General features: G+C 39.0%; 3 protein-coding genes across 5 annotated transcripts; all 3 read right to left on the reverse strand.

Moving 5' to 3' along the window:
* Positions 1 to 13,204: 13,204 nt before the first annotated feature.
* cenpf (centromere protein F) lies at positions 13,205 to 31,307 on the reverse strand. Of its 3 annotated transcripts, none has more exons than XM_028441928.1 (38): positions 31,242 to 31,307; positions 28,279 to 28,454; positions 27,600 to 27,725; positions 27,254 to 27,324; positions 26,960 to 27,087; positions 26,637 to 26,728; positions 26,281 to 26,554; positions 25,585 to 25,787; positions 25,352 to 25,477; positions 25,141 to 25,269; positions 24,865 to 24,987; positions 24,577 to 24,712; positions 24,358 to 24,487; positions 23,966 to 24,245; positions 23,602 to 23,808; positions 23,091 to 23,299; positions 22,845 to 22,884; positions 22,370 to 22,606; positions 21,411 to 21,998; positions 21,137 to 21,310; positions 20,178 to 21,028; positions 19,910 to 20,091; positions 19,715 to 19,814; positions 19,531 to 19,639; positions 19,119 to 19,200; positions 18,463 to 18,704; positions 18,261 to 18,369; positions 17,988 to 18,193; positions 17,639 to 17,857; positions 17,322 to 17,465; positions 16,974 to 17,163; positions 16,785 to 16,882; positions 16,671 to 16,712; positions 15,422 to 16,546; positions 15,144 to 15,273; positions 14,324 to 15,001; positions 14,070 to 14,176; positions 13,205 to 13,829 (listed from the first exon to the last, which is right to left on the reverse strand). In XM_028441928.1, the coding sequence occupies exons 2-38, from the start codon at positions 28,438 to 28,440 to the stop codon at positions 13,638 to 13,640; spliced, it is 8,241 nt and encodes a 2,746-aa protein (XP_028297729.1). In that variant the 5' UTR covers positions 28,441 to 28,454; positions 31,242 to 31,307; the 3' UTR covers positions 13,205 to 13,637. The 3 variants fall into 3 exon arrangements, with proteins under 3 accessions (XP_028297729.1, XP_028297720.1, XP_028297716.1); XM_028441919.1 differs by having other exon boundaries at positions 15,144 to 15,234; positions 22,755 to 22,884; XM_028441915.1 differs by having other exon boundaries at positions 22,755 to 22,884.
* Positions 31,308 to 32,359: 1,052 nt separating this feature from the next.
* On the reverse strand, positions 32,360 to 47,929 carry smyd2a (SET and MYND domain containing 2a). The gene is made up of 12 exons (XM_028475437.1): positions 47,639 to 47,929; positions 44,359 to 44,422; positions 42,969 to 43,079; positions 42,796 to 42,856; positions 40,189 to 40,316; positions 39,246 to 39,313; positions 38,032 to 38,134; positions 37,840 to 37,950; positions 36,943 to 37,063; positions 36,657 to 36,831; positions 34,839 to 34,947; positions 32,360 to 34,468 (listed from the first exon to the last, which is right to left on the reverse strand). The coding sequence occupies exons 1-12, from the start codon at positions 47,809 to 47,811 to the stop codon at positions 34,385 to 34,387; spliced, it is 1,308 nt and encodes a 435-aa protein (XP_028331238.1). The 5' UTR covers positions 47,812 to 47,929; the 3' UTR covers positions 32,360 to 34,384.
* Positions 47,930 to 52,657: 4,728 nt separating this feature from the next.
* galnt2 (UDP-N-acetyl-alpha-D-galactosamine:polypeptide N-acetylgalactosaminyltransferase 2) lies at positions 52,658 to 117,253 on the reverse strand. The gene is made up of 16 exons (XM_028475451.1): positions 116,861 to 117,253; positions 79,646 to 79,733; positions 74,462 to 74,615; positions 69,688 to 69,786; positions 69,548 to 69,615; positions 69,410 to 69,475; positions 68,156 to 68,277; positions 66,509 to 66,596; positions 65,656 to 65,743; positions 65,467 to 65,570; positions 64,458 to 64,584; positions 61,452 to 61,544; positions 59,473 to 59,556; positions 56,631 to 56,757; positions 55,762 to 55,881; positions 52,658 to 55,675 (listed from the first exon to the last, which is right to left on the reverse strand). The coding sequence occupies exons 1-16, from the start codon at positions 116,954 to 116,956 to the stop codon at positions 55,520 to 55,522; spliced, it is 1,680 nt and encodes a 559-aa protein (XP_028331252.1). The 5' UTR covers positions 116,957 to 117,253; the 3' UTR covers positions 52,658 to 55,519.
* Positions 117,254 to 119,825: the final 2,572 nt, after the last annotated feature.

Raw genomic sequence — 119,825 nt, forward strand, 5'->3', positions numbered from 1 at the left:
TTTTAGTGTTTTGATAAAAACATTTGATTTTTCATTTTAATGTATTTTTTAGGTCATCCCTTTCATTATTAGCCAAATCTGACAAGAACATATGGAAGCCCGTTTCTGCCACTCAAAAAAAAATAAATAAATAAATAAAATCACCACAGCAAGTCATAATTATGAGTTAGTAAATTGCTGCAATTTACTAACACTGACTGCTACCATTCTTAATGACATTTTGAATAATGGTTCATTCAAAACACATATTTTGGTTGTTTATTCAGTTCTTAGAATTCAACACATGGTACATATAGTGTAGAAAACAGTGGAAGTACATAAATACGTCTATTGCATTTTTGTATGAATTTTTGCAACTTTACATTAAAAAGTAATTTTCTGATAATTATGACTTTCCATAGTGATTTAAAAAAAAAATGTAGTGGCGGAAACAGGCTTCTATAATGACACACACATTAAGAAAACAAAGAAAAAAAATTTATACATGTAAGTGTGAAAAAACAGCTTAAAGACAAACAGAGACAGCTGTTTTCATTGTTCTTTTTTAACCATTCACAACACGTTGTGAAGATTTAATTCAACGGAAACTTTGCATTTTTCTATCTGGACTCTATTTCACCTGACACCACAGATTGCTGTAAATTAGAATCTTCTCTGAAATCCCACAAATTCAAAAAGATTTTGGATTTCAAAGATGTTATAGATAGGGGAATTAGCAAAAAAAAAAAAAAAAAAAAGAGTGATATAACTTGGTTCATCTTATTGTCTACCATGCTGCTGTTGTTTACCTACAGCACATTTAAACAGCAGACAAAGGTGACGGGCGAGGACCAGCTCGCCACTGCACAGATGTCCTGGGGGTTGGCCCAGGAGACGAAGAGCTGATCAGTCCTCCTGAGGGCAGATCGCTGTGAGGCAGAAAAGGCCTGCAGGTCAGTCAATGAGAGAACATGAGCCCATCCCCTTCAGCACAAAGGCAGGGTTGGGTCTCAGAATAATCCTAGCATCACCTGGGGAAAGCTGAGCGCACAACGGGTGAACCGAGAGTGCATCGATGTCACTGACCCTCTTGGCCGAAGCCAGTGCCAGTAATAAGACAGCTTTAAGGGAAGTGGACTTCAGGTCCGTTTCACCCATCGGTTCGAACGGGGGTCCCTTTAGACCATCCAGAACCACAGCCAGATCCCATGGCGGAACGGACAAACTGCTAAGCCCACGTGACAGGCGGCAATAGCCTCCAAATGCACCTTCACCGTGGAAAATGCTTTGTGCTTGTCAATCAGGCCCTGCAGGAATGACAGAATCACACCCACCAGGCATTGAAAAGGAACGTGGCCTCCCTGGAGACACCAGTTCTCAAACACCCTCCAGTTAGAGTCATAAAGACACCTAGTGGAAGAGGCCCGAGTGCTCTGTATGGTAGAGATCACGTCCTGTGGTAACCCTACAGCCGATAGATTGCACCACTCAGGGGTCAGGCCCACAGCACCAGACTCTCTAGGCGTGGATGGAAAACCGTGCCTCCAGGCTGCGACAGCAGATCCCTGCGCAGCTGCCAGGGGTGAGCACAGAACAGCTGGTAAATCTCTGCCAACCAGTGCATAGCCGGCCAGTGGGGAGATATCAGGATCAGAGAATGGCCATATTCCCTCACCCTGTGAAGGGTGGGCGGAATCAGAGCCAGCAGGGGGGATGCGTAGCAAAGCACGTGCGGCCAAGCATGCCCTAGTGCGTCTACACCAAGGGGAGCACCCGTGCTGCGCAGGGAGAAAAACATCGCATTTTCCTCTCTTGCATACAGGTCCACCTCTGCCCGTCCGTAACGGGCTCATAACTGTCGCAATACGTCGGGGTGCAACATCCATTCCTTCTAAATTGGCGTGCCCCTGGAAATTAGGTCCGTGCCCACGTTCATGATCCTTGGGATGTGCATCGCCCTTAGCGAGAGCAGACGCCCCACTGACAGTTCCAAGTAATTTATGTGAGAGCGCTGGAGGGCCGCATTCCAGTGGCCCCTCACAGATCTGGCCTTGTGAACTCCACCCCAGCCTGGCAGGCTGGCGTCGGTGGAGATCACCTTCCTGTCTGTGACAGCGCCCAAGGGCACTCCATCCGTCAGGAAGTCGGGCACCCGCCAGTGAAGAAGAGCTGCGCTGCATCCTGGTGTAACCAAAACCCTTTGTGCGCCATGACGCACGAGGTTCAGCCCAAGTGAGGCCACCCACAGCTGGAATTCCCTCATGCGCAGACATTCCAGATGGATTACGAGAATGGCCGAAGCCATCAACTCAAGTAACCAAAGACATAACCTGAACTGAACAGAGCACCTCTGTCAGAACCGAGCAAGACATGCTCTGAATGACCTCACTCGCTCCGCTGACTGGTGCGTGGTGATAGGCACTGAGCGCAGGGACAGTCCCAGGAAGACTATCTTCTGGGAAGGGGACAACACGCTTTTTTGACGTACCAGACGTAGGAGGGAGGAATGCGTGAGCATCCTGAAAGCGTATATCCTGAGACCCCTGTTCAGGGCTTGTAAATCCAGAATAGGACAGATCCCGGTCCCCATTTCCTCATATAACACACGGGCTGAATCTCCCCGGGCCCGGGAGTGTGTCAGTAACACCCAGGGCGGGGCTGCGAGCACCTTCAATCTGTCTATTCTCAGGGAAAGAGAGGACAGGCGCTCTGGTGCCATCACTGAGAGAGGTGCCGTCAGCAAAGAGGTGGTGCTCTCTCCCGGGGGCAGGCTGCATGCAGCCAGAGAACCCGAGTGCAGCGAGATGGCACCCTCTGCCAGAGGGTTACCCATGCAGTGGCAGAGCCCCTTGGCAGCAGCGGGCCACACCCGACGGGGAAACCCAGAAGTAGCGCGGTGGAGCCCCCTGTCAGCGGCCGGCCGTCCAACCCCGGAGGAACTGCTCCCACAGTGGAGGAGCCCCCTGCCGGCATGACAGCACCATACCCCCCAGAGCAAGCATGCACTGCTTGTTCTGGGGGACAAAGTGACTATGGGAGGAGCGCCGTCTCCGACCGGAAGGGGGCCGAAGCCTGACTTTGAGTAGAGATAATGGGTCCCGCTATCACCCTGTTTATTGTGGCAGACAATGCTTTCACATTGGTTCAGATAAATGAGCGATGAACACATGCTTGTGGACATGCAGGAGGGGGCCACAGCCACCCGTCCTGTGGAGCCTGTCTGTCTCTCCCAATCATCAGACGGCCAAGCCTTGACAGAGGGGAAAGCGGGTATTGAGATGCCCATGGAACCAGTGCAGCAGCAGCTGTGGCCGACGATTTCCCGGGCCAGGTAGGCGGGCCCCACTGAGGTTGCGGAGGCGGGGCGAAGGGTCTCGGTGTCATGACCAGCGGACCCTGGGGAGGACGCTGTGGGGCCGTTCTCGGACGTACAGGTGGAGACGTGAGTGGAGGCTTCCTAAGGATGCACAGAGCCTCATCCTCCCTCTTCTTTGCTTTGCAGTGCCACTGCATGAAAAATAGGGCTGAGCCGAAAATGCCCTCAGGAATGATGAGAGCATCCAGGATGTCGCATCTTTTGGCGTCTGTCAGCTTAGCAAGGCCAAGCCAACGAGCAAGCTCCTGAATCACCATATTGCCCATGACTTTCCCCATACTTTGTAGTGAGCAGGCTTGGGTGTGGAGGCACACATCCGTCACTGTGGACATCTCCTCTATTATCGCAGGGGCATGGGACGCCACAAAATCCTCACAGAGTTCAGCCTGGTAGGTGGTGAGGAGGGAGAGGACATTCATGGCTCTGACCGAGAAGGCCATGAATGTTGGACCAGTTCGATGGGACAGGGCCGACTGGAGACGGTCCGATCTCAACGGCAGCAAGGGTCTTCGTGGATACACAGCAGGCTGGCGTGGGAGCAGGTGCGCTGCGACGAGCGGTTCCACCTGCAGCATCCTGAACAGTCCGCGGGCCTCCATGGCCTTGCAGTTAAGGATAAAGGAGCCTGCAACCGGGGCCCTCCTGGTGAATGGGCAGGTCTGCCAGGGGCGAGCCACTTCCTCGAAAAGTTTGGGGAAGAAAGGGAAAGTCTGTCTTGGAGTGTCTCTGGAGCGAGGGAGCTTCTTCCCCTAGTGCAGGAGCGCGTTTGCACATGTCCATGGTCTCCAGGCTCGGAGGATGAGAGATAGGTGTGGAGTCCTCCATGTCCTCCAGAGAGGCAGCGAAGGAAGCAGGCAGTACACCGCGGGCCGGAGTGACTAATACTTCGTCCCGGATAGGGGTGGGTCAGAGGAGTCCCCATTAAATTCTCCACAGTCAATAATGAGGACATCCTTGTCAGGGGGGGAGATATCTGCCAGGTTCAGCTGAGAGCCCCAGCTGGAGCCATGAACAGCAGCAGTTTCCATGGGGACCGTCTTCATTGAGTCCACCGTGACCATGTTGTGTGTGGAGGAAGAAGGGCCTTGCTCAGGTCTCAGAAGCCGCGCCAGTCTCCTGTGGAGGCACCAGGCGCTGAATGCAGCACAGCGCTTGCAGGAGGCCAGGGATTCAATGGCCATCCAGGCGTGCTCGACGCCCAGGCACCCGGAGCAGGTCTTGTGTCCATCCTTGCTGGATATTTTTCTACCGCATGGACAAAAACGAGCCACGACGCATCCCGTTCACTCAGTCTGGTGGTTTAGCAAGCGCTGCAATGTGGCGACTAGCACAGGTGCTAGCAGGGATGCAGGACAGCGTGTCCGGAGCGTTCAAGACGTCGGGGACAGCGTCGCCTCTGAACAGCAGCTGGGTCGCTGGAGTTCCTGAGCTCGTACACAGTGGTATAGGAGCTGGGTCTGGGCCAGACACTGTGGTGTGGGCCCAGGAGGGAGACCAATGTGCGCTGGAGCCCGGGGGGCATCAAGGGCCGTGGTCTGGGACAGCAGCTATGGTAAGCTGGGGTTCGTGAGCTCTGGTTTTACGGCACAAAGCTAGCAGCGGAGCTGTCACCGTCGTGAGAGGCCGCTGAGGTCAACGTGCACGCCGGAGCGGCAGCCGGAGCTGGAGCTCAGAGCTTCACGCCTTGCGGCAGTGAAGGACAGTACTTAACCACGCGGAGTGAGGTAAGAGCAGTCAAAAGTTACCTTAAGACATGGTGTGGTCTAAAGCTATGCATTAGCCCTGCCAGTGTTCGTCGGCAGGAAAAGAAGAAAATCCCAACTGCGAACAGTTAAACTGGTCAGAGCCAAAAATATGCGAGGTAGCTGAGATGAGAAGAGGTTTAAGAATGACGCTCACCTGTTCGTCCCCTCCTTTTATGGAGATGGAAGGTTCTCCCATCGGACTGATGCACTTCACCGGCCAATCAGGATTGGCAAAGTGAAATAGGTATTCTGAGGAACGTAGCAGAGGCGACATCCCATAGTGAGACATCTCACAAAATATTATGAAATAGAACCCCCTCCTCAAGGATGGTTCATGTTTCAAACATTGTAACACAAGTCAGATTAACTGTATAGCTTGCAGCTTCTTTTAAGACCATTCTATTCACAAGGTTTATTTTTTTAGTTGTGTACATGCGGAGTTGAAGTTCTCATTGAGGAAGGTGCAGTGAAAAAGCCCATGGACACTGGTGGCAAAAATAGACCCTCCTCTTTGTGTCTCAGTGAATGAACTTCAGTGTCAACATAAGCAACATGATCATAAATAAAAAATGGCAAAAAAAAAAAAAAAAAAAAAAAAAAAATCATCATCATCTCATCATTATTCGTTCTTCCATTCAAAGCTATTACTAGTGTAGTGTCCCTCGGTATACTATATGAATCATTTAGTAGGGTGGACAGTCCCATGTCCTTTAGTTTCTCCCAATGTTTCAGTGATTCAACTCCACATTGACCCTCAGTCTAACACAGAACAGCCCAAAGGATCAAGTTATCCAGCAATAGCATCTCATTGCTACAGGGGTCTTACACCTAAACCTGCTTAGTGGCACCCAAAAAGACAGAGCAAGTGGATTTTTTTTCTTCAAAAGTCAAAAAGAAAGAAGGAAAGAAAGGTGCTGCTATTCCACGTTTAAACAAACAAAAAAAACAACTGACATTACATCATAAGTAATAGTGAGTTCATTTAAAGGCCATGTGGCCTCTTTCTCCTGACACTGCCACATGTGCCCATTGACATTACATTAAAAATCTTCTTCAAAATGCTTTATCATTTTGTTATTGTTAGAATATGTACTTAGGTTACCCATTTGCTTTGGTTTCTGAATAAAAATCTAATGAAATATTTTGTAAAAGAAAATTCAAGGCAAAGTTTAAATCTGGGGTCAGTAGAGAAAGCTACAGCTATGAATCAAAACATGGGTTTACTGACAATCTTTGCTATTTGATGCTTCAGTTTATAACAATATTGATGTATAGAAAGAAAAAAAACTCATTTTTATAACACCTGGTAGAAACATCAGTATCTTCTCTGAGATCACGTAAACTTGGTGGTTTCAGAGTTTCTCTTACAGTCAATGACTGTGTTCCAACCAGTCATTATGATACATGAGAAACTGATGCTCATTAGCAGCTGATTATTAAGCATTTGATGCAACACCTGAAAACTATCTTGTCGGACAACACAACATATAATTTATAACTAGTATCTATCTTTAATAGGTAGATTGATGAGGTGTTAGTCTGCATGTGCATCCCTCTGTTAATCTTCCAGCCGTCTTGTTACTCCTTACACATTATGTTTTTTTCTAATTTCCACATCTTTGTCATTGTTGTCTCCACTTGCACGGACATGTTTTCAAGGTCTACAGTTGCATTACATTATAAAGACCAACGATGTGGAGATAGATTTCAAACTGTGACGGCTTTGTCAGTTTTGCATGTACGCTATGAGTGCTTTATGCAGCTAGAGCAGGGCAATGGTTATCCTCTCACACTCAGTGTGGGCTTTTAAAGTACATTAGTGGTTCCCTTATGAGTTCCACTCATCTGTCATTGCTGTTCACACACAGCGTTCTGTACTTGGTGCTGATGACTTCCCTCAGAGCTGATGCTTACACAGATTTAATGGGAAGAATGGGACAAATCATGCATATAGTGGGAGGGTCGACAGTCGGTCAGTCCGTCGGTCGTACAGACAGACACTCACGCACGAACAAACACACACTCCTCAGTCTGAAAGCCAGTGATAACACAGCTCTGCAGACCCATCTCCTCATTTCCCGTGTCCTCAGCCAGAGTTGGTTCTGGCACACCAGCTTCCGCCAACAACTCCCGGCAGAGACACCAGAGCAGCACTGCATCCGCTCAGGGGAGTGTGTGTGACTGTGTGATCTCCACTATGTTCCCATAAGCCGGAGTGTCCTACTGTACCCCCGTCTGTGGCTGCACACAAGGTCAGCAGGTCAGGTGAAGGAAAGGATGGAAGAGTCCAGGTCAGCCATGACAGACCTGAGTCATTCATTCATTTTTATTCTACACCTGTTTAACCCACACATGGTGTGTTAGTGTACTGTATATCAGCTCACACTCTGCATGAGGCATGTACACTGTACAGCAGGGCTTTCAAACTCCTAGTCCAAGGGCCACATACCACCCGGTTTATCTCAGGTGGGCCAAACCAAAAAAAAACAGTTTGCACTTTCACTTTTAGGAAATTCAAGTCACTTACAATATCCTGAATGTTAAGCACTGGGTCAAAATTCCTTAAATTATCAAAAATATTTCCTAAAATTGTAAAGTAATTTGCTAGAATTCTGTGTGATAATTTAAAAGAAATTTCCAGGTTTTGGAAGAAAATTGTGATTTAAAATTATATTACTATAAACAATGCGGTACTACAAGCCCTATAATTTTTGGTGGAGTTATGATGAATTTAGAAGGAGTGAGATATCTAAAACTTAATGTGGGGATTAACAAAGAGTTAGGTTTTTGCTTTAGTTTTCACTTTTGGACAATAACGAACTGCGGCCCAGACTAAACCTTCAGGTGGGCCAAATTTCAGTTTGGAACATGTGCTCCACAGCAGTGGTGACCCAGCAACCGGGGACCCCTACTGTACCTGAAGAGTGGCCAAAAACAGACAGAAAAAGTGGTAAAAAGGGTTCAAAGTGTCAATATTGGAAGAATTAGTAGGAATAATTAGTATAAACTGGCAAATAATGGGCTGGACAAAATGTGAATGTGGTTAAATTGGCTAAAATAAGCATGAAATATGGTGAAAAGAGGTTAAAAGTAACAATAATGGGTCAATATATCCAACATTAGGTGGGAAAAGTGGGTTTAAAAGTGCTTAAAATGTCTTCAAAGTGGAAAAAATGTGCAGAAAATGCAATGAAATTTGATAAGGAAGTAGCAGAAATGGGAGAAATGTAGCAAAAATGAATTAACAGGAGCAAAAAAATGGCAAGAAAAATTATGAAAAAACAGTAGGATAAAATATGGAACGTTTGGTGTCGTTGCAGAAAAAGGGTAAAAGCAAAAAATGGGCTCAAATTGTAACAAAAATATGCTTGTTTCTTGAAGGCATCTGGCGACCCCCTCCCAGTGTCTCGCGACCCAAAGATTGAGAACTCCTGGTCTACAGGATACCACCAACACATATGGACAGACAACCAATCATTAATTAATTTTCCTTGCAGCAATGGGGAGAACATGCAAACTACAGACATATGTCCCCAGGGGCCACGCCCAGAAAAGCATGAGGCAATGCAAAGCTGCACCCCATAATGTCCTGGTCCTGTGTTAAAACAATAGGAGGTTTGGATTTTAACGCAACTGTAGAGCCCATGAATGTAATGTTTTAGTAATGGATTCACACATTAGGACAGTAATGGGTGGTCAGACCCCATTAGGAGCATGTGAATCCCTATCTGCCTTTATGCAGACCACACATCAGGTGGTTAACGTGTTGTAACAGCTGATCAAATTGAAGTCATCTGTGTAATGAAGTTTGGTGTTTTCCAAGAAATAAGTAAAAGTGAGATTACAAAGAGTGTTGAATACAGATCATGTCAGCATTTACTTCAGTTCAGACAACAACCGTGACCATTGGAGCCGTTTAATTTAATGGTCTCTTTGTGTGGCTCGAGGAGCACGAAGACTGAGCCAGGAGCAAAAAATCAGGACCACTCTCCTGGAGATTGGTCTTGTTCTGTTCCTGTGTCTGTTCATCACAAGCATGGATCACCATGAGAGGTGAAAAGGTCAGCCCCTGTCAATGCCTTCAATGCTCACGTTTACAGAAAGGATCATTGTAATTGATTGGCTATGCAGGTTAATCAAGAACAAAACTAATAACTTTTGACAGACACATCAGCCTGTGAAACAAGGTTAAATAATCAGGATGTGTGAGAAGCATTTGTTTTTATAAGTAATCATATCAACGTGTAACCTGGTGAGGCTTGGAGTTGGAATAAAAAATGTGAAAAACCAAATTGAACGGGCAGGAGGTAGTTATTACTGAGAGTGGGCTATGCAGTGATTAGTCAGTGTGAAATGATTAGTGATTACTATAGTTGTAAAGATAGATGGAGAAACCATTTCTCAACTGTCGACTTAAGAGATTCTCACTGAGGTTAGTGAAGAATGTTGCTCCCTCAGAGCATTGATAAAAAGTTGACGCTCACTGTGCACCAGATACACCAAAACATGGATGAAGAATCATCTCTGTCCTGTCCTTGACTGCTCAGCTCTGTCAGCCAGTTCAATAAGCAGTAAATCCTTCAAACAACCACTACTTAGAACAATGAACTAGGAAATCATTGTTGACACCAAAAAACAACTTGTAAAAAAGTGTTATTCTGTGACATTTTGTAATAGAAAACGGTATCTGTGATCCAAGAGAGGATTAAAGTTTTCCTAAAGTTCTCTAGCACTGGACAAGTTCTTGCCACCAAAAAAATTGTCAAATACTTATATATGCACAAATCTTAAGTGTGTGTTGAATTGAAGTATATGAAGTCACAAAACCCAAATGAAAGATAACTAGTCTCGTCACAAGATATATCACAGATGGTACAAGAGGTATCGCAATATTATGAAGGGGGGAGAAGTTTGTCATTTGTCTCAGGAAATGTAGACATGCTAATATTGTTGAAAAAGAACATCCATCCATATTCTGACACGCTTGCTCCTTTTTTCAGGTTTGCGGGGGTCTGCTGGTGACTTTTGTTAAGTTTTGAAAGCTTTAATAAATTATGTTTCCTTTAACTAATATTCAAATGCATCGATGACCTCGCACCAGAGCCACTAAGTTCATTTATACAGAGACAAAGTAGCAACAGAGTCACCAGAAGCACCTCCAGCAATAACTGCACAATCCCCAGCTGTAGGACTACGTTTGGTCAGTCTGCTTTTTCCATCAAACAGGCCAAACTGTGGAACTCTCCCGAGGAAGGTGGAATAGTCTGGATAAAACACATCTCACTGGTGATATCAAATATTAAGTTATCATCAGACATGATGGACCACAAGCTGTAGCCGAATGTTTGACTGAGTGGATACTGGACAGATTATTTTCATTACAGCTACAGCTGAACAGACTTTCTTTAATACACTGATATGAGTAGTTGAGGTGGCTCCGCTGGATAAGCTTGAGGACATAAATGTCTGGGAATGAATAAATCAGGTAAAAATACATGCTTTATTCAGTCTGTGGAATATTATGTTCAAATGTAGATGTTTAATTCAACACCAAATGGCAAAATAAGTTTGTCTCACCTCAACTTATTTTATATAAAGCAGAATGTCACTCTGCTTTATGTGACGTGCATTTGTTTTCATCCATTGTAAATAGGTGTGCTAAAAGATGTTGGTTACAGGGATAATGAAAATGCAAACAAAGATGGGTCCCAGCTAGGTTGAAGGACTACAGGACAGTAATGTCACAGACATGCTGTGAGTGAAGAACGAGAGGTTTTCACTGGGAGAGAGCAGATTGGACTGGATCAGGAAAGAGAACACCAGAGGGAAAGCTCATGTTGGACAGTTTGGTGTTAGTGAGAGAGATGAGGATGAAATGGTTAGATTATATATGTAGGTGAGATAATGGTATTTATGATAAAAGTGAAACAGCCAGTTAAGAGGAGAATAGAAAAGCCAGTGAGGAGGTAAATGGATGTAGTGAGGGTAGGCTATTGGTGTGAGGAAGGAGATTGGAGGAGGATGAACAATTGTGGAAAACCCGAAACGCAATGCATTCGCTAAAAAAAGAATTTATTCCCTATGAAAGTACTGACTCTGACATATTAATACTACAGCTCACTCTACACAAACACTTCTCATCTTCAGGGCAGAATCCTCGCTGATGATTTTGGGTTCCAGTAAACTTCATGCTAGGCTGTCCTGAGCAAAGCTCTAACAGTATATGAACATGACCCAGGATCTGTACTTTGTGGCCACAGCCTGTTACAGTACGTGTCCTCATCAAGCAGAGAATAGAGCTACCATCTTCCTCTTGACATTAATACACCATACGTGCTCTATGTAGCCAGGGTTCAGGTGAGTTTGCTGGCCAATCAAGCACAGAGATACTGTAGTCATTAAAGCAGGTAGTGAAGCAATAACAGACTTTCAGGGTATTGGTTACAGCTTGCAAGTCCTATGGTGTTAAACCAACCCTGAACCACAGAGTGAAAGCGTCACCTGGACTGTAGAGAAAAGGGACTAGACTGTTGCTCAGTGGTCCAATGTCCTACATTTGGGAAAACAAGGTTCCAGAGGAAGCACAGAGAGGAACAGAAACAAGATGATTGAGGTTCAGCGTAAAGTTTCCACATTCAGTGATGTTTGGGGAGCACAAATCCAAAGTGAATGCTACATCTACTAAAACATTTCAGAGCACATCATGCCTCCTTCTGGTCATAAGCCTTGCAGCAGGACTCAACATCAACTCACAATGCTAAGAGCCCCTGTATGTGCTTCAACGACCACGCTATCAGCATGCTTAACTCATTCAGTGACAGCCATTTTCAGAATTTCTACCCCCCTCAGTGCTAACCGTTTTTAAGCATTTTGACAGATTTTTTAAAAACCCACAGACTATTTTGTACTATGACAATCTGAATTCTGAAAGATTAAAGTCTCTACTTTCATCAGAAAAAAAAAATTTCTAGCTTGTTTCATTCCTCTGTAATCCGCAGTTAAATAGAGGAAAGTTTCACACAAATCACCAGTTCGTGACAAAAAGCTGAGAAAAACGGCTTTTTCTGAAAAAATCTAGTAGTGAAGCATTTTTTATTTTTCACCTCAACATTGGGTTCCTTCTATAAAACTACAAAAACAACACCGAGACATGGCTTTTGATGGCAACATTATTATTATTTTGCTATCTATGTCAGAGTTGAATGGATTTCTTACTGTATTTTGGCATCCCTTCAAGTCTCTCCCCCGTCAATCACACAGACGTAACTTCCTCCCGACACACAGAGCTGACCATTTTACCCGGTTAATTGAAGGTTTTATTTCACGATCACAGCATAATCAATAATCCACTCAGGTCCACACGTTCTGTATTAGTATGTGGTGCTGTGAGCTGCTGGATACTTCACAATATCACTCCGTAGCGCCATAATCTCCCGTCGTCCCTGCTTCTTCCTCCTTAGCTAATGGTAGCATCAGTGGCTAATCTCTGATCCAAATGTGTGCTGCTGCCACCTTCAGGGCACAGTTGGTCACTAAATCACATTACAGTTTAGATATGAATGAGGGACCTCCGCCAGGGTATATTCTAGTAATCTCATTAAACGATGTAAATGATGTAATATTACGTCAATGGCACTGAGCCTATGGATTTGAAATGGCGTAATATTACGTCAATGGCACTGAATGAGGGAATTAGCAGAAAACCTATGGGCGAGTGTGAGGATAAAGATGAGAGCAGAGCCAATAATATAGAGCTGAAGGTTGCTATCAAAACAACCTGGGCTTCAATTACACCTCAGAAGGTCCACAGATGGATTGCTGTGCATACTGTGTACTCTGTTCAGGGTAAAAATCTATCCCCGGCCCTCAACCTGGTACACCCGGGACAGGTCACCAGTCCATCGCAAGGCAAACAGTTTTTGAATTAATTCACTGAAATAACTTTTTAGTAATGTTCTAATTTCTCATTTATTGACACATTTATGTCTAAAACACATCCTGTAGCAGGAAAAAACATTTTCCCCAATATTCCTTTTGAATTCATAACAAACAAATAAATAAAATACTAAAAAAAAAAAACAAAAAAAAAAAAAAAAACCAAAAGGCCGTAGAAAAAAAAAACTTTATTTAAAAAAAAATTTAAAAAAAAGCTGCCAGATTATTTGTGGAAATGTATGAACATTAGAAGCAGACACTATAATGTGTGCAGCTACCAACATAGCACACAGGCATGTTAAACATTTACATCCACATAAAGACGAGGTGAGTAAGAATAATGTCCAGTAACTCAGTGGAATGATGAACTCTCACATTAAAACTGTTACAAAGAGTAAACTAATGCACCCGCCTACCTACAAAACACGAGCATATAAACGATTCATCTATTAAAACACATTACGTTTATAAAGCAGAAAAGCTAAAGGTAGTGCTGTGAGGAACACGTTAGTGCACAATTTATAAATGTCACGTGACTAAAGGAAATGAAAGAAATTAGGTGAACTACTGTACAGTGTGTGTGTGTGTGTGTGTGTTCAGCCCTACTGCACGTGACAGTTATCTCCTTGCTGTGTTTGTTCTTTTATGAGCTGTGTGTCTTTCTGTTCTGGAGTCTTCTGTAACCTTAAAGACCGTCGCATCGCTTTGTCCTCTTTTTGGGGAGAAAGACGCGTCTTGTTTGAGCTCTCAGATGTACCAGTAGAGGGACTGTGGAGTGGAATGGGACCCAAAACCTGCAGTGACAGAAGGGGAACAGATACAGTATGAAGCATTTACTTGGTAAGCACAATATGTTTTGTTCAATTAAGTGATATTTTTTGGGGGGAAAAGGCTTCAACTCTACCACTGACATATTACCTTGATTCCGAACATTATTAAATAAAAGTTTATGTCTTGGCTAAATTCCTACACAAACCTAAACTGTATTATTAAATTTCTGGGGATAAATAGCATGGCAGTGTGTGTGCGCTCACTTTTCCATCAGACGCTGATGGAGCAGTCAGCCGAGGGCTGCAGCGCCTGCCGGTAGTTCTCCTGATAATGAAAGGACTGGCCTCTCCCAGAGGAATATCAGCAAACCCTGAGCAGACAAAGGTAAAATAAAAAAAGTGAACCCAACCTGTGGATTATTCATCCATTATTTTAATTTTTGTACAACGTTTTAGCTGCAGATGTTGGCCTCTTTAGGTGGAGTCCAGATGTAGCCACAAGAATGTCACAAACGCACCTTTCCGCACCAGCTCAGGAAGTCCTTCAGGTCTGAACTCGTCCTCTTCCTGTGGAGTTCTGGGTTTGGGCGTGGTGGTGGCTTTGATCTTCTTGGTCAGGTTGTGAAGGGCTTCCTGTGCGTTGTCTTTGTCACTAATGTCAACATGACCTCGTTTTCCCTGAGGAGACCTCTGAGGTGCTGAAGGAACAACATTCTCCGTGTCGTCTTTCTCCTCCTGGAGTTTAGGGGTAGACCTGCTCTTGGACTGCCGGCGTGTCTCTGTGCTGGTTACACTGTGAGTGTTTTGGCTCTGGGAAATCTGCTCCAGTCGTGTTTTGAGGGCTTCATTAGTCTCTTCCAGTTTGTGGACTTTTACCATTAGGCTGCAGTATTTTTCCATGCACTCATCCGCTTCCCTGCTCTTCTCCTCCAGGACCTTATTTAGTTCCTCAAGCTCACTTCTTGCTTCTTCCAGCTCCTGATCCTTCACCTTCATCTGTCCGCTCTGTTCATGGAGGGCAGCCGTCAGTTCCGTCAGCTCTCGGTTTGTTTCATGAGTCTGCATCGGTCTTTCAGCCTCAACGCGCTTCTTTTCCAGATCTGCCTTCAGATGTTTCAGTTCTTTCTCTCTCTGCTCTGCCTCTGCTCTGAGCTGGGTCACCTCAGTCTGCACCTCCTCTTTGCTCCTCCCACCTCCTGCAATAGACACATCAGTGGGTGAAACCTGAACACTACATTCTCCAAAGACAGGCTTACAGTATTTGAATTTAGAAATTCACTGGTTTCATGTTGAAAAAGCTCTTTCAACATAAAATCAGTCACATGTGTAGGTGCTCACCTGGGCTGTTCAGGATGATCTGCTTCTCCTGCTCCAGCTGTTTGCAGGTCTTCATCCACAGACTCATCTTGCTCAAAGCTGAGTCTCGTTCCTTGGAGAGCCGCGTAGCACGAGATGTTAAATCAGACACCTAGATATATTTATAAATACCATGTCTTTAGTGTTTGTTATATACAGTATATTATATTTGAATGTCCACACCAGTTCTAATAGTAATTGGTGCAGACTCTAAAGTCAACATTTTCCATTTGGTAAAATTGCTCAGTTTGTGCGCGTACCTGTAGATGAAGTTGAGTGACGGATGATTTTTGCATCTCCAGTTCTTTCTCCATGGTGGAAACAGCCGACTGTAGATTGTCCCGTTCTGCTTCAACCTTCTCTCTTTGCTCGTCCGCTGCTCGTCTCTCCTTCTCAGCAGCAGAAAGAGCCGAGGCCAGATTGATTTTTGCTTCTTCAACCGAACTAAGGATCAAACGCAACTCTTGTTTCTCAGCCACTAACTTCTGTTTTTCCTCTTCTTGTTGTTGGACTAAAAAAAGATATTGTTCCTGGTCATGTTTCTCCTTCTCTATCAAATCAAGCTCTGACTGAAGCTTATCCTTCTCCTCAGCCAACTCTCTTTTCTGTTGTTCAAGTGTCTCTTTATCCTTTTCTGCAGAAGCCAGACTGCAGCACAGATCATCTCTCTCTTTTTGCAAAGACGTAAAGCTCAAATGCAGTTTTTCCTTTTCCTCGACAAGTTGGATGTTTTCTATCTCTACCTGTTCTTTCTCTGCACTTAGAGAAAAGATTGATTCGCTACAGGTAATTTCCTTTTCCTGCTGTTGTTTCAAAACTTCATTTTCTTCCTCTTTAGCTTTGATGAGCATTTTAAGCTCCTTTATTTCTTCTTTCAATGCCTCAATATGAATCCTGAAGTTGTTTACTTCGGCTTCACACTGCTCTTTCTCAGAATGAAGCTTCTCCACTTTTGATTGCCACGCCTGCAGAGAACCTAGAAGATGTTCTTTCTCCTCCTCCATCTCTAACAACAAAGACTCCAGTTTCTCTTTCTCCTCGCCTTGTTCTTTAATCTTCTGCTCTAGCAAGTCCTCCCTGTGTTCAGAGGCTGCCAGTTGTGCTTGAAGATCCTCCATGTGCTTCATTTGTCGCTCAGTTGTCTCTCTAACTCCTCTCTGCAGTTCTTCTACCCTGGACTTCTGTCTGTCCTCTTCCTCTCTTCTCTCCACCTCTGCCTTCTCCAGTCCCCTTTCCAATTGCTCTTTGTCAGCCTTTATTTCTTCGATTTCTCTGTTTTTGGCTTCCAGCTCCCTCTCCATGAGCTCTTTCTCAGATCTCAGATGTTCCAGTGTGGCAGAGAGGTCTGATATTTTCTCACTGAGCTCTTTCCTCTCCTCCTCCACCTGAATACACAAATCAGCAATGTTTAGAGAAAGATCATCAAAGGGACAGCAAGAGGAGAAAAAAAAGAGGTTTAAACTGATTATTTATTTGTTGACAGTAACATTCAGATGTATATGTTGTTACCTTATTTCTTTCTTCCACAAGCTCAGCTTGGGCTGTCTCAGTCTGTGGAAAAGTAAATATTAAAATTCACGTCATCATTATATGGCTGTTTTCCTTTATTTCCTTTCAGCCAACCTGCATCACAGCTTCCTCCAGACTTTGCTCAACATCTTCTTTCTCCCGTTCCAGCACCTCAATGCGATCCTGCAGTGAGTCGAACTTCCTCTGAGCAGCTACGAGGACACACACAAATGCACACACCTTCAGACCAAATATACTGAACAATGACCAGGATATAGCATAGTACACTGTCCTAGTAATCACCTTTGAGCTGCTCGCCCATTTTCTTTTTCTTCCTTTCGTCGGACTCGATGCGAACCTGAAGCTTCTCAATTCCAGTTCTCATCTGCTGCACCTCATCCTGTGTAGAGTTCAGACGTGAGGCAATCTCTCCTTTCTCAAGCAAAGACGATTCGAGAGACTGAGAGAGTCGACACACCTCTCCCTCCAAACACTTTAGGAGATGAGCAGGAGAGAAAGGTTAGAATAAATGGCAGATTTAATAATTTGTTGGGCAAACAAATTAAAAATAAATAATGAACAAAAAAATAAAAATTATGTTCCACACCATTTAGGACACATTCTGAAAATACACATGCAACAATTGCTCACCTGTATTTTGCCAACAACGGACTCTGTGCTTTGACTGGCACAGGTGTGATCTTCTTTTATCTGTTGAAGGCAACCAACAAGCCCCTCCCTTTCACTACGCTCTTGTGAGAGAGTCTGATCGAGCAGCTTGACTTCTTCCAACAGCTGCAGGCAGGAGAACAAACATAAATAACAACACTGTTATAGTAATAACATATTGTTGTGCCCACAGTTGTAAAAATAATAGAATTGAAAATTATGCCTGTACAGTTTAAAAGTGTTTGATCAGCAGTTTGAAAAGCCATGCAGGTCGCCTTGTCACTGGTCTCTTTGTGTACCTGTTGTTTTTCCATCTGAAGCTTCTCTGTGCTGCTTTGCAGAGCTTCATATTCCTTCCTTCCTGTTTTGATGTCATCCTCCAGGATGGAAATCAGGTTTCTGGTGTCACAGTTGCTTTTCTCTAGACCGTGAACCTTTTCTCTCCACTGAGCCACAGATAGACTTAACTCATCTCGGTCTTCACAGCAAGAAACCAACTCAGATCTCAGCTGTGTCGTCTAGAGGCAAAAGATCCACTCAGGTTACTCTATAATTACATATCATGTTAACTACAATAGCTTGTGTTTTTCACAAGGCTCTTCTGGCTAATTTTTATGACATTTAGTCATCTTAAACTCTAGATCTTACCTCTGATACAAGCATTTCAATCTGTTGCTCCATTCCAGATGAAGTCTTCCTCTGGGCTTCGATCTCATCCTTCAGAGTGGACCTCTCCACCTGCATGGTCTCCAGCTCATACTCCATTCCCAGAATGTGCTTCTCCAGGTTAGCTTTCTCTGAGCGAGTCCTCTTTAACTCACTCTCCTGCTGAAAGAACTTTTCATCCCACCCACCTGCAGAACAAAATAGTGCAATAAATAAACATTTAAATAATGCAAAACTTTCAGAGTGTGAGCATACCTTTAGCCATCTCCAGTCCCTCCAGCATTTCCATTACATCTGTGAGCTGACATTTAGCAGTTTGCAGCTGCAGAGTTAATGTCTCCTTATCCTCCAACAGTGTGCTTACCTAAATATCAGACACAACAACACAAAAATAAAAACATGATTCTCAGAGTAAAGTTGGGAATGCATCTCTTCTTCAGACTATTATCCTCTATACCTGATGAGAAAGAGCTTTTTCTGTCTCCAAAAAAACACTCAGCTGATTCACAGCACTTTGTGCCTTCTCCTGTGCAGCACAAACTTGTCCCTCCAAATCTTGAATTTGAACTCTCAGCTCAGCTGTCAGCTCCTTTCTGAGCTCAATGTCAGAGGACAGAGCATCAACCTCTGAGTGCAAGGCCTCCACCTCATTTTTGTGGGCTGTGAACGTCTCCTGATGCTGAATAATCTGGGGTGGCCCTGAAAATACAAGCTAAACATCAATCTGTAGAAGAATTTAAATGAAAACCAGCAGCATGTTTTTTTTTTTTTTTAAATTAGGCAACAAAATCATGTGAACCTTTACCATACAATTTTAAAATAATATACATTTATAATCCCACCTTCAAACATCTAAAAAATAGAAACATTGTTCTTTAACAGAAGTCATCAAGGTTTTGCAGCAAACCTTAATATTTAAATTGGCACACTTGACTGTCATCTATCAGTCAAATGTGATGAACATTTGAAATGCATTTAACGCTATGCTTACTGATGTAGGCAGAAAAGAGGCAGAGCACAAGTTGCCTGTATAAACAGTGTTGGTGAGCCCTGCTCTAAAGTATGAGCTTAGTGTGAAACTTAGTTATAAAAAGGCAGGGAAGGAACATTTACCATCATTGATGGAGGATTGTAGAACCAGGCCCAAGGAAGCAGGCTTCAAATCATCATCGGGAGTACAGTTCTCTTCAGGAACCTGCAGTAAAAGCAAGAAAGTATGAACAAATTGGGATTCAAAACTAAATAAAAATATTCACAATTGTAACATCCCCAAAAGCAAGTATTTGAGTATTCCAAGTCTCAGCAAAACAACAACCACAAAAACCCTTGATCACAATCATAGGCACAAAAGCCAGCATCATCTGTGAAGAAGAGAAACAGCCACTCCGTTTACCTGCACACCTCAATCCAATTACTATTTGATTGATGTTGTCAGCAGATCATTCATGTGACCATGTAATGTTAGTATTTCAGCTTATTCATATCATCTGAACATGTATTTTGACCCATTCTTGAGTGATTTTACCTGTTTGTGCAGCTCCTCCTCCTCCTTAGTGCTCATATCCTCAACACTAGTAGTGTGCGTCTCCAATGTCTTGCTCGTCTGTTCTTCTTCTTCACAGAGTTCCACCTCCCTACTCCAACACAGGAAGACTGGATTTAGTCTTTAACTTCTACAACACACCTTCCTGTGAAGTTTGAAACTGTACCCGAGGGCCTCCTCAGTCTGCTGCTCATTCAGAGGAGATTTGTTGCTGGTACTGACGCTCACACTAAGTGCTGGTTCCTCATCATTTTGCCCCGCTGCAGCTTCAGTAAAAAGAATATAAAAGAGCATGTGTTATTTCTAACAAAAGTCATACATTTTACAGAAATAAATGACTATGGATTTGCTTGTCACTAACCAGCAGCCTCCACGTCAGTGATTGTATCTGCTGTGGATTCAGAGAGCTGCTGGATGAGGCCTTGCTGTTGGCCCACCTGCTCCAGCAGTGAATCGTAACGCTGCTTAAACATAGTCAGCTCTTCCTGTAAATCTGACAACTTCTGGTGGAGTTTGGCCTGTTCGGCCTCAAACTGCTCACAGCTGTGGGATAGGAAACAATGCAGAGATGATGATTTCAGTGACTCAATGGGGCGTTACGTTCAGTAGAAGTCTGAATGCAGACATACCGATCTGTGTTGTCTTGCTCCATCTTCTTGTCCCTCATCTGGATCTCTTCCTTCAGACTTTCCTGCTTTTGCTCTGATGACACAAGCGAGTGCTGAAGACAATCATTCTCCTCTTTAAGTAAAGCCACCTCATCTTCTTGTCTCCTTATGGTTTCATACATCTGCAACTGTTTCTCCTCAGCTTGACTCACACTGGACTGTAGTTTGTGGGTTTCTTCAGAGAGCTGATCATAATTAGATTTTAGCTGAAGCTTTTCTCGCTCTAGACGATCAAAGTTCAAAATAAACTCTTTTTTCTCAGCATTTAATGTTGACAATTTCTCTTTAAGTTGAACTATTTCCTCGTTTATCAGCTTTAGAGTGAACTCGAGTTCAGTTTTCTCTTCAGTGAGCTGAACAGATACTGACTGAGCTTGGTGTTTCTCAGCTGTTAATGCATCGATTTTAATTTCTGCCTCCTGTTTGTCTTCAGTTAACTGCTTAGTGAGGGTCTGCAGCTGCCTGTTCTCCTCTGATAACATCTCCACACTGCCTTCCAACTGTGTTTGCTGTGCTTTCATTTTAAATACTTCACTTTCAACTTGATCTTTTTCATCAGTTAGCTGTTTCAAAGCTGTCCGAAGGTTGCATTTGTCCTGGTGGAGTGCTGCCTTCTCCTCTGTGAGCTCACTGATCTTAGACTCTAAAATGGAAACGCTCTCTTCCAGCTGATTTCGTCTTACTTCTCCCTCCTCCAGACGACTTATTTCACAGCTTCTCTCAAACAGCTCCTCCTGTGCAGTGACATATTTGGACTCCAGTTCAGAGTTCTGGGACTGCACTTCATTCAAGCGATTTTCCAGGACAGAAACCTAAAAACAAAAGCAGAGGATAAAACAATGAACCCAAATAAATCTGTATGAATGTTTGTAACAATAGGTTCAAACTCAGAACAAGTGAGTTTGTGTATAAAGCCAAACCTGAGCTTTGCTATCTTCAAGTTCGACCTCCATGTGAGACTTTTCAGTATTATTCTGTACCAGCTGAGCCTCCAAAAACTTTACAGTTGATTTTAGCTCCTCGACCTGACTATCAAAGGTGTTCATGAGGGTCTCGTTGTCCTCCAGGTCCATCTGCAGCATTTCCAGCTGCACCTTGAATAGTGGTGTAAACAAAAAAAAACTGATTTAAAATCACCTTTCTTTAACTACACCCGTAGAAGCAGTAGTTAGTAAAACACGAGTAAATACAAACCTTGATTTTGTTCAGGGCATCCATCTTTTCTTTCAGGAGCTCTGCAGTTTTGCCTTGGTCAGCCACAGCCTTATTCAGCTTCTCCTTCAGGCTCTTTATGGTGAGGTCTCTCTCTTCCAAGCCTCGTGAAGCAGCAGACAGAGTCGTCTTCATGGTTTTGATCTCTTCACGACGTGAACTCAGCTCCCCTTTGGCAGCACTTACAGATTTCTTTGTGGTTTCAAGCTGTTCCTTAAGGCTCTTCTCTTTACTGAGGAATAATTCAGTCTGCAGAGCATGACTTTGAGATTCCTTACTCATCTTCTCTGAGAGATCGTTCACCTCTTTTTCCAAACTAGAGATCACACTGAGTTTCTCAGCAAGGGTTTTCTCCAGATTGGACTTGTCTTCAATTGTGGACAACTGACTTTTCTCAAGTGCTTCAAAAGACTTTTTCAGGTCAGTGTGAGACTGAATGACAACATCTAGTTCATTCTTTAAGACTGGAAGCTTCTCTGCTGCCTCTTTGTTTACACCCACGCATTCCTCTAAAGAAGAAATCTGCTGCAGGAGGGTGTTGATCTTCTGGATGTGGTCACTCTGGACCGCCTTGGAAAAATAGATTTAGATTGTTACACCAAAATCACAAAGAGAATAAAAAATAGAACTACATCAGCAGCATGAAGGTAACATGAGACAGGTCTGTCCAGATTCTTATTTTCCCAGATCCTGTCTAACTTTACTGTTGCAACAATGAGCTACCTGATGCAACAAATGACTCTTCACATCTGAAAACATGTAGAACAGATGTGAGGCATTAAGAGCTCATTACAACTACAAGTGAGCTAGCTTGCTGCCTTGTGGAAGGCGCTATTACTGTTCTATTACTATTTTCTTCAAACAAAAAATGCATTTGAGGCCTTTGCATTTAAAAATTAAGATTTAATGTGAGGATGTGTGGAATGACCAGGGTACTTTACCTCCGACTCTGATTCCATCTTCTGAACTCTATTTTCCAGCTCCCTTGTTTGTTTTTCCCTCTCTTGTGTCTGGCTCTGCTGGTCCTTTAGCTCCATATCCAGTTGTGTGAGCTCCTCTGATTTTTTCTTGTACATTGTTCTGAGCCCTTCCTCTTCATCCGACAACTTCTTAACTTGTTTCTGCAGCTCACTTCCCAGTTGCTCCTTGACCTTCAACAACTGCTCCATGGAGCTGATCTGAAAAACAAAAAACAAAAAACAAAACACAAAACTTCAGGACAGCAGTACCAAGCATATGTAATCACAGGTGGAGGTTAACAGGTTTGCTTCAGATCTTACAAAGCCATATTGTGTTATGAAAAGTTTTAAACCAATCAAATCAGACCTTGTTTTTGTTGAGCAGCAGCTCTTGTTGTGCTTCCTCTAGCTCCAGCTTTATATGCTCCATCTCTTCAGCCTTTGCTGAAACACTCACCTCACACTGCTTTAGTACAGCTGCCTTCTCCTCAGTCAGCCTAACAATGATCAAACATACAAAGATGATAAAAACACTCCATATGTGGCATTTTAAAACATTTCAGATGGCATTTCTTTATGAAATATTTACACTGCTGAACAGTTGCTGCCATCTCATACACATACACAACAGCGTTATCAATTTGAGCCACTAAAAAAAAAATAAAGATTAAAAAAAGACCAACGCTGAATCAGGACGTCTTACCTGAGGTTCTGCGCCTCATGTTGAGCTGTGATTTGTGAGAGGTTTTCCTTCAGCTGTCTGATTTCAGCCTGAGCCAGATCCACCAACTGGTCTTTGGATTGCACAAGTTCACAGGCTGCCTGGTGCTCATCCTGTAGCGCTTTGTTAGTCTTCTCTGCATCCTCTGCCCGATGTACTTCCTTTTGTAAAAGGAGCTTCAAGTCCTTGACCTGCTCGGATAATTATTTTTTATTTTTTTAAAAAGGTAGAATAATTAAAAAAAGTAATTTTGGAATCAATAAAAACTGGGTTAAGCATTTATTCAAAGGATTTCCATCTTGCATTACAAACATTTTGAGGGAGAAAATGTTTGTGGTAGAATGATTTCTCAAAAAACTTGCATTACAAATAATCCATTAAGAGCTTGTTGAAGGTTCTACAGTATAACATTGTTTTTAGAGAGCAATGTTTCTCTATGCAGATTAGGATGATGTTGACATCAAATCTGAGTATTTTAAAAAGGTTAACTCACCTGAGCTTCCAGGCGATCCATTTGAATGCTGTAATTCTCCAGATCTTTGTTGTTTTTCTGCTCTGACTCAGTGAACTGACACTGAAGCTGATTGTATTGATGTTCTTTCTCCTCCAGCTCTGTACTTTTTAAAAGGAGTTCTCCCTTCAAGGAGTCGGTGTGAGCAGACAGACGGGCCTTATCCTCCTCTGCACTCGCAAGTTTCTTCTGCACGAGACAAGAAAAAATATTAAGTGAGGTTTAATCTGCTTTGTGTTTACCATGTTCTAGATTAAGTGTCTAAGGGTTTTAGCAATCAAATGTTTTGTCTACCTCTATTTAAATAGACAATGAATAATGTCCACCTATCCATTTAAACTGTTACCTTAAGCTCATCATTAGCTTCATTTATTGAGCCAAGACGGCTCTCCAGGTTGGTAATTTGGTCATTGAGCTTCTTTTGCACCGCCTCAGTTTCATTAATGAGGGTCTCTTTCTTAGTCTTCCACTCCAACAAACTTAGATGCTCCTTCTTCAGGTCAGCACACTCTGCCTGGCTCACAGCTATACTGGATTTTAACTCTTGACCCTCTTTCTCCAACACAAGCAGCCTGTTGCTCAGCCTCTCTGCTTCTTGTTTTTCTTTCTGGAGTTCACTCTGAGACCTACAAGGTGATGAAACATAAATACTGTGTGAAAAGCCAACTAACTAAACATTCAAATGTTTTACCACAGAGTTGTGGTTACCTTCTATATCTGTGCATTGCAATAGTTTACCTGTCGCTTTTGTTTTCTGCATCCGAGAGTGATTTCTTCAAGTTGTCCAACTCTGTTGCTGATGTCTTAGTCTGGTGCTCCAGTTTTGTCTGAAGTCTCTTCAGTTCCTCAGCCTGTACCTCTGATTTAGCTAAACAATCAGAAGATATCAGTTATACAACTTAAAATATATATATAAAAAAACATAAAAATGAATGAAGCTGCCAACAGAACATCTACCTTTGAGATCATCGAGTAAACCCTGATGCCGCTTTAGACTCTGCTCTGAAGTTTTCTTTTCTTCCTCAAATTGAGTCAGGCGTCTGCTGCTCTGGTCCAACTGCACAGTAACACAGTTTTTGTCTTTCTGTAGGTCCTGGAACAACAAATAATTATCTGAGTAAGTGTTTTTCACATTTGGGTTTCAAATTCTTAATTATATTTTCATATAATAATGCTCTGGAAGATAAAGATGCAAGTGAAACATCTACAGTTACTGAAAGGATTTTCCAAAATAAAGCTACCAACCTCCATTTTCTTACGCAGCTCTTGCTCTTTGGACTGGCTGGCCTGGAGGCTTTGCTCGGACCTCAGAAGTTTCTGTTTCTGCTCCTCTATGTCTCTTTCTAATTTATTTTTTTGGTGGGACACCTGGGAAGTAATTTGTGTGACTATTAACGTTCAAAGTCTATGTACAAATTAAGCACTTTCCCTTACAAACAAAGTTTGTTGGTGTATGCTTGACATAAGCAAAAAAAAAAACTGAAAAATTTAAATCAGAGCACAATACTGAAACATACTGACCTTCTCCATATCGGCCTGCAGCACATTGTGCTCCTTTTTCAGCTGTTGAACTTCCTGTGTCAGCTTGGTCCTGGTCTGGTTCAGCTGCTGATCCAAAGCCTGGTGAGAGCTTTGCAATTGGGCAAGCTCCTACACAAAATAAATAACGTTGAAAAGTGTTGAACTGAATACTATTAAGTCTACAAATGCTGTTAGTAAACATCTATAGCACCTTCTGTGAGTCTCTCTCTTGGTCCTTGAGTTTTTGCTCCAGGGCTCGTCGGCAGCTCTCAGCATTGTGCCTCTGACAGCTCATCTCCTCTGTGACCTGTTTCAGCTTCTGCTCAACTGACGAATACTGAGAAGAAGACAGCACAGCTTTATACTCTGCTGTTTCTTCAACAAAACTTCCACAAGGAACTGAAAAACTACTTCTATAGATTTTAAGATGTCAACGAAGCCCACCTTAGTCAAGAGCTGCTGGTGTTTGTCTGTGGTCTGGGTCAGCTCTTGACTGGTCTTGGTCACGTCTCGTTCTCGCTCACTCAGATCTTTGCGAGCCTGGTTCAGTTGAGTCTGTAGCTCTTGCAGTTTGGAAGCTTGGTTATGGATTTCTTTCTCCTGATTGAACAAATTCCTCTCCAGCTCTGACACGCGGCCACGCAGCTCTAATAAAATGAAGACAATGACTTTGAAATGTGCACACTGAAAACTTTTTTTAGAGCAACAAAAAGCAGCACAAGTTTACATTTTGACTGAAAAAGCTGCTAAATGATCCTACAAGCAAGCTGAATGCATCACTCTAATAGAAAACAATGGGATGCTTACAGGCAGTGGGGCCATGTGACATCATCAATCACATAATTTCAAGATGGCGGAAACTTAAACCGTAAAGTCGTCCCATTTTTAAAAGACAACAAAATGAATAAGGTGCATACTAATTAATTTTGTTAGGCATAGATCTTCTGTCTTCTAATAAATATATTTCAAAGATTTTAGGCCAAGCTTGTAAAAACAGTGGAGGATCCCTTTACGGTGAAGGGGAGACACAAACACCTGTGGAGCATTTTAAGCATCAACATTTGCAAACATGGTTGTGTATTCTTGAAATAAAATGCTGAGAATTAGGTAGAAAAAATATAACTAATTACAATAACTGACCTTGGTTCAGTGTCTTTAGCTGCTCCGTCTGCTGGGAGGATGCATTAGGACTCGGCATGACCCTAGTGGAGCTCATCCTCTGACAGGCTTTGATTGGCGTCTCCTCATGAGCATCCCAAAGGGAAGTGCTTCGTTTTTTCAGAGGTGTTTCCAATGTGTCCACAGACTGGCGGTGGAGAGACTGATCCTGCTGTTGCCATGGGAATATAGATGATCCAGCTTGGCGAGCAGCGATGTCCTTGTGGCTTACACTGACTGATGTCTGGCTCAAGAGCTGGGAAAACAGTTTATGGTTTAAAAACAACACAGAGAAGATTTGTGTGGCTTAAAAATGAATGTTTTTAAAAGTAACTCACTTTGACCTGCAGTACTTTGAGCTCTGTCTCCAGTCTTTTTCTTTCTTCTATCTCTTGGTTGTATTTTTCCTGAAGCTCCTCTAGTTTGTTATCTGTTAAACACATGCAATGCACACGTTGGAGTAATCAGTAGTGCTTGTATAAAGTAACTATAATTATTCTAATAAAGCTATCTTTATTAACTATTCTTAACTTTATAATTACTGTAGAGTTAGAAAAATGTCATGTTGATTGAGTGAACGGACTCCCAAAACCAGTACTATCACCAACTATGACAAAAGAGATTAACGTCATTTAGGGAAAAAAAACATTAACTGCGCTACCTTGGTGTTTGTTGGCAGCCGGTAGCGGAGTAGGAAAACTCTTCTGTGGAGTAGAGTAAGGCTGCAGCTCGGAGGAGGACATGGAGGACGAGCCAGCAGGCTGAGAACGCTCAAGTTCATTCTTATACCTGTAAGTATAGATCAAGTACATGTTACATGACATGTTTTCAATCTTTCATAAAAACAAGTGCCTCTTGAGTCACAGTAGATCTTTTCGTCCAACTTTCATTCCAACTATTTAACCACAACACAACTAGCCAGTATGTTACTAACACAGAAGCTTTCTGCACTCACTTCTTGAGCTCCTGCTCCAGACGCTCTATGGTCTTCCTGCAGGAGTTCAGCTGACTCTCCAGGTAGCTCACCTAAGCCCAAGAAAAAAGAGGTGAAACTCAGATGTCAGACTTTTGTGCCATCTCGAGTATTGTATAGAGTCGCCCCTGGTATTTTGTACCACACAACTAGTATTGATATTTCATGGGTAATAAAGTATTTAACGAACAAGACATCAGTGTTAATGAGCGTGTGTTTGATTAGAATGTAGAAATTGTTGTAGAAAAAAACTGAAAAAAACAGTGTAATAAAGCCTTTAACCATGAGTGCTCGACAGCTAAATGTTAACTTGTTTTTAGAAACTGACCTGCTGCTCCTTAACACCGAGCTCATGGACGGCTTTTTGACGAGTTTTATCCAGAGAATCACAGGACTCCACCAAAGTCTGCTTTTCTCTCTTCAGAGCTGAGATCTCTGTTCGTTCATTATCCACCTGAGGAGAAACAGACACCAATGGTTATCATATGTACTAATACAGTTCAACCAAGACATTTCTTTCTTCTGTACCCACATTGTGCTGTAGACAGCCAGCAGTCTGTCGGTGCCTATTGCAGCTTACAGTACATGTATATCTTGAAGTAAAGCACATTGTGAGAGTTTAATCTGTTAAAGTGCTCTATAAAGAATATTTGTTTATATCAGACATGAAGTGGGGTACACTAGTCTGTTTCAGGCTCAACGTGTACAAACAGGTAACACATTTCACTGCTGTGGGGAATTCAGAGACTACAATTAACCTTAAATACATGTTTGGTTGTTTTACTATGGTAGAAACAGTTGAAACTAATGGGAGAGCATTGATACTTTAAATAGAAGTCCCAAGTGTGTTGAGAGTGTAACCCAGTTGCTTTTTGCTTTGAGGCAGCAGCACAAACCATTGCATCAACATCATGCTACACCCCTTTAAACCTTTTTTTTTTTCAGGCTATTCAATGTTTCTGTGAGCTTATTTATTCTCTGTTATTGCACACTTTATAAATGCTCACCTTCTGTTTCTGCTTCTGCAAAACGGCCTCTAAGGAGTCCAACTGAAACTGCTTCTGTGAACGTTCCTTCTTCAGCTTGTCCAGCTGGACCTCCATCTCCTGGATCTTCTGCAGGGCTTTCCCAGGAAGTCCATCCTTCCACTCCTCTACTGCCCAACTCATGGTTTTTATCCTGACTGCACAAACACACAAACAAGCAACATCAAAGTGAAACTGAAGTTGGACTTTATTTACCTATTCATTGAATGTGGCAGATGGTGAATAATAAACTAATGCCAAGTTTGCTGGACATACAGTATGTAAGCTTTATATGATGTTTTAACAGACTTCTAATAATAGAAACAATCAAAACAGGATTTAGTTTCAGGCAGATCACAAAGGAGTAAAGTTAGTTCAAATTAGGGCTGGGCGATTTGGCCTAAAATAAAAAAAAATCTCTGATTTTTTAAAGAAATAGAGTTTCGATTTATTTTTATTTTTTTTCAATGCACTTAAAATGACTGCAGACATCAGATACAGTATATTGTCAAAGTGCAACTTTATTGCTGTGATTGTCCCCATGAGTTAAAATGCATAGAACAATCCCAAAATAAAAAGTAAATGAGACCCTGTCATTCAACAATTTCAAGCTTTAACCCAGGTTTAAGCAAAAAAAAAAAAAAACTTGAATTTTCAAAATAAAAATCGTTTTTAGCTACAAATTCGATAAATCGTTGTTTTTTTTTTTTTTTTGCCTAGCCCTAGTTCAAATGTTTGGTTTTCAATGGCTATGTGACAGTGATAAATAATAATGTTCTCATTATCTTAAGCCATAATGATTCAGCTGTTCATCAGTATTTTATCTTTAATAACCTAACCTTTGTGAGTAAGAATTCATCTAAACAAAGTTTTAACAAAATTACAATAATGACGTATGGTTCTTTCTTGACTGCTTTAATAACAAAATTAGACTTTTATATAGGGGTGTCCTGATTAAAACGTTTTCCCCTCCAATACGATACCGATCCAATAGCAGCACTAATCATACCTACTTTTTTTTTTTAACTTATTTTGTAGGAAGGGTATATGATATTAGATCGTTAAGGATTACAAAATGACGATGATCTCCTAAATCACGGAGATCGTAGAACCGTCTGTAGTTCACATTTTGTCTGCGTCATATGTCTGTCGTCCATACAAACAGAACTTTACTTCAAAAACTTTTTTCAGCAACTCAGAGCTGCCCTGAAAAAAGCAACACTACATAATTTAATCAAATTTCAGCCTTAATGAAGGAAAAAGTCAAAAGTGAAACAAAATGTTGTTATTGTGCTGCTAGTGATTAATAAAAGGGTCTTTGTGGCATTTTTCTCCACTGATTTTGACCCATTATTGTTTTTCTTGTAAAACTATTGAAAAAAATAAAATAAAATAATAATAATAAATGGAGTTTATATCACCTATTGCCATTTTGAGGAAAAATATAGAGATATGAATATTGGTCCATATCACCCAGGCCTAATGTAACCAAAGCAGTAACGTTTTATTTTGTAAAGGATATGATTGTCTAAACTGTGTGAAATGAGGTGTTCAAACACTGCTTAAAATAGGATTTTATTAATATGAGTGTGTTACTCAATAACAAATATAAATCACTTGACTGATATGCTGCCTTGGAATGGAGCAAGTGTTGCTAATGCTACACCACTTTAGTTGAACAAAGTAAAAAGACTGTGTGACTAAAATAACTTGTCAGCCTTTTTGTTTGATGTTAATTGCACTATGAACCAGTTTGATGAATTGCTTACATACAAGTAAAAAAAAAAAGATTAAAAAAAAAAAAAAGGTGATGATTTTAAGTAAGTGATTTGGTTTGTTTTATTGGTAAATAACTTTAAAACAGTCTAAATTATTTGAATGAAAAAAAAATCGTGATTGTGATATGACGTTTTTCCCATATCGCCCACCCCTAGTGTGGAATGTTAGAAAATCCCTAATAAAGTAATATCACCTCATATATATCAGAACAATAGTCAGCAACATTAGGAATGATAAAAAGTGATCTATTTATCTTTAATCAATGGGTTACATACATTCCAACCTTAAACATAAGAATACAATTGAACAGAATTAATAAAAAAAAATTATTAGAAGACGACCCTGAAAAATAATGCTAAACAAAAAAACTATTTATGTATTTGGAGTGCTTATATTAAAGATTGTAGATGTAGGCCGATATAATCTAATACTAATTTTTTTTTATTGCTGATAAGGGACACCCTTACTTTTATAATATTAATATCGATAAATATCGTTGAGTTTGATTAATTGGTTTTAAATATGCAACAACAACAACAACAACTTGTGATGTTCCCTCGTCGTGTATAATACATTAAGCCTCTGTGAATCAACAACTAAAACACATTCAAAAAGGAGTAGGAAGTGGTTCAGACTTCAATGAACCTACACCCAAATCCCTTCAAAATAAAAGTGCAGTATTACTCATCAAAATGTATTCAGATCAAGTGAATAATAATAATAGTTATAGTAATAACATAATGAAGCCATGACGACTACAAACTAAGCATTGTTTTATAATAATGGAGGGATAATTTATTCAAAAAACATAAATATTACAAATTATCGTAACATAACAAACTTACGTCTAAATACAAAACACTGGTCACTAAAAGTATTTGTAACCCAAAAGCTCTCTTCTTCTGTTAGTTGTATAAATAGACAAATGTTGCATTGTCAAAAATACACAAACATTACCAGGCGATGCTGATTTTATCTCAATTAACATTTATTAGCACAATGCAATGTAGCTACATGTGCTAAGCTCCGTAAAGCTTGGTTTTAGCGTTCATTTTTAAATATTTCGTGGTTAAAATTATGCTAAATGCGTGTTATAAGTTTACATATGGGGAATAACGTAGTAGACATAAGAGGAGTGAGATAAATATGAAGATAAATGGACTTACTTTGGGCGCCTCTTTACTCCTTCATTGACTGTTGGTCTAAAAAATTCAAACTCCAGCGGAGGAAACTGATCCGCCCATGCTCCACGCTCATTGGATAACTGATATGACGTCAAGCCGTACATAGTTAATCAGATCACGTCCCAATTGCACAGTGCCACCTTGTGGTTGAAAAGCAGAATGTAGCACTTGTAGTTTTTCAACAAGTAATAGGATGACCACTTCTTTATCTTTACTCCCCATTAGTTTGATTCATGTTAATATTGATTTATGTAGTTTCAACCATGCCCTGCTCTCTATTTTAGCCTGAACTAGTGTGTGCTTTCTGCCATTTTAACTCATTCTCTTGATCTGGGGTTGCTGGTTTTGTTCCTGTCTAGTAACCTCTATGGTCAACATAGATGGGCTTAAGTTTTTTTCTTACATTTTGAATGGATTTTTCTCCTCTCCGTTATTTATTCTTATATTGGGTATTTGATTGTGTCATATACTTCAAAATGAGCTGTGGTTACCATTGGCATTAATAAAATATTTAAAAATGTTTCCTACAAATCAGTAACAACTACATTGCAACTTCTGGTACAGCCCACTTTAAGATAAATAAAAGGGATTGGGAATAGTCTCATTTTAACCTTCCTGCCCACTGACAGCTACTCTACTCAAGCCTAACAAATACAAACCAGTGGACAGGGATAAATCTTTAAATCTGGACTACAGACCTTAAAAGATAAAAAGGAAAGCAGGAGAGACCCTGGAAAATTCTTACTTGGGTGGAATATGACCCCGATTTTAAACCAGGAACAATAAATGGAATATATTTGTACCATAATGCACTTGTATTAGTGCAGCCCCGGAAATGGCTGCAAGATTCTCCACCATCAGGGAAAACTGGACTACCATAGTTTTCATGGAAAACGTTTCTTTGTATTGTCATCTAATATGTTTTCAAAGCTAGATTTTGAAGTTTGAGTTCCTATTGTATATTTCTTTGAAAAATTGCAAAAATGCCATCAAGTCATCAAACAGCCATCAAGTGTTTACTAAAAACTCCCCTTTAGTAGTCTGGCCCAAGCATCAAAGAGTAGAAATGGTTGCAAATGATTTGCACATAATATCGTAAAGAGGGTCATACTGTTTTTTATTTTTATTGAGTTCAACAGACATACATAATAAACACAACCGAGGTTCAAAAATAAATACTGCATTCGACAAAATAAAGTTCATGCCTGACATTAGATGAACAAAAGCAGGTGATATGATTTTTTTTTAATTGTCCCCAGTGTGTCACTGAATGCAAAATAAAACTCCCCCCCAAAACAAGATATTCGTCAAATCATGACATTAAGATGGTTTCTGACTTGTGCACACCTGCCTATACAACATTGTTGTAATTTGTCCTTTTCTTTTGCTGAATGACAAACTGAAGGAAAAGCTTTATAGCAAGGATTCATTTTCACAGACATTCACTAACAAGAGCTGCTACAAAAAGGATGACAGGCAACTCAACACAATGGGTCACTAGGAATATTCAACAAGTCTCATTTGTGTGGTAAACTTGTGGGAGGAGTTACACATTTAAGTCAAGAATGCTAAATAATTGATATATTTTTGAAAGGCCCATGCAACTGTTGGACTGACATTAGCGCTCCAACACACGTGTGCAGAATGAGGTCTGCTGCATAAAGTGGTGGGAAAAGAGACAAACACGCCCTACCTTTAAGATGAAACAAATGATGCATATAATCTGTAACTCCACCTCTTCTAGTAGTGCAAATGTGAAGACATTAGATAAACCGTTAAAACAACACCAAGTGTGCTTAGACGTTTGCCATTTGAAATGTTTTTCTTACTAGAACTATAGAAAATTTAAGTGGCACTGAACCCCTAAACAGGGCTTAGGTGACGACTTTGGCGTCGTCTTTTCAGACGGTGTGCAGCTTTAGTTTTTTCTTCTAAAGGCCAGCAGGCAACATGAAGCAGTGCATCATGTTTCCCGCCTGTAACTGATCCTATTTAGGATTTAAGGGTAAATAAATATGTTGGTCATTGTGTTTTTGTATCAACCGCTACCAAAGGTTATACATTATCGTGCACATCTGTAAGTTGTGCTTTAGAAGCTTAGAAGTCACTTAAAAGGGTGTGTTTGTGCATGTTGCACTGCCAATAAGATGTGAATTAGGCAAATATCAGTCACATGCATATAAAGTCATTATGCACAAAAACTGAGAATAAAAGGGAAAAATCATCCCCATCAGAAAAAATAAAACTGTTCTGTTAAAATAGACATGTTTTATCAAACCAGCATTATTTTTTATTAATTTCTCATGATTTTCAGCTACAGTGTTGCCCTGCTGTACTCCTGAGCACAAAGTGGCTCTGATCGTTGGTCGAGATGTGCTGAGGTTTTCACCGTCAAACGAGAGACAAACTGATCTCACACACATTCAGGAAACCCTGTACAGATGGAAAAAGCTGATTCCTTGTCAGTGAAAATTGTGGACCCATGCAGTCAAAACAGGAAACGCAGACACATGAAATAAGTAAAAACATGCAACATTTTCTGGTTCCTTTAAGCAAGAGAAACAAATTGTAAGACAAAATCATGGAGCTACCGTTTGGTTTTTCAGGAGTGCTTCTTTGCAGCTACAGAGTACCCGATGCATGGTCAGCTACTTATTCACAGTTTGAAAAAGAAACTCTGCTGCTGAGTTAAAAGACATCGACTGAGTGAGTGGTAATGCCCACAGTAACAATTACTAATTTAGCACACTGGGTTTTAAACTATCGTTTTATGCAATGGAGAAATACTTTGTAACAACATTTTATAATGTGTATTTTTCTTCCTCAGCTACATCACAAGTTAACTGAGGCTCAGCATTAAAAGAAACAACAATTTCAAAACATTTAAGGTTGGAGTAGAAGAATCCAGGTGTGAAATGTATCCAGAGCCTGTTGACATGTAAGGTGGCTCTGCACAAATAGAGGCAAACAGAAGCAAAACAACAGGAACCAATAGGTAGAAAATGAACAGAGGTGTAAGACGCATGCCATGCATTTGGGATGTGTTCATTTTGTTGTTGTTTGTAGAGTATCTCACTCTAAAGCTTCTCCCATAAAACCCTTCATTTTCTTCAGCTCTATTTGGTTTACTTCTGCTCCTCGATTTCTCGTTTGACTTCGGCTACATAATGATGCTCTTTTCCGTGAGCCACCTCCATGATGGCCAGGGCCTGAAGACAAAAAGGACAAGTGATGAACATTAACATGGAACCAGTTTAGTGATGTTACCATGCAACTTATTTCACATATAACCACTGACAGAAACACACTTTTAAGACAAAGACTCAAGTCCAAGTCAATTAGTCGACTGGCTTTTTATGACCTAATTTAGATTACTTCCCTTCATCATCCCAGTCTACAAAGCTCGGCATTATTGATCCCATTTTTTTTTCAGTATCTTTTGATCAAAGGCTCTTGGTTATTGATGAACTGTTCTAACTTTTCTACTAAACTGTTCTATGCTGGAATGTTTGGTGCCCTCTACATCTCAGTGCTTATAATCAACACAAACAAAGGTCCATGTACGTAATCTGAACGTACCTTCTTCAGAGCTTTGACTCCTTGTGTCTTCCTCTCAAGTCCTAAATAGAGGCGTCCCAACTTCAGATACATGGACGCCACGTTCAGAGAGTAGGCTGGATAGTGAACACTGCACACAGAGTAATGTTTCTGGAATTAGTAATAGTAGTATTTACATTTACTGTATCAGCTTAACACCTTGAAGTGCATTTTGATTATGATGTATTATTTAACTTTGTATTTAATAGTATTTATTATTGGTGCCATATTTCAAGAACCAGGACAATCAGGATTGTAATCTTCAAAAACAAATTCAATACAATATTTTCATTACCTTGGTTGTTATTGCAACTATTCATGATTTAGTTGTAACCTATTTTAAAAGTCTCCAGTCTTTAAAAGCAGAAACACACTGGACACAGTATATTTTCTTAATGTTAGCTTCCTTTTAAATGCAGAAGGTGTTTTTTTGTTGTTTTTTTAAATTTGTTTACTAATAATAATATTAATAATGCATTGGATTTTATATAGCGCTTTACCATAGACAGTCAAAGTGCTTTACAGAATTAAAGGTGCAGTCCGTGACTTTCAGATCCCTCTCTCCCCGCTGCTCTCTTGTCCTGCCTCCAAACTTTCCAAAGTCCCTCCCTCAGAGGAGCTAACAAGCTAACGACAGCCCAACAGGAACATCACAGAAATATAACATGCACTGTTAAAAGCATATTACTGCTGCGCTTCTCTCTCTCTCTATGTGCACACAGTACACCAACCTAGCAACAACACAGTGTCACTTACAGCAGCTTAAACGGAGGCTGCTGCGCGCACATGAACAACACATGCACCACTGAGTTCTAGTGTAACAATTACAAATCAAACATAATGTAAATCAAGCAGCAGTAATTACCTTTCAAGCAGAAAAGTAACTAATTCCATCTTCTACTCCTCCAAACCATACACTGTAAAAAAAAAAAAAACGGCGCTACAGCCTCGAGAACGGGGCGGGGCCTGTGAGCAAGAGCTGTCAGCCCATCAAACACAATCCTGGCTTTGATTGGTTCTTTTTGCTCGGTTACGGTGCATTCTCGCAATCTGCCAAAGGCAGCAGGAGCAGCAGGGAGGACTCAATGAGCCTGTTTTTTTCACACAAACTACTAGTTTCATGTAAAGCTGTCCTTACATAGTGACAGCTTTAGCAAATGTGACAAAGTCATTTTTATAAGAGTTGCAGACTGCACCTTTAAGGCATTATTCTTTCACTCCACAGTTAATGGTGTTAAGCTACTATTGTAGCCACAGCTGCCATCAGCCCCATAGTGCGCCATCGGCCCCTCCGACTACCACCAACAATCACTCATACACTACATTCATACTAGGCAAAGTGGGTGAAGTGTCTTGCCCAAGGACACAATGACAGACACGACTGTCCCCCACTGTGACACCTGGAATTCTCAGTGGTCGAACATCCAACTACTAACCAGACCCAAACATGCTTAGCTTCTGAGATCTAACAAGATCTGGCAATGACAGGCTGGTATGAACACCTATGGCTACTTGTGTTTTTAAGTCAAGCAGCACGCTTGATTCGCATTTTGACCAAGAATTGAGCATTGAGTGCTAGGATTACACTCATACTGCACCATCTATGAAAAAGCTTTTAAACATGTTGGGAGATGTGTGCATCCACCAGACCTTCTTTACTTTGTCAAGTACTCCAAAATAAATTGAGCTTTTCATTAAAATGTAACAATTTTTTAGCTCATCTCACGTGTTTGAAGCCAATAAGGCTGGTGATCAGACAGCAATGGTACACGTTTAATTTACACAACTTGATCAGGTTACCTGTAAGGCTGAACGATCTTCTCCCCATAGCTCATAGCACCGTCCCAGTCCTGCATGTAGAGACAGACGCCCATGGCCTGATACATCATATGCAGCATGTAGACATTTGTATCGCCAAATATAGCACCCATCTTCTCCTGACTCAGCTCGCACATCTCCAACAGCTCACTGGGACTTACAAAAGCAAGTCAAGGATTGCCAAAGCAGACCAACTAAATACTAACCAGGAAGAAGCAGCCATGCCAAAGACTGTCAAAGAGGTGAGAATACAAAATGTGTAGGATATTTTTGTAGTGTTTGGCTCTCCTGAACTCTTCGATGATGTTCTTGGCGTAGCGGACCATTGATTGGATTTCCTCTGGTTCAGGTGGCAAGCTCAGCTTCCTGATCTCCATTTTGGCTTTGTCCTGTAGAGACACGAACAAAAGACAGCAACATTAGCACTGTAGCTCAGAGACACAGGCCCCTATTTCTATGACATTCCAGGCTAGAGTAAATGACACGTTCTTGAGGAACACCGCTGGATGCTGTTTTAACTCTCCTCTCACTAAGGCTTGTTTATCTTAACTACTGAACCAGATGAATAAGGTGAGCACAAAGGTATTCCACCTCTCCTTTAAGGAGAACACACCCTCTGTCCACAACTTGAATAATTACACAACTCAGCCTCTAGCTGCACCGTGCCGGCTGTGCTGCTCAAAATAGAGGCCACAGTGTTCTCTAAACAGAGAACAGACTTGGAGGAAATAAGATATCTACAATGTATAAATCACTGTAGTGGAAAATTATTTTGATTGTATACAGCTACTAATTTTGTTTTGGTTTATTTTAGAAACATTGAACACTTAGTGAACAATGTAAGCAAAGCAAACTTTGTCCGTTTATGCGTGATGTTTATTTAACAATAATGAAGTGGAACATCTAGTTTTCTCGTGGCAAGGAATTATCAACAAACAACATGATGAGGAAGTTTCAGATCAACCATTGAAACATTTTATTTTTTCAAAAACTTAACTACTGAACTCAAAATGTTTGGATGAGTAAAAGTAGAGACGCAAACATTTGTTTGGCCACAAGTTCTCTTTCTTGAAAAAAAAGCGTAAATGTCAACAATTTAAAACACAAATTAGTCTTTACTTAGTATCAGAGACTAAAATCCAAACGTCAATGAATTTAACAGTACCTTAGACTTGGTGGTGCACTCGGTACACTGGCATGTGAAGAAATAGGATTCCAGCAGCCTTTCTTTCCTGTCCTCTGTGGGGTAGAGCAGGTCTATGTAACTATTGAAGATCTGCAGAGAAAGATGGAGCACAATTTTTAAACAACGCTCCATGTTCTTATTTTGTTGACAGTATAAGTCTCGTTAACCCACCTCCTCTCCAGGGTTTATCTCCTGCACAGCTCTGACTTCGGCGGCTGTGCCCTTGTAAGTCACAATGACATTAGGACTGCAGCTATGATTCATCAGTGCTACACTGAGAAAGAAAAAGACCACACGGGACAATACATCATTAAAAATGCTGACTGCCCAAAAAAAAAAAAAAAGGAAGCGATGACCTATTGTCCGTACTACACTAAGGTAAGCTATCACTTGTTTAGGGTATAACCATCTATTAGTGAAGGACATGTGACCTAAAACTAAAAGCAAAACTGAATTACAAGCAAATTGCGCTTCCAAAAATAAAGAAAAAGAAGGAAAAAACTATGTCTTATGCAATGTTTCACACATCATTTTACTGAGTTTCTGTCAACACATTATCATTCATGCATTTTCCTTCATGGAATAGCTACATATTTAAAAATATTTTAGCAATATAGTGCAGTGTAGAGTATGTAACAGTGTTTTAAAAATAGATGCATTTTTAAACCCTCAAAAAAAATTTTAAGCAAAACTTCTCAATTTTTTTTACACTGGTGATAGTTTAAAGCAGTGATTCTCAACTAGTGGGTCGGGACCCAAAAGTGGGTCGCGGAACTGTACTGGGTGGGTCACAGAAAGCTGGCCAAAAAAATAAAAAAATACTTAGTCTGTCATGTTGGACCTATCTTTTATTTTGAAAGAAACTTTTCTTTTGACAGGCATGCTGTGAAAAGCATGTTGCATAGCAAAATATATAGATTTATGTTTGAATAAAGATTATATATGCGTGTTTTCAACAGCTATTCTTGAAAAAAATAACTAAATATGGTTGGTTGAATTTTAAAAAATTTTTTAAAAGTGGGTCGAGATTTGATGACCGAGGCAAAATGTGGGTACCAGGGTGAGACAAGTTGAGAACCCCTGGTTTAAAGGGTTTTCTCCAAGTACTTAGAGTTTTATTTCTAATTAAAAACACTAAATATTAAACTAAGTTCTTAAACTAACAGTGAGCCATTGTTCTTGTATGTTAGGTCTATGATCGACAGCCAACTTAAACAAGAACCCATAGAGCACAAAAGATAGACGGAGTGTTGGAAATAATGAGTCGGTGAAATCAACAAACGCTGAGAGGACCTGGATGTAAAAGACATCTCGCTTGTTTTTTTAATAGTTAGAAATACTGCACTTTCCCCGTCATTTCATTCTGTTAAATAGTAAACTCTTACTCTGGAAAAACAGCAGATCCTAGATGGGAGAGCTCCTCATCCTCAATTGTAAAACCATTACAGTTAACCTGAAGACACAAACAATAGGAGAGGAATGGGCAGGAAAACATGGTTGGAAAGACATAAACAGGGGGAGAAAAAAGAAAGAATGTGTAAACAGCAGGGTGTTTCATCTTCTGCTGCACACTGATTCCTCCACAAAGGAGAAAAACATCAAATGCTGAAAATTAAATGTTTGGGTGAAAAAAGCCAAGAGGTGCACAGAGCAGGGAAAGCAGACAGCAGCGCTGTTTAAAGAGCTGAAAACTGCTGAGGTAAGCCGACGGCACTCAGTGGGCGTAGTACAATATGGAGTTGGGCTGTAACGTGCGCCTACATGCTTTCTTCTGCCAACAAGTGAGGGATGGCTAAAAATGGAGAGCTATTTTCTAAGTATTTATTGCCATCCAATACTTAAACTCCTGTCAGCCATCACAGAAGAACTGCTAACACATGCCAACGAAAGCAAAACATTTAATAACACAAGCCTTTTCACGGGTTAATAATCTCATTTATGCCTGATGTTCACAAACCATAAGCATTGAATTAGGTGTTGGGGTATAAAGCACTAGCATAAATATTAACAATATGCATTTTTAAGCCATTAAAATCTAAATCTCACAATACAATTTAAGACAGAAAGGACACCAACAGCTGACTGAGAACTTGTCTTGAATGAACCAGCAGGTTTTTAAACAATTAAAACAAATATCCCAGTGATGGACTATAAAACCTGGAATGCCCACACCTTAACAACTGCCAATTTAGTTTGTATAGAGACTAATTATGTTAAATTGTGACAAATAACATCAGAGTAAAGGGTATTAAAAAAATGTCCACATGAAGTGTTTTTTGCCTCATTAGACAAAAAATCATGGAAGAATCATTTCTCACTCAGTCTTACCTGTGCAAAGAGCTCAATAAGTGTCTGTTCATCAGGAAGGTCACTGATGTGTTTGGAATAGAAGTGATGAAGAGCTGCAATGTCTGCCTGAACTATTTCATCCTTTTCACTGTCCATCTTATCCAAATCTGGAAAAGGCAGCAGACAAGTGGAGACATGATGAAAAAAGTGTAGCTAAGCTATAGAAGCTGTACATTTCCAGCACCTGGACCTAATAGTTTAGGGCAGAGTTGTTAAACCACTGCCAACTTTTATTGTCAGAAGGTAAAACAATAAGGCAGCAATTAAGGAATGTATTTCTGGTTTGGTTTGCTGTAGAACACTTTAGGCTTATTTTGCTATCGAACAATCTGGGCCAAGCATGAATTACCACTGCTAACCATGTTTTAATAGTCATTCAGTTCACTGGTGCCAAAGTACTTTTAATTCTAACCTTATTTTTAGAGATGTGATTGTAAAATGGGAACAAACTAATGTGTGATAAAATAAGTAACAGTTAACAGGAGGCAATAAGAGTGTTGGTGTTCTGCATTTGCATGATTTCACTGTATTTATAGTGTTTATGAGAGCGTAATAATACTTATTCTTCCTTTGTCATTTATCACACTGGAAGGTGCTGCCATAGCAAGGAAGTAGTGACCCGCTCTGCAAAGACACTATCATGTGATCAAACTGGTTTAAGCAGGGAACCAGTTTAAACATTCAGGATACTGGTCTCCAGGGGCGACATGCACCAACAACAAAATAGAGTCAAAGCAACTTAGAGGAAATCTAATTAGTTACGCATCCATAATATTATCAACCTGATTTGTTTGTAAATGTTTGGTTTTTTTAGGTTTTGAATTTACATACACAATCAACTCCAAAAAGACAACACAAACAAAACAAAAACTACACCCCCACCCCCCCCTCCCTTGCTCACTCAAAAATAAATAATAAAAACTAAATAAATTTAAAAAAAAGTTAAAAATAAATCAAAAACAGACAAATGCTCCAATTTTGACCCAATAAGGCTAGTTAGTTTACAAATGTATACCTGCATGGTCCAAATAAGATTGCCAATTTTTTGGAAAACTTTTGTATGACTTGTTTGTAAATGTTAAAGCTATTTGCCACATAGAAGAAGTGTGTGTGTGTGTTTACACTGCTGTATACCATGTGTCTTTACCAATCATACTGACTCACAGTGACGGTGTGCAGGCGGCAGCTGGCCACACATTTGCTATGTGTGCATGAAGGAGAATTCAGTGGCAATACTGTGGTGACACGTGAGAGCTGACAACAACCACTTGGACAAAAACAGATTTCCAAATGGATGCTTGAGACTCAACATATGTTCTCTTCTCTGCAGCAAATTGTCGGGACAGTGGGGAGCAGGGCCACTCCATTTAAAAGACTCCAACTATTAGAAAACCTAAAGCTTTAGATATTCTCAAACTGTCTCAGGGGAAGAAAATCAAATGTAGACTTTACGCAGGTCAAGAATATGTTATTAAGAGCCGAAGCCTGCCTATGTGTCTGTGAAATGAAGCAGGATATTCGCTGGGCACAGAGGCAATGGTTGTTTAGGATCATGAATAATACAGCATCCAGTTTCCTGGGATTTTTGGAGCAGAGCAAACAGAATGAATAAAAGAGACAGAACCAGGACTGTGGGCTACAGTTGCAGATATTAATAGACACAGCTACACATGCAGAAAAAGCAGGAGGACCTTCCTCTTAAACACTGCACAAAGCAATAGAACAAATTAATCTGATTAATGAATAATTCCACTAAACTAATCCAAGCAATCATCTAAGATCACAGTTTGTTTCCTGCTGTCAACCTCCAAAATGAAAATGTTTTGGTGTGATAAGTAATAATGAAGTAAAAAAATTCATGCTTCTGGCTGAGGACATGACAGCAGGTTGAATAGAAGGAAATAAACTCTACCATGAAGCCATACTTTGCCACAGACACAAATCAAAAAGTTACTTAAAGAATTAAAATAAAGGTTTCTCCATGATTTACTGTGATTGAATCTAAGTTAAACAAGGTAAAAACCAGTGCTGTTGCTGGTCACAGACTAGAAAACACACCATATGACTGTGAGTGACAAGTGACCCATCATTAGGGTTGCATTTTATGAGAGATGGAAGGGTAAGAAAAGTAGAGCGCTTCAACTGAGCCAATGTACATACCGTAAAAAACTTCCCTTTTTTCAGCCTTTAAACATTTCCTTCATCAAGCCACACCTGACAGCTGCTCCCACCCTCAGGCAGAGGCAGGATAGCAAGCAGAGAGACCTGTGGCTGCTCCTCAGGAATGGGTTAAACGCGTAGAACAAAATTTGTGGATGTATGTGAAAACAAAGTTTCTTCTTCAGCTAATCTCACTCTAAACCCTCCTTTCTCCCTGCTCCCTTCCCCACTGGACTCATTTATTTTACTTATTTCTACAGATATAATTAATTGCTAAAACACTGACAGAATAATGTTTATTCTTATTTTCTAAATATATTTTGTGTGTCCTTTTCTGGACTTGCTGTGTTCAGTGATTTATTTTGTTTTTACATGCATCCCTGTTAAAATAAAGGTTGCAATCAATCTATGAACTTGTCTACTCACGTGATTCAAACTCTTTGAGCAGCAGCACCTTCTCCGACAGCGTTCGCTCTGTAGTAACTCTCTAAACAGACACAAGAATACATAAATAAAAAGTAAATAACAGTATAAACAGCATTAATCACATGACAGTGAAAATGGCTTCTTTATGTTTACTCCCATCTTTAATACACTACCTGTTTCATGATTATTCTGGCCACCAGTCGGACTGTCTCCGATGGACACCAGTTCTCCCCGTATGCACACATAGCCATGCACTCCAGCTTATGCATGGGCCAGTCGCCTCTCTACGCAACACACGACAGGGCAGAAATAGAAGGTGAGGAAACATTCACAAGAGCCAGAAACAAATAAATTGCAAAGAGGAAACAGTAAAACACAATCCCCTAAACAGATGATCCTTTTATAAAACTTAAAAAGTGGGAAACTATCAAAAAGAAGAAATCTTTGCTAATGCTTACTATCACAAAACTTGAACCTGGCAGATTCTGAGAGAGAGCGCCACAAAACTGTCACAGAAACAGAACTAAAGTCTGTGTAGCCTCTGATTTCAAAGATCTTATTGTGCAGAAGTGGCCTTCATGTGCCGGTAGCAATGAGATAATATTACATCAAACACAACTTTTAAACTAAATCCCAAGTGGTAACATGAGAAAAGAGTGTCAGACAAGAACAGGGTTGGAATCAATTACATTTTTCAGTTACAATTACGTTTTTAATTACAATTCGATTATGAGTAGTGATCAGTATTTTTTCCCCATTACAATTAAATGACAATAATTTTTTATCTTCAGAAATTCAATTACAAATAATCACAATTAATGAGCCTTAAATAAATAACCTAATAAAAGTTCACCCTCCTCTTGTGTTAGCATCTCTAATGATAACGGGTCCTAAATGAGCTGTAAAATACACTAAAAACAAATATTTATCTATCTATTAGTGACCTTATAGGCTTGCTAATCAATGAAAATATGGGTTTTAATATTTTTGACATGGACATTAAGCCTTTTTTTTGTCAGAAAACCCCTCAATTGATTTAGATTTTTTAAATGGTAGAATGTGGGAAAGCTTAATATGAAACATATTTTAACTACATATGTGTAGAACTGTACATAGAACTGTAACATTGTTGCCCAGTTTAGCGTTAAATTATAATAGACAATTTTTATAGAATTTTCATGGCAATTACAATTACAAAGTCAAGGCTCTGAACTCAATTACAATTAAATTACGATTACAACAGCGACAGATGTTTTTTAAAATTACAATTACGCCATCATTGAAATTTATTATCAACTACAATTATAATTGACCCCAACCCTGGACAATAACAAGGAAGGACACTAAACAAAGAGGGTTTTTATAAAATCATAGAGCCTGATTCCTGAAAACAAGACAAAAATAAACTGTGATGCTACTCGTTGAAGGTATGACATGTTGGGGTGCGAAGGATTCATCAAACCCTTTCTATGAGTGTGGTTAGCTAAATGTTGGCATGTACTTAACATTAATTTACAGATACTCTAATGTAATCATGGGAAGAAGAAAAAACCATCTCCTTACCTGACACTCAACATTGCAGTAGTAGGCCTGCTTACATTTACCACACTTAAAGAGGTCTTCTCTCCTGTAAAGACATGACACACACACGCACACGCGCGCACGCGCGCACGCACACGATTCAATGCTGGGTGAGAAGATCCTTCACTAATTTATGTTGGTTTAAAACAGTGTTCCTCAAATGGAAAAAAAAAAAAAAAAAAAAAATGGGGGTATGTGCGATGGCACTACAGTGGGTACTTGAGAGAAAGAGGGAAAATTAACAAATGAAAGCATTAAAAATATGGAGTTTAATAGTCTTTATTTTTAGTTAAAAACTATAATCATACTAAATATCACCAACAACTCACAAAATGACTAAAAAAAACAAAATAAGTAAAAAATATACTGAATAATAAAAAGAACAGACAACAGCAAAATTAGAGGTCGACCAGCAAGATGGGCCATCGGCCAATTTTTAAAATATTTTATTTAGCACTTTAGAGTAGCCATTAAAGGAAAAAAGAACATAAAAAACATCCATTCGGATCTATGAATATATATAAAAAAAAAAGTAATAATAATAATAGAATGTGCATGGGAGAGGTAGAAGCCAATAGGCTTACAAATAAAAAGCCGATATAATAGGATAAGGATATTTGATCAGGCACCTGTGTTAGCAGCTGCAGCCACCACTTGACTGACGGAAGGACCCCGCATTTATATAATATGTGTTTCAATTGTCTTTCATAATCAATGTGCTTTAAAAAAAAAAAAAAGTTTATCGGCTTCCAAAATCGGCTCTATACATCGGCCGAATTTTTTATTATATCGGTATCTGTATCGGCCTTTGAAAATCCCATATTAATCGACCTCTAAACAAAATTAAACCAAAACCACTACTACGAAATACACAAAAATAACAGAGAAATGTACAAAATGACTTAAACAACCAAACGACACCAAAAACACATACTGCGAGAGAATAGTATAAATAAAACTATACCAACAACACACAAAAACAACAACAAAAACACACAAAATAAGAGAAAAATATACTGAATAATAAAAAGAACAGACAAACAAAAAAATACACAAAATGATGATAGAAATGATCTTGATTAGAACATGAACTGAAAATACAAAGGTCAGTCTTGGTCCCACATCAGGAGGGGTGACAAGAAATGATAAAAACTATAGAAATAAATCTACTCAGGAGGCACTAAATACTGTTTTATGCCACTTATTTACTTTACATTATTCATTACTGTGTGTTATCACTCATTCATTATGCTCTATGGTTGTTTTTTCACAGATTTCTGAGTAAAATGTTGTTGTCGGACCAAGGGGGTACTTGCATTCAGAAATAAGAGAAAGGGGGTACTTAAGCCAAAAAAATTTGACAACCACTGGTTTAAAACATGTGAATCTCAGATTTCTGATTTTCAGACATTTCTGTCAAACATTATGGTTTGAATGTAACAATCATAGGAGAGTTACACACTGCTGATGACAGGCCACTCTGTTACATTAAATATTTATGACCTAGTTGGATTAAACGTAGACCATTAGATTAAATCCCTGTTCGAAACACAAGCACTCTTGGCCTTCTCCTATCTTGGTGCTTCCTCCTCTCCTGTGACACATGTCTCCCTAAATTTAGAACCCTAACCTTTGGGTGCTCTACAAACCTTTTAATGGCCGCCTGTTGAAGACGCATGCGTAGGTTTGGGCGACAGTGACCAGGAGGGGAAAAAAAAGGTCTATTTCACGCTGAACAATCTCCCAGCACTCAAGGTTTGAAAGAAAGAAACACAACTAGCTTGTGTTTCTTTCTTTCAAGATAAAATTTATAGAGGTCGACCAATATCGGATTTTCAAAGGCCGATGCAGACACCATTTTTTTTATTTGTTATTTCAGCCGATGGCCGATATCTAAAGCTGATTTTGGAAGCCAATATGCTATTTGCTATGAAAGACAATGGAAACACTCATACATATGTATATATTAGAAATTAAATCAAATACACCACTAGAACTCTTAATATCTATTGAACTTTAAATACACCCGTACGCAACCAAGTGAAACAAAAATCCTTATCCTATTAAAGATATAACAGGATAAGGATATTTGATCAGGCACTATTATATTCTTATCCTATTATATCGGCTTTTTATTTGTAAGCTTATTGGCTTCTACCTCTCCCGTGCACATGCTATTATTACTTTATTTGTTGTTGTTGTTGTATATATAAATCCAAATAGATGTTTTTAATGTTCTTTCTTTTTTCCTTTAACTCTAAAGTGCTATATATTGAAAAAATATATATAAATAAATAAAATTTCAAATAAAATCTAAAAAAAAAAAATCAGCCAATATGAAAAAAGTCCATACATCGCTTTATCACTTTCAATCCACACACAGTGGTGGTAAGCTACTATTGTAGCCACAGCTAACCGAGACTGACAGAGGCGAAGCTGCCAGAGTGCACCAAAGGTCCCTCCAACCACCACCAACACACTCACACACTATTCATACGAGGCAATGTGGGTGAAGTGCCATTCAATGACAATGACTTGACTAGAGCGGGATTTGAACCCAATAACCCTTCAGTTATTGGACGAACCACTCCACCAATGAGCCCCGGTCGCTCCAACTCTATATCATTGATTGAGCATAGATTAAAACAACTAATAACCTCTTAATATGACTATAGTGAAGTGTCTTAAAATGATTTAAAAAAAATAAAACTGACAAAAACACAACAGTGTCTGGCATCTTCATCCATATCCCGGCTCAAATATCACAAAAAAAAAAACTACAATATATATTTAAAAAAAATAGTTGTTATATTGTGTTGGTGTTAGATCATGAATTTGCTGACTATTACATACATATAATAATGTAGCAGAATAAATGTGTTACTGCGGGAGGCCAGTTAAAAGCAGGTTTATCTTTTCTCCTGGAGGTACACACTTGGTTTCTTTACATTTGAGTTCATTTATTTTTTTCAGTATTTTCATTTGTTGTGTGTTCATGTCTACATAATGTTAGAATGACAAATGCACAACCTTAATCCTTAAAAAACGTCCAACAGACCTGTAACAACACAGTATTATCTGATGATTTCATTCGATAACAGATCAGTAAATCATCTGTCAGTGAGTACCGTAAAGGGGGCGTGGTTTGGGAGGAAGGTAGCAGGATGTGAGTTAGTACAAACTCAGCTGTGTACGTTCAAATCTGATCCATAACAGTCTGATTCAGTCCATGCTGACAGCTGGGTGGGTGGGTGAGCTTTACCTGGTGAAGCAGTGTTCGCAGTGAGCTCCTCGTTCGTTCACCGTCAGCACGTATGAATAAGCGGGGCACGAGAAGAGCAGCTCTCCCACGGAGAAGTGCCGCAGCGCCCGCAGCCCGCGGCCTCGCTCCGGGCTAACGAACCGCTCCGTGCCTTCAATGCCTTCGTTCTTCATGTCGACGTCTGTCCAGTGTCCACGCTGCTGCTGCTGCTCCAAGCCGTCAGTCCACAGACACGCTGCTCGTCAGCACCACCACTACTACTGACATACACGGTCAGACAGCTGCTCTTCTTCTACTCACCACCGCGTGGATACAGCACGAGGCTTCGCCCCCTGCTGGATGGGCGGTGACAAGAGTTTGACCTTTTACTTTATTTATTCTAAATACTTAGACATAACTCCCCTTTTTTTTTTTTCTTTTTTCTTTTTTTTTAATTTTGGCTATTTATTTGCCCTCTTTTGTTGTTTTTAAAAACTTGAACTTTACCCTCCTATTGTTTTTTTTTTTGTTTGTTTTTTTGTTTTTTCATTTTCGCTTTTCAAAATTAAAACCAACAAACAATAACAATTACAAGTATGGAAAAAAAAAAAAAAATAAATGAAAAAAATAAAATAAAACAAACCAAATCAGTCCAGGGCTACAGTTCACAATTTGTCAATTGTGTAGTTTTTATGCATATAAGTCTAGGCAAAAGTGATGTCAGAGGTCCATGAATGGTTCCCATATCTTCTAGATCTAGAACAGTGGTTCCCAAACGGTGTGCTGCGGCACACTGGTGCGTCGTGAGGCTAGTCCGGGTGTGCCGTGGGATTTTGTGACAACCATACATTATTGCAATATACAGCTACACAAAAATATTCATTTTAACTTACTACTTTGTATGCACTCATTTCATAATACAGGGGCAAACTTTATACCTAAATATTTTTGAAATATTTCGTTCATAAATATTTCATGAGAAATATAGTTGTCTTTGTCACGTTTTATTTGGCATTAGTAAATAATTATGCACATTTACAGATATTGTACATGATATGAGTGATAACACGTGTTATAAAGGCTGTTTTGCACATTAGGTGTGCCTTCAGATTTTTACATGTCCTTTCGTGTACCTTGGGCACAAAAAGTTTGGGAACCACTGCTCTAGAAAGCGACCCTCTTATTTTTGAAGTTGTATGTGCGCCTTGGGGTCATTGTGACCCCATTCAATGTTTATCATTCAAAAAACAATAATCGACTTTATTTATTTTTTGCTTCATATTTCTTTATTTTCCCTAATTGGATGGGTACAATTGATTAAGCACAAAATTATCATGATGATAATTTTTAATGTGCTGCTGAACTTTTATTGCGCACATTGGCGTTAATCCTCTGGGGTCAATTTGACCCCAAGCTGTTTTAGCTGTGTAAAACTTATCCCTCTGTGTGACCCATGGGTGACCTTACATCCCCAGTGTCTGTGTGTGTGTGTGTGTGTAGGCAAATATCCATGGGGTCAGATTGACCCTGGGTTAAAATGTGTTAGTAATACTCGAGGATAATAGGTGGGTTACATGTGTAAATTCTGCATATCTTACTGTATAATGATATTTATTATTTGCTTCAGTTCTGACTGATTTGTAAAAGGGTTATCCTTTGGTAGAACTTGAAAATTTGTAAAAACACGTGAAAAAGTCATTGTCAATACAAATTAAAAGAATTATACTTTATTTTTGAGAGAGGTGCAGTCTTGCATTGCATCACCATGCAGCTCTCCATAGGGTCTGATTATCTACTCCAATCAGGTGTGTCTCTATTAGACACTACATTGTAGTCGTAAATATATTTCACTGAGAGCTAAACATTGGTGGACAGCAATTAAGTACATTTACACACCCAAGTACATTACTTAAGTGGTATTTTCAAGTATCTGTACTTTACTTGATTATTATTTTTAGGCGACACTTACTTTCACTCCATTATATTTGAAAGACAAATAATCTACTTTTTACTCCACTATATTTATGGTCCTCATAAAAGTTGTTTAAATATATTGATAATAAAAAGGTGTTGGTTTGATTTTCTATTTATTTTTGGCAAATAAAACTGTTGCATCAACGAATGCAGCTGAGTTAGTTAACAATAGACTTACCTTTATTTTTGTAACGTTAATGCTAATATTTGAATGATGGGGATCTTGTTTGGTTTGATGTGGTTTTTTTTTTTAAACATAAACCAAATGTTATGGTATTTAATGCGATACTAGTGTTATTCAGTTGTACTGCAGATCGTGCACCAGTGTTTTCCTATTTTTAGCTATGATGAGCAAAACTTTTCATTAGTTTCAATACGTACTGCATATTTAATAAGTACTTATTATTGCATATACTTCAGTAGTTTCACTTAAGTACTACTTTGACTGGGCTACTTTAACTTGCATTGGAGTAGTTTTTGACAATGAGTATCTGCAAATTTAATCACGTAATTAAAGGTGAATATTTTGTCCACCTCTCGAAAATAAGCAATACGTTATTTTACATTTTGTCCAGAGATATTTGGATTGTGCTTTTTTAAATAAGATATGTGAAAATGTAACTCTGGAAAAAACAGTCCAATATTTTTATTATTGCACTTCAAAAATGATCCAGATCATTCCTAATTTATTCTAACTTGAATGTGTTGAATAAAGTGACCCTGAGGACGATCGTATTTATTTTCTTGAACAAAAAACTCTCAAGTTAAAATAAATAAAAACAATAATATTCCAGGTTCCCAGTTACCTCGATAGCACCAGTTAGCCTGGATTGTGGGAATGAAGGGTTCGTTTTACTTTTCGGCGACTGTGGTTCAGGAGGTAGGAGTTGTCTTCTTCTGTCGAAGTGTCTTTGGGCAAGACACTAAACCTGAAGAATCTCCCAGTAGTACATTAGCACATTGCATGGCAGCAGTTTTCCATGTGTGTGAATGTGGTGATATTTTAAAGCCTTTTTTGGTAATTAAAGTGCTATATGAATCAAGTCCATTCACCCCTTAATTTGTATTTTGTATTATTTGCTAATATTTAGTCATTTACAACAGACTGTAACATATTGTGTGAAATAACCGTCCACTCTGATGCTTTTACATCAAATAAATTCAGTTTACATCAGGAACCAATAACCTGTTTGACACTGATTCAGATTTTCTTTTTTTCTCAAAGCAGGAAAATAAAGTTTTGGACTTCATTTAGTTTATTTTCAGAAGTTAAGAATGCCGAACTTTAGCAACACACATTTTGGAAAGTTTAGTTAGACTTAAAAAAAAAAAGGAAAAAAAAGAGAAGTTTCCTGTGCTTTTGGCCAAGCACAGGATGTTTGTTTATTGCAGTATGGAAGGCAGGCTGCCAGCCTCTGTTTGAGACTTAGACAAGAGCAAGACCTGAGTGATGGGTAAAAAACGCTCCCTCTTTAAATATTTAGGCCTTCCAGTAAATATGACTCATGCCCAGCGGCCAAACTCAGCATGCTTAGAACAGAAAACCCAAAACTTTATCTACTTAAGGAATTTATCATGGTGTTAAAAGGCTACACATACTACATAGTATGAATGTAGTGTGTGAGTGAGTGTTGGTGGTGGTCGGAGGGGCCGATGGCGCAGTATGGCAGCCTCGCTTCAGTCAGTCTGCCCCAGGGCAGCTGTGGCTACAATAGTAGCTTACCACCACTAACTGTGGAGTGAACAAATAATGCCTTGATTCTGTATAGTGCTTGGAGTGTCGATTATAAAGCGCTATATAAAATCCAATGCATTATTATTATAATTTTTTTTTTAAAAATTACATTTAGATGTACTGCATTAATAAAACTGTAACTGATTAAACAGGCAATGAAACTGCAATTGTCAGTTCATCTGTGTGCTTGTGAGGGAGGTTAAAACACAGACTATTTAGTATATTATAAATGCATTTATTTAGGTTAATCAATTCTCATCATTCAAATTTAATTTCTGCACTCTATAAAACTGGAAGAGTTAGAAGCGCTATACAGTCCGACAACAAATCCAGGAACTGCGGCCGAATACACTATTTATGTACATACTGTACACACGCACACACACTGATCTTGGTATATACAACAATATACACTTTTACATGTGACTCCTCACGTTGCATCGCGCACCAGGCAATATCACCAGCTATCAGTGCTCCTGTCATACAACAGCGTTATGTTGAATGCTCACTGTCTTCTATTATCCATCACCAACAGGTGATGAGACTTTTTCAGCTTCAAGTGTTGCGTACTTGTTAAACTCTTATGCTCTACTACAACCGGTCACAGAAAAGGCTGTAGAGACTTAAGCAGACCTGAGCCTGATGTCTCAGAGCTTTTCACATATTACACTCGGCTCTTCTTCACTTAATCCTATGATGGAGTTGGAGGTGGCCTGAGAGGAAGAAGACTTCCAGTTTTAAGACCTAAACCTTCCCCCGCTTCCAAGGAAAGCTGAGGAAAACACAAAGCATGACCTTTAAAATTCTCGTTACAGAACAACTCTCAATATAGAAATTGGTCTTCTCAAAAACAGAGCATAAGTAAAGTCAAGGTGGATGTTTTTAGAGGATGCTCTTGAAATACAAATTCACCTTAGACATCATTCTGCAATTGTTGTTATTCTGCCATCAGCTCTTTAACGTGCACCTCATGTAGGCCAGGGTTAAACGTGTTGGCTGATCAACCTCTTAGGAGTTCATGTCATTAACTTGAAAACTGTTTGTTGACCCTTTTTTATTCCAATACTCAGTCATTGAAGTGATACAAATTGTGCTGAGTGCAGCCCACCAAAATGTAGAACTGAGGTGCAGCGACAGTAAAATAGACAACATGCTACAAGCATCTAAACTCCACCAGTTTCCAGAGTCTACAAACTCATTCTTTTCTTGTTTATCTTCCTCATACAGAAAAAAACAAAAACAAAACATGAAGGAACTTTGGCACATTGTGCTAAAGATGTAAACATTTAATTATCCAATTTAAAAAAAAAAAAAAAAAAAAAAAAACCGAGGTGCTGAACTTCTTATTCATTACAGTGATTTTTCTTTAAAAGAACACAAATAAAATAGCAACCTTTTTACCAGTACAAGAATGAGACATGATTAAAAAGAAAAAGGCTTCCAACATGTCACTGTTTGCAGAAGAAGATTAAGTATTTGCACTATAGTCACTCAGTTTGGCTCCTGTTCCTGGTAGGCCTGGGTCACCTTCTGATGGTTAAATCACAGCGTTAGAAAATGAGCAGATGAACATGGTAAGAGGAACAAATGTTTTTTTTTTTATCCTGTGAGTGTAAATGGGCTTCAGTGGAACAACCTCATGGCCCCTTTTTCTTGTTGACTTGCACTAAATAAGTGTGACCACAGGAGGCGCTGAAATCATGAGAAACCATCAGTGTGTTTGAATCTCATGAAGCTGAACTCACTGAACTGAGGAGTACGTACAAAAAGACATGGATAACTAACACTTTCTAACCAAATCTGACCATTATTGTGTTTATTCTTACCCAAGAAAACACATAATCTGAGAACTGTACCAACTCTGCTGCAGATGTGACCGATATGTTTCAACTCTAACACCTCCTGTTACCTGCATTTACTATCAAAGTGTTTCTCTGACACCTCAGATTAGTATGTACAGGTCAGAGAAAAATAAACTCTGAATTCGAATATTACTTTTGACTGCAACCCCCCCACCCCCACATATACAATCTATTTTGTAGATTTCTATCTGAATGTCTGTTGAGCATAAGATCCAAAGAAAGCTAAAAGTGTGGGCTTGTGGATGCACTTGGTCAAAGGCTGTACCCTATTGGGACTGTTCTCACAAAGCAGAACCCCATCAAGTCACAGGATAGGCTTTTCTAAACCTGCTGCAGTTACAGATGACCTTCTCAAGTCTACTTCTTTTATGTGTTAGACCAGGTAAAAAAAAAAAAAAACCTAAACATATCAGGTAGAAAAAGACTAAATAATAAAAATAAAGAAGCAACAAAACCCGTGAACAAGATGAAAAACAAGACAGCTGTGTTTGAAACTCTGAATAAAACTACATACACTAATGTGATAAGGTAGATCCACGTGCAAAAATACGATTTTATGCTACAACTCATCTCTGGTCCCAACAGGAAAAAGGAGGGTGTGATCTTAAAAGCTGCATCTCTTTAGAGATCTCTTAATCTAAAGCTGCTTCGAGTGATGAGACGTAGCACATTTATTGTCGAACAATTCCATCAAACTGCAGCTCGTCAGTGACTAAAGGCGCAGAGGATCACAGCAGTGAGGATGAAGAGAAACTAGTGCTGTGCCACTGACACACAGAAGGCATCGAATAACAGACACACGTACACTACAAGGCTGCACTGTGTCACATTTAGTCTGAATAAACAAGTCCTCATGTTTCTGGTTTGTATCAGTAGAAACTGCAGCAGTGGTTGTGCAACCACAAATATCTGCTCAGGTCCAACAGGAACACATGGCTGATCAGAAAAAAATACTAGACTTAAACGAAACCATGAGTGTCACTGTGGGAATGTGGTTTGGAAGCATGTAGTGAAGAGGATCAGTTTGATCTTAATAAAGCTTGGGTTACAGTTTTCAGTTTTTTCACCATCTGTTCACAGACTGGACTCAGAAAGGTTGGACTTTGTCACTAAAGAAGGGACCGGGGTCATTTAAAAAAAGACTGTTTTAAAATAAGGCTGCATTACTCATTCTAAGGAGTTCATAATCCTTTTTTTTAATCTATGACAGTTTGAATCTTCTGAGGAAAAAACAAATCACCTTTGAACTGATGAGACTGTATAATCACTGTAGATGGAATTGTAACATAAGCCTGGTTTGAAAAAATATATATAGAAATGGCAACAAAGACACAGGCAAAGGAAAGCAACATAGATTAAACATTTAAAAACAAGCAATAGTTTTCTTTCTCCCATAACCTCCCTTCAAATTATTCAGAAAAACTGGTTTTAATATTTTTAAAGAAATTTAAACAAAATCATGGAGGTCAAATATTGGTTTTCTTTGATACGTTTTTGTCCATCTGTGTGTAAATGTGAGCAGCCAGTGCTCTAGCCTGCAGACAACCAGTAAAACCTTCAGGGTAGACCTCAGGACACTTCCTGATCTCAGAAGCAAAAACCCAACACAAACTGAAAACTAAATTCCCTGTGAGATGCATCCCATTCATCTTCTTAAGACAAAATCTATTGAAAAGAAACCGTATGAAAAGGAGACACACATCATCCTTTTCTCCAAATCCCCAATGATTCTGTAAACGAATGAGTTAACAAAAGGAAAACCTCAAGGAATCGAGTTTGTTTCATAAATTCACCCAAAGCCCCTCCTCCAAAACCCCGACCAGCAGCCTCTGTTAACGTTTAGGGTTTCAGGACAAAACAAATAAATCCCCCTTCTTGACTCCAAGGATACGCAAAAGCCAGAGATGTAAAAATATGAATAGTGAACTAAAATAATTATGTCGTAGTTCTGCTTCACCAGCATAAAGAAAGCAAAGGAACGTCCATTTTCACTGGTCATTCATCTCTGGAGCCATCAATGAACAAAACACTGAGGTATGTAGTTTAAAAAGTGTTTTCAGCACTTTAATCCTCATCGAGGTCAATCTTGGTCCCCTTCAGCCTCCAGTTTACTCCATCACTGTCTATAAGCCCATCCCCCTGTGGGCTGAGCTCATTGCTTCCCTCAGGGGGGAGGAGCTTAGCGGGGAGTAGACATGAGCAGCTGAACTTAGGAGTCGAAAGGAGAAACCATTTATCCAAAGAGTTGATTGGTCTCCTTGAGTCGTCTTCCTACCAATGTCCTGGATTCTTCAGATGTTTTTATCCAATGTCCAGATACTCCTGCACCCCCTATGATTGTAAATTGAGGGTGAACTTCCACTGCTGGTTAAGGTTGGGGCTGCACACCTCCACAGTGAGTCCCCCCATCCTCGCACTGCGGCTGTCCAGGCAGAGGTTACTGCCCACGTGACGGAGCTTCGAGTTCGACTCTATCTGCTCCCATTTCTGGACGAGAGGAAAGAAGACGCATTCAGAAGAGACTCGTGAACCAAAAACCTACACAATGTGTCAAACTACAAACACAACAGTACCTGTCTACTGTCGTTCTCTCGACAGCCTTGTAATTTGATGAGAGACCCGGCTGTCCGGTCCACCACAGTCAGACACAGGTCCATGTGTTTCACTGATTTGTCCTTCGTCAGGGCCCATTCCTCCACAAAACACAAACAAGCACAAATGTCAGCAGAGTCACAGAGGAAGATGGCTATCGTTAGGTTTTATCAACATCGTCTGCTAATAGTTCAGGCCTGACAATTCAAAGGTTAGTTTTTTTCTTTCACAAAAACAGCAAAACATTTAACATTTATATCTTGGACAGGTTTCAGAGGCAGATCACAATATACACAATATATCTGTGTTACAACACTAATCAAATACGGTAATTCACTATTTAGACAACATGGTGTCTGGTTTAAACCTTATAAATATAATAATATATTATATAATAAAATATAAAAAACACATTAATTTTAGTTTCATGTCTATTTGCATCTTTTGCTTGATTTTTTTTTTTTTTTTTAATTTTTCAACATATCTGGTAATACATTTTAAAAATAATACAGCAATAACAGTATGGGTGGGGCAGAAAGCCTGTTGTCTCTCAGCTCCAAAAGTGGCCCCATGTCCACAAACCCAATAATAAAAATATTAGCACCCTGCTGACACTGACACCACATGTATTCCATTACCTGGAACACAGTTGAAGCTTTGAGAATCTACTGCTACATTGTCTCAACATATCATTTCCTTTTGTTATGACAGTACCTCTACGACGAGGAACATGTGACCTTTAATTACAAACCCCCATGTGCTCTCACCACAGATACCATCAACTGTCCCAGGTGTGTCTACTGCAAGGATTTCATAAGCTGACCTGTGTGTGTCGTCGTGGTATTGCTACCTGGTTACCCCCAGCGTTGTGACATTCATATACGCCCACCACCCCGTCTGCGAAGTGACCCAGGGTGTCGAGACAGTTTCCTCCCTGCTGCAGAGCTCCAAAGGCAATGTCCTGGTGGTCTGGGACCCTGTGGTGGAAACAGAGAGTGAACAGCTGCTTCATTAATTTCATAACAACTAAGTTTTTATAAGTGTTTAGTGTGATGGTGGTTAGCAGTGTTATCTGTAAGTCTATAGCAGTGGTTCCCAAATAGGGGTACTCAGAAAGATTTAAAAATTAATTTAAAAATAATCGAGACATTTTCCTAGTTCTTTCTTAGGCTATTTTATTAAATTAATTAATGAAAATTAAATTAAACTGGGCTTTAAGCTTTTATTCGTCATGTATGTATATGTTGTTACACATATATATTGAAATTAGTCCTCTGCAATTTAACTCATCCCCTGGGGGGCAGTTGGCAGCCATTTTTGCAGTGCCTGGGGAGCTGTTTGGGGTTAAGGGACTTGCTCAACATCCCACAGTGATGGCCCAGGTGAGGCTTGAACCGGGAACCCTCTGATTACAGGAACCCTCTGATTTTTTGGACAAATTCACCACAAACTAACAGTACTATTGCTCAATAAATTACTATATATTCTTGTAGGATTATTTTATCCAGTAAAGGCCATTTGATCACACTTTTGACAATAGATGAAAATAATTACCTACATTTTACATCGGAGGCCGCATTCACTTACTATTGAAGTAATTACATAAAAGTTGTATGGGCAATTTTTAAATAAAAAATGGGGGGTGCTTGAGAGGGTGGTCAGTCTTGGTCCCACACCAGGTGTGAGGTGGCCGGAAATGATAAAAACTATACAAATCAATCTATTCACAAGCCACTAAACCACCGTTTTTCAACCTTGGAGTCGGGACCCCATATGGGGTCACCTGGAGTTTAAACAGGGTCGCCTGAAATTTAAAAAAAAATTCAAATAGATTTTTCAATTTTTTAAATTAAAACAACAATCTTAAACAACTGTATGTCTAAACTTTTAATTTGTGAAATATAAATCTAGTAAGGATGCACCAAAGTGAAAATTTGTGGCCGAAGCCAAATAAAATATAAACGCTTGGCCGAATACCAAATATCGAATGTTACGTTTTTCACAATTTTTTTTAATAGTGCATAAATATCGTGGAATACATTTTAGATATGTTTTTTTTAAAGAAAGTAAATGTTTATTGAATATTCTGAGATTTTTTTTAAATATTCCAGTAGCCTTTGCTTTTCAAAGTTTACAAAGTTTTTCATTTATATTAGGCCTTCAAATAAAACAAAACATGCATTCCAAAAAAAAAACTAAAGCGCATTAAAGGGGAGGTATGATGAAAAAAAATCACTTTATAATGGTTTTGCTACAGTGATATAAATCCCTTTAGCCTCATTCAGAGACCAAAGTTGAAAAAGTTGTTTCCTCCCTCCCTTGTTATTCTACATTTTGTAAAAAGTCAGCTTTAAACAGGACAGATGGATTTTGCTCACATTGGCAGGTGACGTCACCTAACACGCGTCCTAGAATGTGAGCTCCTCCCTCTCCAACTATCTAACAGCTAAAACAAACACTGCTGTTTAATACAGAATATATATCATACTTTATTGCCATATATGTAAATACAAACTATACTACTGTAAGCACAAACTCCACTACTTTTTCTGCTGCTGATTGTGTTGGGAGTCACTGCTTGGAGCCACGGACCAATTGTTCACATCAGCTGTTAGCACTCCGTGCTAATGCTACACCAGCCTGTGCAGCAAGACCCGACATCGCTTGTAAACTGAGGAGGAAACGATGAGGATATTTACGGATTTGTGGCTCACAGAGCTAACAACGGACTCGGTTGTGGAATTGGACGGTTTCTAACTTTTACGCGGTAAGGAGAGAGTGTTTGTGTGTGGAAAGGAGGAGCTGCTGTTGCTGCTCCTGCAGCAACGTGCACACACTTTTCGGACTGAAAATCACTATACGTTGTTTGATTGCTTTATTGTGTCACGCGCTACTATGCGGCCTTGCTTTTAACTCACTAAACCCAAATGCCGAATGTGGCTATTTATGCAATATTCGGCCGAATATATTTGACCACCGAATAAATTCGACCACCGAATATTTGGTGCATCCCTGAAATCTAGTTTAACTAAAATGCTTTATATATAAGAGCTCAAACAAGATTAAAACCTAATTATAGAAAAAAATTATTGATATCAAAATGAGATCAGGTTGGGAACCACTGCATTAGTGTTTCTTTCCACTTACTTACAAAATGGGATTCTTTAAAATGGGATTCTTTAGAATGTGTGTTATCACTCGTTAATTCCATCATTTTACTCTATAGTTGTTTTTAATTTCTAAGTAAAATGTTGCAGTCGAACAAAGGGTGTGTGTGTGTGTGTACACACCAACCCTGCCCTACGCACTGAATCCACTGAACCTGGTCATGGCATGATAAAGTGACAAAGCAGATTGTAACTAAATAAAAACTACATCAGAAAGCAAAGTAGCATAACAGAAGAACATCTTTATAACATTCAAAACTCAAGATCATGCTAACTATAACCACAAATATTCATACATACAAGTGTGGTATGACCTTCTTAAGGTAGTAATGGATTTAAATACCTGCTGCTAATGAGCAGGTATGAAAGTCATTATCATCCAATAGAACACACATCAGAGGCTGTAATGCTGCTGCAGCGTCTGACACACCAAGCTGTGGTTTTGTCACTGAAGCATATCTTTCATTAGGCAGCATTACACACCCCACCACGCCCCTCATCATCCACACACCCTCATTTTCTTACCTTAGCTCGGGGTAAACATTCTCCAGGTACCATTTGAAGGGTTTACAGGCTAATCTCTTCTTCATCTCCAGGCGACTCTGAATACTGAGGGAGACAAACCACAAGTGAATTACAGGCTGCAGTACATGCATTCTCTTGATCATCAAACTTCAGTCAAGTTAAAACAAAAAAAAAAAAAACAAGACAGATATCAAATTTGTGAGGAAGTGTCACTTGTAGTGAGGAAATGCTTGGCATACATTTTGGAGGTTGAGTGACAAGCTTTGTGATTGCAATCATGACATCAACTGCTGCTTGCTGCTAATGTTTACCGTAACGACTTCACAGGAGGAGCAGAATAGAGGGATGCATGGATAACGTGACATTTTACTTCAAAACAAAATGATGTAAAATGTCACGTTGTCCATGCATCCCTCTATTCTGCTCCTCCTGTAGCCCCGCCCCTTTCCACTCGACAGAGCCAAACACGTGTGGCTGAAAAAATAAAACAAATCAGGAGAAGACGCCCATCGTTCACTTTTATCTCCCTAAACCTTTGGTACACAGAGTGTTTGAACATTTGAGCTGGTGTGCATTGGTTAATTTTTTTGAGCACCACTCATGGGCACCCCTGAATATAACATTTCTAATAATATTATCTAAACCAGTGGTTCTCAAACTTTTTATTCCTGAATCAAGTACCCCCTTTGTACAATTACAACATTTTGCTCAGAATACTACAAAAAAAAACATTTATAAAGCATAATAATGGAATAACACACGTTATAAATAATCTAATTTTGTAAATAAGTGGAATGAAACACTATTTAGTGCCTTTTGAATAGATTTATTTCTATAGTTTTTATCATTTCTGGTCATCTCTCGCCTGGTGTGGAACTAAGACTGACCCTTGTATTTTCAGTTCATGTTCTAATCAAGATCATTTCCATCATCATTATTTGGATGATATTTTCTATAGAAAATATAAAACTCCATATATTTATTGCTTTCATTTGTTCATTTTCCACTCTTATGAATTTTAAGATGCAAGATACTGTTTTGTTGTGATTTCTTGATGTTAATTTAGTTTTTAATTTTACCTGTTTCTAAGTCATTCACATGATCAAAATAAATTTAAAAATAAAATAAAATCTTTCTCATACCCCTATTTGAGAAACGCTGATCTAAACAGATCTGACAACAGGAATTTGGTGCTATATAAATAAAATGTAATTTAATTTAGATTTAGATTGACTGATGGGTAAAATAACAACAGCGCTATCATTGAGCTCAGCTGCCTGAAAGCCTGCAGGCCAAGTATTAGTGCGGAGGGTTGTGGTTTTAAGAGAAGAATTGGTGAAAGAGGGAAGATCAAACTTTATGATGCATTTCAAACCCGTGAATGTCTCTACAGTTCACACCAAATCCGCTGCTTACAGCTTCAGATTCTAAAATCTACCAGTGGAATCAAATGAGATGCAGAATCTGAAAAACACCTTTCTAGGAAATCTTCAAGGAGCTCTTGTTGAACATCTTGTTCCTGATTCATTGTTCAAATGTCACAAAAGAATCAAACTAAAAACGAGATCAATGTGCCTCAGAAGAATTGGGAGATTTTGTGGCATTTAGACAGATAAACAACAATATGAATATCTGACTGTCTAATCCTCACTCATCTGTAGCGCTTTATAATTTAAGCTCATCCATGAAGGGCGTCCACACTTCTTTGTGTTTGTGTTTGTACGGTGAACTGTCACTTCTGTAATAGTTTATTAGAAAAGATGACATAACCTATGATGCAGGAGTACATGGAGGTGAAATGAGAGATTATTGGGTTTGATCATTACAACTGTCAGACTGTCAGATGATTTGTTTGAATGTGTTATTTCAAATAAAGCACATTTTGCTAGTGGCAGCAAAATGAAGAGTAGGTAGCAGTATGAAGCACAGGCTAGTGCTCTGTGAACGTCGCTGAAGGGCTGATACGCTGTGCTACTTACTTCCCATAGGGAACATTCCTGGCTGAGGGAACAGCTGCATAGTAGAAGTTTTTATACTCGTCCATCCACACCTCCGCTGCTCTCCTCGTGTTCCTGACAGAAGTGTGAGAGGATCAAACCAACCGTGAGGGGAGCAGGGTCTCAGAATGACAACAGGCAAATAAAGCTGGGCACGTCAGCATCAAAATAAAGAGACAGAGACACTGATGAAGGACAGACGTAGGAAACTTTCAAAGCTCTGCTGGTTATGGAAGCATGCATTTGTTTTCCATTTGCTGAAGTCATTAGTCGGAGCGATGCCAAGCAACATGAAACATTGATGTGACCCCCAGTGACAGAATGTCAATTTTTGCTGCTGCAGCAGAGATGTTTCACTTCCTCATTTTAAAATGTAACATTTTAAATCAAACTTTAGAAGAAAAATGAGCTAATTACAGCCCCATGCCTCTCCAGATGTGAAGAGCTCAATACCCTGCATGATTTCGTCTGATGACACAGGAAAACCGTGCTGGATTCATGACTATCTATTGAACCACCTGCTGACCCATTCTTAATCAACCTCCAGAGAAGCAGTACGGTATGATTATTGGAACGGTTTACTGTGTGTTAGAAAAAATAAGTTTTTATTTTATTTTATACAGATGCCTTTGTGGAAAATATATTAAGTTCCAACTGTGCTTTTTAAATTTATACATGAGATGTTTACTGTATGCAAGGGAAACGTGGCAAAGATCTATTACCAAAATAAACATGGTGGGTGAAAGTAACTAGTAACTTTAACTTTGAGTACTATTTTATTGTGCTACTCTTTACTTGTACTTGAGTATTTTATGTATGAGTTACTTGTACTTGAGTACAATTTCAGTCAAGTAACAGTTCTATTTGAGTAGGATATATGAGTACTCTTTACACCTCTGGTGTTTAAGATGTTGGAATAAGATCCTAACATTTGTTCCGAAAAGCATTTTTTTATTTATTTATTTTGAACCATCATAATTTTTGCACTCAATTATTACTGATGCACTTATTTTGTGTCTATTGATTTTTACCATTCTAAGTTCCATTGAGTTGGTTGGTTTCCAGTTTGGTCAGCTGGTTCATCCCTTTTTGTTAGTTACTTGTCCAATGGTTTGACCTTTGTTGTATCTTTGCCCGGGGCCTTAATAACAGTTATTAACTTGCCGCCATGATGAATTCATGTTGGGTGTGGGATACATATGTATGTGTATATACGTATATATGCATATGTGTGTATCCATAAAATGAAGAGTCCGTCCTTAAGACTGCTCTACTGTAAAGTGTCTTGAGATACCATTGGTTATGATTTGGCGCTATACAAATAAAAGATTGATTGATTGGTTATTAGGATAATATATTTCATGGATTAAAGGCATCACCATATGGTTAGATAAAATAGACCCTCTGTAATGGGTTCAGTGGGATGTTTTGCTGTCGTGTAACTACAGGATGTATTTGTCAAACGATATTGAATTTAGCCATAAACTTCTTTTAAAAATCCTAATTGTTTGTTATATTAGTCTATTCTTCATATGCTACCATTGAAATTGGAGAAACCGCAGACATCCTAAATTCTCCGTTATCTGTTTGTCAATCTGTCAGACATTCCTTTGTGGTGCCCTGAGGGTTTGTGGGACTCGTTTCAGGGATTTATTGCTTCTCACAATATCTTTTAATTTAAGAAGAAAAAAAAAAAATTGAAAAAGCTGTAAACTTTTTTATGTTTAATTATTAAAGCTGGTAATTAGTGTTTGCATTGAAGTTGTGCTAAAACAGAGGGATGATGGCAGAGGACAGACGTGTTCATGTAAAACAGCTGATAGAAGAAGAGAAAGAGGAGGAGAGAAAATGAAGAAGGAAAAGATGAAGTGGAAGAAAAGATGGAAAAGAAAAAGATGACGATAAGAAAGAAAATGACGCAAAATATGAAGAAGCCTTAAAAAAAAAAAAAAAAAAACATCTTTGTGGTCTTTGAAAGAATGGTTATACAAAATAAATCAGGTAAGAAAGTAACGGAATATGAAATCACAAACTCCATCCCGCCCTCAGTATTGGTATGCGGTATTCAATTCCGTGTAAAGCAGAAATACATTTGTGTTATGAGTTTGTCACACCACAGAAACATGTGTCATTGACCACTGAGCTAAATTTGAAGGATGAAAAAATAGTTAAGTATATAAAATTAGGTCTCAAAATCATGGAAAAACAAGCACTTCTCTCAGCTTTGAGATGCTGTGGGCGTGTCAGTTAGAGGCGCTGGAACCACGCCCAAGCACGGGAAGGGCGCCGCCTCCTTGTACTGTGTCTATGGGAGAGAACAATGTGAAAGCCGCTCCAGCATTGATAGTGCTTCCAAAAGTGTTCGGATCGGGCCAAACGGGGTGTCAGCGGAAAGGTCTGCTCCGCCCGAGTCCGAATATGTCAAAACTGCGGCCGCTAGAGGCGAAAAACTAAATTGCGGTATATAATCTCTCTAATTTCATGAAAAATGTGGCACCAGCGGACACGTTTTATTCCCCTAAGTCCGAATATGTGGTTTGTTTTTGACTAGGGGCCAAATTGCGCCCACTGGAGGCCGCAGAAGTTTGGTGTGCTTCAGCAGCAGAGTCGGGTTTATGCGTTACGTAACGCGTCCCTGATTTCTGACCCGCCCATTAAATCCTGAACTGCAGAAATCGAAAATACAGTTTTTGAAGCCTAGCTCCACAATTATATTACAAAAGGTTGAATGGCTTTGTACATGTGTTAAGGAAAACATGTATGACCTATTTAATGTGTTTAGAAGAAAATGTCAGAATTTGTTTTACAGAGTCTTTCAATTTCGGCATTATCGTATGCACCTCAATCTAAAATAAGCATCATCACACTCTCAAACTGCTGCTGTTTGATGGTCAAAGCAATGGACACATTTATGACTAAGAGCCATGGAAAGCTTGTTCTTCCTGTTTGGTTGAAGTAAACCAGCTGGTTTAGTTTGTGTGGGGTTACCTTGCGAACACAGTCCCACTGCCTCCAGGGAAGGTGTAGGGATGCTGCTTCCTGAAGACGTGTCCAACTCTGCTGCAGGGGATAATCTCAAGGCTGCCTTCACACTGCCACACTCGAAATGAGATCTCTGCAACACCGCAGGGTGGAAAAACAAAAACAGTTAAAACGTTTCATCGGCTACTCAGTGATGTTTGCGGTGTTGACGCCGTCTTGGCTTTCTGCAGCAGAATGATTCAGTCCAGGTACTGATCCACCGTGCAGCCTCCACAGGTGTCTGAAGTTTGCCAGATTTCAGGAATAACTCTGACAGCAACACACAAGTGTCATATTCATGTGTCCTTCTTACAAATGACCTTCATTGAGGCGACAGCAATGATCACATTTTCACAGTCATTTGCTAAGACCAACTGTCTATTGAAAGACGCCTAAACTACAGTAAAGCTTTCTGTTGATCCTGTTTTTGGCTTTGAAATGTAGATGATCTCATAGTAGAGTGCGAGACATTTACTGCGTTACTTTCATACCAAATCTCACAGGAGAGTGGGAGAGGACATAGACACCAGGAGCCAAAAGCTTAGCAAGTGTGGAAAATACAGGTTTTCCTCTGAAAACATTACACATTTAGGGATTAATATTAAGGGTTTTCCCCCCTACATTTTATATAAATACGCAGTCAAATTTGCAGAGATTCTCAAACAAATAACTTGATATATTATTCCAAATGACACACACTCAAAACTGTAAACTATAGAAAATGGCTCTAATAATCTCTTTCAATCCACACTTGCAGGCTTTACACTGACTGAACTGATACGGGAGAACTAGGACAATGTCTCTTCATTGATGCTGACTCCTGGCTGTGGTTTTGTGAAACTAATCAGTTTTACTCTTCTAATCACTTTTTAAATTCAATTTGTGACTTTTCCTTTATCTGCAATTCCTCCTCCTTCGACAGCCATTAACCCACATCATTATATCACATTATTTACATTGAATTTGCAGCACTCACCCAGGTTTTCGCCTCCCCATACATCCATCATCATGTCATACTTCCCCAGCTTTTCAAAGTACTCCTTATCCATGACAAACAGGCCGCCTGCTATCATTGGAGTCCTGGAGAAACAGAAGAGTTTAGTTGAAATGAGCCGAGTGTGAATATTCACGTGACTGTGAGTCAGAATGGGAACGTAGGTCTCACTTTATGGGGGCGATGGGGTTCCCTTGTCGAGCCCGTCTCTGCTCGAGCGTCATGTAGTCCCATTTAAACACCAGATTCCAGTCAAAACCTGAGCAGAAAAAGATACAACTGAGGTAATGGCATAACATCAGCATTTTCCAATTGGCCGACATGTATAAGCACTAAATGTAGAAGCCTTAAACATGGCAACTGTTTAACACACAGGACGCTCACCAGTAAATATTTTTCATTGTAATAAGAAAAAATAAAAGTATGGAAACCTTTGGTCGTGGAAAATAATTGTTTCTGCATGCTGTGTTTCTATTTATTTGTGTTGATCAATTGTTAATTGGAAACAAAAGCTTTCACGTGGACATGACTAAGAAATAGCAGGTGATATCAACCTTAAAAAAAGTAAATAATTTTTGCCAGATATAATATACTGCTTGATTAAAGCTCAGAGTTAAATGCAAAAGAAAATATTCGTTAGCTCCACCAAGGATGTGATATTTTTACTGGCTTTTTATTGATGTCTTTGTTTGTGTGTTAGGAGGATTAAGTCCAAAGACGGCTACCACCTCCACATCCTTTTCTGTAGGAGATTTTTGTTCTCTTTAAAAACTCTTGCTAGATTTTGGTCACACGAAGCTGAAAAGCTGTGTTGGAAACGCTGCTAAATAAATAAAACTGAAATAAGTTTCAGCAATAAAGTAAATATGTTGTGTGCGGGACACCAGTCAAACATTTCAAACCCTCATTGCAGCTAAAAAATATACAAACTAAGGTAATTATTGTCATGCAAGCAATACTTGTATTGAAGACAAAGATTTGTTGCCGAGCTGCCGTGGGCTCGTGTGTTTTTCTCATGCTTCACCTCCTTTCAAATCGGCCGAGGCTCCCACATACTGAAAGTTGTCCATGTTGATGACATCAATGATGGGAGAGACCACTCTGGACTTATCCTGAGATGGAACGACAGAGAGGAAAGAAAATCATTAACCCTCATTTGAGTCAAGATTAAAACTGAACATAAACTGGTAACAATCTGTCAAATCCATCAATATTTTCCACAGATGACTGAGCACTATGATGTGTTTGTGAAAATGACAAACAAATGCAAATGCTTATGTCAACCCCAGTAATTAGCTCGGCTTTGCTTTCTTTATTTGGTTTACTCCAGTGTTTGTTAACATAAACTAGCTTGTTCCTTCCACACTGAGTGAAATCCAGTCAAAAAAGTCAAAAAAAAGGCTTAAATTAAAACAGATCAGCTGGCCTACGAAGAAAGCCTAAAAACATACTTTGGCCTTACAGATGTAATATTCTATACACTTTTTAAGCTCTTTTCTGTACAGATCAATTTGTTTGAAAATCCAGCAGTCAAAGAAACAAACTACATATTTGGATTTGTTTTAAACTCTTTAACATCTGTAATATTAACACCTGTTTTTTTTTTTTTTGCCTTTTTTGTCTATAAAATGGTCAGTAATAGTCCTATGAGAAAGTGATTTTACCCTTTTTCCATAACACTTTAGACTTCAATTATTTGGCAGTTTTTAAAATACTTTGTTACATTTTCTACCAGTATAATATCAGTTTAAAAAGAAGAAAAACACAAAAACCAAATACATTTTTTGAGATTTATATACTGTATAAAATCTAAACTGTACAAAACTAATTACAATTTTGAAAAAAATTCCTCATGTTTCCAAATGTGCAAAAACAGGCCATTTCATGGCAACTATTACACTTGCAAGCCGAAATGATTTGTTCGAGTAAAGCACAACATATTAGCTTTTATTTTTTAAGATTAAAAAAAGCAAAAAAAGGGGAAACAGAAGGACAAAAAAAAAAAAAAAAAACGGAAAAAAATTAAATTTAGAAAAAAAACGAATTCATCTAAATTATAGTATATAATTTATTGCTCTTAAAAGTGAGTGGGCGACTTCTGTCTCGGTGTCAAAGATTTACAGTTACAATTCTGTGTAGTGTAAATTATTATTAAAGTACAGTTGGCACAAGTAAAACTGTTAAACTGGGTGTTTAAACACAGCTGATGTTGCAGTTAAACAGGTTGTAACCATGTGTAAAATCACACACTGTTTAAAAGTGGCAGCTTTTATGCTACTAATTTAAATGGTTGTAAATGATCAGCTGCTGCTGCTCTCCTGTATAAATGTGGTCTGAATACTACTGAAAAAGAAGCCACTGGTGTGGCTCAGTTTGTATCTGATACACTCGCATTTCATTACATCACACATAACAAGCTGCCATCTCTGCAACACATCCTTATCAAGAAATTCTTGCTGCAATTTTGACTCGAACAGAATGTGTGCTATTATGAGTTGCACCTATGGCCAGAGTTAGTTTTTTTTTTTTAAATTTTTTTTCCGAGTATTACATTTTCGGTGTGCACAATTAAAAACAAAACTCATGGACGAGCACCACCAAAGGTTTCAAACTATTACCTTAACATCCTGTGAAGTCCAGAACACTTGAGGGCATGTGTGCGTGTGTTTACCTCGGCTACTCTCTCCAGTAGTGGTTCAAGCCAGTGGTCATTACATTCACAGTGGGAGTCCAGGAAGGTTAGGACTGGAGCTGTGGCAGCATCTGCACCACGAACCCTTGATCGCATCAGCCCTGAATGATGTGACAGATAAGAAAGTGAAATAGGCTGTGTTCACACTGCAGGCAAATATGGCCTAAATCCAACTTTTTGGGGGTCAAGTGACCAGATCAGATTTTTTAAAAGCAGTGTGAACACTCAAAAACGACCAATATCTGATTTTTTCAAATCAGATTTAGACCACTTTTATATGTGGTCGTGAATCAGATAGAGGTCAAATCTTTTTCAATACGACCACAGTGTGAACGGTCAAGGTGGATTTAATGCGCATTTGATACGTTGGCGTCATCTTGTTGGGTTTTTCTTTCTTATTATGAATTTTATATTTTGATAAATGCATTGAGATGACTTTGTTGTAAATTGTGCTATACAAATAAAGTTGAATTGAATTGAATTAGTAACAGCCGAGTGCTGCGCTGCAAAAATGAAAAAAAAAAAAAGAAAAAGGGTGCTGAGCTGCAGCTGTGAACTGTCCTCTGGAGCAGAGAGGGACAGGGACAGAATTGGGAGATACTTGAAGCATCCACTGTTGAATCAATCCTTTTTCTGCACAAGAACACGGATTATCCTTATATATGATACATTGATTATGTAAATAGATCCACTGTCTCAAGCGTGCACTGCGCACCTGTGTGTGTTTAAAGTGCGTTGATCTGATGTTGACATTAACAGTTGTTTGTTAATAAAAGCGATGCTTACCACTAAAACAAGCGTAAATATGTCATTTGTATGAGGAAAATAACAGGTTTTAACTGTTGGTTTCAGGTCAAGCTCTGCTATAAATACCTAATGCCTGTCAAACCTGTTGATTTCATTTTATCATAAATAGTGTGTGTTAAAAGCAAATTGGCACCACAAAAAACCAAATCAAAATATTTGTCTCTCTTTTACCTCCTCCTCCACCTGTTCATTCATTCTCTGGCTCCACTGAACAAAAACTTTGAGACAAACACATTCACTGCGCATGCGGGTCAGTTCTGGAGTCTGATAACGGTCACATTTTAAATGGTAATGTGAACGGACAAACAAAAAATTGGATTTGAGCAAAAAAATCAGAATTGAGCATTAAGGCTTGCAGTGTAAGTGAAAGACAGTGTTGCAATAGTGAAAAACAGTGTTGCAATAGTGAAATCTTCAATAAGCTACCTTCTCTGCGGTCGTTTCTCAGCACACGGATTTTCTCAATCTTCCCCAGCAGCGCTCCATCCTCAGCTGAAACAAAAAGCAGTTGTTAGTTAGTGTGTGCGTGTGTGTGTGTGTCATCTATTCGTGCTTTGTACTCACGGTTATCGCTGTAGTCGTCAACAAGTATGATCTCTTTGACTAAGTGAAGTGGACTTTTCTTCAAAACACTGAAGAAAGAAAAAAAAAATGAAAACAAATGTATTGCAGGGAGGAAATCCGCGTGCGCATCATTCACTAACCTGACGACAGTCCGCAGCAGAGCTGAGCGAGCTTCATTGTGAAAGGTGATAACAACGCTGGAAGGTGGCAGGTCTGTCTTCCACTGTTTATGCCGGCAGCTACACAAAAGAAACATACTAATTAGATGGAAAAATAGAAAAATACTAAAACGCTTACACATGTGCACAAGCACGGCACGTACGCACGATGCTGGATGTGTGAGCAAAGCTGCAAGCTGGAAACTTTGCCTTAGAAGATTTCAATCCATGAGCACAATAAAGATACAGTCAGTGCATGCAGACAGTGGGGTGTGTTAATACACTGACTACACATTTCTCTGTCTTTACCATAAACACATCAGGTTTTGGGATTAGGGGTGGGAGAAATAATCGATGCATCGTCAATCAGACATAGTAATCGATAGGGGTGTCCCAACCAGATATTGATATCGGATTTTATCGGACTGCATCTAAAATCTCCTATATATATATTATATTATATTTATTCGATTGTAGAATACTGTAGAATAGATATTAAGTTGAAGGTTAAAATGTATGTAACCAATTGGTTAATAATAAATGGGTCAGTTTTTCTCATACCTACTGTTGTTGACTATTGTTCTCTGTTTGAGTAACATCACTTGATCAAACCTTTTCTAACATTCCAGACTACAAAATAAGTAATAAAAGTACGTATGATTCGTGCTGATATCGACCAAAAACAAGGTGCCAATATCGGTATTGTATCGGAAGTGAAAAAGTTGGATTGGGACATCCCTAGTAATCGATAATTGATGCATAAATTTCCAGTACAAAAAAATATTTTAAAAACACGATAGTACTCGAGTTGCTGATAGTTTAATATATAATAAACTGGACATAATTTACAACATCCTTTTTTGTTTATTGTATACAGTATGTTACAGTAAGGATTCTGCTGGCGTTGGCACTTTACGAGGCAGTTCTAACTAAAGGTTTACAGATGTCCTCATAAAAAGTTAGAGGTAACATTTGTCCTCCTGTATGAAATGGAATTGCTATGGTTATAAAAAAAAAAAAAAACAGCAATTCATCAATGGCACAGTGAGAAACCAAAGAATCCTGACAACATCGATTTATAATGACATCTAGTCACTATAATCGTAATCTAATCGATTCGTGAGGGCCTAAAGGTTTGTGATTGTCAAACGTGTGTATTTAGGTCTCAAATTAAAACTAGAAGGAGAGAAGTTAAAGGTCAAAGAGAGCATTGAGAAATGAACTAAAATATATACTCAATATGTTAAATGTACTTGTTGAGTACCGTAGTTGCCATTTGTTTGCGTTTATGGCCGAGTGCATTCAAGTATGTGCATAAAGGTCCATTAGTGTGTCTCTGAAAATTGCCCCCCCGTCCTGTATGAATATGATGGCTTCTCTTTCAGCATCAAACCTCATACCATAATCCCTAGGTTCCACACAAAGGCAGATTACGTCCAAAGGCAGCTCTCTACACTGCCTTTGGACGTAAATAGTTTTCATCTTGGGGACCTGACTGCGCATGCGCAAACACGTAAAAACACGCAATGGGAACGGAGGCAGAAGAGCAACGTGCCTTTGGGAGGGGGCGTGGCCTCCCTCTGCCTTACAGCGGAGTGAGACTATGCAGCTGTTCGAGGAAATAGCGCTGTTTAGTAATTTGGGCTATGAAACGCACAAAATGCGGACACTTTCAAACTTCTAGGTACTGTAGGCTATTGGAAATGGAATAATTTATAATTACCGGTATATGATAATTAAAAAAAAAAATAAAAAATTATAATTAAAACAAATAATCAAAATATCAATTCACCCTTGGGTAGGCACTGCCTACCTTGCCTACCCTGACGGCACGTCACTGGTATGTATGTACTACTGGTATATGTTAAATCAGCAAATGTTTGGTAGATTTCTTTTTTCCAAAATAAAAAAGATTGTTTCTCACTGAAAATGCCAGCAGGCTATTTCATTAAATAAATTTGATAATTCTGAATAAGATGTTTTCTTACATATTATTATAATTTTTTGATATACATTATTCCTCAACAGGATAGGTAAAATTCTGAGACATATTTCACCGTCGAGCTACATAGTATAGGACATTACATTATTATGTTTAAGTGTGTAGGAGTAGTGGGTACACGGCATTAGGTTAAATGTCTGAAGGGGTGCAGGACTGTGAAAAGATTTGGAACCACTGCCTTAATCCATTGCAACTGTTAACAAATTGCAAGAATTCTTTTTCTTTTTTTAAAATTCCCTCACAATCATTGCTGCTGCAAGCTGAGCATTGGTGCATCAATACCAGAGGTCGATCAATGTGAGGCACGACTCTGCTCTTTCAGTAGGCTAATGGCTTTAGTGGTTCAAGTCGATACATCACCGAGGCCAAAACGACTGCCTTTATATATAAAAATTTAAAAAAAACAGGAACTGCCTTTGAAACACACAGACAGGAACAAATCCCCAATGACTAAATTTATCAGCATGACTTTGAAAGTGAATGTTTGAATTCCTGTGTCCATTCACCTGTAGAGGCCTTTTTTGTCAGCACTTAAACTGTTGCTATAAAACGCTCCTGTGTGAATTCAACATCCTTGATGAGAAATGAGGAATGAAAATGTCTAAAACAGCTTATCGATAAGAAAACAGCCCATAAAAACTCTTTAAAATCCTTTAAAACTAATCTAAGTCATTTTTGTGTTTCCCAAACATTTCTAAATTACTTTAGTGCTCATTGTCTCACTTAGAGACACATCAACATTTTCCATCTCCACTCTGACCTGTATCACTTTCCAAAAAAGTTGTCTGGATCATTGACGGCCTGAGGAACAGACTGTGCTTTCAGGTGATCAGGGCTCTGTGCTTTCCCCATTTCTGTTTAGCTTCTACACAACAATTTCTTTGGCCACAACACAGACCTCTGCGATCTCCAGAGGTTATCAGACGACACCGCCATTATTTGTAGTGTGTCGGATGGGAGCCTTGAGGACCGGTGTGTGCTAAAGCACATGAACATTAATGCCAGCAAAACCAAGAAGATTCCTTCTACTGGTCCACGGAACAATCCTTGAAATAGGGAACTCGTCCCTTAAGTCCATTACATATGTATATTTATGTCTGTAGATGTGGATGCATATAGATAATTTGCCCTAGTTGTATTGATCTATTCTGCTCTGTTTTACTCTACTTTTCCTTTTATAGCTTTTCTCGATGTCTCATTCCTGTATGTGTGCTGCTGTGAAAACCAAATTTCCCCATTGTGGGAACAATAAAGTATTTAAAATTTGTGCTTCGTTGACAGAAGAGCCCTTAAGTTTTCCCAGAAAATGACTTCGTGGCTGCTCTGTGGCTACGCAGCTTTATTCTCCAACTGCAATGCAGGGCATTTTCCAACAACTGTGAGCCACATTACATGTGTAAGACTTCACCCACACACACTAACACATTAAAATACCCATAACCTTGTCACCGGTTTGCTGATCACATCACGAGAACTGGCATTCTGGGAATACTCTGACTCAGCCAATGATTCATCACAATGAGGTGTTTTTTGCACTCATTTAAATTCACATTTGTATGCCATCTACTGTTGTTACCAACAGAATCACATTCACTACAAAAGAGGTGCCCATTTCCCTGATTTTGGGCGATCTGCGATAGGCCAATCCTTGCATATGAAACCAATCTTTTCTACCTCCACAAAGGTCTTAAAGTGGGTCATAAAGTCAGCCACTGTCCGCTTCTGCTGTGAGTTGACTGACAGGCCCCACCCACCAGCTCATGTGTGTGCGTGCGCAACTGCGCATGCCTCTGTTACATAGGGAAACAACAACAGCACGGTTAGCTTAGCATGTCGGCAGTTTTACACAAAAAAAAGAGAGCAAAGGATTACAATTTGTAATTCCTGTAATGCGAAAATAAGCCTTGGTGAAGCTGCAAACAAAACACTACCTCATTCAAATTTTAAGAAACCACCACACCACTCAGTTAGAAATCAAGCTAATGCTAAAGCTACAACTGGCGGTAAACACAGAGTGCTTATCAGTGCAAAGAGCAAAGCTACTACGAGGAAAATGATGGACACAAATGTTATAAACTTTGAATTTATATTTGAGATAACTACCTCATGTGCAGTTAAAACAACATGTTTGTATTGTTTCACATGTATTGTTGGATGTTTTACAATAAAAAAGACTGAAACATTCATGGAGTATGATGTCAGTTATGAAAAAAAAAACGAGATCGGCCAAAATCGGTATCGGCCTGTCAGGTTTTTATTGGCCATAAAATTGCAATCGGTGCACCCCTAAGGATACGTAATAAAATATATCATTAGCAGCATTTACATCCTCTGTTAAAAGGCTTGGGCTGATCACGGTGAATGAATTATTCCAATGATGACTTGCTTTGGCCGGGTTTAAGCTTAAAAATAGGCAAAGATGCAAGTTATTAAAACATAATGTTCCTCTGACTCATTCTGTGAGAGGAATTATTTTTGTCTCATCATCCACTAAAGGAGCAGAACCTTGTTTTTACCCCAGGGGACAGACAGCTTGCAGTGAGTCTGCTCAGCTGCTACTTCCTTTCTCATCTCACAGACCACAATAGAGGGAGTTTCCTTAAGATCTTATCCTGTTTGCTGCCACTTAAACACACAAGACGACAGAGGAGAGCCAGAGCAGGAACAGCAATAAAAGCTCAGTGGACTGCTTCACACATGTGCCTGTGTGTGTTGTGTGTGTGTTGTGTGTGTCAGGTTTGAGTTATTACGTACTGATCGTGTCTCGTGTCTGGCACGGCTCGATCCATACGGAGTTTATCGCTCTCCACCTGGTTGAACTTGTTTCTGGCGTACGGGTCCTGACCTGGTCGAACCACTGTCGCTCCAACGTACAGATCCTGGTCAAAGTCCTGCCAGCGCACTTTTCCTGGAGAAACACAAACATCACACGCACACAATGTTGAATCAACATCTACTGAGGCTGGAAATATATATTTAACACAGTGTAGGGTTAAGCCTTTACTTTTTACTGTTCATTGCTGCCTGCATTAACATATTATACCATTGAACAGGAGTGAGTGTTGAAATATTGCAAAAAAGAAGCATTTCATATAGGGGTGTCCTGATCCGTTATCAGCCAGAAAATGAATATCGGATTTTATCGGACTGCATCTAAAATCTCCGATATAAGGGCGCTGATAAGTTTTTGTTGTTTTTGTCCCCACCCTCAGTTGTTTCCACCATATACTGAAAGTAAAAAATAACTTGAATTGTTGACTACTGTTCTCTGAGTAACATCACTTGATCAAGCCTATTCTAACATTCCACACTCCAAAATAAGTAATAAACGTATGCATGACTCGACCAGAACTCAAGGCTGAAAACATCGGTATCGTATTGGAAGTGAAAAAGTTGTATTGGGACATCCCTATTTTCACATATTTATGTGGATTTCAGGTCAAATAATGCAAAATAAACAGATTTTCTTGAAGAATAAATAAACCTCAAACAAGACATTGTCGCTTGAATAGGTATCAGAATGAACAGCCTCACAGAGCAGTACAAATATCTTTGTAGGCAGACGGCTGACTGACGTAAGAAGTCTTCACGGCTGACAGGAAAGGAACCTGACTGCACCGAGATGAGGCTGCTTGAAGGGGCAGCTTCGTGAAACGGAGGAGAGCTGACATGAAATCTATGCTGCATATTGCCAAAAAAAAGAAAATATGCCAAGCAGATATTGGACCATGGAGCAAAAACAACATTGGCAAGAAATGGGTTTTTTTTTTTCATTATGCACTGCAGAGAGGTGAAGCATAGATATCTGTATAATTAGGCTTCTGCTTGTTTACTGCAGTCAGTAATGAAAATGGTAGAGCCAAGTCTGTTTTTATCAGAACCATAAAAAACAAGGTCAGTTTTTCCCCAAGAATGGCCAAGATCAACTCCAATGTGTGCACATAGTTTCTGTTTAAGTCACAGAGATCTCTTTGTAGTTAGCACGAGCTGTCATGTTTAATTTTTACATTTTATCACGCTACACCAAAACACACACATATTCATTTGTCTAATTAGCTGACGACAGCTGTTATGCTGATGGGTCATATTAAACCATATGGTTTTGTGAGATTACAGCATATCTGAGCATGGATGAGTGTGAACATAACTGACAGAAAAAGAGAGACAACAAAGAAGTGAGAGGGAGAGAAACGGACAAGCTGAGAGATACGATGGTTGATCTTCACAAATGGACGGACAGGAAGAGACACAGAGTTACCAAGTCTGTGAGAGAGCGACAGACACTGACAAACACACAGACAGACTGACTGAGGTACACAGACAGAAAGAGAATGTTTACTCTCCGTGACAGCGTGGGAATGTGACTGGCATGGTAATTAGCTCGCAGTGATCTTGTGTCTGACTCCTGTGTGTGTACCCCTGAGACATTGTGTCAGACTACGTGATGTCCTTGGTGATATCTACATTTAGTGGCAGCAAGTGTTAAATGAAGATAAATTAACATTTAGCCAAACTTTGTGAGAGAGAACCAGAACCAGAACCAGCAAACAGGAAGTGCAACAAGGGACGCGATAGTTAGACACTATTTCTGTTTAAAACCAGTGATTACTTTATTATCTTCTCCCATCATTGCATGAATTACTAGAAAAATAATAACTAACAATAAAAATATTGTTTTTATTGTTACAATTGTGATTTTACATTTTTATATTGCTGTTATCATGTTATCATGTTAATGTATATAGTGCGCTGAGCATTATATGTTTATATTTATTTTTCCAATATTTTATTTAGGTGTGTAATATGACACTCCTCATTCTTGAAGAGAACCTTAATTTCATTGTACAATGACAATAACGCTTCTATCTTCTAATATACATCAATTAGTGACAGAATTACCGTACATTGATTATTTGTGGTCAATATTGACAGCTGTTTGGGGATTATTATAGAAGGTCAAACTCTTTCTACTTTGCTGTAGGCCTATAATGATAGGCTGAATATATTATAGCTTACCTCATCACGATAACAACAGATTAACAAATCAAATTAAAACCTTGGATATACTTTATAATCCAAATATAGTATTATTCATTTGATATACTGTTAAAGAATCCAGGCCGATTACTTTTGAAAAAGCGTGCCCTGGAGTTTTGTGTGATGACTGAACCACAGATCGGCCCTGCATTTGCTCTCAAGGATCACTTGGTTTTTTGACACTTTTCCAATACTCTCCGGCCTCTTTAGCAGGTAGGTACATCCATCAGCTCTGCTGGTGGTTTACTGCTCGATTCTTTCTAACTCAGTACTGGTAAGTGTTGTGGTCTACTGGTTTCCATTACAGTGCTTTAAACCCTCTCATCTGAGCAGTTTCAAGCCAGTGCTGCTGCTGACTGCTACAAAACCTTCAGAAACTCTTTCTACATTAACACGCTTACAACTAACTGTAATACAGAAGCACAGTTCGTTGTAATCATTTATACTTTATCCATGCTGAATCAAAGGTTCAGCACACCAGCTCAGAAAAAACATATATTCCAATATATAAATGGCCATATTCTGTGGTAAACCTGCATTAGAGAACAAGCAATAAACTGATGATCATCCAACTGATTCCTTATTTATGATCATGAAGTGCTCTGTGCATTTGTCCTCTGAAGCTTTAAATCACTTCTGTGCTGTGTGTATTTCATTGGACAGTCTTTATGAAGGATATAATGTGGAAGAATTTAATACGCATCAGTTTTCATAACAAAAACCACTGAAATATCCATAAATTCAGTGAACTAATCTACAACTTGTTTAGCCAATCATAGAAAAAGCTGTTGATTCATCTCAACGTCACAAAAATAGGCAAATAGATGGCACATTTATTAAAGATCAGCTCAAAAACTATAAATATAATTATATAATATATGTTATAAAATCAGCTGAATGCATCAATAAGAGGAAATAACAATTTTGCTTAAACTGCACTGAAAACAGCAGCTTCATTGCTGTTTGGATGTTAATGTGTGTAACTGGGGGAGTGAAACATAGTTTTGCGCAGATATCAGATTTCAACAATCTATGATTAAAGCTAGCCAAAGAATTTGAAAATGCAGTTTATCTTGACCCAATCCCACACACTGATAAAGGCAGCAACAGCACAGAGGCTCAGAAACAGAGAGAATTTGCAGAAAATCAAACTCTTTTGAAAAAGACCTTTAAACTCTTCTCCACAATCAGTCATAATGTTACTCATCTATTGTTTTTGTCTTTCACTCTCAGACACACACACCGCTCCTCTTCACAACGTGAGTAGGATAGAACACGATCCTCTTCACTGTGAGGGGTTTGGCAAATGTGAAGTTGATGTTAAGTGCAAAGCCACCTGAATTTTGAAATGCTCTTAATCATTGAAATCGGCTCTCTTTCCATTGAAAGAACCCCTCTTTCCATAATTTTAGCTGTGAACTGTGGCTTGTGCTCACAGTGCTACTCGCCTCCTTTGGTCAGAGTGAACATAATTAAAGCCCCGAGCACAGGCCGGCTCCAGTAGCTGCCGTACATTGATAACATTTGCTCAAGGTCTTTGCATTGGGTGATTTCCATATTGTTTAATTACTCCTTTTAGCAACTATAAACTCTTAAATCTGCCAAGCATCAACAGATTCGTAGAAAATCCTGAGCCTATCAACTGACCAGCAACTCCTCATCTTTCACTCCGTCTTCTTTTCATCATGAACCTCTATAACAGTTAGATCACTGTGAGTTTGTTGTTAGCAGGTCAAGGTCTTACCACCAAGTTCCACTGCATCCGAAACTGCTTTGAAACCACAACGCAACTGATAGGTTTCCATTAAAGTCATTGTGCCAATATCCACCGCATCGGAATGTGTTCCAGCACAGCAGCGTAACTGCTACATCATGCTGGAGCCCTCTGCAGCAGATACGCAGCCTTTCTATTTTTGCCGGACGCCAAAGCTGTGCTTCAGCAATTTAACAAGTGTGTAAAATAATCCAGTGACCGAGGTTTACCCTGACAGAGGAAAATACCACCCTTCCGGGGCCTCCATTGGGCCCATTTCTGACTCTATCCAAAAACCGAGCACATATTCGGAACCAGGGGAATAAAACTTGTGTGCTGATTTCACATTTTCGACAAAATACACACTTTTTTTCAGCCAGAAAATTATGCTTTTTGGATCAAGAGGGTGCAATTCAGACATACATACGGTACATATTTAGACTCGGGGGAGTACTGATCATGCTTTCCTGTGATAAAAAAGTTTTTAATGTGTTGTGATGAACAAGCGGTTCAGGTTATTATGACTGCAATTGAACCTGAAAAGGCTCTGATACAAAGACAGGTTTAACTGCTGGTATATTATCTGAACTGGTGATGACTTTACCTGGTGACACGTCATAGCATCTACAATCACATGGCTGTGTGGAGTTTTGTGCTGAACATGGGGGGGATTTGCCAGATTGTGACAATTAAAAGGTGTCACTTATAATGTTAAGGGACCATATCACACATTTCCATGGTATTTTTCCTGTTAAGCGAATGGCTGAGGGTCTAGCAGAGTCGCTAATGACATAATCTCATGTGATATAAGCGGAACCATACCATTTTTGTAAATCATCTGAAGCATATAAAACATAAAATTCTTAACAGTAGCTGCCTCAAATAACACTATTTAACATGTTTGGTGCGATTTTGGGAAGTTTAATGGTCAATAGAGTCACCTAAATAGGGAAAGAAGATGAAATAGAAAAACACAATGGAAAAATATAACGTCACACGGAAAAGGATATGCCCTTAAATTAAATTAGGCCCTACATGAACTTTGGTTTGGACTAAATGAAAAAAATTAAAAATTTAGACGCAATTGAGACAGAATAAAAAATACAATAATAAACATACAGTATGTCTGGGGTTAAACATTGTCCTACCTGGTGGTAGGGTCTCAAGGCCATGCGTCTTTTCATCCAAGCTGTGCACCCCTTTCCTACTAGATGAGTCACTGGCAGCCCAGTCATCCTGAAAACCAGAAAGAGAAACAGTTACACTTATCACATTATCACGCTTGTTGTTTGATTTTTATGACAGTAATGTAGTTTTTTTGGGTAAAATACTGTGTTTGAAATTCTCTTTTCTATATTCTTAAAACTGCATTCTTAGATATACAGTATACTTCATTTTACATATTTTTCAGCTAAAAAAAAAGGTATAAGAAGGAGAACATCTATAAACTAGTAAATTGGTCCGACTAGTCCACGAATCATTTTGATAGTTTGATCAAGCAAACAGCAATAAATAAATATTGTTATTGTTATCTAAATAGTGCGAGACCAAGTCAGCTTTTAGCTCTTAAAATTAGGAGCAATGAACAACTAACCAACATTTCTGCCATCTCAACTGAAGGGGGCATTGTGATCACAAATCAATACCTACCTGCCACTCAGCCTCCTCAATACAGACCTCAAAGCCTGTGCAAACATTTTAGCCATTAGACTAACAACAGCATATAACCCAACTGATCCAAAGTGATCAAACAGGATTTATTAAATCAAGAGTATCCTCTGACAATATTCAACGCCTGCTCCACATAATAAATGCATAATCAAAACCTGATAACCAAAATGCTATTTTATCACCAAATGTGGAAAAGGCGTTTGACCGATTGGAATGGAACCGTCTGTGGGCTGTGCTTCATCATACGGGTTTTCCAGCAGATTTCATCAACATGATTAAAACTCTGTACTCTAACTCCACAGCTGTTGAGTTAACAAGCAACATGTGTTCATCCAGGTTTGCTATCTCACGTTCATCGCGACAAGGCTGTGCGTTATCTCCACTTTTATTTTGTTTATCTTTGGCACCCATCGCACAAATAGTTAGAGAAAATAGCCCCAATTAAGGTACATGATTCACCCCATCACATTTCCCTCTATGCAGATGATATTTTAATTTACACAAGTAACCCTTCAGAATCAATACTTTATCTTCTCAAAACTTTTCACTCATTCGGAAATATCTCCGGGTACAAGGTGCCTTTGGGTCCTTCAGGCAAGCTTGGAGTTTCATTTAACATCCCAACTGTCTCAAGTCTAAAATATCTAGGGGTCCTTTTCAATCCATCTCTCGATTGCACTGGTTGATAATAACTACAAAAATATGGTGCTTACCAGAGACAGTGATCTTAAAAGATGGGGTTCTCTCCGTTCCAGGCTTGTTTATCAATAGTTAAAATGAATTTACTGCTCCGCATAAACTTTCTCAGCTCCATGTTACCTCTAGTACCGCCACAAGGCTACTACAAAAAAATGCTTGCTCTCATAAATAAATACTTATGGAATAAGAAAAAACAGAGAATCAAAGGTTCAACCTTATATACGCATAAATCCTCAGCAAGTATAAGTCTGACAAATTTTGAGTGGTACTCATGGTGCTTTGTGTTAAGATCACCCAACTCATGGTTAAAGGCTGATAAACCAGCAGCATGGATGCCAATTAAAGAAGAATTATTAACATCCTATGCTTTGCCCACTCTTCTATATTCTAATTTACCTTGTAAAATGATTAAAGATCAGTATGGGCCCATTATTGCACACCTGGTGTATGTCTGTAATCAAGTAAACAAACACTTGGGCAAAGTCAAAGAATATTATCTCCAAACACCAATATTTCATAACTACTCTCTCTTGATTAATTAGAAGCTAATCTCTTTTCCCCCATGGGAGCGCAAAGGGGTTCACAAACTTGTGGATGTTGTGGGGCAGGACAGACTCTGAGAATTTCATGACTTACAAAAATGCTATAATTTACCAGGGTCATCCTTCTTCTTCCATTTACAGTTGCGTGCCGCTATGCGCTCTCATGGGGTTCCCTGGGGATGCATGCTCAAAAACATCCTCTCCACCCCATTTTGAGCAAAGCTAAAAACAACGGTATTGTCTCCGATATGTATAAACTGGTTGTTCAATCTTCTCACAAAAACTTTTGAACATCTTTGGAAAACTGATCTGAGAGATCATTCAGAGTGGGATTGGAATCATATCTGGTCAAACATCACCCTTACATCCAAGAATCCCAATCACCAAATGATTCATTATAAAATAATCCATCGAGCCTACCTATATCCCAGGAGGCTACATCAAATTAAACTAAAAGACAGTAATTTTTGGCGATTGCTGTCCAGACAATACTGTAGGCACTTTTGTCCACATGGTGTGGCAATGCCCAGAAGTTCTTCATCTCTGGGAAAAAGTAGCAAATAAACTATATTACCTACACACCGAGGCTTCTTTTGCTAGATGACACTTAAAAATATTATTTATCAATTAATAATCGCTGGATATTATTAGCTGGTCTTACAGCTGCTAGAAAGATGATGGTTTCTCGCTGGAAATCAGTGCAGCCTCTGACTGTAAGGGAATGGCTCCTATCGTACAAAGATATAATTCCGCTCAAGCTTTCTGCCGCCCAAATTAATGGAGCAAAGACTGAAAATATCTCTTGCTGGTCTAATTTATTAACTGAAATGGTACTTGACTAGACAGTAATTTGCATCACACCTGATATCCTTTGCCATTAAACTGTAAGGCAAATTGAGAGAATTGATTACATAACCAGATGTACCTAACTAATCTGTACTGTACATAGATATTGTGTAAATATTGCTATTTTTGTGGATGTCTTTGACAGAGGAAATTAGCACCTGCTTTGTACTGTGCTTATTACTGTGCAATATTTTAATATTGAGTAATTGTATATATTGGGGGAATCTGGACAAGGTTTTTTTTTTTTAGTTTCTTTTAATTTAATTAATATTATTATTATTATTAATTTATTTATTATTTAAGGGATTGATTTCTATGTGTATTAAACTAATTTGTGGATATGTATCAAGATGTCGCAATAGGAATGTGTGTGCATAATATAACTGTTTGTAAACTACAAATTTGACTAATCACTAACCACATGAATAAAAAAGTTGATCACAAAATATTTACATGTATAGATATTGTTGAGTTGGAATACATTCAGTCAACAGAATGGAGGCAATTTACAACAAGATACTTGTCTAAAAGACAAAGCACCAAAACAAAATCATTCACTTTCTGAATATTATTTATCATTTGGTCTTTTGCAAATGAACATTTTCATGCCTACACTGGTACTTGTTATCTTTGACTTCCTTTTCTGTTTGAATGACTCTATTGAAATCCCCTTGTGTTATCATTCTCTGAAATAGTCACACAGCTTAGTCATCTTTTCTAGTATCCACATTCCACACATGAAACCATTAAAACTCAACAAATCGATAGACTGAGGCCCATCAATCAGGCCCCGCTCTGAACACTGTCCTTGACATTAGAAACCTATTATTTAACTCTTATTTGCTCCATCATTCAGCTTCACCTTCAGCCTCTCCAAAACAATATTGATCTGTTTGTTTTGCTGCTTTAAGGTAAGACATGAGACTGATGTCACAGCCCACCACTGACAGCTCACCTCTAAACCTTAGGGATGAAGCTTGAAAATGATTTACCCTCTGCTGCTCTGATTCTTATAAATCAGACTTTATGGGCTGCACATTTGCATTAGAATCCCCAACAGTTGATCCAATGTATTGATCATTGGTACTTTCATTTCATCTACTGTGGACAAAAGCATTATCAGGTCTCAACACTAGCTATTTCTCTATGATCGAGAGTAGAAATATCTGACCCAAAATGAGTTTTCAGGAGACCTGATTGTGTCCTGAGTCACAATGTAATGCTCAGTGTAGGATGAAAATTACAGCTGGCTGGTTTCTCCCTGCAGAAATTCAACTTTGGCTTGGACTAAAAAAAACAGGGCACATTTTCAGGTAATATCGGTATAGCTTTCAACTCCTGTGAGATCTTTGTTAAACTTTTTAAATATTCAAATACGATCGATCTAATCTAAAAGCTTAATGTAGTCGCATTAAGAGCTCAATATGGGGACTCTTTCAGAGTAAAAGCAGTTAAAGCAGTGGTTCCCAACCAGGGGTACGTGTACCCCTAGGGGTACTTGAACACAATGCAGGGGGTACTTGGAAACATTGATGAATCTATTTCCAACATGCTGAGTCATATTTAAGTCTATATAGAAAGGTTACTAAATTGGAGGAACGAAGGGGTTCTCCTCATCTGGAGAGTGGCTTTGGGGGGCACATGAGACAGAAAAGGTTGGGAAAAATTGAGTTAAAGGATAGAATAAGTTGGTAAATGTACAAATGTTTAGGAGATTTAGTTTGTGTGTGAGTCAGCCCAATATTAGTCTGTAGAACTCAAACCCAAAATTAGCAGAAGGAATGACCTGAAATAGATATAATAGGGCTAAATAATACAAAAATGGATCAAAGGATCCCCAGAAGAATGGACAAAATACCTTTCGTCCATACAAAATAGAACTAAAGAAAAGCAGAGACGTCAGTCACCAAGTTGATAAAGAAGTAAAGAAGGAAGAAGCAAAGTGACTTTTACATGTCCAAAAATTCAATACTATTCATTTATTTTTGTCATTTGACAAATTCCGCCAACTGAAACAGGATGTTGTAAAGCGCACACGCTTGTCTTGAAACGGGCCAACCTGTCCGCGGACTCACAGAGCGGCTGTATTTCAATACATCTGTCCACTAAAGCGTCTTTTGAGCAGAGTTTGAGACGGGGCATGCAAGTGTGAGTTATGCTTCTGTTACATGTAGTCCTCCATTAACATGGACCACGCTGTAGCCTGACGCATGGCTACGCAGCAGCAGCATATATCTGGTTTCAGTCCGTCAGCGCACGTTTCACAGAGATCCTCTGATCACTGTACTGGTTTGCATCATAAAGATCATTACTTGGATGGGATTAAACCAGCGCACACAATAAATTATGCATGTCTTGGCACTATCTCTCGAGACATCTGTGCAGATGAAGGCAAGTTTTGTGTGCATCTCCAAGAACATGCTCATATAATAAAGCAGAGAAGCGGATTTTCATCAAGAACTTCAATGCACTTTAGGTTTATTATATTCTGCATTGTTGGAATGTCATTGCTAAATAAATGTTCATATGTTTAAAAAATATTTTTTTACTTGTTCAACTTTTACCTCACCTGTATTTAACTCATTCAGTGCCAGCCATTTTCAAAATTTCTACCCACTCAGCGCCAGCCGTTTTAGAGCAGTTTGACTAATTTTTAAAGACCCACAGATTCTGAAAGATTAAAGTCTCTAATTTCATCAGAAAAAATAATTTTGTTTCTAGCTTGTTTCGTTCTTTCGTAATTAGCAATTAAATAGAGGCAAGCTTCACATAAATCGCTAATCACTAAAAACGGCTATTAGTGCCTTTGAAGCAATTTTTTTTGCTTCAGGGACACCTCAACATTGGTTTCCTCCTATAGAACTACAAAAACAACACTGAGACCGGGCTTTTGATGGCAAAATTATTATTATTTTGCTATCTATGTCAGAGTTGAATGGTTTGCTTACTGTATTTTGGCCATCCTCCAAGTCTCTCCATGCCATTCACGTCTATAAACGTGAATGGCACTCAATGAGTTAATCTTTGTTAAATATTTTTTACTAGTCGTTCTACCTCACTTTTGTTAATTTCAATAAAAGTTCCTTTTTTAAAAATTGAGACTCGTACCATTTGTTATCATCATTGTGTAATTTTTATGATTTAAATTGAGGGAGCAAAAGTAGTATCGTCTCCAAAGACCGGCTCAAGAAAATCGGCAGTCCGTATCGGTCATCGGCTAAGGCTGATGGAAAAAAAATTGGTATCGGCAACGGCCCTAAAAAATCCATCATTAGTCGATCATTATTTTTTTCATTAGATTTTTGCCAAGAATTTTCATTTTGGTGCATTCCTAGTGTTCAGTCTAAATAGAATAGTTTAATTACAGATGTTTTACACCTCAGTACAGCTGGGAAACAGATACACTGCATAGTTGCTTTGCCTTGGCAGAACCAGGAAGTTTAGTTCTTGCTATACTTCCTGGGTCAGCAGAGGCTACAACACAGATGCTGGCGGCTTTTTGCTGGCAACCTGAGACCATAAGCAGACGATAGTCACAAAACACTTTCAGCACAAATGGTCGTAGCCTAAAACAATTGTATAGAAATCGACCCTCTACCACCGTAGCTCAGGTGGTAGAGGGTCGTCTTCTGATCGAGAGGTTGGGGGTTCGATCCCAGTACCTGACTATGTGTCGAAGTGTCCTTGGGCAAGACACTGAACCCTAAGTTGCTCCCAGTGGTCGACTAGCGCCTTGCATGGCAGTCCTGTCCTACTGGTGTGTGAATGTGAGAATGATTGGGTGAATGAGCTGATATGTAAAGCTCTTTGAGACTGCTTCAGTGTGGTGATAAAGCGTTATATAAAATCAAGTCCATTTACCATTTACCATTTGTTTTGCCGCTGTTGATTAATAAATCCCCTCAATTGTGAATCCATGCAGAAATATCAGAAATCTAATCTCTAATGATTTCTGGGATCCATAAATTAGCCTTGATCAAACTAAGCGTAATTTCTACACTGATTTTATTTCTCTACTAATCAATTTAACACAGCTCTTCAACAGATCAATGTTGATCTCACTGGTTTAATCTCAATCTGACCAGGCCTCTAACCAACATCATACTTATTTACATGACTCACTGCCTCCAAGCACACAGTTCAGCTCCACTATAGATCAAACCCATGCTGTAACGATGATGTGGGAAACTGTTGACCAGACTTTTCTCTCACATCTGTCTATAGGGAAGTGTGGTGTATCACAACCCATGCACAAGGGAAATCAACCTAGGCAGTTGCTTACTAATGTACTGGTTACAAGTTGTGACCTTGCAAAGCCCACAGCAAAGGCATGTCACTGCTGACCAACATGAATTGTCAGAAGTGCAAAGACCAACCTTTTCTAAATGTAATTCTTTGGTCAAAGTGCTATAACAATTCACAGGTTGGCCATCTGTGGTCAAACAAGAGTCAAACATTAGGGGTGTGTGCATTGCCATGAATGACGATACGATACAATTCAAGACTTGCATGTCAGGTACATTATTGCCCGATACTAAATAATAAGATATGTAATGATATCAATAATTACAAATCTCACTTTTACAGGTACAAAATGGCATGAAATACAGTTTGTTAATTATTTTAAACTTGCAAGAACAAGTAAATGGTAACTAATATCAAATACAAGTTGTCTGTTTATCAAATTGTTATTTTAGGGTTGGGCGATATGCCTGAAATATGTATCACAAACGATATAAGTTTTTCGTAACAGTTGATATCGATAATTAATTCTTCTTTTTACCTATTTAAAATAGGGACCAGAAGAATAAAGGGCAATTTTAAATACTTTTATTTCAAACATAATCTTTAAGATTTAAAAAGAGGTCAACAGACTATGGAAATAAACTACAAAACCTCAATTAAAAAAATTAACTGTTCAATGTACAAATATAGACATTAAAAAAAATGCTTAATCAAACTAAATGTGCAACACATTTTATAAATAATCAGTGCCCACTTGAGGTAGAACTAACATCTCTGACATGAAGTAAACAGCAGGTTATGATTATATTATATTAAATAATTCAAATTAAACCAGATCAGACTTGATGATTTATTAATTACTTTGAGCAGTACTAACAGGATGTTCTGGTGTAATAATCACAATAGTTACATTACTGTGACGGGACAAGCTTTGTCTGAACAAGTGAAATATAATCAGATTAAATTATTTCACACAACATGTTAGCTTTTATCCTCCCATTCAAGTGTTAAATCTGACCATAAGTAAATCAGTGGCCATCAGCTTCACGTGGAGATTGTGTGTGATTGTAGTATTTGATCACAGATAATACTTTGCGCTGTGAGTGGGCGCGTTTTATCGTGTCAGGAATAATGCCCATAATCAAGGCACTTTTTGAATTTCTCCCCTAGTGGGAGGTCAGCAGAAAGCAGGTGTTTAGTTACTCTTTAAAGAGTGGAGTGTGTGATTTATCAACAAATGGTTGCAATAAATATGTCTTATTGCTGATTGAAACTCCAAACTAATATTTGAGGGCTTCTTTTTTTAAAGAAGTCATCTATACTGCTTTAAAAACCTTTCATTGCCAGAATTGGCAAGATCCGCCTTGATTTATTATGATAACATAAGTGATTACTGAACACAGAATAAACACACCACAGTAAATCTTAATCTTAATATTAAACCATTGTTACCAAGTCAGTGGCCCATTTAGTTGGACGTGACGAATGTTAAAAGCATCCAAGTTTTGCTTTTGGGGAAAACTGTAGAACCTAGAAGAAACCCATTCAAGCACGGGGAGAACTTGCAAATTTTGAACAGAGCATTATAATATTTGGAAATAAAACTTAAATGAGGCCACAGAGCCAAAAAACACAAACCCACAATGGTCTGTTTCAAAAAGGTCCCAAAGCTAGGGTCTATTCTTACCAGCAAAGACCAAAAGACCCAATACTCCTGAACTTGGACTGATGATGCTTATGTTAAGGGATTGAAAAATAAGTAAAAGTAGTAAAGTCATGCAAATATTAAAATGCAAACTTTACACACCTATACCAGGTCAACCATCAATTTTAAACCAATTATGTTCTTGAGGTTACAACGCTAATAGAACACAACCATGGATAGATGCGTTTAGAGGACAAAAGTTTGAAATGAAGCTTAAATGTAAGCTACCATTTACAGTCTTATGAAACAAATGTAAAAGAAAAGGAAACTCCAACCAGTCAACAGTAAAACCAGATTAAAATGGAGCTCCTAACGCTAAATGCTACAAGATACGAGAGAGCAGTTCCTGGCATCAGCGCTACAGAAAATCATACGTAACCAGTTAATTGAAATTCACATTAGCCTGAAGTAAATAGAGCAAAATGTGTGTAATTATATCTCAATTCAACCGGTTGTACCCATCTCATTAATTCATGCATTGCAATGCTGGGTTGTGCAAAGATGAGCAAAGTCCCTAAAGAGAAAGAAGGCCTCAGCCTTTTTGTGTAGAATGTGTTCTTCCTGTGCCTGCTGGCTTTTACATGAATACACCTGGAACCTATCATGTACGTTATGTAACAATTCTCCACTGGTGTGAACAATTTTTGCTTTGCCATCTGTTTTTGTGTCTTTTCCTGTGATAGAGTAACAACCTTATCATGGGGTATCCTTCCATTTTGGCAGAGTGTAGGCTGGGAATGGCTCCAGGGATGCCAGTATAGATGAAATGTTCCGAGACTATGTGATAACAAGGCTGGCTTTGTTTATATATAAGATTGCAACTTTTGTGAAATCGGGAATGTTCTTGATATTATACAGCATTGGGGAAAGGGAAAAGTCAGTAAGGAGCCAAAGAGGAGAGTCGTAAGAGATTAACATTTCAGCTTTTTTACTTGGAAATAACGCAATCATTATGTGTGTCTCTGATCCGACTCCCTGCAGTGATGCAGTGCTTCTCCTGCCCATTGTTTATTCAGGAGAAGAAAGAATTGAGACCAAGTTGCAGTTTCTCTTCCTCTTTAATCACAGCACAATGTCCTGGGGACTCACGCACGCATGCACGCAGTCCTCTGGCAACAGTTCAATGTAAAAAATGAAATAAGTTAAAAAAGCTTGTTGCTCCAAACAAGTCTTAAAATAACTGTGACTGCGATGTCTGCACACAAGGAGAAAGGGTTTTGAGAAAAAACGAATCTGATTGAGAAGAATGAGACCATTGTGTTTGCTTTACAGCAACAACATCTCTGACGCTTCATTCATAATGTCCACACCATTACCAATAAGCACCCATCTTTCCATTTTGGTTCTTTCTGTAACATCTTTGAAATGTATTAAAGCGTATGTATTGACGCGTACAACAGCACATTAAGGTTATAAGGTGTCTTCCTTGTTCAGTTGGAATGTGGGCACGTGTAATAAGATGGTTGATAGTGGTATGCAAAATCTCATTTCTCCTTTTCTGGTAAGTGATAGGTCAAAACACTTCCACCATGAAGTTCCTAGTCTTCTTAGGAATAATATCATAACGTCCAAAGCAGCAACTGGATGACCCGTAACTACTTCTGTCATCATTCAATACATCTTAACTCCTAAGAGCATTTACTCCCTCTCGAACAGTGCGTGGTTGATGCTAAGGTGGCAGAAGTCCTTGTTTACCACGAACTTTAGTAATTGCAGCCACCATTTTGTTGGGTCGAAAATGTTGTCACAATACTGTGACATTGCACGTCACAGGGATGTGATGTACCTGGTCACATGACCACTTCTGTCCAAGAAAACATGGCGCAGTACATGTGGACGGAAGAGGAGACCGAAACATTTCTTAGCATTATATGTAAAAAATTTTACTGCCCCATTAGACAGCAAACAACAAAACAAATGCGAAGAGTTATAAGGAGCTTTTGATCATCCATCCTTCTGCAGCGAAGTCTCGTGAGACAGTTACAAGGCTCCTGCCCAAAACAACCTTCACTGAAAACACGTTCAAAGCACAATTATAGTCTGTCAAAAGTTTAGAAAAACTAATGAAAACACAGCTTCTAACGGATGAGCCGGTTTTCCTCCTCCTGGCTGCTCTACAAAAACCTTGCCTGCAAGATAGCTTCTCATGGTGTTCACAAACACCAGAATCCATCTTGTGCTGCGCCCGCCTTTGCCTTTCGAACCCAAATCGAACCGGTTCGAACCAATCGTGAGGCAGTGTTGTGGCATAGGGCGGGATATCCGGGTGTGACAAGGGCAGGCAAGCCGAAGCAAAACAGGCGAATGCACAGTTGCGGGGAGAGGAACTAGCTGGGCTACCGCTATTAGCATAGGTCCGAATCCAAATAGAAAGATGTCGACACAGGAAGATGAACGTGTGGAAGCTGCTATAAACTTTTAGAAGAATCCAGCATTTCCAATGAAAGAGCAACAGCGAGAGGCACTTTGTGTATTTTGGAAGGTAAAGACAGCAAAGCCTTGTTGTGGCAGCGTTTCTGCGGCGGATGCCGATGACATCATCATTTGCTAAAACAAATCACAGTTGAGAGACGCCCCGCCCTATGAGCTTCAAGCATTCGGTACATTGTCCTTCCCTGGTTCCGAAAGGATTCACCAGACTCAGACCCAGATCGATGAGGAGAACTCGAGTTAGAGGGAGGGCTACACATCACAAACAGAGCTTGCAATTAAGATTAAAACAGGTAACCTTTAAGGACTGTGAAGGGGAGAGTAACCTCAATTTGTGTTGTCTGTCAAATATTAATAGCAAGCAACTTTGCATGATTGCTATTGTAAAGGCAGAGAATAAAGAGAACAATACACAGCAATTCAAGACAAAGGTGGAAAAGACCCTGAAGTCCTTTTGACTTCTTGGTCAAAAATTCAGACTGCAGTGAGCAAACTGTGATAAGTCTCACCAGGATGTGTGTTGTGTGCATACTCAGTAGGTGCTTAATGGAGCAATTGTGTGTACTGGCTCCCTTCCCAAAACTCCATCTGCATCCTTCACACATTCACGAACCCCAGCAAGGAGAGATTGACACATGCAATTCCAAACTACGGCACAAAAACAAACACAAATCACGGCTTCCTTTATCACTGGTCAGTTGAGGGTGAATCACTGGACCTTCAGGATTATATAAGAGATTCACGATATTGGATTGTTTTCCACAAGGTCGAAATTTCTCCCCACTAATTGCAGATATGATCAAGTTTCTGTCGTGCACTTGACAGTCAAAATTATTTTGCATAGTCTTATCCCGTTGGCCTGCTGGCAAAAACAGGTTTAGCAATTGGTGCATTAGCTAAATTAGTGATGAGTTTACCTGGTGACACTGACACTGGTGGCATTGCACAGCAGACTCATCTACAGCCACATGAAACATGAAGATGAATCCTCAGTTGGCGGTAATCAAAGGTAATAATGTTTTGAGACCATATACATTTTCATAATATTTTTCCTTTTAACGAGTGGCTGAAGGTCTAGCAATACGACCAACATCACTCTTGTAATATAGTCTCGCTTGATTTGAGCTTTATTGTCACAACGTTGTAAGTCATCTACAGTGTACAAAATGTGAAATTAATAACAATAGTTGACTACAATAACCATATTTATGTTTCGGACAATTCCTGGAAGCTTAATAAGCCAGTATGTTCATCTAAATAGGGAAAGTTGATGAAACAGACAGGAAACAAAAAAGTATACCATGATGCGGAAATGGTAAACCCTTAAATGGATATTGGAAAATTTTGAAACTGAAAATTGGAGGCTCAACTGTGTCATAGCTATATATAAAAAGGGAAAAAACTCTAACAATTTAAAAATCGGTAACATTAGTGAATAATTCTACTTTGAAATTGTAGAGGTAATTTTACTTCAAACTCGATTTCATGCACTCCTGCAGTCTTCTACCCACACAGAAGATGGGAGTGCTTAGTCACGCCTCTTTACGGCAATGAGGGGTTTACATATGACACGCAATGAGAAAACCAAGAACAAGTCGGCATGTGATTTTATTTTATTTTTTGAAGTGAAATAGGAAGCACTCCATGCTTTAAATAATTGTATTAAGAGGTTTTAAAACAGAAAATTTTGTCTTTGAAATCGGCTTGTTTTATTGCCGAGCGATGTCTGTGTTTGGGGGTGTGGAGTCCCACAGCTGATCAACACACTCTTGTTTTTGTTTTCAGCCAATAAATTGCCCGTTGAAGTGAGACGCATGGCTACTTAAGCATTTATTCTGATTAAGTATTTGACAAATGCTGCTTCAGGAGTGTGTGTTTATCCCAGCAGCAGCTCTTCACTTCTTTCACCACATAAATAATTATTTTAAGATGCTATTGCACTGTTTTTTTTCCTGCCGCTGCTTCGCATTGAATCAAACAAGTGGAAAACGCATCAGTTCATCTGATAGGTGATACAATTGGCAAAACTCTTTGTGAATGATCGCGCTGCGCTTCAATTCACCTATATACTGAATGGACATGTATTATTAATTGTGGATAAATCACAATAATAAAATGGTTAAAATAGCTATTCACAACCATTGCTGGGGGTTGAGTTAACGCAAATGAGCAGGCTTTGTTTCTGCCCCCTCAGTCTGCCGCTCTCAAGTGACAAAAACTACAGAACCTTTGAAAACCATTTTCTCCCTTGTGTAATTTAGAGTGATAACATTCATGGCCATAACTTCTTCAAATATTTGATTTCCAAGTGTGTACCACCATTGGAAAGCTTAGAATTCAAATTTATCTGTAGGGTCAACACCTAACATGTTCCTGCTGCTTTCACAAACTATGTTGTCAGTGGGATGATCAAGGAAGCAATGCCTGTTATATTATCTGTTAATTATATCGGCAAAAGGCCGATGTCTAATACTTAATTTAAAAACAAAATTAGCCGATACTTATAACATGCCAATAATATGGTGTATCACTAATATACACTGAACAAAAATATAAACGCAACACTTTTGTTTTTGCTCCCATTTTTCATGAGTTGAACTCAAAGATCAAAGGCATTTTCTATATACCCGAAACATTTCTCCATAAAAAAAATGACCTTTTCCTCACGGTGACGGCGATTCAACTCAAATCTGTCCATTTCCGCGGTCAACGGTAGATTCTGTTTTCATTGGTCGATTCCGTGATTCCGTTAACATAGATTTTATAGGGCCCGAGTGTAGTTGTTGTTAGCACACTCTGATTGGCCAGCACACTCTGATTGGCCAGCAGCCCAGGAAGACAGTTCTCGCCGATTCTGATTGGTGAACATATATCACTCAAATGATGAAGACGAAAGAAAAAACCTCAGCGTTAAAATTTAAATAATCACAAATTGTTCTTTAAAATGTACTTAATACACTTAGCAGTGGAAACACTTTAACGAACCGGGCCATCAGAAACAAACCGAACTGTGAACCAAAAAACCGAGGTACGTATTGAACCATGGGCTGTATTGTTGCATCCCAACCAAAATGCAACATTTGTATATATCTGCATGAGACACAATACTTGAGTGTCTGCTGTTTAGTCAGTCTACAGCGTGCCAATACAGAGAGGACACCAAGTGGAACATCCTACCCTCAGGGGGAATCAAGTTTTAGGCATTCAAACTGCAGCAATTTACCACAGCTGCAGCTCAACAATGCTTGGGATAAAGTGGAGTCAGATTGCTAGTAACTGTTCCATGCAAGAACAGCATTTTCCCTCGCTGGAGAACAAACAATTTGGACCACCAAAAAAAAACAAATGCATTGTTTCAGTATCGCTTTGGGCACAAATACCCAACATGTCTTCATCTGATCCCCAGCTGATCTGCTTAATGCTCCAATGTGGTTGCAAATGTCACCACATCAACGATATAAATGCGAGTTCTGCTGCGTTGGAATATTCTCTCTGCTAATCCCCAACAAGATCAAACATGTGAGAGAAATCCAAATCAAAGATGCTTCAAACACTTTTTAAAAATCCTTCAAAAATGGGACACAAGAGTAAAAGCACCAAGATTTGAAAAAAGAAACCAGCATGATTTATAAAAGTCATGTTTTTTACATAATCTCAGGTGTCTGTTTTATAGCTGTGTTGGTTCAGATATAGCAAGATACTTTGTTTCCTAATCTTTCCAAAATCAATAAATTATTAATTATTTCAGTTGCACCATTGATTGTGATCTGAAGTTATTCATTAAAAGAATATTGTTCTACCGAGACACATTTTTTGAATATCTTGAGAATATGTTAAAGTATGCAATATTCATAATCCCAAAATCATCAAGCAACTGAGAAAAAGCTGGCGCAACCTACATCATCACAGCGTTCGTTCTTGTTGAGTGAGACGTTTTGAAGACAATGTCTGCTCTGTTTCTGTTCAGGACTACAGCCGAACATGAAAGAGCAGATAAACGTTAAGAATGACTGAATCAAGAAAAGCTATAAAGCTGATTCACAGCTGTCGACAGATGTAGTGAGGAGTTCAGTGTCAAATAGGAGAAAGATGGGAAGAAATGAAATTGAAAAAAAATTAAAAAGCCCTATAGGGACGCCAGATCCACCAAGCTCCTGGAAAGGTAAAATAAATGGATGGAAAGAATGACTATTAAATGTGCAAGTTATAGAACTGAAATGTAAAATGATTTAGGAATTAGTTCAGAAAGAGAGAGTACCAGTAAAACATGTTACATTGACTGAGCAAATGTTAAAATACACAAAGTTAAAGAGAAAAGAGGAGAAAAAGTGAGAATCAAAGGAAAGCACAGAGGATGATAGAGTGAAATGCTCACTCATTTCTGTGTGTGTGTGTGTGTGTGTGTGTGCGCGTGTGTGTAGTGGAAAAAGTAGGTCAGGGTAGTATCTGTGCTGTTGTTGGAAGGGTGCACCAGCTTGTGACGTTAAAACCCTAAATATAGACATCCAAAATAATTTATCAATCATGAGCTTCATCTTTTTTTTCCTCCTCTGCCAACAGCAATTGAATAATTGTGTAAATAACCAGAGCTCTGCTGCTGCTGATGTAAAAACAAAGAAGGTTTTTAATAATTTCGACACAAAATGAGTGGCGGATTCACTCAGATCTTCAATAAACCAGTTGCTTCCCTGAATCCTTCAGTGATGCAGTTTACTCACCTACTGCACGGAATTCATGAAGATTACAGCAATGATTAGTGCATGTGAAGAACTGGTGCTGACTGCCCTTATTTAAATAAGTGTTTTGTACATGTTGTGTTGAACATGGAGGGTGAACATGAGAGTAATAAAAATGTGAAGCAGCAGAATTGGAGGTGTTAGTAGAGGAAACGAATAACAATGTGCCCGGCTGATCGCGTGTGTGAGACAGTGATCCGCTGAGAAGAGATGGACGCACGCCCAACTTTTTTTCTCTCACACACACAGAAACGGGTGAGCATTTCACTCTATTATCCTCTGTAATCCGTGTATCATTCTTTCTTCATTAATTAACAAAAATATGAAAAAAAACACTCATTATTTGATATTTGTTTCCAAAACCAAAATGAAAAAACGGAAAACGCCTTGTTTTTCAAATTCAAGCTGTTTTGCTTTGGTACAGAAAACAAAAAACAAACTCCTTTATCCATTTTCTCCATTACCGATTTGCCAAAGTACTTGACGCGGAAGTGTACTTTCATCCGACGCTAACGGCTATGCTAACGTCAGTTCAGCATGACAAGATCGCTGCTTCCAACTGTGCATCCGAAATGTGTCCTTTTTGCTTTTGCTGGTGTTGGGCACAGAACCTCCTCACGGACAATTCGGAGGATTTAGAGACTTTTAAGTGTTGCAGATCTAAAGATATCTTAGAATGTGAAACGTTTCACATCCGGGTCACGTACTTTGGCCAATCGGTAATGAGAAAACGGATAAAGGTGTTCGTTTTCCATTTTTTGTTTTCTGTTTGTTACATAATGAAAAATGAATGAACGAATGATACACAGATTCTCTGTGATTTCCTTTATTTCTCACTTTTTCTCGGCTAGACTGGGGGAAGCAGGGACACACACACACACACACCACATTGCTGCCCCTGAACACATTTATTTGCATTTCCCTCTCCCATATTTTTGCTCCCCCTGGGAAATCCGCCTACTATGCATATTCATTGGGGGAAACGTGCTAAATGGAGTGAGGGCGCATTGGGAAGCGCAGCGGCGGCGCACTCCTGATTCCCTGGGCTCTGTACTCCTTATTAGCACGTGGAGTGACGTTTGCTCACGCTTTACTACCACTGAACCATTAGTGAATCTGCCCCTGAGTGTTGCTGTTGCCAAACTCACATTCTTTTATACCTGACAAAAAATGTTGCCTTATAAAAATCTGCCTTCATGGTGTAACAAACATAAAACAAAGGGATGGTTTACATTAGGAGTGTGAAGTATTAACAATATATGGTGAATTACAAATACGATCGATGAGCTCTCGCCACGTATCAGTATTATATTATTATTACTTCTGTTCCTCCTTAATTAATCAAGTCAAAGTTTTACATGACATCCAGGGGGTGCTCCCCACTTTATAGCAAAATTTTACAAAAGAAGAAAAAGACTGATTAACCACGGTTACAGGATGTTTTTTTAATTCTGAATGAATTAAGTGCTTCAAGGTTGAAATGTTAAGTTTCAATACAAAGCATACAGAATATATATTTGCTTTTTTCTTTTTTTAAAAAAAAAATGGGGCATATATGGTCTGGTGGGTCAAAAAGATATATTATTAAAGATATTTTCATTTGCTTTTCCTTTTGTTTCTTAAAATAATTAGCGGTACACTTTTTGAGTGACCCAATGCTGGCCATCTCTCATACACTATTTTTACACACACCTGATAGCCTTCAGTGTGATATGCTGTACAATCTAGAGCACTCATTATCTGGATTTTGCAATCTTAAGGTTTGGATCTGGACCACACTGATCCAACTCATATTTGCTTTGAACAACTGGGATAAAAAAACGGATCCAAGATGCTAAAAAAAGGGGATTTCATAATCCGGATAGTTTTGATCCAGATTATATCTTCTAAACAATTGGGTCCATATGATAAAACATTTGTTACCAGGTATTTTGTGTGTTGTTTGCAATCCGTCGTCACGTATGTCACATGTCTGTGTGCGCTTCTAACAAGCATCTTCGAGTATTAAAAACAGGTCCTTTTCAAAATGGTAACGGACGTAAGCTACGGTTACAGAACAGGAACAGATGTCAGAGTTTACGTGAGTCTAGCTCTTGTTTCTCAGCATTTCAAGCAACACAAAAGACTCCTGGTAATTGAATACAGGCTCTTTCAAAACAAAATGCTGCTCTCATTATGCAGCTTTCCTCAGGGAAAGGACCACAGACATCAGCAGACAATGACATCTCCCAGACCTTTATCAAGTTTCGCCTTGGATAATCAACACATTTTATACATTATTTTTACACAATGTTTGGCATAGTACGTCCCAAAAATAAAAAAATAAAAAATAACAAAGGTTGTTTAGTTTTACAGCTAAACCTGTTTGTAATGAAGAAAAAAGTCCACACCTGGATCACCTTTGCAAGCAAACAGTGACTCAGCTTTAAACAAAAAAAGGCTGGGCCAACAGACATGAATATACTCAATTGTTGAGTGAACGGAGATTGTCACTGACACTATGAAGACAATTACATTTAGCAGCGAACCTGACCTGTGAAACTGCTGAGGAAAAGTCTTGATTTATTGCTGTTTCAAATGCAGAAAGCATTAGTGAGGGTTCAGCAGTCTGCCAACAACACAAACAACAAGGGCTTCATCCAGAATATAAACACTGAGTTCTCAATTTGTCACAATCTGCCGTTACAGTTTAGAGGGCGTGAATCTGTTCGGCAGCGTTTGTACATTTTAATCAGAAATCGGACACGAGCCGTGCCTGTGTGCTTTGCTGCCAGCTGCAGATCCTGCTAAGGTTACACTCAGTCGGGTTAATCATTCACAGGCAGGATGAGACTCTGACCCATGACAGAGGGCTCGCTCTGCAGCTGCCTGAGCGTCCTGGACTGCAAATGAACAACGAGTAAGAGGAGTGACAGCGGAGGTGAGAGCGAGGATGATGGGTTTGAGGGGGTGTGTCAGGAATAAACAAAGCCGGGACAATGCAGGGATACAGGAACAGTCCTCATGTCTACTGAGGTACTAACACCGAGCACATACTCACAACAAAATGGATACAGTTCACCTCCTCATTGCACTTGAATAGTGTCAGCAGCACATATGTTCCCTTTATGACCTCACACTATTGAACAATAACAGTGCAAGCAGCAAGTAAAGGTTGTCTATTATGGTATTTTTCACCCATCACCATTTGTTCCAAGTAAAAACCCTAACAAAATAGTATTTGTTGAGGTTTATTTTCCCAAACTCGCCTTTTTCCAGAGTTTTAGCCCTCTAAAAAGTGACTTTCTGAGCAGTTCTAAAAACTGCTGTTTTGGAGCCCGTTTATGCATATTAATGAGTAGGCGTGTCTGTATATGCTAATCAATTATCACCAAAACAATTTTCTTTTTGCTATCCACACACTGTTGTTATTGTTTTCAGCCAATAAACTGCACATTACAGTAATCATAACAAATAGAACAAAACACACTCGTTAAAGACACAAAAAGGCAACAAAAATGTGCTTTATTGACAAGAAAATAGACTAAATAAAGACAAAACTTTTTATCTTTCCTGTATTAATGCTCAAATTGGTCATTATTCTAAATGCTAAAATGAATGTTGATAATGGGGCCCTCGGATCAGATAATCACATTCTTGTGGCCCCACTCCGATTGAAGTTGCCCACCTCTGACATCAGGACTGTTGTAGGCAAACTAAAGACTGTCCTGAATCAAGGAAAACACCCAATACAACACAAACAACTACGCACACACTGAAACACACCCATGGGGATCGCCCACAGCTTAATATCACTTACAGTATGTTTTAAGCTACGTCATCACCATCCTATTCAATGCCATTTAACTTTCTGTTTAGAATTAAACACAAGGCTTTGCTACAGGTCTTCAAAATCTACATTTAGTCTGCATTTAACCAGGTAGCATGACCTGGTGCAAGTGGTCAGCAGCACACGTCAGTTGTTTTTGTAAAGTGCAACATTTCCAATTAGTTCACAGTATTACCAAGCAAACATGTGCCACTTAGGTATAGGGACATTGAATTATAGATATGTACAAAGTTGTAATGCTTTTTGTTTCTTTCGTCACAGTTAAAGTAGAGAGGATTAAAAATCTGGTATGAATTGAGAGCCCAGTGCAGCTCAGCTTTTAGCAGTTTCTGGCATTGCACAGATCTTTCTGAACAAAGCTGATGAGAACCGCAACCACCATGGTAAAAGAAAGCACTCATTATAAATCAATGCACTCGAAACTGTACAATTACAACAGGCAGAAGACACTGGTCCTCAAAACCTCTCTGATCGGACCTTTGGGACCAGCTTTCATAAAATGAAGGGTTTCAGTAAAAATAGAAGCATGTTATGACTATTTTTAAAGGCCAACAGAGGTTTCAGCCACCAGAAGAGTATATTGTACAGTAGCTGCAGGTTTTAAATATAGGCTTGGTCAAGCTGTAGCCTACATTTTTCAGGCTGTAGGGGTTGCAGGGCACTAGGGTGTGTGGTTTACATGAATGAAATGCAGAAACGGAAAATGGCATTTTAGAAGATCACAGTAAGCTAACATACATGTTTTTTTAAAAGTTGGGGGGGAAAGCAGAAGAGAGAACATACAAACTGCCCAAAAATGCCACGAGTTACCTACCTGGCTGGAAATTCACAACTGTTTTTCCAAGTGTAAAAGAAATAGCGAAAGGTCATTGTCTGTTTTTGAGTCTTCAGAGAGCTGAGTCAGCGCCTCAGTTTCCTGAAACCTATTACAACATATTGTAAAAGAACAATTTACAAGCTTCTCCTGTGCTTGTACTGGTTTACTGTGTTTAAGACTTTACTTTGGAATTTAAACTCCTTTTTACAAGCCATTCTGCTGAGTACTTAGCCTCAAAGCAGCCTGTGTGACAGGGCTTTGAGGGTGGAGGAGAGGTCATGAAGAAAGGTGGTGACAGTGCAGTAATATACCGCTGTGTAGTTCCAGTTGAAAGATGCTGATAGCTACACTCAGACAAAGTAACCCATCATCTATCGAGAGCTGCTGTCTGACGAGAAATTGGTCATATTTCTTGTTCTCCTGTGACCGATGACAGTGAGAAATAAAAAAAAAAAAAAAAAATACAAAAAATGGCTGAAGCGAATACAAAGAAGACCTGGTTCATTCATTCTGATAGGCTGATACCAAAGGCTGGAGATGACGTCCAAGAGCTTATAATAGAATAGAAACCTTAACCAACCTTTACTGTAGCTTTTGGGGGGAGATTCTTTAGATAACGATGCATAAAAAAGTGAAAGTTGGAGAAAGTTTGTTTATGGTGCAGGAGGAGCCACACTTTGATTATGGATAACTCAATATTTTGAAAAAAGACCAACTTGCCTTGTTTGAAAAGGAAATCTACGGTATCTTAAAAGGTATAGACATACAGTAATACGAATTATCTTTTTCTTCAAAAACGTCTGTTTTCATCTACCAATATGCAAAGCTACAGCTTTGACCAGAAAAAAGGCAAATAAAAGATGTGTCAATCAATGCAGACACTCAATATCCTGCGATCTAAATTTAACAACCACATGGGAAAAATGTTATAAGAAAGATTGATGGCAGCGAGTACTGCCATTTGATTGTAGCTTAATTAATCGACCATGTAATTCATTTGACATTTATTTAACACTATCAGCTTGGTGCAAGGCAGGAAAACAAAGAACATTAAACATGCATAAAAGCAGAAACAGAATCCGTGTATCATTCGTTTTTCATTATGTAACAAAAACACAAAAAATGAAAAAAACACTCATTATTTGATATTTGTTTCCAAAACCAAAATGAAAAAACGGAAAACACCTTGTTTTTCAAATTCAAGCTCTTTTGCGGTACAGAAAATGAAAAATGAAAAACGAACACCTTTATTTGTTTTCTCCATTACTGATTTGCCAAAGTACGTGACCCGGAAGTGTACTCTCATCCGACGCTAACTGCTATGCTAACGGCACTGCGGCATGACAACTGTGCATCCGAATGTGGGAGGATGCTGGGCGATGTCCGTCTGTCTGGGGCAGAACAGTGACTCTCTCTCTGGGAGGAGAATATGTTCCTTGAGAGTTGCCGTAGCTGCCGTAAAACAGTTGTTTTTGCTTAAATCTGGCTTGGTGTGTACCAACGCTGAAGCCGTGGCCAGAGAAGTTATACTTACACATACAGTACATATTTTCCTACCTAGTATATTCAGTTAGGCGAAAACAAAAAGCTGGGACACACATGTAACGCTGTATGAGTTCAAGCCAAAAGCAGCGCTTGCACAACTGCGCGAGAAACGGAATGTTACTCGAATAATGGGGTCAACGGCGAGTATACATCCCTAACTCTTAAATACAGAGCCGACCAGTGCCTGCTTAACTTTGCTGTGCCTGTGAAGCTCTATCCGTTTCTCGGCAAGCGTAGTGGCGTGACGTGAGCAGCTTTAATCAGCTGCACCTGCTCAGAGCGTTTGAACAACATCTCATCAGAGCTACAGAAGATCTGTGGGAAAAGTTGTTCTGTTGTTGTGGACGAGACCAGTGATGCCAGAGAATGTAGAGTCTGAAACATCGTAGGCTAATGAAAACTTCTAATAGTGTAAAATATTCTGACCCCTAGTGGTGAAATAAGTGATGCATCTTTGCATCCATTTATTTTTGTTTAATCATTACGGTCTGGAATGTTGTAATCAGGATCATTTACATTAGGTTAATTTAAATTAAGTTAATCAAAACTTAATAAACCTGCTCAGATTCAGTAAACCATTGATCCCTGAGGGGGAATTGGGTGACATTAATGTTGTTCTCTTACATCTTTATGACCTATAAATAATTAAAAAGGAGCAGTCAGAATAATCCATGTCAGTAGTTACATTATATCTACTTTTTAATTGTATCTTACTTTATTTTTGACATACATTTGTTTAGTTGTTTGTTTTGGTTTTTTTAGTATTTATTTTGTTTCTCACAGGAGTTAAAAAGTAATATTTTCAGGAAAAAAATGATTAATATTAAAAAAAAATGAATGCGGAAAACACGGAATTTGGAAAAAAATAAAACGGAATTTGCAAAACTGATTTCATAGGGCCCTACTCAGTGTTAGAACAGCAATAGAAAACTGCATTGAGCAAGCCAATGCAATATAGTGGAATGGAATGGAATGCATCAGCTTGTAGATTTAGCCATTAAATAAAGACATACGTAGGTGGTGACAACTGGGGTGAGAAAGCGAGGCTTATAGAGTCTTAGCACCAGTTGCAATCCCTTAGTAAAAGCATGACACCTGGGAAAAATATAAGTTACTGAATATTGTTGCAGAATTGTCTGTGGTGGCACATGATCCCTACCAAAATAAATGACCTAGCTCATGTGTTCAGCACATAAATGACCAAATAACACTTTGGAATTTAAAATAATACTTTTTTTTTTTTTTCATAGAACTTTGAAAAAAAAAACCTGGAATTCAAAATAAACACTGGAAAAGGTAAATTGAGACCCTATGATATAACAGCAGTTAGCTTGTGGAGAGTAGTAAACAGCTGCTTAACTGCATAATTCGATCCCAAACCTTGATGTGGATGTTCAGTAATTTTCTCTTTTTAGGTGAATGTCCTTGAAACACCACCACCATGAAAACCACTATCTGCTCTCTCCTATAGGCTTCATTGGACATTTTAATCTCATAATAGAAACACAATCCAACAGGCAAAAACACTGATGGCCACAGTGTCAAGATTTTAGGATACCAACTGCCCAAGTACAAAACAGCAACATTTTCATCTATTCTTCCCCTCACTTTGCTCTGTTTTCACTTGATAGCAAAATAAAAAGGAGATTCTGTAAAGCTGTCATCTCAGCGTTGGCCCCCTGAACAATAGATACAGTATATATTCCTTTCAAGCATTCAATGAACGCTCGTCAGCTCAGAGCAAAGAAAACCATCATGAGGAGAAAATGATACACTTGAGTGCCCACGCTGATGCCTCCTGCTGTAGTGCTGAACCACAAAGACCTCCATAATGTCTGAGAAAGGAAACAATAGATGAACAATTAAGTTGGTAAACTGTGTTCCATTCACAGGGACACATATTTAAACTAGTTAGCAGAAGAAGGATAAAAGAAACATATCGCTAGCGAGAAAAAAAGAATACTACTTTTCATCATCTGTGCAGTCGTTTAAGAAACAATTTGTCATTTTTTTGGACATGTCCCAGTTCCATCTTCAGCTCTCCACACTGTCAGCACAGCACGCTATGGGACTCAGTGATGTAGCACATCTGAGCAAACTCCATCTGACTGCAAACAAAACCTATTGAACCAAACACGACTTCAACATCACATTGGGCTTTTTTCCAATCACAAAGATTTCTTCCTTAACTTCATCTTTGTTACTTAGTTCCCTTTTGTCCTTTACATAGTGTCACTATGTACAGTGCCACCACAAAGTATTCACACCTTTTCAACATCCACATTTTTATCCTAAAACTGATCTGAGCATAGTTTTCTATTAAGAATCCACAACAAATAAAAAAACTATTTTTGGACATTTTCACATTTAGACACAAGATGTACATATACTGCATAAGTAACCCTACCCTTTGTTATGATACTTAAACTTAAAGCTGATATTTGGAGGTTCTGAGAAATCTTTTTTTATGCATCATTTTTTTTAAATGCAAAAAAATACCTAACCAGTCTTTTACTATGGTCTACTGCCGGTGGTCATTCATATACATTATTGTATACAAGTCTCTCCTTCGTCCTATAGACCCCTATACAAATGGAAACGAGCGCCGTGATCGCCCAGCCAATAGGCTTTGACTTCCTATAGCGTGCTCTGTCAATCAAAGTGAATGCAAAACTGTGCACAGAAACAAGGCCGCGCGTCACAATAGCAAACAGGTAAATATGATTTTGGCTCCTACCTGACCCATAGACCTATAATAATTCGACCCGATGCAACCTCGTTATGTTCCACGATGCGTGTGCATAAAAGTAGAGGCGTGGCTTCTGGTAGATTGGCAGAGGCAGTGGGAGGAAGTGGGGCTGTTAATGGCTGGAAATCGAGACGTTTCTCAGAAACTCCAGATATCAGCTTTAAGCAACGTATTCTTATTGATTATCCATGAGATGCTTCTTTAACTCATTAGGGAACTATTCATTTAATTTTCTAAATTCACTGACATTTATAACTGGTTTGATAAGGATGCTGCCTCCTCTACCAAAGTCAGCTTATTAAGCAGTGTTCTCCTGATGTAAGACAGACCTTTTTTCCTCTAGCCAAGGTTTAGTGTCTACGTTTGTGTGACAATTAGTGATTAGCAAAGTGAGGCTATTCTAACATCAGCAGTCAAACGCATTTGGCAACTGTGAACAGTCCCTGTCAAAATTGAGCAAAAAATTTACATGATATGTATATGCATGTTTTATTCTAACGTTGAACAGTCCTGGATTTGATGGCCCTCCCATAGAAAACCTTTGTATGACTAATTTGTGGATATTAAATTCCTTCTCTTCCCATAACATTTCATAAGCTCTGACATTTAATGGGTTAGTAACAGAGCTGAACATTCTCATCAAATGTACATTATAGCTCAATAAAGATTAGCTAATCAATAAATATGCGACAGGTGTGTGTATGTGCAAAGACCGAGGCAAGTCAGAAAAGAGGAATAAACAGCCATTGTTCCAGCAACTACCTGCGTCTTCCATGGCTTCTTGCATCCAAGTCAACATGTATGAATCAGCCTTAATAGTAGTAGAAGTAAGTAGTATCAATGAATAAGCCTTAAGCCTGATTTAAGGTTCTGCGTAAAATCCCCCGCCGTAGACGCACGTAGCCGCAGACCCCCTCCCCTGTAACCTTACGTGCCCCTCCCAAAAATCCTGACTACCCATCAAGTCGACGACTTGACGCCTAGTCAGCTAGGGCTGTAATTGGTTAGCTCCAAACCTCAGCCCCGGTCTCTGCCTTTTCCAGTCAACACCGCCATGTTTCAACTTTATGAGGAGCGATACAAGAGTTATTTCTACAGTGGATTGAGTCAAAGAGAACAGAGACGGACTAAAAGTGGCAGAGTTTTATTATTTCCTTTCATGGCTGCAGCCCTTGAAACACCGCCAAACTGAGTCAATCACAGACAAAAGGTCTGTGTTTACTGTTATCATCGCTACTACTGCCTCGTCCCTGTACCTACAGTGTATTCGTGTGTTCCAATAACAGTAAACAATTACCAAAATGCTGTGGAGGCCAGAGGAGCAGACATGACGTGTTTAAAGTAAAGTTTACAGCACTGTCACGCTCCAACTCCCCGCTTCCTGGGGTCGTGGACCAGGTGATCTCGCTGCTCTCTCTCCACTCTACGGCGGGGTCAGGGTCTCCTCACCTCTGGCGTGACTGTTGACCTGAGCAGTCGACAGTCTGCTCCATACATTTTTATACTTTGTTTATGAGTTTCCTTTGTTTATATTAAAGAATAAACTGCACGTTTTGAAATTGTTGTTTTAATGTTTACACATAGTTTGGTGCAGCAGGTAAGTAATAATCCAAAAATAAATTACATTTTAAGATGCTTAAAAAACTAGACATATTTTTCTGTGACCGTAAAATAAACAAGGGCGTTTTAATGCTCAATTGTAAAAACAAACACAGCCAAAACCCCCTAGCGGCAGGGCAGCCAATCACATAGAGAGGCGTTCCCTCCACACAGAAGTAAATGGGCCAACCTCCGCGTCACGTTGACAGCATGCTCCCGCCATAGGTCCTGACGTTGAACCTTAAACCAGGCTTTAGTGAGGTTTGTTACCAGCAGACACAAGCCACAGCTGAGTGAGACTCAGTAATAAACCAGACCTCCCAACTACGGTTTGGATTTATAACCTATAGGTTCAACTGTTATAACATGGGTATAGCTAACAAAGGTGCTAGAACGCACTATAGCAGTTTCCTTTCTCTTTAAATGCAGTGTAAGGGTGTACTCACACTGGCAACCAGGGCCGTTCCTAACCAGCTCTGTGCATGTGTGAAACCATGGGGGGCCATTGTCTGGCCTGCGTAGGTGTGAACTGCACCACAGGGGGGGTTAACGGCCCGATGGTCCTGCTGGAAGAGGTGGTCCAAACACCGTGCCAGAGTGGCACGGTTGGCCGCGCCAGAGTGGCACGGTTGGCCGCGCATGCGCACACACAACTCGACCCGCGCAAAATGTGATGACGTTGGTACCGCGCGACGCTTTACGGCACATAAACATCCGCATTCCGCAATGATAGCGGTGTCAGAAGTGCTCATCATCAGGTCCGGGTATTTCCGAGGGTTTAAATATACATATAAACACATATTACTGGCATATTAACCCATATAAACCAGAAAATATGGAAATGGGACATTTTACTGCTGCAAATATGTAACATATTACTGGTATTTTGTGGACAGGACACATGTGGTTGGCTATTATATAACCCAGAAAAAAATGGAAATTGGACATTGTACTGCTGCTAATGTATAAATAATATAAATATATATATATATGGTGCTTCAGTGTTCTGGGACACATACTCACAAACTCTGTAGAATGAAAACAAACACAGTGTCTTGGGGAGCAAAGTGTAGTGTATTAATTTATTCATCTAAATGTAACCAAAAACAGAACATCACAAATACAAGCCCAAATAAATGAAATGTCTGAAAGAAAGGGTAATAATTTTCCAAACAAAAATCAATAAGCCAGAAATAAAGTGCAACCTTTTGCAAAATGTAACATGAGCCTTAAAAACAAAACATTTAAACATTGGAAGTACAAGGATGGGAATATTATGACAGCAGAACCTGGACCAAGACTGCAAATTGTTGCAACTATTTATTTATTTTTAATCTTATTTTAGTTCTCTTCTTAGGTCGTGTCGTGTTGTGTTAGTGCACATGTGGCAATACCAATTTTCAGTATGTGGAGTTCCTGTTAGTCCTGCACAACTATAATGAATTGCTCAGAAATCTACATGTGTCCTGTTCTCAAAATACCAGTAATATGTTACACATTTGCAGCCGTAAAATGTCCCATTTCCATATTTTCTGGTTTATATGGGTTAATATACCAGTAATGAGTTTATATGCATGTTTATACCCTCAAAATTACCATGGAATTTTGGGTTTTACTCGGACCCCTCATCATCACGTCTCTGCAGAAGAAGACCCTCCGCTGCAGCTCAGCACTTTAACAACTCACTAATTTCATAATTTAAATACACTATTTCTACCTTTGTTTTTCTGTTTGCATGTCGTTTGCTTTGTATTTAATAAAATGGTTTCTCCAACAGTTGGTTATATCTACACATTTATACTGTATATAATGCACATGCAGGATGATGTGTAACAATAATCAGTAAAATTAGCTGTAAACACATTTTGTAGAACTAAATATAAAGTTATGCTGTGAACAGAAAGAAAGGAAGACGAGCCAGATAATTCTAAACTTTAGAATATAATACAATCATAACTTTTAATCATAAATATGACTCTTCTCAAAACAACAAACTTTGATATCTTTGTCACACAATATCTAAGCTTCCAGTGAATAATTTACAAAAAAAAAAAAAGTTCACTGATGGTGACATTGAGATCTCAATGTCACCATCAGTGAACTTTTTTTTTATTTGTAAATTATTCACTGGAAGCTTCTCTGGTGGCGTGTGCAGTGGTTGTTATTATTATTATTGTATGAAGTCAACATTACTGCAGCTCTGCACATCATTGTTGTCCCGTTAAAGTATTTTTATACAAAGACTTAAAAACAATCTGTAATTAGTGATGACTCAAGTAAATCACCTTTATTATGCATTATAACAATCTGTTCCTTAAGTCTGTAAATTATTGAAACAATTAAAAACATCTAAAATAAAAACTATAGAAAATTAACTAATCATTTAATATACATTTCAATAAATAAGTGCATCCCATGGTCCCATGTTGACTCTGAGCTTTATTCTGTCTGTTGTCTGTAGAAGTGATGGGTCTCGACCAGATGATGGAAACTAGGGTCAGCTCATGGTTTTAATGTCCAGGGAGGGGCGTGGCCACTCTGCATGGACTTAAAGAAGAAGAAATAAAAGAAGAGTTAGATAATGTCATGTTCATCAAAAGGAAAACTGAAAGTGATGGAGATAAATATGATCAGATGGACACACAAAGTTTAAACAAACACACAAATACTCTGTCCTAAATTGTCTCACACATGAAAAGCATCTATTTACACTTATATTAATGTACACAACGACTAGCTCCACAAAATCAGAACGACATTTATTGATCCAGAAATTAAACTGATCTTACCTTTATAGGCTCAGTTTCCTCCTTTGTTTTCAAATCCATTTGAACCTCCATTCATGGTGGTTTTTATCGTCAGAGAGAGTCTTTCATTTTTAATAAATCCACCGTTATTTGGTCTGTTTTAATCTCTTTCTTTCTCACTCACTTGGTTCTCTATGTTCCTTGTGTCGATTTCGTCAAAACAAAGCGGCATCTTTAATATTTCCGTTACGTGTGAGTAAAATTACCGCAATGTACCGACACTGGCTGTAAAGAGCAACTTATTATCTTTCATAAACTGGTGGAATTTCTCCGATAGAGCAAATTAACGTGATGCGTTCAGGGGCCCTGGGAAACCCAGTCTGTGAAAAGAGCACGTGTCTGGGTAAATCTTGGTTTATAGTTACCCTACGCAACAGAAAATATGAAATTAACAGAATGTACTGTCAACAACAAACCCAGAGTCGCTTAATGGTGACGTAACGACATACGTGTGTCATAAATTAACGTGATGATGTGTTTCTCTGTGGGAACTGAGTTGAGCTGGTGATCACGTCCGTTCTACCGTGCCAGAAAAGGGACAGGGAGGGGGCGGGATTCCTGCTGTGAGCCTGGAACGGCCCCAGTTGCCAGTGTGAGTACACCCTAAGGATCCCACAGGCAAAGCCCACAACCTTCATGCACTCATGTGATTATTTTTAAACCAAAACCACATTGACTCATTTTTAACTGCCAGGCGTAAAGAATAAACTAGACATGATTATAGAGCAATTTCTTAAAAGGCTTTTGATCCTTATCATTGTTCAGAAAAAACTAAAATTACTAGTCAAATATCTTTTTGAGGTTGATTTAAACCAGGTTTGGGGTCAATTATAATTGCAATTGCGTAGTTGATAATGAATTACAATTATGGTGTAATTATAATTGTAGAAATCTGTTGCAATTGTAATTAAATTGTAATTGCGTTTAGATAATTGACTTGTAATTGACATGACAATTCTAAAAAAAAAATTGTCAATTATAATTTAACGCAAAACTGGGGAACCATGTTCTGTTCTATGTACAGTTCTGCACATGTGTAGTTAACAGTTAATAAAATATGTTTCATACCAAGCTTTCCCACATTTTACCATTTCATTTTTTTTTGTGCATTTTTTGTGTCAGTATACCCCTCGATTTCAGACGCTCACACCTAAAACCTATTTTTTCATTGACTAGGAAGCCTAACAAGGTAACCAATAAATAGGAAATAAATTACATGGTAGAACTTTAGTAGTTGATAATGTAATTGTAATTGACTTTGAGGATAAAAAACTATTGCAATTGGAAAAAATGCTGATTTCTGTCATCGTAATTGAAAATGTAATTGTAACTGAAAAATATAACTGACCCTCCAACCCTAATTTAAACCCTGCTACAGCAGACCAATCATTCCAAAAATACTCACATCTTTTAATTAAAAAAAACAAACATGCAAGCACAAAAAATCCAGATCAACTTCAAACAATAATTACATCCATAAAGATGTTTAATTTCCCAAGTGATCAGTAGCTGAATTTAAGCGTTTTATTGACTCACTGTTTGCTTTGCAGAAAGACATGGTTAGTTAGCAACAATAGATCCGTGTGCTGGCTGAAATCCACATGTAGTTTAGCATTATTAAAGTGTTGAGCTTTGTATTTCTAATCGTCATGCCGAAACAACTGCACAGGAGTTACTCATATAGCAAACACACACGTCATCAGTTTTCCATGCAGCTTGGGTTTAGAAACAGTTTTCATAATTGAAATAATTGCAAATGAGAGACTTAAAGGAAGTGGTTTTAGAGCATATGGAAACTTTATTTGACATGTGTGGATTAACAAAGATAACATATATTGTATGACAAAATGTTACTACAAGATTATGTTGTTAATTTGGGTCCCAAATGCAGGATTCATGCTTTAAAAGGTATTTTACTTAACTTCAAAAAAATCAGTATATGGGAGAAGTGACAGATGTGTCAGTTTTGCAATACAATACAACACAACACACTTATTTTAAGTTAGAATCCAAAGCAATGTTTAAAGCCTTTTCTACATTTAGAATAAATAACCAACATAAGACCCTGGGCCTGTGAGATCATGACACTTCCACACCAACAAACTGATGTATTGATAAAGCTGAGGTCTTAGACATGCAGCAACCTGCAGGAAACTGAATGCCTGAAAATGCAGATAACAGAGACTCATTCATGAGTTGAGGACCAGTCAGAGTCATTGCTCAACATTCTTCTCCTCCTGTCTGATGTGGAACGGAAAGAGGAATATTTCTATTGTCACTGGTTATTAAAAAAATGGCCCCTGGCTGAATAGAAACCATTGCAGCTGAAGGTTCACAGGTCTATCTTTAGGGACAAAACAAGCTCATAATCAACCCAGTGTGTGCTTCAGTCTGTTGGTCACTACATGTGTTTGTAATTTGCTCCTACAAACATGTTTCCCTTCCACAGTGGCTTTAGTTTTTATGGAACTTTTGGATAGTTTTCTTTGACAGTTTTCTTTTTAATTCACACCGTGTTTCTTCAAATTGACATCTTTCTCCTGACACAAATTGACAAGTATGAACATATACAAAGTAGCTGGACACTAGGAAGAGCATTTGTGTTACACTAAAATAGGAAAAAAAAAGGCTTTTTAATGTGGCCCAGTGTCATTTTTGTTTGTTCATCAATCTTCAACGGAACGGGTTTATTGGCAAAACATGACAATCGATAAAAATGGAAACAAATTGCATAAATATGAATAACCACAAACGCAATATTCCTTACAAAATACAGTAATATTCTGTTATTTTGCTTTATATTTAAGGAAGTTGTATTTGTTGTCAAATTTAATTTGTTTCGTCTTCCGTTTTAAGTTAAATACTAAAATATAAAATGTTATTGTTAAAAGAACTTTGGGGAAAAAAGTTTTGTTTTACCTAAATGTGGATATCACGTCACTATTCAGTGAAACACTGTGGTTGTGTTTATTTAAACAATATTTCTTATTAGGCTTTATTAAAGTAATGCCTATTTACAAGGTCATGCGAGTTTGTTTTGTTAGATTCTTCCACGGATTTTTTTTTTTTTTTTTTTTGTGGAATAAGAAATAGATGCATAAAGACTGCAAAATGTGTGATTTCTATTACATGATTAATCCATTTTTAAAATGGATGGATGAACCAGTTACTAAAACAATTGTTTACTGCAGCACAGATCCAACTACGCGGTGCCTCGGAATTTTTCTTCTCAGTCTACTCTACACAAAGGGAGTGAAAATTCAAACCACCTGTGGAATACAGAGCTTAATACAGTTAATAATGCCAAAACACAAGAAGATTCCAGCCAGCACACTAATCTATTATTGCTACCAAAATAAAACAACAAAAGAAAGGCGCTGCATCCTTACAGGGTAACAATGAATAAAGGAGGCAAGAAACCAAAGAGATTCGCTCCAATAAAGTGGAAAAAATAAACCCAGGTCTGCCTTAATATATTCTTAAACACCAGGATATCAGTTCATCTTAATCCATTAACCTGAGGGTTGGCATTATTGTGTAATTGTACTTGTGAGCCGTGCCCCACACAGTCACGAATAAATATCAGTGAATACATTTAATGGTAGCCACACAAAAGGACCCACTAGCACAAATTAGGCTGCAAATTATTGCGGGATTGGTTTAGGCAAGGTGTGGCTGCAGATGTATCTTACCACTACTCGCATGACTGAATGAATAACAGCCTCGGTGACACATTTAGTCTCGGAAAGAGGAAAAGAAGCTGCATAAATCCAAGCCAATATGATGAAATGCACGAGTGCCATAAATTAATGTGGAAGGTCAGTCTTCAGTCCTTATTGTCAGAGAGAAAGTCAATTAAATGTTTCATCACAAATAAAATATACAGAAAAAAAAACTAAGACTCATTCACAGTAGGAAGGAAAACATATTGTTTTTGAAACCATTTCAATGTAAGAGTGACTTCTAAAAGACGCCAGGTGACATTTAAGATTTTTGAGTTTCTCGCAAAAAAAAAAAAACATAAAAAACCCAAAGGACGTTATTAATGTTTCTGTCATAAAAGTGGTGCTTACATTCGGTCGTCACATTTCAATGACAGACAATGTTGGTAAAGTTTTGAGCTGATATTATCTGACTAGCATAGAAATGAGGAGTACAGAGATGACACATTCTGATAAAAATGTAAGAAATTCCACCAGCAAACAGACAGTTTTTTTAAACATTTCCTAAACAGGTACTGGTTCCATGTACTGTGCTAAAACTGGCCAGAGATGCAAGGTGAACCTCAACATTTTGTGATAAGGTGAGAAGCATAGTAACAGCCATCTAAACATCTGTGTTCAATTTAAAATAATAAGTAATAAATAATAAGTTAGGTAGTAGTGGCCTGGTGGTCAAAAGAACACATTCAATACATTCACATTAATACAATTCACCATTATTAACTGTTTCAAAGACAGAGGTACATAGCATTACTGTAGTCCAGAGATCTGTTATGTTGTATGTTATCACAAAAATGTGATTGTCTGATACGAGGGACACATTATTAACATTCTGAGCATTAACACAAGAAAGAACAAAGGGTTTTTTGTTGTTTATTGTCTTTGTGTATTTTTTAGTCATTTTGTGTATTTATCTGTCATTTGGGGAATTTCTGCTTGCTGTGTATTTTATGAGTAGTTAGGTGTGTTTTTGTTATTTCTTGTGTGTTATATTTGCATTTTGTTTAATGTCAATGTCTGGCTTTTTTTTTATTTTTTCAGTATTTTTGTTGTTTTGGGTATTTTTTCTGTCATTTTGTGTAATTGCTGTTGTTCTGTGAGTTTAGGTGGTTGTTTTGTGTGTCTGGTGTTCTTTGGTGTGTATTGTCTTTTTGTGCTTTTTTGGAATTTTTGTTGTTGCTTCGTGTATTTTTTGTCACGTTCTGTGCATTTTGCTGCTGTTGTGTGTATTATGTTGGGCTTCATATTATATTTTCTTGAATTACATTTTTTGGTGGATTTGTCTTGGGGGCCGCACACATTTAGACCGAGGGCCGCATGTGGCCCCAGGGCGGCCAGTTGCCCATGTCTGATTTAGTCCATCTAATGAGGTCTTAACATTCGTTCAGGCTTTGTAACACAAATGTATTATTAATAATTTTATTGTCAACTATGAAGTGAGTAAAATGGAGAAACACTCTTCATCAGCACCGTGTTCATTTGGACTAAATGAACTTCCCCCTACGGGGGTGAACCGCTCAGTGTGGCCCACTGCCAATATTAAACCTGCTCATCATAACTAGAAAAACATTCTTATCATGGAGGGTCAGAGCTATGACCTCCTCAAACACCAGCACACGCCTGCTCAGTGGATCTATCAGCTTAATGGAAATGTAAGAGAGCAACTCTGGTTGACAGGAGCAAAGCAAACACTAAGAGATGACAAGAGGCAGGTGGAATACACACAGGATATTCACACATTCAACACACAACCCAACGTAGAAGTAATGGAAGCTGTAGAGGAAACATAACCAAGCCCACACCCACAGTGCCACATGCATGACACGCTGCTCTACCTTAAGGCCAACCTAGAGGTGCAGAACTACCAGAAGCTGAAATATTACTAGAAAAAGAACACACACAGGATATTTACATTACTTTGGTCCTATACATGACATGCTGCATGTACAGGCATGGGTTTACTAGGAATGTAATCTACACACACACACTACAAAAGGTCTCGACCTTATGTTATGTGCAGTCAGGCAATGTCACCCGACCTTATTGTGAACCCACTAACTGGACAAGCAGGTCAATCCACAGCTTTAAGAGGAAAAACTGGACAACAGCAGGTTTTACCTGCCTGCAATAGCCCTTACAATACTTTTACCCCAAAACCATGGAGGTCATGATAACATTCGCTCACAGGTCTTATTGCACCATTCAGATTTCTGTGTGTGCTTGTTTATATCACATTTTTATTATGTGGCTTCTATCTGTTTTAGAGTATGAACTGAATGCGACCCTAAAGTTACCCACATTTGCAAAAGACGTCCTGAGGTACTACGTGACCTTGCAGACACGCACTGTCTTTATGGAAATAAATATGGGCGTATGTAGTGTCGGCATGTGTGCGTGTGTGGCACTGATAATACGTATAATTCATTCATCTTTATTTACTCTAAGACCTCCCACGCCTTCTACTGTCCACTTTTCACTCCACCCTCCTCCACAGTGCTTTTTTCTAAAGTCGCTCCACCTGAGACACAGAATTGTGCCATTTATCGTAGGATAAAGGCGATCTGGTCCAGACAGCAGTCGCATCGCAAAATGTCAGTTAGATAAGTATCACATTTAGGACTATATGTGAAAGTGGCCTTGGTTGAATTAAAAAATAATTTTTAAGAATCTGAATTGGGCTGTTCAAACTTCTTTGACAGATTGGATACAGGTCACATACGGTAAAAAAAAAAAAAAAAAAGAACAGATTTGGGCTGCTGTCTGAATGTAGCCCGAGTGTGTTCTGCCATTCATTCTTGAAAGTGTCTATCCGTACGGTTGCCACAAAGAAAACTCCCGGTGCTATTGGTACGTTTATCAAAGTACACGTAGGGTTAGGTTATAACCTTATATCGCAACAATTTTTAGGGTTAGGTTTAGTCACATGACCTAAACTGGCCAATGAGGGGCGCTGCATACGGATAGAATGTCGGTATAGTGATACGACAAACCTGTACGGATAGCCACTACCTTCATTATTTTTGCAATTGCAGAGCTCAGTTCACAAACTTTTTTTCAAAGGATCTGCCATTTGACTAGGGATGTCCCGATACATCTTTTTCACTCCCGATACGATACCAATATTGCAGCCTTGAGTATTGGTCGATACCAATCCGATATCAACAGGAATCATAAATACTTTTATTACTTATTTTGTAGTGTGGAATGTTAGAAAAGGCTTGATCAAGTGATGTTACTCAAACAGAGAACAATAGTCAACAATTCACTTCAGTTATTTTTTTCTGTCAGTATATGGTGGGAACAACTGAGGGCGGGGACAAAAACATATTGGAGATTTTAGATGTAGTCCGATAAAATCTGATATTCGTTTTCTGGCTGATATCGGACCGATATCCGATATCAATATCGGATCGGGATACCCCTACATTTGACATAATGTCGACTACTTAACAATTTTTTTTTGCAAATAAACTTCTTTTAGGAATTAATTCAGTCAATGTCTCCCACTCACCCATTGGGTTTGGTGAGGCCCTGTAAGGCTTTTAGTAGGAACACACATTTATGAGTGGATTTTAAATGCATCCAAATGGTTCACTGATGGCGTAAAAAGAGGCTTTGCTGAAGCACCACTGGCACGGATTTATAATCAGTCTAAATGTACTTTAAGTTCATTAGAATAGAGTAGTAGGCCTTTGCAGTCTGGCTGACTAATGACAAACAGCAGTGACTGAGTGGGTCCAAACAGATTAGAGAAATGTAAAATCTGATTCTGAAACACTATAACTCTTTCAACAAATAACCTGAAGGTCAAAAGCAGATGTAAAGCAGGGTTGTTGAAACTGTAACTTCAGTTTGGTGGTTGTTAAACACCCATGGAAAGTGATTTAAATGAATAGCAAATGAAACCCTGGAGGCGGCAGATAAAGGGAATCCCAGTGACTCTGTCCAATGCGTGTGGAACTGACAGCCCGCTGAATGAGAGCTCTCGACCGGTGGAAATCTCTACACTTCCTGGTCTCTCTCTGGGTGGTGGTGGCTTGTTCTGACGTGCTCCATAGACCCTCACCCCCTCCACCCTGGCCCTCACAGCTAGGCCACCAGTCTCAAATCATTACCAGCCACTCTGCACCAGACTAACATTAAGCGACAGGGACCGGCGTTAGCGAGAGCTTCCCCGGTACTGGAGGCTCAGCGGGAGGTCCCCGCACGCCGCTCGGCCAGCCGGTTCCCCCGCTACCCGTGTCCGCACACACTCCACGTAATTCAAACCAAAGCACTGATACCACAGCCCCTTTATCTCACTCCTCCCGGCCACACAACACACCGAGCTGGAGGATAACAACGACGTCAAAGCAAAGCACACCGCTCCATCTTCGCTTTGTCCTGGAAGAAAATAATCAGTCGAGGAACTGAAAGCCTACCTTTCGACTCAGCGCCGTCCCCGAGTAAAAGTAGTAGGCTATCCCCAGGACCCACAGCACCGCAAAACACAGCAATATCCGTGATTTCCTCCGCATGGCTGCCTGCTTTCTTCCGTCCGCCCGCCTGCCTGTGCGTGACGCGGCTCAGTAACACGCTCTGTCCCGGTCGGCTGTGTCTGTGCGGCCGCCTCGCTTCGCCGTGCCTCGCCGTGCCGCGTCGGCAGACTTCGTCAGACGCTCAGGAGCAGCGGAGGTGGCAGGAATCCAACATCAGCAGGGTGAGAGGGCAAAGGCTAGTCCGGCTCCAATCCAATCAAACACCGGCTAGGACAGCCCTGGAGGAGGGCCGGTGGCGGGTCGAGCCTGTGTGGTGCGGGAAATGGGTGACTGTGTCCGGGGGTGGAGACAGAGACACGTCCCTTTCGGAAATGACAGTTGTAAATGTTCACTAATGCATCTCTGCAGCTGATCGAGGACATCTGTGATCACCATGTAAAATGATTTCACTGCCTTTGTGAATCCGCATCACTTTGTGAGGACAGCAGGGGCGCCAGAGACATTTTAACAGGGTTAACAACTCAATACACAAAGCTTAATCTCTTTAACTATTCACTGGCACCAACCATTTCTACTACTGGTCACCTGGTAACTAATAATTTATAAATAACAGCCTTAACATTCAACAAGCACTGACAGAACCTATGCCTGAAAGAAAGAATATTAACAGCTCTAACGGTGCCCGCGGGCCCCAGGTAGCCCACATGGACCATGTGAGGGGCCCTCTGGAGCTCTAATCTACTGAAATGTGATTTACTGTCCAGGATTCAAACTCACAAAGAAAAATACATGTGAGAGATGTAGTTAGTACTTAGTTAAATTAAAATTCTGCTGATCAAGTTTTAGTATTAAATTAACCATCTTAAATGTTTATTTTCACTGAAACATTGACACAAATGTTTTTAAGTGTTGCAGATCTGGTGAATGGTCATTGGTATGTTATATATAATATGATATATAAGATATACATTTTTAAATGCAAGGTGGATTTTCTAAAGTTGAAATGGAAATGAAAAAATGCATAAATTAGGAGAAAATGTGTTGCACCTGAAACCTTAACATTTTCTACCTTTTTACTGCTAGCCTTCCTTATTATTCAGTTCACATTTTGTAATGTCATAACTAAATCTCAAAATGCATTTATTTATTTCCTGCTAAATCAAATGTATGAAGTAGTGTTGTAGATTGATTCTTGTTCAATTCTTTACTCTAAAGTTTGACATTTTGAGAATTCCTAACACATTTTTCCAACTCTCACCAAAACTTACCCCAATACTAAAGAAACCTTTGTACATTTAAACCTAATGCATATGATGAAGTCCATAACTCTGTTGGAAAATGTTTTTTTTTTTTCTCTAAAAACCGTAAAACCTTATCTTCTCCCACAGTTCTCATCTTCAGACTGTCCTACACAAACCATCCACACAGAATTTAGATTTTTCAAAACTCAAGCCTACAGTGCATCAAAATGTTTGACCAGGAAAGGTAATGTAAACATGTACTTGCAAATTATTGCTAAATACATCTTCAATGTTCATTTTGGCCATCATCTCCATTCTGTCCAGATGCAACTTGTGTGTTTTTCGATTTATGTCTTTGTAATCTGCCTTTAAACGCTAATAGCTGCTGTCTTACGCACAGGTGACTGGTTTAGTGAATTAGTAAAACTACAGGTGACTCATTTGCTAAGTAGCTCAGTGACATAAATGATGTTCCATCATGAAATAGTTGTGGATTGATTATGTGTTTGACTTATTGACTAATCATTGCAGATGTAGAGTTCCTATAATGAGCTAGGAGTTTTAAACATAATACCAGAGCAACTTTAAGTTCCTCCAAATGGTCGACTAGCACCACTACTACTACTGTAACTTCGTCACTTTTCAAACAACTCTATCATAATATTTACCATTCATAATTTTAGTCAGTTTTTGGACATTCCCCCAAAAAAAGCAACGCTATTATCCAAGCTTATCATAAACCCCTTTACTTCATGGATGATGGATAACGATAATGACAAATCATTGTAAAGGTCTGCCAAATATCACACAAATGAAGTTTCTAAGCATTTTCTTCAATCTGTCAATTTTATTTCTCTATTGTGTAACTAAATGATAGTTGAGTGTCAAGAGGTTAAAATGTTTAAACTGCATTTCCATGTCACAGTTCCTCTATGATTCACACTCCATGACAAATAGTTTCAATTTCTTCTCTGAACAAATGTTCCTGATGGCAGTCACAGTGACATTTGTGGACTGTCCTTTTATCTCAGGACAAAACTGAAGTTTTTACTGCATTTTTGACTTTGTAGACACTACAAACTGATAACACTTCAAGGCCCATTCAGTATTTTTTCAATTTGGGACAAAAGCCAAATTAGCTATCGAATGGTTGGCGATGCCCCAATATTCTAAAGGCTGTGATTGCAAGTTTCCATTTACGTACATTTTACATCAATCCTGCAAACAATATGATGTTTTATCAATGAGGAAAGCAATGACATGTTGGCAATTTCTTATAGATTATCAAACCAAACATCACTAGAAACCTCTGTGGACTTTACGCTCAGTCTTGATCAGATGTTTTAACCCAACGTGATTTCAGTCGACTGTATTTGAAATTTAAAAGTTCTGGTCTGATCATTAATAAAAAAAATACTTTTGTCTCCTGCTAAAAGCAATTTATTTTCAGGGCATTTTAAGACAAACTGATTCATCAATTTCTTTTTTTTTTTTTTTTCAGGTTTCCAGGCTGTTTATTGGTTACTTGTCCTCAGGTTTGTTGATTCATCAATTTCTGTAATGCTCGGATATAAAGAAAAGTTAAACTCAAGCTGTTTATATGTGTGTTTTGGGAGTTATTTGGGTTACTTTTGTTGTTGTTTTTAATCATTTTGTATATTTTTGCT

This window comes from Gouania willdenowi, chromosome 3, assembly GCF_900634775.1.
Source record: "Gouania willdenowi chromosome 3, fGouWil2.1, whole genome shotgun sequence".
Classification (NCBI taxonomy): Eukaryota; Metazoa; Chordata; class Actinopteri; order Blenniiformes; family Gobiesocidae; genus Gouania; species Gouania willdenowi.

Excerpts from the sequence above, each read along its gene's own strand:
- cenpf (XM_028441915.1), bottom strand. The coding sequence starts at position 28,440 with ATGAGTTGGGCAGTAGAGGAGTGGAAGGATGGACTTCCTGGGAAAGCC. Across the intron at positions 19,201-19,530 it reads AGGAGGAGCTGCACAAACAG|GTTCCTGAAGAGAACTGTAC; the intron begins GTAAAATCACTC and ends CTTTTACTGCAG. Across the intron at positions 15,274-15,421 it reads TCACTCAACTTCATCTACAG|GTGTCTGATTTAACATCTCG; the intron begins GTACGCGCACAA and ends AAATATATCTAG.
- smyd2a (XM_028475437.1), bottom strand. The coding sequence starts at position 47,811 with ATGAAGAACGAAGGCATTGAAGGCACGGAGCGGTTCGTTAGCCCGGAG. Across the intron at positions 44,423-47,638 it reads TGCGAACACTGCTTCACCAG|GAGAGAAGACCTCTTTAAGT; the intron begins GTAAAGCTCACC and ends ATGTCTTTACAG. Across the intron at positions 37,951-38,031 it reads AGATAAACCCTGGAGAGGAG|ATCTTCAATAGTTACATAGA; the intron begins GTGGGTTAACGA and ends CTTTCTCTGCAG.
- galnt2 (XM_028475451.1), bottom strand. The coding sequence starts at position 116,956 with ATGCGGAGGAAATCACGGATATTGCTGTGTTTTGCGGTGCTGTGGGTC. Across the intron at positions 65,571-65,655 it reads AACCCCATCGCCCCCATAAA|GACTCCAATGATAGCAGGCG; the intron begins GTGAGACCTACG and ends CTGTTTCTCCAG. Across the intron at positions 61,545-64,457 it reads AGTGGGACTGTGTTCGCAAG|GAACACGAGGAGAGCAGCGG; the intron begins GTAACCCCACAC and ends CACTTCTGTCAG.